The 144,179-nt window shown below is 41.7% G+C and overlaps 8 protein-coding genes across 9 annotated transcripts in view; 4 read left to right on the top strand and 4 right to left on the bottom strand.

Annotated features, from left to right (window-relative positions):
• Positions 1-4,770, bottom strand: part of asxl1 (ASXL transcriptional regulator 1) — a 16,409-nt gene extending 11,639 nt beyond the window's left edge. Inside the window, exons 1-2 of the mRNA XM_072449295.1 lie at positions 4,578-4,770; positions 3,070-3,152 (exon numbers count right to left, since the gene is read on the bottom strand). Coding sequence (XP_072305396.1) covers positions 3,070-3,152; positions 4,578-4,634 — 140 coding nt within the window. The 5' untranslated portion in view covers positions 4,635-4,770. The remainder of the gene's footprint in view (positions 1-3,069; positions 3,153-4,577) is intronic.
• Positions 4,771-6,071: 1,301 nt separating this feature from the next.
• On the top strand, positions 6,072-10,087 carry LOC140362992 (zinc finger protein PLAGL2-like). The gene is made up of 2 exons (XM_072449294.1): positions 6,072-6,251; positions 7,542-10,087. The coding sequence occupies exon 2, from the start codon at positions 7,729-7,731 to the stop codon at positions 8,848-8,850; it is 1,122 nt and encodes a 373-aa protein (XP_072305395.1). The 5' UTR covers positions 6,072-6,251; positions 7,542-7,728; the 3' UTR covers positions 8,851-10,087.
• A 942-nt stretch (positions 10,088-11,029) lies between these two features.
• Positions 11,030-26,636, bottom strand: mfn2 (mitofusin 2). Its single transcript, XM_072449297.1, has 18 exons — positions 26,354-26,636; positions 25,553-25,734; positions 24,291-24,426; positions 23,187-23,349; positions 22,582-22,706; positions 20,683-20,791; positions 20,266-20,373; positions 19,971-20,124; positions 19,366-19,433; positions 19,157-19,278; positions 18,687-18,813; positions 18,513-18,617; positions 17,579-17,681; positions 16,483-16,703; positions 14,815-14,970; positions 13,816-14,012; positions 13,118-13,252; positions 11,030-11,993 (listed from the first exon to the last, which is right to left on the bottom strand). The coding sequence occupies exons 2-18, from the start codon at positions 25,728-25,730 to the stop codon at positions 11,924-11,926; spliced, it is 2,277 nt and encodes a 758-aa protein (XP_072305398.1). The 5' UTR covers positions 25,731-25,734; positions 26,354-26,636; the 3' UTR covers positions 11,030-11,923.
• Positions 26,637-27,110: 474 nt separating this feature from the next.
• dedd (death effector domain containing) lies at positions 27,111-37,261 on the top strand. Of its 2 annotated transcripts, none has more exons than XM_072449298.1 (5): positions 27,111-27,391; positions 28,105-28,563; positions 30,984-31,070; positions 34,047-34,199; positions 36,278-37,261. In XM_072449298.1, the coding sequence occupies exons 2-5, from the start codon at positions 28,188-28,190 to the stop codon at positions 36,664-36,666; spliced, it is 1,005 nt and encodes a 334-aa protein (XP_072305399.1). In that variant the 5' UTR covers positions 27,111-27,391; positions 28,105-28,187; the 3' UTR covers positions 36,667-37,261. The 2 variants fall into 2 exon arrangements, with proteins under 2 accessions (XP_072305399.1, XP_072305400.1); XM_072449299.1 differs by having other exon boundaries at positions 27,118-27,391; positions 28,102-28,563.
• Positions 37,262-38,189: 928 nt separating this feature from the next.
• On the top strand, positions 38,190-51,094 carry efhd2 (EF-hand domain family, member D2). The gene is made up of 4 exons (XM_072449300.1): positions 38,190-38,588; positions 45,595-45,742; positions 46,424-46,558; positions 47,582-51,094. Exons 1-4 carry the CDS (start codon positions 38,296-38,298, stop codon positions 47,711-47,713), a joined length of 708 nt encoding a protein of 235 aa, XP_072305401.1. The 5' UTR covers positions 38,190-38,295; the 3' UTR covers positions 47,714-51,094.
• Positions 51,095-54,540: 3,446 nt separating this feature from the next.
• On the bottom strand, positions 54,541-64,292 carry LOC140362998 (troponin C, slow skeletal and cardiac muscles-like). The gene is made up of 6 exons (XM_072449302.1): positions 64,131-64,292; positions 62,191-62,221; positions 61,704-61,850; positions 55,117-55,231; positions 54,908-55,044; positions 54,541-54,675 (listed from the first exon to the last, which is right to left on the bottom strand). Exons 1-6 carry the CDS (start codon positions 64,152-64,154, stop codon positions 54,644-54,646), a joined length of 486 nt encoding a protein of 161 aa, XP_072305403.1. The 5' UTR covers positions 64,155-64,292; the 3' UTR covers positions 54,541-54,643.
• Positions 64,293-73,586: 9,294 nt separating this feature from the next.
• LOC140362418 (solute carrier family 25 member 45) lies at positions 73,587-78,753 on the top strand. Its single transcript, XM_072448523.1, is given in 9 exon segments — positions 73,587-73,692; positions 75,720-75,763; positions 76,183-76,254; positions 76,456-76,644; positions 77,763-77,997; positions 78,392-78,430; positions 78,433-78,453; positions 78,456-78,541; positions 78,544-78,753. Coding segments are annotated over 6 exon segments (678 nt in total). The 5' UTR covers positions 73,587-73,692; positions 75,720-75,763; positions 76,183-76,254; positions 76,456-76,476; the 3' UTR covers positions 78,673-78,753.
• Positions 78,754-80,535: 1,782 nt separating this feature from the next.
• Positions 80,536-99,018, bottom strand: LOC140362999 (solute carrier family 35 member E2A-like). The gene is made up of 8 exons (XM_072449303.1): positions 98,629-99,018; positions 98,284-98,419; positions 96,512-96,639; positions 94,036-94,156; positions 93,910-93,963; positions 92,346-92,418; positions 84,690-84,826; positions 80,536-83,181 (listed from the first exon to the last, which is right to left on the bottom strand). The coding sequence occupies exons 1-8, from the start codon at positions 98,906-98,908 to the stop codon at positions 82,953-82,955; spliced, it is 1,158 nt and encodes a 385-aa protein (XP_072305404.1). The 5' UTR covers positions 98,909-99,018; the 3' UTR covers positions 80,536-82,952.
• Positions 99,019-144,179: the final 45,161 nt, after the last annotated feature.

Genomic DNA, 144,179 nt, shown 5'->3' on the forward strand with positions numbered 1-144,179 from the left:
ACACATTACAGTTGGTCAAAAAAGCAGTGCCATAAATTAGCAGTGCCATATATGGTTATTGGGTTGAATATTTGTGGCAGGTGTTAAGTGTTCATGAGTCCAACGGCAGAGGGAAAGAAACTGTTCTTGTGGTGGGAGGTTCTGATCCAGATGGACCGTAGCCTCCTGCCTGAGGGGAGTGGATCAAATAGTCCGTGTCAGGGTGAGAAGGGTCAGCTGTGATCAGAACTGCTCGCCCTAGACTCCTGGAGACGTACAGGTCCTGCAGAGATGGAAGTCTGCAGCCGATCACCTTTTCAGCAGTGCTTTAGTCTCTGTTTGTCCCTGGCTGTGGCTCCAGCGTACCACACGGTGATGGAGGAGGTGAGGATGGACTCAATGATGGTCGTGTAGAGCTGTACCATCATCTCCAATGGCAGCTTGGCTTTCCTCAGCTGCTGCAGGAAGTACATCCTTTGCCGGGCCTTATTGATGAGGGAGCTGATAGTTGGCTCCCACTTGAGGTCCTGGGTGATGGTGGTGCCGAGAAAGCGGAAGGAGTCTACAGTGGTGATGGGGGAGTCTGTGATAGTGAGGGGGGGCTGGGGGCTGTGACTTTCCTGAAGCCCACGATCATCTCCACTGTTTTATGGGCGTTGAACTCCAGGTTGTTACCGCTGCACTAGGACACCAGCCGGTCCATCTCCCTCCTGTAGACAGACTCTTCCCCGTCCGAGATGAGCCCGGTGAGGGTGGTGTCGTCCGCAAACTTGATCAGATTTACGAAGTCGTGGCTGTAGGTACAGCAGTTTGTGTACAGGGAGAAGAGCAGGGGAGAAAGTACACAGACCTGTGGAGCTCCTGTGCTGATAGTCTGCGTGTCTGAGACATTCTTCCCCAGCTGCATGCACTGCCTCTGATCAGTCAGGAAGTCAGTGCTCCCCCTGCAGGCGAACTGCAGGGGGAGTCAAGTCTGTAGTCATTAAGTCCAGTGATCCGGGGCTTCTTGAGGACAGGGATGATGGACGACTTGAAGCAGGCTGGGACATGGCATGACTCTAGGGAGGTATTAAAAATGTTCGGTGAAGACGGGAGTCAGCTCCTCTGCACGGTGTCTCAGGGTGGAGGGGAGACACCGTCTGATCCAGCAACTTTTCGTGGGTTGAATTTCTGTAAAGGCCAGGTCATCCATCTGCGGCCCCATCTTGGATAACAAGATGGCAACGGATCAACAGGATTTCTTCAAATTACTTAAGCTACAAATATATTTTCGCTTTGATGACAGTCGATTTATTTGGCAAATGATTGAACAATTATCGCATAACAAAACACTGTGTGTAGAAAAAGACAGTTGCCATCTCTGAGCGAAAGAGTTATTCAGCTGGGAGCAGATTGAGAAAGACTCTTAGATGAGATTCAAAACATCTTTCAGATGACAACTGAATATTTTTCTACACTCCTGGACAAACGAGGGATTACAACAACTTGTTTGTAATGATAAATGTAGAAAAATTACACAGAAAATATAGTTAACCAATGATTTTGGAGTGATTATATTGTCCTGAGTGAATTAGCCTCCATCATGTACAACAGTTTCAGTTAGACTATAAAATGTTTTCACCATTTTATCAAGATCACATACTTTTAATTGTCAGTATCAATAAACATGTGCAGGATTTTATAGTACAGTGTATTCCTCACAAACATCTGCAGACACTTTTTGGAAAGTGAATCACATTTTGCAGATTCAGGGCACAATTAATGCAATCTAAACACTTTAAAAGCACACATGTCCTGTGTTTATGACTGTATTGTCATTTACAGCTTTATTTAATAACAAAGATAATCTCCAAATGCTAAACACCAGGCTTGTTGCCATTTATTAGCTCTACATGTCACATGCTAATATGGCGTCCTTGCACACACAGACTGAAGACTTCCAATATATAAACAAGATGGATGGAATTATGTTAAGGCTAAAAAGAAAAAATTGTGTGTTTCCGGTAACCCAACCGACCTAGATTTCAAAAGAAAACCAGACCTTAAACATTTTATTGCATATTTACTGGCTGTACGTTTCAAGAATGTCAAATTGTGAGAGCGAATCCAAAAGCTGCGGGAAAAAAGCATCTGTGGGGATCGTAAGATATGAAAATCCCCGCACTTTTGATAGGTTTCGTTATACCTATGGACGCATTCATGTTTGCGCGAGAAATCTGCGCAGATGCTCTATTTGGAAAGTGATCCATTTGGTCAACGAGACTCCAAACTTAACAGGGCAACAGCGCGGACCACAGCACGGGGTTAGACTAGTTTTAGATGGAGAGAACTATTTTATTCAATATCTGCACACCAATGAGGCCACCAAGCGCTCACTTCTGAGAAAAGAAAACTGTCTGCAAAACCTGTGGAAGGACTTTATGTATTTAAAAACAAAACAAAAAAAATATCCGACCTACCTACCTGTATTTATTTTCTCTGTTACCGGAAACACACAATTTATTTTTTGGCCTAAGTTGCAAAGACAGTTTTCTTTTTACATAACTCCAAATATGTATTATATTTCAGATTGAGATCCCTTTGCATTGTTGGCATTTACAAACAGCGCTTCAGGATGAAGTCACTGAAATGGTTTTCACTTCACTGCGACTCTTCATGTTCATTAAGAGCGTAAGAAGCACGTATCAGCGCAAAGAGCGGCTATTTTGAAGAATCTAAAATATATTAGTCATTTCACAGTAACAATAGCCCTTTTGTTTAGTACATTGTGTCATTCATAGTTCCGTTGGCTTCAGTGAGAATCCACAATGTAAACAATAACTAAAATGAAGAAAAACATATCGTAAATGAAAAAGTCTGTCCAAACTTTTGAATGAATAAGAAAATATCAGAATTTATGCTTGGGTATTAAATACAAATATTTTAAAAGGCTGTAAAATAGCCCATTAAAAATAACAAGAACACTCACTCAAGCATGTCATTTTATCAACATTTCATTTTTTAGCTAAAATATAGATATTGTTTATACATTTTCTTTGCTGTTATGGATGGAAAATAGTTCCATCAGTGACAAACTCGAGCCCATCTGACCTCATCTCCTTGAGCCCCTTAGTCTGGATCACATGGAGGATTTGTTTGGGAGTCATGGGAGCATCAGAGAAGTTCTCCAGGACCTGCAGAGACAGCAGCAGCTCATCAGTGTGTGCTCATGTCACGGGGGCCCCAGAGGGCTACAGACACATGTTCATGTCCTAATAGTAATGCAGCCAGATGAATCACAACTACATTTTAGATTAGAAGTAGAAGAACACAAAGACACATTTGGGATGCAAAATATTGGACATTTTTGCTTTAAGAATATTATTGTAATATTTGAATATCAGTTTTGACACAATAATTTCAGTTATATTAAAACAAACATGTTCGTTCTGTCTGAATGAGCTGTGGGATGGTTTTGTCTGATCCTTTCTAAATGTGTTGAAAGTGTTCTTATGAAAATGTTTAAATATGCCCACATGTGCTCCTGGGTATGTGCTTAACTGAAAATTTATACAAAACTAAGTTTATATCAGTTTAAAAAATATATATAATTTTGACCAAAACTGCTTTAAAATGCCGCTTGGCTCGCATCCTTTCCCTACAGATGACTTCAGAAACTCTGTTTGGCCACGGAAAATGTGAACGTTACAGTCAGTTATCTAGTCATGTAAAGGGCACATAGAGCATTTGTTTGACGTTCACTCGTAATGCTACATACATCACAGATTTTTCAAGTATTGTTTTATTCATTTTGATGAGAGATTTCTCTTTGTTTTCCATCTTAAATGGCTTGCTTGCTCTGGTGTGTGATGTTAGCCCACTGCAGCCCATCCTGCTCAGTATGTTGAGCAGCAGAGCAGACCTCCCCCTCAGTAACCCGCTGTACAAAGGAATCTGAAATGGCATCATGATCAGTACGTTACATTCTCCCGCAGCACGCAGCTGTGCCACTGAAAACACAAGCCCAGAACACACACGGCCCGAACTGTGCTGTGGACCTGTCATATCTATAAAGAGAACACACGTGTGAGCTTTGAGGCCACCTTGACTAAACGCAGGCCGTTTGTGTTGTTCTGCTGAGGCTAATGCTAAAGCTAGCACAGTGCTGCAGCAGGCTCGGTTTATCACAGCGACTACCAAAGCAGGACAGGGACCAAACACAGCGAGATGGTGAATAGTAAATTGTCAGATATGGGCTGAGCTCTAAGGTACACAAAGGTCCAAAAGGATTCTGCGAAGACTGTAGCAAACAAAGGCATCTGAGCTGCAGCAAGGGAGTGACATGCTAACGATGCTAACAAAGCTAGGCGCTCTCACACGCACACTCTGAACAACATTTCCTCTTGTTTTGGAGCTCTACAGACGCGACAGTCTTCACACATGTTCACGCCGCTGTCCGTGCTCATCAAAGACCTACATCTGATTCAATATTGCCATGTTCCGTCAAGAAACGTTAGCATTGCTTCGCGAGGAGATAGCCAGCGCAAATGTTTTTAGCTTTACACCAGATCAAAACAAACGCATCAACAATGGATCGTTTAAGAGCTGTTGTCCATTACCAGTCGAGCTGCCTCAGCCCAGGTCCGCTCCTTCTTTCGCTTCTGTTTGTCCTTCATGTCTCTTGTGTGTTGTGGAGGTTTCAAAAGCTAGTGTTGCCTCTGCGCTGCGCTGGGACTGCGGAGCCAAGCGGACCAGGCACTTCAAACCTTCAAATCTCCAAGCGACGCAAAGCGGAGCTGAGCGCTGCGGACCGCGAACATAGTGCTTCGCTTCCGCGAGCGGAACGGAACGCAACAGCAAGCAGGTCAAAGGTCAAATGTATTACGGAATAACGTGAGATATTCTTGTCGGTTTAATCCTTCAGGAGTGTTCCATCGTAGATGAAGATTCAAGGAATTTCTGGTTTTGAAATTCAAGACCTTCCTGTCTGTAGGTGATATCTGAGGACCTTTCATCATTCAGATATATACTATGGTGCTGGATGTTCATCACTCTGAAACCTTACATTGAGAGCAGATCAAAGGTTGCGCACACAAAAATATAATAATGAGGAGAAAAATAGAAGAGAAAGAAAAAAAGAAGAGAAGTCCACATAGGGTAATGTATTTGAAATGTGCCATCTCATTTTCAAAGTGTCCTCTGCATTTTTGACCCATCCTTCATTTCCGTGGAGGAAACCCGTCAGGAGCAGGGGTCGCTGCAGTGCAACATCTCCAGATCTTAAGCTGGTTTGGTCAGGACTGTTGCTGGAGGATTTTAGTGCATGTTTGTATTGATGGGTGAAACCGGAGTGCCTGGATGGACAAAACCCCACCAGACACGAGGAGAAACATAAAAACTCTGCTCAGTCTGACCTGGGAGTCGAACTCACATCCTTCTTGCTGTGGCGAGAGTGCTAGCCACTGTGTACTCCTCCTTTGGGCCCAGTTGAAATACGCCAAAGAATTAGAAATAGAAATAGAAAGAAAGACAGACACACACCACACACAAGGCTAAGTACCGATGAACCAAATGAGAAAGCACCATCAGAGGAGCTGTCTGCACCAAGAGCAGAGAACCGCCCACAGCCACCAGGATGTGAATTTGTTTTATACCTGGTGGCAGAGGAAGCGTGCCTCTAATTTGCTGGCTTGTGACAATCAAGAGATTGAGAGAGAAGGAGGAGGGATGAAAGAAGGGATGAGAAGAGGAGGAGGGATGAGAGAAGAAGGAGGGATGAGAAGAGATATGAGAGGAGGAGGGATGAGAAGAGGGATGAGAGTAGGATGAGGGATGAGAGGAGGAGGGATGAGAAGAGGGATGAGAGGAGGAGGAAGGATGAGAGGAGGAGGAGGAGGGATGAGAGGAGGAAGAGGGATATGAGGAGGGATGAAAGGTGGAGGAAGGATGAGAAGAGGAGGGATGGAGAAGAGGGAGGGATGAGAGGAGGAGGGATGGAGAACTCTACTCTACCTTTATGTATTTTACATGTCATGAATCTCCACTCCTGAACCTGACTTCCACCTATGGACACATGCTTCCACCACGGACCACAGCACAGAGAGAGGGGGAGGAGAGTGACGTCATTACCCAGCATGCCCTGCTGCTGCACCGCGCTCAGCAGCAGCCTCTCGCAGATCCAGCCCCAGCTCCAGCCCAGGCCCGAACCACAAACAACCAACAAAAGTCATCCCACGATGCGTGCGTGGAGCCGGGCTGACGGCTGGACGGACCGCGGCTCAGAGGCTTCTCCGGTGAGTAGTGCCGTGCTGCAGGCCGCGGACAGGCGGGAGACACCTTTTGTGGCTGTAAACAGAGTTAGCTCCTGCGGCCAAACTCCTGCACAACTTGTGAACCGCTAGTGCGTGGATCCAGGCGCACTGACGCAATCATCTGCTCCGGAACCGCTCATCAGCCATCATTGGCCGTAGAGAAAAGACTTGTGTCGGTTTAGTCATGTTCTGAAGCTCACAAACTCGAGCTCAAAACTTGTCTCGACCCGGAGGTTGGGGCAGACACAGCGGCCATAAGTGCAGCGGGAGTCGCAGGTCCCGTCGGCCGCAGGTCCGAGCTGCAGGGCCCGAGCGGCTCCACGGTGGATTTACCTTTTTGGAATCAGAGCTACACTCCTCTCTTCTCATTGCTCTTGGTAGTTTTACGTTTTGCAACTATCAACAGCAGCGTGAAAAAAACTCTAGCTGCTCCGCCGTGAAAAGCCACACGATGGCGCTAAGGGCCCTGCTCCTGAAGCGCACTGAGCAGCCTGTGCTCCTCATGGAAGCTCCATGTGACAGGGCTCTGCATGTGAGCCACAACATGCACTGAGTCAATTGGAAAAATAAACATTTAAAAGGTCCATTATGGAACTTTTCAGGTGGAGTGTCTGTCACCAACCTGTCTCCATGGAGATGTTATTGCCTTGTCTGGAATGTTCCATAGTTTGGCATTAAACTTATCTCTCTCAAGAGACAAGCAGCTGACACCATTAGATCAAGTTGTTGGTCAGATCTGTGGAGAGGCAAGTCCACTCACAGTGAGAAACTACTTTTTTTTTTACATTCCATCATACTAATCCAAGGTCAGTTATTTGGCAAATGTAAAGATTGAATCAAATATTGAACTATTTAATCAACATTTAGGAATAACCATACATATATATATATATATATTATATATATATTTATATTGATAATTGTATATATATATATTATATATATATATATATATATTATATATATATAATATATTGATAATTGTATATATAATTCAATTTACAGTTAGTTTTACATTTCTAAAGGTACTGCATAAAACCATTCAAAATTAGGTGAAGATTTAATTCAAAATAGTTATGTATGTCTAATGTCCTATTGTGGAACATTCCAGACAAAGCCATATCTCCATGGAGACGAGCAGCAGAGGAAAGTGGACATAGTGGACTTTTGCATGATCAAATTAACACGCACTGTTTGATGGCATTTGTAGCGACGCTCCAAACTGAGCTGTATAAAAGTGTGAATTAATGTTTGAATTTCCCTGTGTTTTAGGACTGTACCGTGGAGCTGCCTGTGTGAGCTGAAGTTGTTATGGCAACAGCTCTCAGAAAAGTAAAGTGCTACACACAAGTTTCCCTAAAAGCATTTGCCTCTGGCCCTGACAGTCCCAGTGAACACTCTGGGGAGAAGAATATGAATGCAGGTGCTCCGTATAGTGTCCGGCTCCTGGTGTTGAAGCATGTTTAACCCACAGAGCCATCTGAGGGGCCTGTCTGAAGAGCGGCCGCCGGAGGAGGGCCGCCAGCGCTTTCACTGTCAGGAGTGTGGGAAGCAATACAACACCCAGCTGGGCTTTAGGAGACACCTGGTTGCAGCACACAGCACTGCAGGGGCCCCGCTGTGTCCCCAGACTCCCCCTTCTCTACTGGAGCAGCTGGGCAGCCACACTGATCGACCCCCGCCTCCAGAGGGCGCTGTTGTGGTCCCTGTGAGAGAGAGGAAGTACTCGTGCGAGCGGTGTGACCGGCGCTTCTACACACGTAAAGATGTGCGGCGGCACGCCGTGGTGCACACTGGCCGCAGGGACTTTCTGTGTCCTCGCTGTGCCCAGCGTTTTGGACGGAGAGACCACCTGACCCGCCACCTGAAGAAGAGCCACGCCCAGGAGCCCCCTCCCCCTGCAGCTCCTGTTACTCCTGTGGCCACGCCCACCTCCGCCCAGTGTCCGGTGAAGGAGGAACCTTCTCCCAGGAATTGTGACATGGGCTCCCTCCCTAAAGAGCCCCTGGAGACCTTCTGCAGAGACATGTACAGCTCGTATCCCATGCCCCCCCACAGCCTCACTCAGGGGCCGCTGCCTTCAGGGATGAGCCGGCATGTGAGCTCTCAGGGGGCCGCCCTGCCTCAGCAGCCCTACAGCAGCGTGGGCAGATACCAGCACTCATCTACCTCATACCCGCGCTCTGAAGTGGACAGCTTCCTGCTGGAGCTGCAGAGCGCTGGCCCTCCTCACCACAGTATGGGTGCTGGGTGCTCGTCACCTCAGAGGGAGACGCTGGCTGAAGGCTCGGAGCTGTCCTGTACCACTAACCTGCTGGGCTTCCTTCCGTTCGGCCTGCCTCCTTACAGCGCTCACATGGGAATGGGGGGGCTAGTCATGAATTATCCCCCCACCAGCGCCTCCTCTCCCTCGTCCTCAGCTGGGCTTACCTCACAGGCCCCGGGGCCCTTCTTCCTGCAGTCCTCTCAAACCCAAGTGTCCCCAGCGGCTGGAAGCCACAACCACAACCAGCTACCTCAGGCCTACGGGGGCTCCGGCCCCTCCGGCGCCCTACCTCACTACTACCAGGCCTTTCAGTGAGGCTGTTGGCACACGCACACCTCAAACAACCAAACACCTCAGCAGTATTACCTCAGAGTCTAGAGCAATGCTTGAACAGCCACAAGAGACTTTCAGTGAAGGCACTTACCACAGCTCCTCCTGAATCCTGCCACTGTGACGGACTGAGGCGCCCCAGAAGTCACTTTGTTACTGGGAATGAAATGCCCCATAGACTGATAAGGTTAAAACTAACTAAAGAAATAAATGTCAAGCTAATTCTGCTGGTTTGACACAGAATAGTAGAAGAGATGCACTTCCCTTTTATGCCCCTGTTGGCTCGACCTTGTAAAGGTCAGGTCCTCATCCCGGAGTTTCCAGTGAATGAATAGTGAGTGTTTCAGTGGCAGGCTGGCTGGCAGGCAGCTGTTAAACATACTTCTTTCATATGGACATTTGGACACATACTGATGTGTCAGCTGTGGATGTGTTCTTTCACCAGGCACTAGGGGGCAGCACACTCCACAGGAGTGGACGGTGAGACCTCAGCGGTGCCTTAGTGAGTGTTGTGAAGGCCTTACAGTCAGGTGCCTCCAGTCAGGTTTAAGCACTTAACACTTGTTTTTGCCGTTACACTTTTTATTATTTCTCTTTGAATATAGTTATTTTTGCTATTAGATTGAAAATACAAGTGTAGGTTTTAAAAAAAAGGATTTTTCTATAGCTGCAGTAATGTTTAGTCATGTTTTCTACCTCTACCTCCATGTCAAATATTTTATCTCAAATGAATAGATTTTGAACTATGTAACAGTTGAGCAGTTTGACCATTTTGATGACGCTCAAGTGTGTATTGGACATGAATCATGTTTGTACCTTTGACTACCTCAGAAGAGACAGCTGCTGTGATGCTCTGCCTTGGCCTGAGAGGGCGCTGTCTCACACACAGAGTGGACATTAAGCACAGCAGCTACACTTGAGCCTCTTTTTTGTTGTTACAAATGAATGGTTACTACTAGAACACAGCTGATAGAATTTTTACCCAAAAGAAACTCATTGTGTCAGATTGGAAGTGATTGACTAAATGCCTTGGCGTCCTTAGCGCTCAGATACTAACAGTAGTTTTACCTGTGTGTAGTCTGTAGTAGGATCAGTCGGGAGGTCCCAGAGCTGGGGGCTTCCTGGCCATTTGTAGCTCTACAGGTTTGTATTATGACTAGACTAGAACACAGAAAAGGGCATTCAACATCTGAACTGAAATAAAAACAGCCTTTTGACATTAGTGCTTGTCGATCATGTTTTTTTTGTGTTATGTTCACATGGAGCCTGTAAGTATTAATTAGGAAATCCACCTGGAGAGATTGGCACTAAAATCATTAAAAGATGATTTTTAAAATGGTCATTATTTCAGGGAAGGAAAAAAAAGACAAGTTGAGCAGTTCAAATTAAGTTTATCCAAATATAAATATTGCAGCACAGTTAAGGTGTCTGAAGAAATCCTAAAAGCATTCCAAGCTCGAGGCACCACGGTGCCACAAGGTTTCCTTGTGGCATTAAAGATTGGCTCAAATTAGGGCTGAAAGAAATCACAATTCTAATGCACATGGAAAGACGAGACATTTTTTGGTTTAGTTTATTTGGGTTTCCCCCATTATTATACATGATAGATTGATATGGCATGTGGTTTACAGAGCCCACAAAGCCTTCCCCAAAACATTTCATATGCAGCTGCAGCAGCAAGATTATACACACATACTCATCATAAATTAACTTGTTCATGTGCCTTCATTTATACATTGATTGTAAATAGACTTCTCAGCAGAGGGCCTGTACGCAGAGTAACTCTCTGAAAAGAGTGTTACGATGTCAAGTCAGGTGGTGTCTGAGCGAGAACTGGTGGCGATGAGAAAGTAACTTTGAACCAATAAGGCCTCACAGCCAACATGAAGCCTTATTTTACTACCAGTGTATGAACTTTTGTTGATGTCAACTAGAAAAAGAATACTTAATACGTAAGCTATGCCACATTAAGTATTTACACATGGTCATGTGACTTCCTCACTGACCGGTCATTTCATGGCTTCATTTGGTGCACTCACTTTAGCTTGAACCAGGCTTCCAAGTCTCCCATGTTCAGGTGGATGAGTGCTCTAACCATGAGTCACTGTCGCTGCACAAATGAGACATTTTTCTCGGGTCAAATAAAGCCACAAGAGGCACCGACACAGGACTGGATCATTTTATTCAGTAGTGTGGTCAGAGAGTACAGGGCGGGGTCATGTGCAACAACATGCCATCACACAGTGGTGCAGGAGTCATGCTAACTCACCGGAGACCAGCAGCTCTAAGGTTCTGCCAGGAAGCGCTTTGTATAGAAGCCTTTATCAACATCAGCCCGTCCCTGTCTGAGCAGGACATAAAGAGCTAAGCGTGGGTGAAGCATGACTGCACTAATGACATGGTGAGAAACAACACGTTTAAGGAGTCTGTGTGTAGGATTTTGAATCATTTACAACACATTCTATTCTCCATCGCTGCTTTGAACCCAACCCTCTGCATGTGTGAGTATGTACATCAAAGCTTGGGTACCAACACTTTATTTCCCCCATAAATAATGAAGAGCAGCACTTTTTACACAAACGACCCCAACACAGAAGAGAATGGCACGTTGCCATGTGGCGTTTTGGGATGAGCTGATGGCTGTGCGAGGGGAGATCCACCCGGCTTCTCCACGTTTGAACAAAAAGGTGCTTATATGTGATACTAGCTATGTGCCAAGGGCTTGTGAGAGCGCAGAGCAGACTGGAATCTCAGGTATAAAGGCCCGTCTACCATAAATAAAGTTTGAAAATTAGGTACCCTAAATTTATGCAGAATTTAATTTACCGGTAGTTAGAAAATCCTTCGTTCCTTGTTATTCCTTAAAAGTCATTTTTTTCCTGGCAAAAATATATATAAATAGCTTAAGTTAAGATTAATAACCTTATCTTCTTATTCCATCCTCTAGACTCTCGAGTGATTCCACAGTGTTACCACAAGGGGCAGATGGTGCACTACACCTGGACTACTTAGTGTCCATTTGAGTCTGGAGCTGAGGATGACCATGATGTGGCCTTCTTCACTTGCTGTGTTGAAGATACTGCTGGATGAACATGTTGAGCTCACTGTCCAGCCAGCCAGCCTTGTTCCTGGAGCCATAGAAACACACACACGTTACTCATTGTTTAATGTTGTTAATTGTAAAAATTGCGAAATTGGGTTAAAGAAATTGTACTTTTTGGGAGTAGTTTTCTACCACCAAACCTCTTACTGTGAGTAAATTGACAAAAGCTGTTTTTGAGTTGACAATATGAAATAATTTGAAAAGTTCTTTAGTTTTAAAATTTTTGAGTCAATCTCTCGCTCCGCTCGCTGGCGCAGGCCCCAGGCCCCCCTCGCTCCGCTCGCTGGCGCAGGCCCCAGGCCCCAGGCCCCCCTCGCTCCGCTCGCTGGCGCAGGCCCCAGGCCCCCCTCGCTCCGCTCGCTGGCGCAGGCCCCAGGCCCCAGGCCCCAGGCCCCCCTCGCTCCGCTCGCTGGCGCAGGCCCCAGGCCCCAGGCCCCCCTCGCTCCGCTCGCTCGCTGGCGCAGGCCCCAGGCCCCCCTCGCTCCGCTCGCTCGCTGGCGCAGGCCCCAGGCCCCAGGCCCCCCTCGCTCCGCTCGCTCGCTGGCGCAGGCCCCAGGCCCCCCTCGCTCCGCTCGCTCGCTGGCGCAGGCCCCAGGCCCCCCTCGCTCCGCTCGCTCGCTGGCGCAGGCCCCAGGCCCCCCTCGCTCCGCTCGCTCGCTGGCGCAGGCCCCCCTCGCTCCGCTCGCTCGCTGGCGCAGGCCCCCCTCGCTCCGCTCGCTCGCTGGCGCAGGCCCCCCTCGCTCCGCTCGCTCGCTGGCGCAGGCCCCAGGCCCCCCTCGCTCCCCTCGCTCGCTGGCGCAGGCCCCCCTCGCTCCCCTCGCTCGCTGGCGCAGGCCCCCCTCGCTCCCCTCGCTCGCTGGCGCAGGCCCCAGGCCCCCCTCGCTGGCGCAGGCCTCGCTCGCTGGCGCAGGCCCCAGGCCCCCCTCGCTCCTCTCGCTCGCTGGCGCAGGCCCCCTCGCTCCTCTCGCTGGCTGGCGCAGACCCTCTCGCTGGCTGGCGCAGGCCCCCTCGCTCCCCTCGCTGGCTGGCGCAGACCCTCTCGCTGGCTGGCGCAGGCCCCCTCGCTCCCCTCGCTGGCTGACGCAGGCCCCCTCGCGCTCTCGCTCGCCCCCTCGCTCACTGTCCAGTATATTCTGGGGTGTGACTTACCGGAGCAGCTTAGCTTTGCCCTGTAGACTATCCAGCTGCTCGATCTTCTGATTCATGGCCGTCATTTCATCTTCCAGGTTCTGCCGTGTTACGTCCACCTGCTGACAGAGCTGAGCGAACATGCCAGCCAACTCCCTGAAAACACAATCCAGCTTTATGTGGAAAAGCCTCAAGTCATAGGAAAAGATACTGCGTTTTAATTGGATTTAATCTTACTATATAATAAAGTAAAATTAACTGAAACTTAAAATATGTTTTGTTTAATTTGTTCTGGGGATTTGCATAATTTCACTTTTAAGTAAGTAACAGTAGTTATAAATGAAAATTTGAGTCATCTTTCATTTAATGTTTTAAAGTGATATTTCTGCAGCTCCATTCATGCTGTGAGCAATACTTGAACCTCAACCAAGTACATTTTTACCAAGTTTCTGAAGGATTTCTATGTATTTATTAACCTTTATTCAACAAGGTAAAAACACTTTAAGCTCAAAATCATTTTCAAGGGCGTCCTGGTCTAAAAGTGAAACTTTAAAAAGGGAAAAAAACATGTTCTTAGCACTCCCACTCTTTGTTACTTAAACTGGAGCAAAAATCCTTCCCTTAAAGAAAGCAGCTCAAAGTTTCAGTTCAGCGTGTGGACCCGAGCGTGTTGGCCCGTGCGTGTGGGCGCGAGTTGTGGGCGCGTGCGTGTTACTGACTGTTGGACTTGGTGGCTGCAGTTGGATCCGGTGTAGCTGACGATGAGCTGAAGTTTCTCGCTGGCGTAGTCCACAAACTGCCTCTTAAATGCCCTCTCTTTGGCCTTGGTGGTCCAGGTGAGGCGCTCGTAGACGTACAGCAGGCCGTACAGACCCAGAGACAGTGCGATCAGACGCCAGCCCACCGCCTTCCAGATCTGCACCCGACACACAAGCATACGCACACACAAGCATACACACAAATCAGAGCGAAGACACTTGGTCAACAGTTGGACCCATTTTAGACAATCCAGTGCGTGTTTATTAATACAATGAAATGTCTGCTCTGATTGGTCACGTGGACAGTTCTATAATAATCAAATTCATTATTAATGGGATCAGATATGTTTAATGTTACCTCTAGGACTATAGTGTGACCAAGTTTTACTTATTTACTTGACATTGCACAATACGTCAAACGTTTGGACACACTTTAACTTTTCAGTTTTTTCTTTATTTACATTGAAGGTTCTGATGGAAGGCATTAAATCTATTATATATTATAATAATATAAAATTTTACACAAAATAATTAGACACTCTTTGCTCTGATCGTGCTTTTTCTTTTTGGACAGGCAATGTCTTCAGTATCTACCATGTAAAAAGTAATAAAAATGTTTTAAAAAAGGGTGAATGAGAAGGTTTGTCCAAACTTTTGTTGTAGCATATTACACAGAGCAGAGCAGCAGCAAACCTAGCTTGCCTCATGACACTGTAAGAACACACGACATCATTTGAGTCACAAAAGTTTAGAAAAGGTGGAGATGATTTATGTATGAAAGAAGCTAAATGAAACTCCACTTCATTTTATGTTGTTAAAGGCTGTTGTGTTAGGTCACCCTCTGTCCCCGCAGGAGCCCCCCGTAGGAGCCCCCCGCACCAGGATAGGGGAGGAAACCATCCTCGTTGTGGGGTTTGGGAGTTTGGTGTGAGGCTTCTCTGGTCACACACAAACACTTACCACTCCGCCTACGACCAGCACGCCCATGGATGTCCGTGAGGTGAGGGAGGCCAGGCCTGTCACCATGGAGACCATCAGCTCCTCCTGAGTGACTGAGCTCTGGGGGAACGGGGGCATGCTGGGGTTCACTGGGGTCAGAGCCAGGGGCCGAGGGACCTGCACCAGACCACACAAAGGTCTGTGTTAAAGCACTGCAGCGTCTACTTCTACTTCTACATGTACAATGGACAATACAACATTAGACAATGAAAGAATAAATGTGATGCATTTAAGTTTCCTCTGGGAGAATAGTGTCTGAACACCAGAAAATAGACAGGATAGTTCTTTAAGTGAAGAAAAATATTACTTTTAGAGATATCAAATTGAAACTGTAGTTTATGGGTACGTTTTTCATCATGTAATGTTTATAATAATTATTATTTATTAAATAATATAATATTATTAAATAATATCTGGTTTAAATATCTTTAGTATTTCAGTAAACTAGGTCTTAGTGAAGATTTGTTCCAAGAAAACTTTAGTCAGATTTTTTAATTAGAGTTAATGAGATAAAACTAGAGTCCAAGCTTGTACAGTGTGTGTACAGTGTGGTGTGCAGTGTGTGGTGTGCAGTGTGCGGTGTGCAGTGTGCAGTGTGCAGTGTGCAGTGTGCAGTGTGCAGTGTGCAGTGTGCGGTGTGCGGTGTGCGGTGTGCGGTGTGCAGTGTGCAGTGTGCAGTGTGCAGTGTGTAGTGTGCGGTGCGGTGTGTGGTGTGCAGTGTGTGGTGTGCAGTGTGCGGTGTGCGGTGTGTGGTGTGCGGTGTGTGGTGTGCAGTGTGTGGTGTGCAGTGTGTGGTGTGCGGTGCGGTGTGTGGTGTGCACTGTGGTGTACAGTGTGGTGTGCACTGTGGCGTGCAGTGTGGTGTGCACTGTGGCGTGCAGTGTGGTGTGCAGTGTGGTGTGCAGTGTGGTGTGCAGTGTGGTGTGCAGTGTGGTGTGTGTGCAGGTGCTGCTTTAAGAGCTGATCTTTATGTCTCTGTGGAGGAAACAGACTTTGAAGTTACAAGAGGAATCTATGGAAAAAGTGATTTTAATGAAAGCCTGAAACATCTTGGGGTGAAATGGGACAATGCTTCCAGGTGAAAGCTTACATATCACACTTCACCTGTTTGTGGAGCAATTCTCCACTTTCTTTCACTTATTGTTTATATTAGCAGCCCCAAGAAAGAGTGAAGCTTGAGGTCTGCACTCAGGTTCTCACTGAATCATAATGAAACCAAAAACTGTACAAAGTTTAGTTCTAGTCCTGGATTTAGTCCAAATTATGACAACTTTTAAATAGGATAAAAAAAAAATTAAATGTTCCCTGTATTGATAAATAAAATGTATCTTTCTCTCTTTTGGGGCTGGCCTGTGTCCTGTACTTCTGTTGCCACATTTGGTTTTCTGACAAGACTCCCTTTCAAATGCAAAATAAGGAGGGCTTTGTTTATTTTACAAATTTATCGGGACACTCATCAATTGCTTCCGTTTCTACAATATGATATTGTAATGGGATGAAATGGGACTCAATTTGTTGTAAAACTGTGTAAACATATTCTGAAAACTTTAATAAAATTGTTCCTTCATAGGAAATTAAAAAAAATAATAGGACTATAACAGAGATGCAACCATAAACTGGGGGCCTCACCTGATCACTGTAGCCTGCCAGGGCCCGCCGCGTGTTCTGAGGGCCCAGGAAACGCTTCACCAACATTGTCCAGCCCAGAGAGAAGTGGAAGCTGATGTCCTCCTGGAAGTCGCTGCACAGTTTGTCACAGGCCAGGTCATAGCTGAGGCTGAAGCAGTGACGAGGGACCAGCTTATCCACCTGCTCCCGGACCTCCACGGGCAGGAGAGGCTTCAGACCGTCTGTGTGTACACACACGTACGCACACACACGCACGTACACACACGCACGTACACACACACACACACACACGCACGTACACACACACACACACACGCACGTACGTACGTACACACACACACACACGCACGTACACACACACACACACACACACGCACACACACGCACGTACACACACACACACACGCACGTACGTACACACACACACACACACACGCACGTACGTACGTACACACACACACACACACACGCACGTACACACACACACACGCACGTACACACACACACACGCACGTACACACACACACACGCACGTACACACACACACACGCACGTACACACACACGTACACACACACACGCACGTACACACACACACGCACGTACACACACACACGCACACACACACACACACACGCACACGCACGTACACGTACACACACACACACACACGCACGTACGTACACACACACACACACGCACGTACGTACACACACACACGCACGTACACACACACACACGTACACACACACGCACGTACACACACACACACGCATGTACACACACACACACGCACGTACACACACACGTACACACACACACGCACGTACACACACACACGCACACACACACACACACACACACGCACACGCACGTACACACACACACACACGCACGTACACACACGCACGTACACACACACACGCACGTACACACACACACACACGCACGTACACACACGCACGTACACACACACACGCACGTACACACACACACGCACGTACACACACACACGCACGTACACACGAGGGACATGAGGAACATGAATGACACGAGGGACATGAATGACACGAGGGACATGAATGACACAGGCTCACCGATCATGTCTGTCTGTGTGGCCTGTAGAGCAGAGTCGATGGAGGTGGAGCAGCGATGGGACATGTTCTTCCCCAGGCCAGTTTCTATGTGCCGATGAAGCTCCTACACAACATACACAAGTACAGCGTTATGATACTGCGGCAGAGCAGAGACAAATTCTTCAAAAATTCAGCCTTTTATTGGTAGAATATAAACAATTTATATTCAACAAGCGCTTTCTGACGTACACCACCACTATACTTTTATATCAATAGTGCATAAGTACACAGTAGTCTACAAAGCAACATCTGCCAGCTTTAAAAAAATAAAATTAAAAAAAGCTATCACAAAGACATGGAAAACTTTCACAACCTCCACAATGATTAAAAATGGACATATTTCCAGATATTGGCATTAAATATACCAGATATTAATTTCACAAATGTTGAACCTGCTGCTTTCTCTTAGTGATAAGACCTAAGAACTCATTGTATTACAACACAAATCTGTATTGTAACAATCTTCATTTGATTAATGTGACGTCACATGAACACAACCCATAGCCTAATGTTTTATTAAACTGAAACATAAAAGAGGAAAACGTGTTAGTTATAAGAATTAGCTTGCCTACTATTTGATGCCACTGATTATTTTGAAAATAAAAAAGCGGCCACTACTAAACAGAAGTTTCCCATATTATTATTTGTGTCATCAGTGAGGCGGGCTGCGGGGTCGTTCAGCGCCTTTATCCACTTGCACCAGACAATAAACTTCATACAAACAGATCCCCCTGGTCTAGATGCTTCGTTCTGTGTCATGTTCATTTTTGTTGTTAAATTACTTTAAATGTATATGAAATACTATCAGTCAGAGTTCTAGAAAATCAGCAGACTTTCCGATTCTCTTACCCTGGTGGAGTAAATCCTGACAAACAGGAGCATTTTGCTGACTCACATTCTTGTAGACCTTGAGGACCACAGCCGAAGGGTGGAAGTCCAGGTGGAAATCATCGACAAGAAGATTGAGCTTCCGGATCTCTTCAGCCATAGCGTTGGACACCTGCAGACCCCAGATGCAGACATAGCACACACATATGTAGAACACCAGGCCGACCTGGGCTGAGCTTACCTGTCGCTCCACCTCCTCTGTGATCTTCTTAATCTTAGTTTTACAGTCCAGGGTCAGCAGGTCCAGTTGCTTATCCAAGAACTCCAGACGGTCCTGGCGATCTTCTTTGGTGTCTAAACAATACGTCCTGTAAACAAATGAAGACTTGTCAAAAAGATACCCAGAGACTAATCTATACAAAACTAGTATAGAAACAAGATACTTAATAGAGAAGGGATAAACAAATGGTCAAGGTTGGATCTTTCCTGAATAGTTTTCAAATGTTGTTTAATATACAGTATATAGAGTGAGCGCTCTTCCAATAGTTGATCTTTGACATCAATAACAGTGGCAGCTCCTCATGAGGATTTACTCTGTCAAGTCTGTTAACCAACCAGTGTTCAAATCAGAAGAAAAACTAAAAATGCAAACCCTTTCCCTTCTGTCAGTCTGTTTTAAGTCCCCCGGCCCCTCCAGCAGCCCTCGCTCACCTCTGCTCCTGCGCTGCGATGTGCACCGACTCCATGATGCCTCGCAGGGCCTCGCTGATCTGCTTGGCTCTCACTGTGTGCTGCTCAAACTTGGTTTTTACAGCGGACTGCGAAATGCACTCCTGCAACACAAAGTGGCAGACGAACAACAAGTTTACCAAGTCATGTTTTATTTCTATACTAAGATGGTGTTAATATGAAAGTACTACCTCAAATCTTCTTTCAAAGTTTTGAAACTCGAACATTCGTGCTTGAAAGCCCTCAGCTAGTGCTCCTCCTGAAACAAAGCAAGCCTGTGGTCACAACAATTCAAAAAACACGTACAGGGAGCATTATGTGCATTAGGATTAGGGCGATATGCTTTTATCAGGATGCATTATTTATATTGCATTGTAGTCTCAATGTCTTATGACTGCAATATGACTAAAAGTAAAGACTTTTCATAAACCCTTTCAATGCTCCGTCATCAGAATGGAGGCAAAATGAAGTAAACCATCACACACTTTCATTTCATATTTAGAAAAAGTTGACATCTTTATCATCGCTATTAGAGTTGCCATTTATGTTTCTAGATGAAGGATTTAGTTGACAGTAAACATCCAAAAGCATTAACACATAATTGATTAACAGCCCCTTTGTTGATGCCTAAACTACAGAGTTAGCAGCTTTTAATAAGACCCCACAAATATTTGCTCCTGCAGAGGAAACTATCATCATTGTGCAACAAAATACATTAAGACACCAGAAGCCAATATTTGTCCAAGTCCAAATGAAGCTGTAGAACGTGTGTGCGGGTGCTGCGGGTGCTGCGTACCTGTCTCAGGCATTCCCTGAGCTTTCTGCACTCGGGCCTGCAGCACTTCCTTAGCAGACACAAAGAAGATGCGGTCTGCGGCCTGGGCTCGCTCCACCACACGCAACTCCTCCACCAGGAAGTCTGTGCAGCGCTCCATGTGCTGCCGCCGCACCTGAGACGCAGAAGAACAGCAGAATATTATTGATAATGTAGGATAACATTTACTTAAGACGGTGGAAACACTGGGATGGCACCAATCGGCTCTGTAGTGAACCAGTGGGAACAGTGTTGTGTAAAGCAGGACCAGACTGACCTCCTCCATGTACTCGGGCTCGGAGGCTGAGGCGTCCCAGCGGTTGTTGAGGATGAAGATGTTTGGGCTGGACAGTCTCTCGTTGACCTTGTGGAAGAAGGACTTCTCCTGTAAAATCACCACAGACATTCACCAGAAAGGTTGATATCAGGACATTAACAAAGTGGAAATATTTAGTGAGCTGCCAATTTGACAAAAAAAAACAGAACAGATAGAATTATGTACTTTACTCAGGCGCAATCTATAAGTCAAGATCACGTATAATAATTCCAAAGTTGTGTCAAAGTGAATTGACAAGTCTATCAAGTCTAAGCTGGCATAAACCAACCACTAACACATAAATATGATGTTCATCATATTTTGAATGATTGATGTCATGGCTGTCCCGTGGGCAAGAGCAGCTGCACAGTATGTTACCGTCTGCATGAGCGTGGACTCGGAGTTGGCTACCAGGACAAACACATCAGCGTCCAGACAGAACTTATCGATCCAACTGTCCAGCTCTGTGGTCACATCGATGCCAGGGCTGTGGACAGAGACAGGGCACAGATCAGAGTGTTGTGGAAACGTATAATCTATTTCAATTTACAACGATTTTTTATCTTTTCTTATATTGATCGATGTCGATTTTTCCTCAGTCTTAAAAAAAAAAAAAATACACAGGTAGTGTTCAGGTGTAGAGAAGAGTGCCAGGATCACTTGTTTTTTAAGAACCATATTGAGCCTAACAACTGAATCAACAGAAACTGGTGCAGTGTCCGGATGCTACATTAGGTTTTAAAGCCCTAGTATGTAACGTTTTAGTAAAAAAATAAAATAAAAAATACGTTTATTGACAGAATTCACAAACATAGGAACTTGCTTTGGTGATTCGTTGCAACATAAACAACTAACAATGATAAAACAACCTACACAAGTCAAAAAGTGCATTAATTAAATAAAAACAAATTAAATCTGCTACAGGATGAAAACCAAAATAGGCTTACTATGTACACAAAATTTACAGTTCAATTTAGAGATGTAGTGTAGAAAGTGATTGATTCAATTGTAGTTAAAGTGACAGTGTTTAAGAAGTGTTCATGAGTCCAACGGCAGAGGGAAAGAAACTGTTCTTGTGGCGAGAGGTTCTGGTCCGGATTGACCGTAGCCTCCTGCCTGGGGGGAGTGGCCTCCTGCCTGAGGGGAGTGGCCTCCTGCCTGAGGGGAGTGGCCTCCTGCCTGAGGGGAGTGGCCTCCTGCCTGAGGGGAGTGGCCTCCTGCCTGAGGGGAGTGGCCTCCTGCCTGAGGGGAGTGGCTCAAATAGTCCATGTCCAGGGTGAGAATGGTCAGCTGTGATCCGACCTGCTCGCCCCAGAGCCCTGGAGACGTACAGGTCCTGCAGAGATGGAAATCTGTAGCCGATCAGCGTTGTAGTCTCAGTTTGTCCCTGGCTGTGGCTCCAGCGTACCACACGGTGATGGAGGAGGTGAGGATGGACTCAATGATGGCCGTGTAGAACTGCACTATCATCTCCACTGGCAGTTTGGCTTTCCTCAGCTGCCACAGGAAGTACATCCTCTGCTGGGCCTTATGATGGGGGAGCTGATGGTTGGCTCCCACTTGAGGTTCTGGGTGATGATGATGCCGAGGGAGTCCACGGTGGTGATGGGGGAGTCTGTGATAGTGAGGGGGGGCTGTGACTTTCCTGAAGTCCACGATCATCTCCACTGTCTTCTGGGCGTTAAACTCCAGGCTGTTACCGCTGCACCAGGACACCAGCCGGTCCACCTCCCTCCTGTAGACAGACTCCTCCCCTTCCAAGATAAGCCCGGTGAGGGTGGTGTCGTCCGCAAACTTCATCGGTTTTACGGAGTCATGGCTGAAGGTGCTGCAGTTTGTGTACAGGGAGAAGAGCAGGGGAGAAAGTACACAGCCCTGTGGACGTTCTTTCCCAGCTGCACGCACTCTTCCCCAGCTGCACGCACTGCCTCCGATCCGTCAGGGTGAGCTGCCTCTCCACACACCTGACCCGTGCTTAGCCTGGAGGAGCCTTGTCCTGCTTGTAGCCAAGCAAATGGAATCATGGAGGTGACGAGCGACCTCACTTATTAACGGTGAGCAAATTATTTGGAAAATTTGGAAAACAGCCCACTCACTGTAACAATCCATGTTTTTCCAAGAGGGTTGGATGCATGGGAGTATACACCACCTCATAATGAATATTTTTATTTGAGTGTATTTATTGGCCAAAATAGTATACAGTGGGGTATTAAATCTGGAATGATGCCGTGGCTTTGATACAGCGCTGTGTAGCTGTGCAAGAGGATGAGGAGTTACCTGTCCACCAGCACCAGGTCGTCCCGAAGCAGGGCACACTTGCTTTTGGGCCACATGACACACACCAGACTGCCTGCGTCCAGCTGCTCATCCTGGTGCAGAGCGTGGGCCAGCTGGTTCACCGTCTGCACACACAGAACCCACTTACACTATATGTCTTTAACCGGGGGTAAAAAGAAATATTTCTCAAGTTAGTCAAATAGAAAAAAATGAGTAAACTGTGAAAGATGTGAACATTTGAAAATCAACCATTTAACAAAATTAAAATCTAATAAATCTATATTTTTAAAATATGTTATAAATTCATAAATGCTTTTAATATTCGTTTTATAAATTAGTAATATTACAATTAAATCAATTCTTGGTACTGCAAATATTATCTTAATCTCAGATTTCATGCAAAACACAGAGTTCAGGGAATTGTTATAAAAAATATTTAAACATTAATCTCACATTATTTTACTTAAATTTGATGCATCAAATTGTTAATTCACACATATTGCATTCTTTAATATGAAAAAAAAAATGAATGAGAGCATTTAGGTATTGAAAGATTTGATTCCCATCCGTCAATTCTAAAGTTTCAGAGTTTAGGCTGGCGATACCTTGATGCTCTTGCGCTCCTCGGACCCCTCGGTCAGGATGAAGGCTTCTGCTCTATCGGTGCCCTCCACTCGCAAGAAGCAGTTGGTGGTGTGTCCGATCCCCGAAGGCAGCACCTTGTCGCACAGCATGGCATTGATCACAGAGCTCTTTCCATTACTGGTCCTGTGGGGCCCAAAGCACACGGCTCAGAGCCAGCCAGAGAGCCAGCCAGAGAGCCAGCCAGAGCGAGAGCCAACCAGAGAGAGAGCCAACCAGAGAGAGCGCCAGCCAGAGAGAGCGCCAGCCAGAGAGAGCGCCAGCCAGAGAGAGAGCCAACCAGAGAGAGAGCCAACCAGAGAGAGAGCCAACCAGAGAGAGCGCCAGCCAGAGAGAGCGCCAGCCAGAGAGAGCGCCAGCCAGAGAGAGCGCCAGCCAGAGAGAGCGCCAGCCAGAGAGAGAGCCAGCCAGAGAGAGAGCCAGCCAGAGAGAGAGCCAGCCAGAGAGAGAGCCAGCCAGAGAGAGAGCCAGCCAGAGAGAGAGCCAGCCAGAGAGCGCCAGCCAGAGAGCCAGCCAGAGAGAGAGCCAGAGAGAGCCAGAGAGCCAGCCAGCCAGAGAGAGAGCCAGCCAGAGAGAGAGCCAACCAGAGAGAGAGCCAACCAGACAGAGAGAGCCAACCAGAGAGAGAGCCAGGGAGCCAGCCAGAGAGAGAGCCAGGGAGCCAGCCAGAGAGAGAGCCAGAGAGCCAGCCAGAGAGAGAGCCAGAGAGCCATTATCCAACATTGTGATAAATACTTTTGCAATTAAGTTTGACTAATTGATGTTAATTGTTACCTAGTCAAACAATCTAAAAACGTTTAAAGGAACTTCCACCAGATAAAAGCAAAAACTATGCCAAATGGAGGCTTCTTGATCGGTATTTATAAAGCCACATAATGTTCTTAATTTTGATCTGATACTGGTGAATAAACATGTCATGAGTGAGAATCCATTTATGGTTCACGTGATTATTAAAATTGTCAATGATTATTTGAGTAGTTGAATTATTCTGATTACCAACAGGACAAAACGTTTCAAACAACAGTTTTTTTCATAAAGCGATGCAGATAAGAGTGTGAAGTCCGCACCTCCCAAAGAAGACCACCTTCATGTGTCTGCGAGCCAGGACCTCCACAATGCCAGCTGCTTTGCTCTGGTATGCAAACACCTCCTGCACCTGCTCCTCTGTGGTGACCGGGTCCAGCTCCTCATTTTTATATGTATCTGCAACAACCAAACCGTTTTACTACGTATGAAATGACACAGTTCTGAAAAAGTTTAAGACTGATCATGGTAGTGATGACACTTATTTGTGGAACCAAAATGACCATGAAAAGTGTTAAAAAGTATTCATTAGAAAGATTGGTATAGAGCAGGGGTGGGCAAACTACGGCCCCTTTTTTGGCCTCAGGCATCTGTCTGCACTTGTATCCTTACTAAATATGACGTGAAATGAATAAAATAATAGATTCAATAGCCTATATTTGACAGAAAATGGATATTTTATTTATTTATTTTTCACACCAATGAACGCTGGCCGGCCCTCCGCTACTTGCCTGGATTCGAATATGGCCCTCGGAGGAAAATAATTGCCCACCCCTGGGGTGGGCAATTAGTGAAGTTAGTGAAGTTGACATTTTGTATTTGGATATATGGTCGGGGATGAGACAAAACCATTCACTTACAGGTCCCTTATCCTGACTGTTTGGACACTGCCTTAGTGACATTTTACACTTGATAATGTAAAATAATGTTAATGGATTGTGTTGTCAGCTTCCAAATCGGTCTGGCTCTCTTTTGCTCCCAGAACACTTAAGCTGAGGCGTGGCTAATGCTACTGCAAGACGATTTGACAAGAGAGAACACAGATTCAGGTAGCAAGACGCAAGATAAACAGAAAAGAATCATGACTTGATCTTGTATGAAACCACCGTATTTCCACTGATGATAGCTGATAAATTGAGCCCACATGCAAAGCAAAAAAAAGCTAACGTATGTTAGCAATAGCAGTTTCCTGTTTATCGACGCATTGTTGGGTCAGTATCAAAAATATGCTTCCAGTGCATAATGCAACTAACATTATCCAAAGCCAATGCATTACATTAAGAGCTCACGCGTCGCTTTAGCCATGTTTCACAGCGACACAAATGTGGAACGTCTTTTGTCGAGGAAATCTGCCTCATGAAGAAAAGGTATAGTATAATTCCGGCAGAGCTCTGCCTCTGGACCCAGAGCCAGGCCCTGACACATTCAAATAACTGTTACAAAGTACTCGAAAGTGCACCGGTCTGGGGACAGTTGAAACGTGGCTATAATCTCCAGAAAGTGTTTAAGTTAGTGGCTACGTTACCCTCCAAAAACACAGAGCTCTCCTTGATGTAGGCGCCAAGCTGCTCGAAGATGCCGTTGATCTTCTTCTTGGCGGTGACAAAGTGCTTGAGGGGCGATGCGCTGACCTCAGCCATCAGTCGTTTGTCCTTCTTACTGTGAGCGGCACTGACACTGGCTCGTGGGAACACCACAGACATGGCACTATGACAAAACACAGGTCAGGGGGATTTAACCATTTTGTATTGCAATATTTTAAATATAATTTTGATGCCAGAAGTGCAGTCTAATTATGCTTTAATTTACTAGTCCATCGGTTAACTATCAATAAATCATGACCAAAACAAGGCTAAATTACTTATTAAATTAAAATTAAATTACTATTATTATATATTCATTTTCATGAATCAATGAAACAGGTGACCTCTGGAGGACCTGTCCCTGTGTGAATACTGGCAGCAGAGACTAAAGAAACTGCCTAAATGACGACATACTAACAGTGGGATCTCCTAGAGGAGCTCAGGCTGTGTGGCCCGTGCCCATGGGCACTGGCACTAGCAGCAGGTGTGTGCCAGGGGCCCGGGGTAAGGGCCAGCCTGGCTCTTAGGCGCGGCGCCCAGGTAAGCCGTTCTGTTCTGCTGCGTATGTCCCTGTAACATTAGTGACCACTATGAAACTGAAATAGTTCCATGTCACAGGAAAAGGACTCAGCTAAAGCACAGCTCTCGGACTCAGTCTGTAGCACCCAGGGTGTCATGAATCTCCTCGGCAGGAGCCCGGGCCCGCCCAGAGCCCTGTCCCCGGGCTTTCAGGCTTCACTCACCGCAGATGTGCTCGTTCTTCAGCGGCGCTTCACGGTCATGTCCCTGCTCTGTGTAACCGTCCTCCTGAGCTGGAGCCCGGGGCAGAGGAGCTGACCAACGTCCTCTGGTTCTCTTCCAGAGAAGCTCTTTATGCCGCAGAGCCGGTCTCAAGTTCTCACGGTCACTTCCCACAGTTAGAAAAGCTCTCACACGGAGGAAGTGCGTTTACATGAGAACCAACGAGCTAAAGCCGAGCTAACGCTAGCATTAGCATAAACACGCCCCTTCCTTTGCTCTCAGCTGTGCTTTGCTGCAGGTGAAAGCGACGTGCTGCCCCCCAGTGCCCGTGAGGAGTACCGCACCACAGATTATTCATATACCATTTTTTAAGAGACAGATTTGACTTTGGCAACGAACATAAGAACATATGGAGGTCATTACAAATGTCTGTATACACAAATAACTGTTACACAATGTTAATGTACGGGTTATTTACTGACATAAACTTACATAGACACAGACAATTGACAGATTCATGTAACAAAGTGCAATAGTAGCAAATGTGTTTTTGATTCGTTGTGTGGTTTATTGGTTCGTGCTGGTAAATGCATACGTTCTGTGGGAAACCAGTGCCTTCTTTGTAATATTTGAATAGTAGACTAACAGCAAATGTCACTCTATTTTAGTTTTCCCTCTCTTGTTTGGGCTTTTCTGTGTGTGCATTCCTCTGTCCTGCCACACGGGGCCCCACGCCTCTCCACACCAGTGCGCTCCGGATGTTTGCGCTGCGTAAAACGGAAATGCACTTATTTTATTGCGAGTCTGTGCGCCGCGGCTGACCAGAGGATTGTTGCCTTCCCCGGGTCTGCACAGGACAAACGCTTTCCATGCTTAGTGCCAAGGGCCCGTTATGTGCGGCGCAAGAGCCTGAAGCACTGATCTGTTGAAGAGCGGACACGTCTGCGATGGCGCTACACTGAGGAGCACAAGTGTTAGCCTGGGACCAGCTAGCCCCGTTACACCGTGAGCTGTGGGACCGAGCGAGCAGCAGGAGAGAGGTAAAAGACCCGCTCTGTGTCCCGTGTCTGTGCGTCACCTGGATCAGCGCTTTAAAGACGAGGCAGTTTTAGGAGGACGTGAAATGGCGGTGTTTGGTAACGCGCTGCGCACGTTAGCCACAGCAAATGCCTGACGGTTTGTTCCCTCTTTGTAGACAGTCCTTAGGCTTCCGATGCCAACGTGTTGAGGTTCTGTCTTCCTGAGCGCGGCTGCGCAGGCACACGGCACTACCAGGGGCTCCAGGGGCCCGCTCCGTGCGCGTGAGGCTGAAGCGTGCGCGCGTGTGAGGCTGAAGCGTGCGCGCGTGTGAGGCTGAAGCGAGGCTGAAGCGAGGCTGAAGCGAGGCTGAAGCGAGGCTGAAGCGAGGCTGAAGCGTGCGCGCGCGCGCGAGGCTGAAGCGCGCGCACACGCACAGGGGCCACAGAACTCGCAGTTCACATTTGAACCTTTAAGGTCAATGTCCATCTTCGGTGCCTCTTGTTTTCTTATAGAATAAATATAAAACCGACATTAAGCTTCTCCCTTTTTGCGCCGGATGCCCTGTCACAGATCACTACAGAAGAGTTATATTTAGGGCTATTTGGGTCATTTATTTATCTGCTCATTGTTATGTGTATTAGTGTAGCTTCCAGAGGCCGGTTGATTTAAGAGCATTAGTTCATTTGAGTGACATGTGTTTCTTGCTGTGTTTTACCTCTGCTCTCCTCAGCAGCTCTGCAGAGCGCGTCTCGGCGCCCACACCAGTGCTAGGACGTATCTTCAGACTCTTCACCACCGGCGCTGGAAGCTGCCGTCATGCCTTTGTCCTTGGAGAGCAGCTCCCTCTCTGCCTCGCCCTGTGCCCCGCCCTGTGCCAAGCGGCCCCGCTGCTCCGAGCCCTGGCCCGAGGAGACGGTGGACAACTCATTCGGACTCTACTCTCTGCACCACATGTTTGACATTGTGGGCTCCCAGCTCACGCACCGTGATGTGCGCGTGCTCTCCTTCCTGTTTGTGGACGTGATCGACGAGTACGAGCGCGGCGGCATCAGATGTGGGCGGGACTTCCTGCTGGCTCTGGAGCGTCAGGGCCGTTGTGACGAGTCAAACTTCAGACACGTGTTGCAGCTGCTGCGGATCATCACTCGCCACGACCTGCTGCCGTACGTGAGCCTGAGGAAACGCCAGGCCGGTGAGAGCGCCAGTATATGTGTGTATACGTGTGGCCAGAGGGGGCGCTAGTGGGATAAGCAATCGTTGTTATTTATGCGTGTGCCCAGAGGAAGCACAGAGCAGTGGTCAAACTTAAACAAACACTGAGAAGGTGTACAATATGGAGGCCCCTGAGGGCCACGCAAAAGCTTTCTTTAAAAGAGTCTTCAAAAGATGATATAATACATAACTTTATTCATTTTCTACCGCTTGTTCCCGTTAAAGCTTTATCCCAGTGAACGTGGCTCTCGGGGGGCCTCGTGCTACAGGAACAGCGATATTATTTGTTCTGAAGAAGAAATTCCTCTTTAGCTTAATAACACGTGAAAACCAGACACTCAAATATTACAATACAATTATAAAGGGCTGCAACAATTAATTGACTAATCGTGACTAGTCGACTATAAAAAGAATTGTACTTGTGTTTTGATCATCATGATCTGGAATGATACAGACTTTAAAACACAATAGACCTTTATGACACAGTGCTGATGTCAGACATGTCCAAACTATGGTCTGGGGGTCAAATGCGGCCCTAAGACCGATGCCTGCTTCCGGCTAAGTTGGTCCAAACAACAAAAAGTTGTACTTTACTGAAAAATTTGAAAATTCAAGCATTTTGATGTTATACCAACTTAATATAATATAATAATAACAATATAATATGAGGTTCCAAGTCTTATTAAAGGTGTGGAGGCTCATCGAAAGTATGTCAGTGCAAAATCTCGAATGATTCACTTTGTCAGTTGACATTTTCTACGACTTGTTCCTGTTAAAGCTTTATCCCAGTGAACTTGGCTCTCGGGGGCCTCGCGCTACAGGAACCGGGTCGTCTGTGGCCCTCTGCGCCGTATAAATTTCAAAATATGGACCTCAGTGAAAAAAGTTTGGACACCCCTGGCTTATGTAAAACACTTCAGTCTTCAGTACAGGAATTGCTGACTAGTAAAATAAACAGACTATAAAAAGTGTTTCAACTTTACAACTATGAGGGAGTGAGGTGAGTGAGGTGAGTGAGGTGAGTGAGGTGAGTGAGGTGAGTGAGGTGAGGTGAGCGAGCGAGGTGAGCGAGGTGAGCGAGGTGAGCGAGGTGAGCGAGCGAGGTGAGCCAGCGAGGTGAGCGAGCGAGGTGAGCGAGCGAGGCGGGCGGGCGAGGCGAGCGGGCGAGGCGAGCGAGGCGGGCGAGGCGAGCGGGCGAGGCGAGCGAGCGAGGTGGGCGAGGCGAGCGAGGCGGGCGAGGCGGGCGAGGCGAGCGGGCGAGGCGGGCGAGGCGAGCGGGCGAGGCGAGCGAGGTGGGCGAGGCGAGCGAGGCGGGCGAGGTGAGCGAGGCGGGCGAGGCGGGCGAGGCGAGCGGGCGAGGCGAGCGAGCGAGGCGGGCGAGGCGAGCGAGCGAGGCGGGCGAGGCGAGCGAGGCGGGCGAGGCGGGCGAGGCGAGCGAGCGAGGCGGGCGAGGCGGGCGAGGCGAGCGGGCGAGGCGAGCGGGCGAGGCGAGGCGAGCGAGGCGAGCGGGCGAGGCGAGCGGGCGAGGCGAGCGAGGCGGGCGAGGCGAGCGGGCGAGGCGAGCGGGCGAGGCGAGCGAGGCGGGCGAGGCGAGCGAGGCGGGCGAGGCGAGCGGGCGAGGCGAGCGAGGCGGGCGAGGCGAGCGGGCGAGGCGAGCGAGGCGGGCGAGGCGGGCGAGGCGGGCGAGGCGGGCGAGGCGAGGCGGGCGAGGCGAGGCGGGCGAGGCGGGCGAGGCGAGGCGGGCGAGGCGAGGCGAGGCGAGCGAGGCGAGGCGGGCGAGGCGAGGCGGGCGAGGCGAGGCGAGGCGGGCGAGGCGAGGCGGGCGAGGCGGGCGAGCGGGGCGAGCGAGGCGAGCGGGGCGAGCGAGGCGAGCGGGGCGAGCGAGGCGAGCGGGGCGAGCGAGGCGAGCGGGGCGAGCGAGCGAGGCAGGCGAGCGGGGCGAGGCAGGCGAGCGGGGCGAGCGAGGCGAGCGGGGCGAGCGGGGCGAGCGAGGCGAGCGAGGCGAGCGGGGCGAGCGAGGCGGGCGAGCGGGGCGGGCGAGCGGGGCGGGCGAGCGGGGCGGGCGAGCGGGGCGGGCGAGCGAGGCGGGCGAGCGAGGCGGGCGAGCGGGGCGAGCGGGCGAGCGGGGCGAGGCGGGCGAGGCGAGCGAGGCGGGCGAGCGGGGCGGGCGAGCGGGGCGGGCGGGCGAGCGAGCGGGGCGGGCGAGCGGGGCGGGCGAGCGGGGCGGGCGAGCGGGGCGGGCGAGCGAGGCGGGCAGGCGAGGCGAGGCGGGCGAGCGAGGCGGGCGAGCGAGGTGGGCGAGCGGGGCGAGCGAGGCGAGTGATTTACCACTAGATATAGTTGGTGTGTCATGTCTGCCATGATTGTTGCTCTTCATTATTCTTCGTGTGTGTGTGTCAGTGTGTCCCGACCCCGTGGACAAGTATCTGGAGGAGTCGTCCAAAGGCAGTCTGCAGAGCCGGAGCCCGTCAGGCCAGAGGAAAGCAGGTGAGTGTACTCCCGCAGTACTCGGATACATTTACTCACCTACATTTAAAAAGTCTCCTTCCTCTTCTCACTCTGTGTAAATCTACAGGTGACAAAAGCTTTATGTTGAGAACCTGAAAGGATTTGAACACCACTGCTTCAGGTTTTGTGCATTATTTAGTGTTTTGTTCTTCAAATAAACATCAATAAAGTTACTTTTACTTGAGTACCGGTAATATTATTAAGTAACTTTTAATTTTACTCGAGTACAATTGTTGGCTACTCTACCACCTCTGTACACCCATTTGTGCCAGTCATTAAACTCTCTCGGCCCCACATCTGATCTGTCACATGCACATATTAAAAACCCATCAATAGTTAATATTTTGGCCCATGTTTAGAGAAGACATTGGAGGTACTTGGTATTGAATTGTAACATAATACCTTATTTTCCACACTATTAGTTGCACCGGAGTATAAGACGCACCAGCCAAAGAATGCACGATAGAGAAGAAAAAAACATATATAAGTCGCACTGGAGTATAAGTCGCATTTTTGGGAAAATGTATTCAATTCAATCCAAGACATTTAATCTTGAAATGCAAATTAAAATAAAGAAGATGGTGAATATGTGGACGTTTGCTAACGTAACACCTTCAGCTACATGACGCAAAGACAATGAACTGCCGTAAGTGTCTGGTATGTTAAGGCCAAATAAAATAGTGTGTTTCCGGTAACATTGAAAAAAAAAATCAGGTAGGTAGGTCGGATTTAAAAAAAAATAATAATAATAATATATATATATATATATATATATATATATCTCTCTTTCAGAATCCTCGCACATGTTTTGCAGACAGTTCTTTTCTCAGAAGTGAACGCTTCACATTGAAGTGGCCTCATTGGTGCAGATATTTAATAAAATAGTTCTCTACATCTATACTAGTCCAACCACAGGAAAAGAGCCATTAGCAGACAACAACAGAGTGGGGTCTACTCACAATTTGACATTCCTGAAACGTACGGACAGTAAATATGCGATCAAATGTTTACGTTTTTTTTTTTTTTGGGGAAATTCAGGTTGGTCAGGTTACCGGAAACACACAATTTAACGTAACATTAACAGTTATGCAGATAACTATAGCATAAAGGACATGCAAACAAGTTTACCAAAGCATCAGTATTTCCCCAAATCACTAAATCCATTGAATTTTTCTTCCTCTGTGTCACTTCTAAACAACTCCACAAACTCCGGAGGTAGAGGAAGATTCTTCTTCTGGGTCGCTTAGAGCCTCTTGCGGTTGTGAATTTGAAAATAATCAACATGTGAAATGCGGTTGCCAGTGTGAAAATAACGAATAATATCACATATAATTTGCTCTGGAGTATAAGTCGCACCCCGGCCAACTATGAAAAAAGTTGCGGAAAATACGGTATATAATATAATCTGTTCATTGTAAACCGCAGTATTGATCTAAAACCATTGCATTTTAGATTCATTATTTATTAAAGGAATAATAGAGGAATAATAGAGGATTTTTTGCCGATTTGAGAACTCAAGCGACTGTTTAAAAGTGCGCATGCGTGCACTCACCCTCGTGTGGAAGCACGCAACAGCCTCACTGCTACACGTGTTTGTTTTATTTGCGCGATGGATCACATCATCTCTCGTCACCACAGATTTTCTTCTATTTCTGAGCTCAAACACTTTTTCTTTGTCGTCTTTCTCTGTCATCATTTTGTACTGTACACTGAAGGAACTCACTAAACACACAGCGGCATATCAACCACGCATGCGCAGTCATGGAAACGTGCTGCTATCCTGGGAACGAGGCTGCAGGTGTGCAGTAGCACGCAGGGAATGATTGACATGTGGGAGAACTACTCGGCTGTCCACGCCACGAGGAAATGAGACTTGGATTGCGCACCAAAAATCCTCTATTATTCTTTTAAGAACACATAGCGATTCATAGATTGAGGGGAATAAAAAATTAATAGGTAAAATATTAAGAAATTAAAAATAAATCAGTATTTGGCATACAAGCAGGATCGTCAATCTCTTTGAGGTAAAACTGACTGCTCCACTCAGGGCACTAAAACAGATTAGTAAATGAAACGGGTGCATTGACTCTTCTTGAAACGTACAGGGATGTGGGCGCGGCTAGGGGGTAGGTGAAAACTGATTTTTTTTCTGAGCGCTCTAGTCTCAGTTGCAGGACAATACAAAACAGGATTAGGATCAGAACACAACTGTACAACTGTTAGTAAACTAATGATGAGGAAACTCTTGAAACACGTTAAAAGCTCTCAAGTACATGTAGCAGTACAGTATATATCCCCTTTAAAGCTACGTACAGACCGCAGACGCCTAATCGCGCCCGACGCAGAATTTGAGCGCGTGTACATTCGAAAGGTTTACGGCACGCTCGAGCTCTTTGTGCACATGCGCAGTAGAGGTGTTGTCGCGTGAGCAGTGCAGTTGTTGTCCGTGTGACCTTTCATTGTGTAAAATTGCAGATATTGAGAGTGTTATTTTCGCATTTTTGGTTTGTTTCTGTCTCTGTATTCCACCGTGAAAACATCGTACAGCTCCTTTCTCCCACACACGGCCACAATCAATCGTTCGCCTGCCATTGTTGACGAGCAAGGAAAAAGTAGCGCTTCTTGGGGAATTCCACGGGGAATACCGGAAATGCGGAAATACGTACGTACGTCACTGGAGCGTCAGCTCTGATTGGCTGCTGCGGCGGCTGCGACGCTTCTGCTGCAGAGACCTGAACATATCTGAGCGCGTTGCGCAAGCTGCATCGGCCGGCTCATACGCGCGCTCAAAGCGTCGAGAGCGTAAGAAAACGCACCAATTGTGCCGCAAAAACGAAGAAATCGCGCCGCGGATAACGCACTACGTGCTTGACACGCGTTTACCATAGACTTTGAATGTAAACTGGACGCTTCGGCCGCGGCGGTGTGGAATGATGTGTGTTTGTCTGTGTTCAGCCCCACAGCCACTGATCTGCTGCCCCCCTGCAGGGCCACAGGTGGGGCCCTCTCAGGTGGGGCCCTCTGTGAATAAACCAGCCCGAACGTCCCCCACACACAAACGCAAGAGGAGCCAGTGTGTGACCGACTGCAAAGAGAAGCAGACCTGTGGTAAGTATGGACAAGCGAACGCTTACACTGTGTAGTGAGCCTGGGGCGGGGCGTCTGCCTGGGGCGGGGCGTCTGCCTGGGGCGGGGCCTCTGCCTGGGGCGGGGCCGGGGCGGGGCCGGGGCCTCTGTCTGGGCCTCTGCCTGGGGCGGGGCCGGGGCCTCTGCCTGGGGCGGGGCCTCTGCCAAGGGCGGGGCATGGACATACATAGACTTGAAATATGCTAACTCTCTAACGCTCAATAATATCTTTTAGCAAGGCTTTAACCTCAACGTGCTCAATGAATTTCTACCAGCCCAATCCCTCATGTGTTTTATGTGGGCTAATCTGCTAATGCATAATGCTAATGGCTATAAGACACATGCAGTGGACTGGCTCCAGAGTCCCTCAAACCTTCCTGTGATTGATAACAGGAGCATTGAACGCCGTCTGCTGATTATACAGTGTGTGTCTCTGGGGGAACCGCACAGAAAACATGTTTTAGAGAAAATTCAAGATAAACGTCAAACTGGATATGTGTACTTTATGTCTGTGTAGCAAAATGTAAAACATATTTTCAAAACTAAATTGGTTATACAACAAGTCAGTGTAAGGGAGGCTACACAAGCATTACAGAATGCTGTGTTGAACTTTTTATTTTTGGGTATTTTCACATACACGTCACGTGTCACGCGCACATTCAGGACACATTTTCCATGTAAAACAAAATGTCTATAGTGTTTAATAATTATGCAGCTGTCCCAACTTAAAGGATATATTTTTTTAACAATTACAAATGTATTTGTATGAAAGACTGTGAGAGTGAATGGTTGTCTGTAATGTCTGTCTCTGTGTTAACCCTGCGACGAGTTGGCCAATGTCCAGGGTGAACCCCGCCTAAGGCCCGAAGTCACTGGGATAGGCTCCAGTCACCCGCGACCACGAAAGGGAACAAGCGGTAGAAAATGGATGGATGGATGGATAAATGTATTTAATTTAAGAAATACAGTAGGCACACGGCAGGTCAGTATTTTCAGAAAAGTAGTAATATACAAACCAGAGATGTTATTACAACTACTGCGCCACGTACTTACAAAAGTAAGAATAAGATCATTATTTCTTGAGCTGTGTCTTAGACCCTGAACGTCAGAGACAGAGAAGCTCCTTCATGTCGACACGTGTCATGACGTTAAAGAATGTGTACATTTTATGCCCACACATTTATCAACTGTCTGACACAAGTGACTGCAGTCACACTGCAGTACATTTAATGTTTTTTTTTTTTTTATAAATTCCAAAGAATTAAAACACAAGTTCGTGTGGTTTGTAGAAGACATTGTTGTGCACTGTTGTGTTGAATTTTGGCAGAAGAGCAACATTATTTAGAAAGTTTTTTTAAAGCGATAACACCAAAACTGGATGTCACGTCAAGTACCCGTATGTGAGTGATGGGTGATGACGTGTCAGGGTGTGTTGCACATTTCTGATACTGTGTTGACACAGTATTGACAGTTATTGCGCCATCTGGTGGTCTAAAAAGCTAGGCCTTCTGCTTCTGCAGACACGTGAACACAACACTAGGATCGTTCATTCACCAATGCCAACTCTGAAACGGAATATGTTCTGAGGAGCAACAAATAAGAGAGAACTTGGTGAGAAGGAAGATCAGTCTTGGTAATTAAAGCAAATGACAGCCTATTGTACAATAATGTAGGCTGTAATATAAGAAGTGACTCAAAGTGAATGTTAAACTAACACTAAAATAGAGTTTGTAGAGGTTATTATTGTGAAAGACGATTATCTCTCAAAGAGAAACTGACAAATATTTGTCACCGATGAATCACAAACACAGACAGACCTGAGTCTTGTGCTGCAGCTTCAGTGACACCAAAATGACAGATGTGTTGGCCAGGTGACTCTCTGAACATGACACTCGGGTCGACACGTCGCGTCTGGAGTCGTTTGGCCCATCACTAATGAGTGTCCATGGTCTCTCTTAAGTGTTTGGTTTTAAACAAAAAATGTGAGATTGACTGAAAACAATGCTAGCTTCTGACTAGAATGTATTCTGCTGTCCCTGACTGACCTTTGCTCTGTGCAGACATCCGGCTGCGTGTGCGAGCGGAGTACTGCCAGCATGAGTCTGCGCTGCAGGGGAACGTCTTCTCTAACAAACAGGAGGCTGTGGAGCGTCAGTTCGAGCGCTTCAACCAGGCGAACACCATTCTCAAGTCTAGAGACCTGGGCTCCATCATCTGTGACATCAAGTTCTCCGAGCTCACCTACCTGGACGCCTTCTGGAGAGACTACATCAACGGCTCTTTACTGGAGGCCCTCAAAGGAGTCTTCATCACCGATTCTCTCAAACAGGCTGTGGGCCACGAGGCCATCAAGCTGCTCGTAAATGTGGATGAGGAGGATTACCAGGCCGGCCGCCGTAAACTGCTCGGTAACCTAGTGACCGGAGAACTGTGCTCCTCTCGATGGTAGAGCGGCGTTCCTCACCACGGAGTCTACTGCACGTGTCCACTGCTGGAATGGCCGGCTCAGACAACACCAAACAAACAGCAAACATGGGCTGTGCTTTTCATTGTTTTAGCATTCTCTACATTATGTTTAAATATTTATTTTAAAAAGACTATTTTCTGTCCATTTCGGTTGCAACAACACAAACACCTTCACTGCACTCACTCACTTTTGTGCCTGATTACTTCCCCGTTGTAGAGGAAACCCTGTGAAGTCAAAGTGCTGTTCTCATTTTAAACGTTCGCCTCATCCTGTGTGCATCTGCTTGTTCTGGGGCTCCTGTGTGGTGTGGGGGCAGGGCGGGTCAGGGCAGTGGGCTGGTGGTCAGCAGGAGGACAGAGGACACGTGCAGTGGACAGTGGACATGGCTCTGAGGTCACTGTGGACTGTAGCTTCTGGACTGTGACATTATTCTCAATGTTCAAGTGTTCTGTAGGAGAATATGCCGTCTGATCTGAGTGGACATGTGTCCAGTTTCTGATGGACATTGTACTGGTACATTTTGCTTTGTGAGCAGATCCATTACTCTAGAACTGCATATTAAACTTTTTTAATTCAATGAGGGTTTTTTTCCTAACCACACACTCAATGATATAGACGCAATCATTGTCCTATGAGGTTCTTTGATCTTATCATTTTATACTTCTGAGCTAACTCATTAAACATCGTCCCTGGATGGCGCTGTGTAAATCAGCTGAGAAGATCCATCACTTGACTCTGATTAAGACTGCCAGTGAACAGTCCAAACTTAATGCTCTGAAAAAATGAAATTTCAAAAGAAAGATTCAGTCATTGTCTTGAATCAAGTTTCCTGAATCAAGTTTCCTGAATCAAAGATTCAAGATCTCCAACAGGGGCTGAAAGATAAGATGTACTTAGAGTAGACCATAATTCTGAGATCACGTTTGGCAGCTTCATGATGTTTGAACTAAAGCCGTCTGCTGTTCCAGAAGTTTCCCCTTTTGTTTGGTTCAGTCCACCAGGTTCTCCCTCGAATCGTGACCGCTGGGAGGAGTGGGGAAAGTGTCAGAGTTTGAGCAAAGAGCTGCATTAAACAGGACCAACATAGCAGATCATCAAAGGGTCAGATCATGGTTCTACTCTCCAGGGGGACTTTGTGAAATGAAATACTCCACACGGTCTCTGGGGTAAAAAACATCACCCAATGTCCTTTTGAAAAACACTGTGGTTTAAGGGAACGCCATAAAGATAGGATTCTACAGCTCTAACTAAATGCCTTAAAATATTTATTGAAATAACGGTGTTAAAGCCATGTTAAATGCACCATATCAAAGTGTGGCAACTGACCATTCAAAATCCCAACCCAAACTTTTAGAGAAGCGTAGCCCTTGTGTCCTCATGTGGAGGTCAGTCGTGCGCAAAGCAGGTGTCCATTAGGTGGCGATCATTTGGTATGAACAGAAACACCCGACATAAAACCCCAAAGAAGAAGAAGAAGTGCCCCAGCCCTTCAGGAGAGGAAGAGGAAGGAGTGCGCTCTGGTTTGGACTTGACCCGTGCTTCTCCACCTCCGCGCTCTCCTGTCAAATCACTAAACTTTCCCCGGAGTTTAAACCCTTTCCACGTCCGACTATGGCCACAGACGAACTCTCCTCGAAGCTGAGCCGGCGCCTGCTCATCGAGGACGGGGCCGCGGAGCCGGTGGCCGTGGACCTGGTGCCGAACAGCGGCGACGGGCAGCAGACGGAGGAGGACAAGCCCAACACCGGGAGCGCGGACTCAGAGCTGGGGGCCAAGCTGCAGCGGCGCGGGGAGCTGAACGAGGGCCGCGGAGAGGCGCACATGAGCACCGTGTTCAACCCCTACACAGAGTTTAAGGAGTTCTCCCGCAAGCAGATCAAAGACATGGAGAAGATGTTCAAGACGTGAGTGTGGGAATGTGCGTGCGTAAAGAGGGAGGTGGGCGTGCGTAAAGAGGGAGGTGGGCGTGCGTAAAGAGGGAGGTGGGCGTGCGTAAAGAGGGAGGTGGGCGTGTGTAAAGAGGGAGGTGGGCGTGTGTAAAGAGGGAGGTGGGCGTGTGTAAAGAGGGAGGTGTGCGTGCGTAAAGAGGGAGGTGTGCGTGCGTGAAGAGGGAGGTGGGCGTGCGTGAAGAGGGAGGTGGGCGTGCGTGAAGAGGGAGGTGTGCGTGCGTGAAGAGGGAGGTGGGCGTGTGCGTGCGTGAAGAGGGAGGTGTGCGTGCGTAAAGAGGGAGGTGGGCGTGTGTAAAGAGGGAGGTGTGCGTGCGTAAAGAGGGAGGTGTGCGTGCGTGAAGAGGGAGGTGGGCGTGCGTGAAGAGGGAGGTGGGCGTGCGTGAAGAGGGAGGTGTGCGTGCGTGAAGAGGGAGGTGGGCGTGTGCGTGCGTGAAGAGGGAGGTGTGCGTGCGTAAAGAGGGAGGTGGGCGTGCGTAAAGAGGGAGGTGGGCGTGCGTAAAGAGGGAGGTGGGCGTGCGTAAAGAGGGAGGTGGGCGTGCGTAAAGAGGGAGGTGGGCGTGCGTAAAGAGGGAGGTGGGCGTGCGTAAAGAGGGAGGTGTGCGTGCGTGAAGAGGGAGGTGGGCGTGTGCGTGCGTGAAGAGGGAGGTGGGCGTGCGTAAAGAGGGAGGTGGGCGTGTGTAAAGAGGGAGGTGGGCGTGCGTAGAGGGAGGTGGGCGTGTGTAAAGAGGGAGGTGGGCCTGTGTGTGCGTAAAGAGGGAGGTGGGCGTGTGCGTGCGTAAAGAGGGAGGTGTGCGTGCGTAAAGAGGGAGGTGGGCGTGCGTAAAGAGGGAGGTGGGCGTGCGTAAAGAGGGAGGTGTGCGTGCGTGAAGAGGGAGGTGGGCGTGTGCGTGCGTGAAGAGGGAGGTGGGCGTGCGTAAAGAGGGAGGTGGGCGTGCGTAAAGAGGGAGGTGGGCGTGCGTAAAGAGGGAGGTGGGCGTGCGTAAAGAGGGAGGTGGGCGTGCGTAGAGGGAGGTGGGCGTGTGTAAAGAGGGAGGTGGGCCTGTGTGTGCGTAAAGAGGGAGGTGGGCGTGTGCGTGCGTAAAGAGGGAGGTGTGCGTGCGTAAAGAGGGAGGTGGGCGTGTGTAAAGAGGGAGGTGGGCGTGTGCGTGTGTGAAGAGGGAGGTGGGCGTGTGCGTGCGCGAAGAGGGAGGTGGGCGTGTGCGTGCGTAAAGAGGCAGGTGGGCGTGCGTAAAGAGGGAGGTGGGCGTGCGTAAAGAGGGAGGTGGGCGTGCGTAAAGAGGGAGATGGGCGTGCGTAAAGAGGGAGGTGGGCGTGCGTAAAGAGGGAGGTGGGCGTGCGTAAAGAGGGAGGTGGGCGTGCGTAAAGAGGGAGGTGGGCGTGCGCAAAGAGGGAGGTGGGCGTGCGTAAAGAGGGAGGTGGGCGTGCGTAAAGAGGGAGGTGGGCGTGTGCGTGCGTAAAGAGGGAGGTGGGCGTGTGTAAAGAGGGAGGTGGGCGTGTGCGTGCGTAAAGAGGGAGGTGGGCGTGTGTAAAGAGGGAGGTGGGCGTGTTTAAAGAGGGAGGTGGGCGTGTGCGTGTGTAAAGAGGGAGGTGGGCGTGCGTAAAGAGGGAGGTGGGCGTGTGTAAAGAGGGAGGTGGGCGTGTGCGTGTGTAAAGAGGGAGGTGGGCGTGCGTAAAGAGGGAGGTGGGCGTGTGTAAAGAGGGAGGTGGGCGTGTGCGTGTGTAAAGAGTGAGGTGGGCGTGCGTAAAGAGGGAGGTGGGCGTGTGTAAAGAGGGAGGTGGGCGTGTTCGTGCATAAAGAGAGAGGTGGGCCTGCGTAAAGAGGAAGGTGGGCTTGTGCGTGCGTAAAAATCAAATCAATTTATTTTTGTAAGGCCCAAAATCACAACAACAGTTGCCTCTGAGGCCCACAGGGAGAAATTAATCAACAACGTCTGTGGTGGCGATGAAGTCAGACAATGTCTGTGGTGGCGAGGGACGATGTCCCAGGGTCCTCTGTCCTTAGACTCTCCTTCTCGGCCAGGAAAAACTACAAAAAAAACCTCTTTGGGAAAAAAGCGTAGAAACCTGGAGGAGTTCCAGTGAAGGAGAGATCCGACTCTCACAGACGGACAGACGGACACGAGGAGACTGGAGCTGGACCCACTCCTCAAGCAGATGAGGGACCGTCGGAGGCGAGCTGGACCCACTCCTCAGGCAGATGAGGGACCGTCCACACAGGGCAGGGACCACTTCACCAGGAGAGGGGCATCTGGGTCCACAGGTCCTCAGGAGTGAGAGAAAGAAAAAGAAGGCGGTGAACAGTTTGCAAGTGGAATTAAAAAATAAATATTGTTTGATAGCATAAGTAGTCAGAAGAAGAGGATAGTGCTCAAGCTGTCATACTTCCCCCAGCACAGTTACTCCTAGGGCAGCGTAGCTAAAGCTGTGGGTTTATGTTTCTGTTCCTAACTAGTCTGACCATAAGCGATTTTGAAGAGGAACGTTTTAAGCCTGGACTTAAATGAAGAGACTGTGTCAGCATATTTAACATGGGTCGGGAGCTGATTCCATAACACAGGAGCTTGGTAGCTAAACGCTCTACCTCCTACAGTACTTTTAGAGACTCTTGGCACCACCAGAAGGCCGGCATTCTGAGAGCGAAGAGCTCTGTTTGGATGATATGGTTCTATAGCATCTTTGAGGTAGGATGGGGCCATGTCATTTATGGCTTTGTAGGTCAGGAGTAGAATTTTAAATTTGATTCTAAACTTGACAGGAGCCAGTGAAGAGACTTCAGCACTGGCGTAATGTGCTCTCTTCTTTTTGTTCCTGTTTGTAATCTTGCTGCTGCATTTTGAACCAGTTGAAAGCTTTTTATGGAGCTTTTAGGACACGCTGCAAGCAGGGAGTTACAGTAGTCTAATCTAGTCGTTACAAATGCATGGATAAGTTTTTCGGCATCACTTTTAGGCAGGATTCTTCTGATTTTGGCTATGTTGTGCAAATGGAAATAGGCTGTTTTACAGGCTTGATTTATATGTGCTTTAAATGAGAGCTCTTGGTCAAATAAGACTCCAAGGTTTCTTACAGTAGAAAGAGGGAGGTGGGCTTGTGTAAAGAGGGAGGTGTGCGTGCGCAAAGAGGGAGGTGTGCGTGCGTAAAGAGGGAGGTGTGCGTGCGTAAAGAGGGAGGTTGGTGTGTGTAAAGAAGGAGGTGGGCGTGTGTAAAGAAGGAGGTGGGCGTGTGTAAAGAAGGAGGTGGGCGTGTGTAAAGAAGGAGGTGGGCGTGTGTAAAGAGGGAGGTGGGCGTGTGCGTGCGTAAAGAGGGAGGTGGGCGTGCGTAAAGAGGGAGGTGGGCGTGTTCGTGCGTAAAGAGGGAGGTGGGCGTGTGTAAAGAGGGAGGTGTGCGTGTGTAAAGAGGGAGGTGGGCGCGTGCGTGCGTAAAGAGGGGTGCGTGTGTGCGTAAAGAGGGGCGCGTGCGTAAAGAGGGGCGCGTGTGTGCGTAAAGAGGGGCGCGTGTGTGCGTAAAGGGGCGTGTGCGTAAAGAGAGAGGTGGGCGTGTGCGTAAAGAGAGAGGTGGGCGTGTGTGTGCGTAAAGAGGGAGGTGGGCGTGTGTAAAGAGGGAGGTGGGCGTGTATGTGCGTAAAGAGGGAGGCGGGCGTGCGTAAAGAGTGAGGCGGGCGTGCGTAAAGAGTGAGGCGGGCGTGCGTAAAGAGTGAGGCGGGCGTGCGTAAAGAGTGAGGCGGGCGTGCGTAAAGAGTGAGGCGGGCGTGCGTAAAGAGGGAGGCGGGCGTGAGTAAAGAGGGAGGCGGGCGTGAGTAAAGAGGGAGGCGGGCGTGAGTAAAGAGGGAGGCGGGCGTGCGTAAAGAGGGAGGTGCGTGTAAGTAAAGAGGGAGGCGGGCGTGCGTAAAGAGGGAGGCGGGCGTGCGTAAAGAGGGAGGCGGGCGTGCGTAAAGAGGGAGGCGGGCGTGCGTAAAGAGGGAGGCGGGCGTGCGTAAAGAGGGAGGCGGGCATGCGTAAAGAGGGAGGTGGGCGTGTGTGTGCGTAGAGAGGGGCGTGTGTGCGTAAAGAGTGGCGCGTGTGTGCGTAAAGAGGGGCGTGTGTGTGCGTAAAGAGGGAGGTGTGTGTGCGTAAAGAGGGAGGTGTGTGTGCGTAAAGAGGGCCGTGTGTGTGCGTAAAGAGGGCCGTGTGTGTGCGTAAAGAGGGCCGTGTGTGTGCGTAAAGAGGGAGGTGTGCGTGTGTAAAGAGGGAGGTGGGTGTGTGCGTGCGTAAAGAGGGGCGTGTGTGTGTGTGTGCGTAAAGAGGGGCGTGTGTGTGTGTGCGTAAAGAGGGGCGTGTGTGTGCGTAAAGAGGGGCGTGTGTGTGTGTGCGTAAAGAGGGGCGTGTGTGTGCGCAAAGAGGGGCGTGTGTGTGCGTAAAGAGGGACACGTGCGTGTGCGTAAAGAGGGGCGCGTGCGTAAAGAGGGAGGTGGGTGTGTTAGTGCGTAAAGAGGGGCGTGTGTGTGCGTAAAGAGGGGCGTGTGTGTGCGTAAAGAGGAAGGTGGGTGTGCGTAAAGAGGGCGGGGGGCGGCGGGCGTGTGTAAAGAGGGAGGTGGGCGTTTAGAGGGGGTGGTGGGCATGTAAAGAGGGGGGTGGGCGTCTAGAGGGGGAGGTGGGCATGTAAAGAGGGGGGTGGGCATGTAAAGAGGCAGGTGGGCGTGTGTAAAGAGGGAGGTGGGCGTGTGTAAAGAGGGAGGTGGGCGTGTGTAAAGAGGGAGGTGGGCGTGTGTAAAGAGGGAGGTGGGCGTGTAGAGGGGGAGGTGGGCATGTAAAGAGGGGGGTGGGCGTGTAGAGGGGGAGGTGGGCATGTAAAGAGGGGGGTGGGCGTGTAAAGAGGGGGGTGGGGCATGTAAAGAGGCAGGTGGGCGTGTGTAAAGAGGGAGGTGGGCGTGTGTAAAGAGGGAGGTGGGCGTGTGTAAAGAGGGAGGTGGGCGTGTAGAGGGGGAGGTGGGCATGTAAAGAGGGGGGTGGGCGTGTAAAGAGGGGGGTGGGGCATGTAAAGAGGCAGGTGGGCGTGTGTAAAGAGGGAGGTGGGCGTGTGTAAAGAGGGAGGTGGGCGTGTGTAAAGAGGGAGGTGGGCGTGTAGAGGGGGAGGTGGGCATGTAAAGAGGGGGGTGGGCGTGTAAAGAGGGGGGTGGGCGTGTAAAGAGGGGGGTGGGGCATGTAAAGAGGCAGGTGGGCGTGTGTAAAGAGGGAGGTGGGCGTGTGTAAAGAGGGAGGTGGGCGTGTGTAAAGAGGGAGGTGGGCGTGTAGAGGGGGAGGTGGGCATGTAAAGAGGGGGGTGGGCGTGTAAAGAGGGGGGTGGGGCATGTAAAGAGGGAGGTGGGCGTGTGTAAAGCGTCGTACTGATGTCCACTCAGCTCTCATTTAGTTCTCGATTTGGTCCTGGTCTATCTCCTGGTTGAGGGCCTGATGGCCAGTTTGGTCTGTGCTTTAGATAAGTACTAGTTTAGCTTTGTTCAGTCCTGGTTTAGTTTTGTAGACTTTGTGTTAAGTCATCGTTCAGGTTCCCTTTTAGGCAAAAAAAATTGTGTGTTTCCGGTAAAAAAAACATCCAGGTCAGTAGGTCGGATTTTTTTTTTCTTTAATGTATTTTAAAATCCTCGCACATGTTTTGCAGACGGTTTTCTTTTCTCAGAAGTGAGCGCTTCACATTGAAGTGGCCCCATTGGTGCAGATAATGAATAAAATAGTTTTCTACATCTATACTAGTCCACCCACAGGAAAAGAGCCAGAACCCGTAGACCAAATGGATCGGCGCGGGGTTTTTTGGCCCTGATTTTTGGCCCTGGTTTTTGGTCCTGGTTTGGCTCTGTTTTTTGGCCCTGGTTTTTGGCCCTGGTTTAGTCCTGGTTTGGCCCTGGTTTCCCTCCTGAGCTAAACAGTTGTAGTCAGTGCTTTTTTACAAGACTGGACTCGCCGAGAGGACCAGAGAAAGAATGCTGAACTCTGCAAGAATCTGTGGAAGTTTGGCCCTGGCTGTAGTTTTTATTTGAGACATTACAAAACATATTAAAACCTTTTACCGTTTTGAAGAGAACTGTTCCTTTTTTACTCAAGAGAGGAACAAGCACGAGGAACTCCCACTGCAACATCTAATCTAATCTATGTCCGAGTCGACTTCCTGTTACAGCCCGGTGCTCGGCCAATCACAGGGCGCTGATATAATCTGGCAATTGAATAGGCTAATGCTGTAAATCAAGTTAAAACAACACTTAACAGTTTTGTTGTTTTGCTCGGCACTCAAACACTTAAAATGGTGGAGGGGAGCTGTTGAAAAAGACATTATTTGTCTTCTACAACTAATGATTAGGAAACACTAAAGTTCAATTTACATAATCTGTCTGCTTTAAGAATGCCTCAGGGCGTGGACAGACTCACTACTCAATTCAATACACTTTTACAATTTCAGTGCAGTACAATTTAAATACACAAGTTTTGGATACTCACTCCTATTTACACAACATATATACTATTTATAGTTCTAGCACTTCTAGGTAATGATTAATACAGAAGATAGTATTGTTCAAGTACAGGTACCAAAACTATTGTTTAAACATTGGTGCGAGAAAAACCCAGAAAGGTGCTGAGAAAGATACTCATTTTACAGTCTATCGCATTCAAGAGACCTGATGCTGGAAAATGGAACGTGTTCAGTGTAAAGCAGGGGTGTCCAAACCTTTTCACAGAGGGCCGCATTTTGAAGTTTGACATAGTTTCGATGAGCCTCCACACCTTTTATTAAGACATAATTAATGTTAGGTTGGTATAACATACAGTAAACATGTTTGAATTTTTCAAATTTTTCAGTAAAAAGTACTACTTTTTTTGTTTGGGCCAACTTAGCAGGAAGCCTGAGTCTCTTGGTCTGAGGGCCGCATTTGGCCCCCGGGCCACAGTTTGGACACCCCTGGCGTAAAGTAATGTGATCCGTGTGTCTTCAGGTTTGACACTGGCAAAGACGGCTTCATCGACCTGATGGAGCTGAAGCTGATGATGGAGAAGCTGGAGGCTCCTCAGACTCACCTGGGCCTGAAGAACATGATCAAAGAGGTGGACGAGGACCTGGACAACAAGCTGAGCTTCAGAGAGGTGAGTTCAGTGCAATGAGGAGATGGCGTTCAGTGCAGTGAGGAGACGGCGTTCAGTGCAGTGAGGAGACGGCGCTCAGTGCAGTGAGGAGACGGCGCTCAGTGCAGTGAGGAGACGGCGCTCAGTGCAGTGAGGAGACGGCGTTCAGTGCAGTGAGGAGACAGCGTTCAGTGCAGTGAGGAGACGGCGTTCAGTGCAGTGAGGAGACGGCGCTCAGTGCAGTGAGGAGACAGCGTTCAGTGCAGTGAGGAGACGGCGTTCAGTGCAGTGAGGAGACGGCGTTCAGTGCAGTGAGGAGACGGCGTTCAGTGCAGTGAGGAGGCGTAGTTCAGGACACTGAGGAGGAGGCGCAGTAGAGGGCACCGAGGAGGCGCAGTACAAGGCACCGAGGGGTCGCAGTAGACGGCACCGAGGAGGCGCAGTAGAGGGCACCGAGGAGGCGCAGTAGAGGGCACCGAGGAGGCGCAGTAGAGGGCACCGAGGAGGCGCAGTAGACGGCAGTGAGGAGGGGACGTTCACCAGAATCCCTTTCATTTAAACTGAGCTGAGACAGGATGAGTGTATGAGGTGAGAGTTGTCTAGATGATGGGGGAGATGATGGGGGAGATGATGGGGGAGATGATGGGGGAGATGATGGAGGAGATGATGGAGGAGATGATTGGGGATGGTGTGTGTCCACAGTTCCTGATGATCTTCAGGAAGGCGGCTGCAGGGGAGCTGGCCCAGGACAGCGGCCTGGACATCCTGGCTCGTTTGTCTGAGATCGATGTGTCTGCAGAGGGCGTGAAGGGAGCCAAGACCTTCTTTGAAGCCAAAGTAAACCCACACTTTTTTCGGTGTATCAACACTTAAATTGTATTTGTGGCACTTAAAACGCAGTACACATTTAAAGAAGACATATTGTACTTTTGTCTACTAAATAGTGGGCGTGTATGGGGGGTAGGGGAAACTGCAAGAAAAAATATACATATATATTGCGTGGCCATCACTGGGTATTGCCATGTCAACCACAACGCCTTTCCTCTGTTGTTTATCCACCACCACTATGTCCGGTTGGTTCCATTACCTTTCTGTCTGTCTGTATCTGGAAGTCCCAAAGGACCTTGGCTCGGTTGTTCTCCACCACATTTGGAGCTGTTTCCCACTTTGTCCTTGGGGTCTCCAGCCCGTACTCTGCACAGATGTTTCTGTACTCTATGCCACCTGGTTATGGCGCTCCATGTATGCTGTCCCTGCCAGCATCTTACACCCTGCAGTTATGTGTGGGATTGTCTCTTTGCACAGCCTACACATTGGGTCTTGTCTGCTCGAGGCCTGTTCCTGTACCTGGATAGTGGCTCTCACGCTCACTAGTCCGACTCCGTATTCACTAGTAATAACCGAACTCCTTAGATGAGCCACACAAGATGACAATACACCAACAAGACCCGCACAGTTTCTGCAGACAAGCCGCTGCTCTGATAGTTACACACCATTATGTCTCTGCATAATCCTCCTTTTGGTTGTATTATTGAACACGGGGCACCTTTTCAGGTGCATTGTTGACTTGGCCCGAAGTCACTGGGATAGGCTTCAGTCACCCGCGACCCCGAAAGGGAACAAGTGGTAGAAAATGGATGGATAGATGGATGGATGTTGACTTGTTGGTCACATGAACGTTTGTTATGGACATACTTCCACCGAGTCGAACTAAATGCTTCAAAGCGGGCGGCTCATGTAGTGGACAGTGAGATGAATACTGGCGCTGCCCATGTCAAAATGGAAAACATTTTAAAACTTCACTAAAATTGTTACTAAAGAGGGGAATGTCAACATCTTGGTTTGTGTTGGTGTTCCCAGGTCCAGGCCATCAGCGAGTCCAACCGTTTCGAGGCGGAGATCCGAGAAGAGCAGGAGTCCAAGAAGCAGCAGGCTGAGGATCAGAAGCAGAGACGGGCCGCCTTCAAGGAGCTCCGGTCCGCCTTCAAGTGAGGGACCGGCCCCACGGTGCTCTCATGGTTCTGCTAAGGCCACCTTTTATTTGTGTATTTTTCTAACTTTGGTACAATCACAAAATGAGTATTTTTGTATTATTCTGTAGTGTTAGATAAACTGCCTTTTCTCCGACAAGGGCGATTAACAAAAGGGAAAAAGCAGGGGAGGAGAGCCTGATTTTCGGAGCACTTTTTAAGCCAAATGGATCCACAGGCACATGTTGATCAAACCATTCCAATGTGAACATTCCTTGGGCTGTCTGCTGTATTTGCTCACTCACACATTACATACTAGGGTTTTTCTGATAAATATGCAATATGAAACAAGGTAATCAATTATAGTAACTGAAATAATCAATTAATTTAGTTAATAAATAATGGTTTTCTAACATGCCAAAAGCTGAGCGTGCTGGTTCAGCAGTAATAGGCTCTGTGCAAAGCGCCGCACTGGCTAATGCTAACTTAAAACATAAAATTGAAAACAAATGATTAAAGATTTAAGTAAAGACTGCCCAATTGGTTTTATATGTAGGTGATTTTGTGGCACTATTTTAATATTTCTTATGCCTCAAAAATAGCGTTACATTTTGCGTTGAGACACAAAGACCACCCTTTCTAAACACACCTGATTTGTAAAGACTTTAACATGTTATTAGTGTCCACTTGGTGATCTTTAGGTACTGTATTTTCTGGACTATAAGTCGCACCAGAGTATAAGTCACTCCAGCCAAAACATGCATAATAAAGAAGAAAAAAACATATATAAGACGTTTAAAATAATAACAGATGAGAGCACATGGTGAATAGGTGTACGTATGCTAACGCTAACACCTTCAGCTACATGACGCACAGACAGAACTGTGGTAAGTGCCTGGTATGTTAACGTAACATATTAACAGTTATTCAGATAACTATAGCATAAAGAACATGCTAACAAGCTTACCAAAGCATTAGTATTACCCCAAATCACTAAATCCATTGAATTTTTCTTCCTCTGAGGAAGTGCAGATTCTTCTTCTGCGTGTGAAATGCGGTTGCCAGTGTGAAAATAACGAATAATATCACATATAATTCGCACCCCGGCCAAACTATGAAAGTCCGGAAAATACGGTATTTAACCCCAAGGAGGTAGAACTGGACAGGAAGTGGTGATGCTAACAGTGAGCTAGCCGTTAGCCATTATGCACAGAGCCTATTGCTTCAAAATAGGGCAGGAAACTGCATTGAAGCGTCCACACTTCAGCTCTATTTGGGTCAAACTTTGTAAAACTCGTTATCAAAATGATAACCGCCAGATTAAACTATTACCAAAATAATTAGTTAGATCACTTCCATTCCAGCCCTTGCCATTTTGAGTTTTAACTATGTCCAGTAGTATTAACATTTAGGTTAGGCTGAAATCTGACCGGCTGGACTGTGATTCAGCAGATTTTGTATTCCATTCCTACTGTTTTAAGCAGCTTTTTTGCAATGCACTGGGAAACAATGCTTCATCTTTGTCATTTTTAATACTTTTTAGACCAGAGTCTGTTTTACTACTGGAGATGTCACAAATTTAAGTGTTATGTTTATTGTGAGAAGAAAGCTATAACATAATGATCATTAATAATAATCAAGTTAAATTATGACAAGTATTAATATAATATCCACATTTCTTTATTTTTGCTATATGTTTTAACCTAAACTCCTCGGTGGCAGGGCTCCGGGGGTGGATGAGATCCGCCCTGAGCACCTAAAGTATCTGAATGTTGTAGGACTGTCTTGGTTGACACGTCTCTGCAACATCATGTGGCGGTCGGGGACCGTGCCTCTGGACTGGCAGACCGGGCTGGTGGTCCCTCTGTTCAAGAAGGGGGACCGGAGGGTGTGTTCCAACTACAGAGGGATCACACTCCTCAGCCTCCCGGGTAAGGTCTATTCCAAGGTACTGGAGAGGAGAATCAGACCGATAGTCAAACCTCAGATTCAGGAGGAGCAGGAGTGGTTTTCGTCGCGGTCGTGGAACACTGGACCAGCTCTATACCCTCCATCGGGTGCTCGAGGGTTCATGGGAGTTTGCCCAACCAGTCCACATGTGCTTTGTGGATCTGGAGAAGGCTTTCGACCGTGTCCCTCGGGGTGTCCTTTGGGGGGTGCTCCGGGAGTACGGGGTCCGGGGCCCTTTTCTCAGGGCTGTCCGGTCCCTGTATGACCGGAGCAGGAGCTGTGTTCGCATTGCCAGCAGTAAGTCAGACCTGTTCCCAGTGCATGTTGGGCTCCGCCAGGGCTGCTCTTTGTCACCGGTTCTGTTCATAATTTTTATGAACAGAATTTCTAGGCGCAATCAGGGGTCGGAGGGTGTCCGGTTTGGGGACCACACGATCTCATCTCTGCTGTTTGCAGACGATGTTGTCCTGATGGCTTCATCAAACCCGGACCTGCAACATGCACTGGGACGGTTTGCAGCCGAGTGTGAAGCGGCTGGGATGAGAATCAGCTCCTCCAAAACCGAGGCCATGGTTCTCGACCGGAAAAAGGTGGCTTGCCCTCTCCAGGTGGGTGGGGTGTCCTTGCCCCAAGTGGAGGAGTTCAAGTATCTCGGGGTCTTGTTCACGAGTGAGGGAAGGATGGAGCGTGAGATCGAGAGGCGGATCGGTGCAGCGGCTGCAGTGATTCAGCCGCTGCATCGGACCGTTGTGGTAAAGAGGGAGCTGAGCCGAAAGGCAAAGCTCTCTATTTACCGGTCGGTCTACGTTCCTACCCTCACCTATGGTCATGAGCTTTGAGTAGTGACCGAAAGAACAAGATCGCGGATACAAGCGGTCGAAATGAGTTTCCTCCGCCGTGTGGCTGGGCGCTCCCTTAGAGATAAGGTGAGGAGCTCGGCCACACGGGGGGGAGCTCGGAGTAGAGCCGCTGCTCCTCCACGTCGAAAGGAGCCAGCTGAGGTGGCTCGGGCATCTGTTCCGGATGCCTCCTGGGCTCCTCCCTCGGGAGGTGTTTCAGGCATGTCCCACCGGGAAGAGGCCCCGGGGAAGACCCAGGACACGCTAGAGAGACTATGTCTCTCGGCTGGCCTGGGAACGCCTCGGGATCCCCCCGGAGGAGTTAGAGGAAGTGTCTGGGGAGAAGGAAGTCTGGGAGTCCCTGCTTAGACTGCTGCCCCCGCGACCCGGCCCCGGATAAAGCGGCAGAAGATGGATGGATGGATGTTTTAACCTGTCACATCTTATTGTTAATGTGATATTCAAAGAATGACATTCACGTTTATATGTGAATGGCACAAGGTGATTCTATAGTATTGTTGGGGCTTGGCGGGGACAAAGTCACATGTCTGATTTCTAAAGATTAAGAATTGTATTGTTTTATAATATACTTTTGAAATAAATATTTTTAAACATTTGTCATTTTTTATTCATTTCCGTTAGTAAAGGCGAAATTGTTATTTATTGGTAGTAATGATTTAATGTGACTTAGGATCAGGATTCAGCTGTTGGGCTAGCTTCAATTCAGCAATTCATACACAGAATATGGGAAAAAACACGGAATGAAAAATAAAAACTTGTGCTCTGCTTGTGACAACAGTGGGAAAGTAAGGACAAGGACTGCCTCTGGGGGGCGCTGTTGTATAGTTGGGTATACAGTACAGTATTTGCAATAAAATGAGGCTAGTTTAGTCTAGTTTTTTTATATATATTTTTTTATTTGTAGATTTTAAAACTAAATTGCACACTTGCAATGTTCTCAGTGCATAGTAAAACATAAAAAAAACACTTGCATACACAATGGACATAGGTAACAGAATATGAAAATGTGTTCAGAATACTAATTTAGAGTAACTATTTCAGTTCAATTACTTTCATTTGGTGATGAACAGAAAATCAGAGGTAACATCACTGATTTGAGCACACAATTTTGGCTTTAAACTGCAAAGAATAAGTGAGAAAAGTAGAACGCAGCTCTTGTAGTTGGTGCATATGCACTTTTTCCTTCTCTTATTTGTGATAAAGGTTTTCATAAACAAATAGACAATAACAAAGTGCTGTTTAAATTTGATGTGTTTTCACACTATAATATTCAATGTGAAAGTATTACAAATATTAAGAATACAGTACTCTGATTAGGCCAGGAGTCACCTGCCTGGGGCCCTTTGGGCCTCTCTCAGGTGCCTGAATGGACCTGTTCTAAATATAGAGCGCCACTAAAGCTTAGTGTTTCACCAAAACAGCGCTAGGCCTATTTATTTGAGAGCTAGGCATGTAGAAACTGCAGAAGAGATAACCAGCTCCATGTCACTTTTTATTTTTCAAAATACACCAATACTCACGTAGTTACGAGCCGCTAGAGACGCCAAACCAAAGGTGACGTAAGGAGCGCAGACCGTGTCAGCAATGTTTTAATTCTAATTTAAAGACAAGCAAAATCAAAGTGGAAAATACCCAATACCTTTGAGAATGTCCGGAGGCAGTTACAGAGAGTTGAGGAGGAGCTGTCAGCACGGGACAGGACCAGCATCAGACCAGGACTAGCATCAGGTTCAGATCTGAGGTTCAGCTCTAAGGTTCAGATCTGAGGTTCAGCTCTCTGAGGTTCAGCTCTCTGAGGTTCAGCTCTCTGAGGTCCAGCTCTAAGGTTCAGATCTGAGGTTCAGCTCTCTGAGGTTCAGCTCTCTGAGGTTCAGCTCTGTGAGGTCCAGCTCTAAGGTTCAGATCTTAGGTTCAGCTCTCTGAGGTTCAGCTCTAGTAATTAGTATTATTGATCAGGGTTTGTTACCCCTGAGTTCATGTATTCCCCGTTTGAGCTCTCAGGACATTTGTGTCTTACAGTTCCATCGTATCTGTGGAACAAAACACAGAGACTTTTAAATTAAATCATTTTATGCCTTTTAATTATTTTAAAGCACTGGTCAAGGACTAACAACAGTGTACACTGTGAGACAGTTGCCATGGACCAAGATGTTGGTGAATATTTGAGCTCATTCCTGAGAATGGAGGTGTGAAGTGTCAAACAAATGACCTGGAGATGGAATTAGATCGACACCTCCGGCCTCTGTGTGGGCTCATTTTGCCAGAAGTATTCTGGTAAACTAAATGGACGTCTCTCAACCTCAATTTCTCAGTTTTTACATATAATGATCCCGATCGGGATCGCATTAATATATTCACTGACTTCGACCTGGTTTAGACCCTTATTTAGCCTGAGCTTAGACCAGGTTTTGTCCTAGTTTAGATCAGGTTTATATCCTTATTTAGACCTGGTTTATACCCTTATTTAGACCTGGTTTATACCCTTATTTAGACCTTGTTTATACCCTTATTTAGACCTGGTTTATACCCTTATTTAGACCTGGTTTATATCCTTATTTAGACCTGGTTTATACCCTTATTTAGACCTGGTTTATACCCTTATTTAGACCTTGTTTATACCCTTATTTAGACCTGGTTTATACCCTTATTTAGACCTGGTTTATACCCTTATTTAGACCTTGTTTATACCCTTATTTAGACCCGGGTTGGACCCTTATTTAGACCGAGTTTAGACCTGCTATAGACCTGGTTTGGACCCTTATTTAGACCTGGTTTAGATCTGGTTTAGACCCTGATCAACACTGTGAAAAGCACTGGAAAACTGTAATTTCAGGTCCACTGCCAGCGCCTGCTTTAGTGACATGAAGTTCTGCTTTGGTGACGTGAAGTTCAGTCGCTTCAGACAGTTACATGTGTGGCTTAAATCATACTGTGGAGCCAAGCAAATTCCACATGTGGACAATGTTGAACTGTTTAAACGTGATCGACTTCATCCACAGAAGATGCTTTAACATGGACCTCACTCTTGCATCTGCAGCAGTGTGACAATTGGGAAAACCGGCTGATTTCAATCTGAATTCTCTTACCTTAATAAAGGTCTTCCTCAGGGCTCTGCCCTTGGACCAGTGTTATTTACAATTTAACCCTAAACCAACTCAATTGTGCATAATCTAAAACACAGTAGCATCCACTTGTGTGCAGATGATTTGATTCTGTGTGCTAGAGCGCCTCCTGCTGCACAAGTGAGTCACATTATCCAAGAGGATTCTCACTCCATCAAAAAACTGTGTTAATTTAAAATTATTAATGAATTCAAATAAAAGAAAATGTATTCTGTTCTCTGAAGACCCAAGAGATATATCTATTTTTTACGCTTGATGGTCATGAACAGTACTCTATTACAAATACCTGGATATCTAGATCAATGATAAACTCTCCTTCAACACGTGCAAGCGCTGACAAATAATCTTAAAGCCAGATTGTCATTCTTCTTATGAAATAAAACGTGTTTTCCTCTTAATTGAAGAAAACAATTAACCAGGGCTACATTTCTCTCAGTTCTAGATTATGGTGATATTATATACCGGTATTCTTTCTCTCAGAATGATATTTCACCCCCCTTATAATATTGCAACAAAGATAACGCCAAATAAAACCTGTTGCTCACATCAGAGACATTTGAATAATCTGATTCCTCCAGAAATTATGGAATGATCCTTTTGTTGCTCTGCATGTAAACATACTGTAACTATGGTTTCACAATTTATATTTGACTAAAATACCAAAACTACAGGCTAACACTACTCCACATGCATAATACTGTAGTTCATACCATCAGCATTTAGGCTGCGTTCACACACACACACACCACATTAAACATTCTTAAAAACTGGAACCAAGCCTGGAACTAAATCAGGACAAAATCACGCCTAGAAGAGGACCAATCCCATCCCAACTAAACTGAAGTCAAATCATGAGCAAAGGCAATGGGAGCACTGTTACTGTTCCTCATATTCCAGGCACACAAAGCAGACGGAGCAGAGTTGTAAACGGTTTTATTGACTGTTGGGTGACATCACATTGATCTGGTTGAGAAGGAGAGCTCGGGCTGGTGGTGGTTTGGAGCCAGGCCAGGAGACTGTTCACTCCACGCCTTTCATGAACTCCAAGAACTCTGAGAGAAAACACAAACGGATGACAAGGCATTCAGATCAGCAGTTCGCCAAGTATGCCTGTAGAGGGAGCCCTTCTGTCTCACTCTTCTCCTAATAATCAGGACAGTGTGGCCTAAAAGGTGGAATTGCTTCCCTAAACAACATTATACATCATTGTTAAAAACCTTATGCTTAGAACGGGGAATTTTTCTATATTTATTCCATTTATCGCAACATAATCATATCTCTTACCATCATAATCGATTCTGCCGTCGTTGTTTTTGTCCCCGTCCTTCATCAGCTCCTCGATGTCATCTTCGGTGATGGCCTCTCCAGTGGACGCCAGCATGTTCTTCAGCTCGTCCAGGTCTATGTACCCGTCTCCATTTCTGAAGCACAGATTGGTCATTTGACAGGATTATGCTGCTCAAAAGCCTGGCGGTCAGACAGGTCAAACGTACTTGTCAAACATTCGGAACAGTTCAGCCAGCTCCTCCTCGGACTTCCCTTTGCTCTCCTCCTTCATGCAGCGGACCATCATCACCAGGAACTCGTCGAAGTCCACAGTGCCACTCCCTGTGAGTTAATAGTCACATTTTAGGTTTTGCAGCAGTATTCAAGGCCCTCTCAAAACACTGGACATGCTGCAGGGACCGGGCAGGAGCAGGGCAGGAGCAGGACACACAACATGGAGACATCTTGTATCTGGTTTTTGAGTTCTCAGGTGTCACTAAGAGAAGAAATCAAGTTAAACATTTGTTCTCTCTGCTCGTTGCCAGTGATTTGACTCTTCTCAAACACACTGACATCTTTTCCATGACCACAGGATTTGTCTTTCCGCTCTCCGCATCAGTCGGGTTTAATACTGTGTTGCAGCTGAAAGATCATCACCTGCAGTTCTCCAGGAGGAGGAGACGACCTACTGTGTTTTTTTTAGTTGACATTTTTTGGACAGGCAGTGTATAACTCTCAGACAGTTGGAAATTAGGCTTGTTAAAACTATCTGCAAGTGCACTAATTTCTATTAGCATAGCCACGCAATAATAAGTAAACTAGTATTAGCCAGTTGCTAACGACCTGAAACAAACAGCTCATCCTCAGGCTGTAGTGATGTCTCTAATTCCACTGTCACATTTATGGACAAACAGGGTCTTTGGGCACAGAAGGCAGTAGCAACAAGTGTGTGACGTCAGTTCTGACCCATGGAGAGGGAAAGTGGCTCTCGCCCTCCATCTGAGGTTATGATATCATCATATTTGATGACACTAGCTTTATGTATGTTTTTGTTTCATGTGGATGGGCTTAGTAATTACAGAGATATGAACCATAAACCATGTCAACAAATCTGACATCTGAATCAAAAATGCAAAATATTGTACCTGCCATTATCACCAAACGTAAATGTTGTGTCTAGAATTCATATTTAACTTAGAACAAACATGATTAAAGAATGAAAAAAAACTATAGCTTGACGAGAGCTTATGCTGCCTTCATGTGCTGTGGGAATTATGCTAAATATATGCTATATATATATATATACATATATATACTACTTTACCAGTGGGAAATTGCACGTCATCTGGTCATTTTCATGCCAGAATTACCTAATTAAAGTAACCTTTGACCTGTTACTGCGGCGGACAGAAGCAAAAGCATCACAATTGGAACATAATTGCTCCACTAGAAAGTCATTTTGATGCAGCATAATCTAAGTGTTACTCTGTATGTACAGATAGAGACTGTGTGTGTCCCTCGTGTCCCTCGTACAAATAATGCCAAAAAGTCACATCTCAGAAAAAATATTTCAGGCGTCAGACCAAATAACTTAAGGAAAATAACAATCACAAATGACACAAATACACAAATGAATAAACACGTAAAATGTGGACTGCTAAACATTAGAGCAATTTCCTCCAAATCGCTCTTAGTTAATGAATTAATTAGTGACTATAACATAGATCTTCTAGCTCTAACTGAAACGTGGCTTCAACAAGACGACTACGTCAGACTAAATGAGTCCACCCCACCCAGCCATGTTAACTTTCAGACTGCCAGGAGCACAGGCCGAGGTGGTGGTGTGGCAGTGATCTCCCACTCAAGCCTACTCATGAGCCCTAAAACTAACAATGCATTTCACTCATTTGAAAGCCTTATGCTGTCAATCACATGTCCAAATATGAAAAACCAAAAAGGAGTTTTGTTCATAGTTATCTACCGACCTCCTGGTCCCTATTCAGAGTTTTTAACAGAGTTTTCTGACTTTATATCAAACTTAGTGTTAGCCTGGGATAAAATAGTTATAGTTGGAGACTTTAATATCCACGTGAACATGAGTGATGACGCTCTCAGTAATGCCTTCAGCGCCTTGTTAGACAGCATTGGTTTCACTCAGAATGTAAATAAACCGACTCACACTCACAAGAACACTCTGGATCTTGTCCTAACGTATGGAACAGAGATTAGTGACCTCATTGTCCTCCCTCAAAACCCTATATTGTCAGATCATTTCCTAATTACCTTTCAGTTTATTCTTAAAGATCATCCAGTCCCACAAAATAAAGTTATAATGAAAAGGACAATATCTGAAAAATCTATCTCAAAATTCAAAGAAATAATAGAGCCAATATTCAGTGACATGTCATGTGATCCTGCTGAGAACAGTTTTAGTCCCAGTTTAAGTGATCAATGTGTCGACTTGACCATGAATTCTCTGAAGTCTGCTCTTGACGTTGTCGCGCCGTTAAAACAGAAGGTCATTAGGCCAAAGCGCGCCTCCCCATGGTACAACCAAGAACTGCGTTCACATAAACAAAAAGTTAGAAAGTTAGAGGGATTATTTCGTCGCTCTCACACCGAAGAATCCCTAAAAGCATGGAAAAGTTGCCTGCTGTCCTATAAGCAGGCTCTGCGTAAGGCCCAAACCAGATATTATTCAAATCTAATAGAAGTCAACAAAAGTAACACTAAATTCCTTTTCAGCACTGTAGCTAGGCTAACAAACTGTCACAGTGCAGTAGAGCCCTCAATCCCAGCTACACTTAGCTCTGATGATTTCCTCCTATTTTTTAATAATAAAATAAAAACAATCAGAGATAAATTAGATGAAATTACCCCCGCTATTAGCCCTGAACTAGCCCAATCTGTAAATCTAACGTCCCATATAAATCCACCTGTAAACCTAGAAAGGTTCACAGCTGTTGATCAAGCAGAGATAACTTCAGCCATTATGTCCTCTAAAAGCTCAACTTGTGTCCTAAACCCCATTCCAAGCAGACTCCTCAAAGACATTCTTCCCCTAATTATAGACCCTATTCTTAATATAATAAATACTTCACTCGAAAGTGGCTATGTTCCACAGTCCTTCAAACATGCAGTCATTAAACCTCTTCTGAAAAAGCCTAATCTAGATCCCGACCTATTGGTAAACTACAGACCTATTTCAAATCTTCCCTTCGTCTCTAAAATCCTTGAAAAAGTTGTAGTAAAACAGCTTTGTCGCCACCTGCAGGACAATAACTTATTTGAAGTTTTCCAGTCAGGGTTCAGAGCCCACCACAGCACTGAAACTGCACTAGTTAAAGTCACAAATGATTTGTTATTAGCCGCTGACGATGGACTGGTCTCAATCCTGGTTCTGTTGGACCTCAGCGCAGCGTTTGACACCATCGACCACAACATTCTACTGCAGAGGTTAGAATGTGATGTAGGTGTTGGAGGAACAGCCCTCAGCTGGTTTAAATCCTATCTATCTGATAGGTTCCAATTTGTTAATGTAAACCAGAGCTCCTCACCAAGCTCTAAAGTAATTTACGGTGTGCCACAGGGTTCGGTACTCGGTCCAATTCTGTTTACTCTTTATATGCTACCATTAGGCAACATTATCAGAAAGCATGGCATTAACTTCCACTGCTATGCAGACGACACTCAGCTGTATTTATCAATGAAACCTGATCAGAGCGATCAAGTAGACAGACTTAGTACTTGTGTGAAGGAGATAAAAACCTGGATGACACTAAACTACCTGCTTCTTAACCCTGAAAAAACCGAGGTCATTGTGCTTGGCCCTAAGCATCTACGAGACAATCTATCTGAGCAGATAGTCACACTGGACAATGTCAGTGTAGCCTCCAGTTCTACTGTAAGAAACCTTGGAGTCTTATTTGACCAGGAGCTCTCATTTAAAGCTCATATAAATCAAGCTTGTAAAACAGCCTATTTCCATTTGCGCAACATCGCCAAAATCAGAAGAATCCTGCCTAAAAGTGATGCCGAAAAACTTATCCATGCATTTGTAACGACTAGATTAGACTACTGTAACTCCCTGCTTGCAGCGTGTCCTAAAAGCTCCATAAAAAGCTTTCAACTGGTTCAAAATGCAGCAGCAAGATTACAAACAGGAACAAAAAGAAGAGAGCACATTACGCCAGTGCTGAAGTCTCTTCACTGGCTCCCCGTCGAGTCTAGAATCAAATTCAAAATTCTACTCTTGACCTACAAAGCCATAAATGACATGGCCCCATCCTACCTCAAAGATGCTATAGAACCATATCATCCAAACAGAGCTCTTCGCTCTCAGAATGCTGGCCTTCTGGTGGTGCCAAGAGTCTCTAAAAGTACTGTAGGAGGTAGAGCGTTTAGCTACCAAGCTCCTGTGTTATGGAATCAGCTCCCGACCCATGTTAAATATGCTGACACAGTCTCTTCATTTAAGTCCAGGCTTAAAACGTTCCTCTTCGAAATCGCTTATGGTCAGAGTAGTTAGGAACAGAAAGATAAACCCACAGCTTCAGCTACGCTGCCCTAGGAGTAACTATGCTGGGGGAAGTATGACAGCTTGAGCACTATCCTCTTCTTCTTCTGACTACTTATGCTATCAAACAATATTTATTTTTTGATTCCACTTGCAAACTGTTCACCGCCTTCTTTTCTTTCTCTCACTCCTGAGGACCTGTGTGGACGGTCCCTCATCTGCCTGAGGAGTGGGTCCAGCTCGCCTCCGACGGTCCCTCATCTGCCTGAAGAGTGGGTCCAGCTCGCCTCCGACGGTCCCTCATCTGCCTGAAGAGTGGGTCCAGCTCGCCTCCGACGGTCCCTCTTCTGCCTGAAGAGTGGGTCCAGCTCGACTCAGACGGTCCCTCTTCTGCCTGAAGAGTGGGTCCAGCTCGACTCAGACGGTCCCTCTTCTGCCTGAAGAGTGGGTCCAGCTCGACTCAGACGGTCCCTCATCTGCCTGAAGAGTGGGTCCAGCTCGACTCAGACGGTCCCTCATCTGCCTGAAGAGTGGGTCCAGCTCGCCTCTAGACGGTCCCTCTTCTACCTGAAGAGTGGGTCCAGCTCGACTCAGACGGTCCCTCTTCTGCCTGAAGAGTGGGTCCAGCTCCAGTCTCCTTGTGTCCGTCTGTCCGTCTGTGAGAGTCGGATCTCTCCTTCACTGGAACTCCTCCAGGTTTCTACGCTTTTTTCCCAAAGAGGTTTTTTTGTAGTTTTTCCTGGCCGAGAAGGAGAGTCTAAGGACAGAGGACCCTGGGACATCGTCCCTCGCCACCACAGACATTGTCTGACTTCATCGCCACCACAGACATTGTCTGACTTCATCGCCACCACAGACATTGTTGATTCATTTCTCCCTGTGGCCCTCAGAGGCAACTGTTGTTGTGATTTTGGGCCTTACAAAAATAAATTGATTTGATTTGATTTGATTTGATTTGATTTGATTCACATATATTTGTCCAGATAAAGTGTGTTTTTAACTTGTACAGAACAGTAATGACCTCTTCTCATCTTCTGTCAGACCTGTTCAGTGCTCTGTTCTTTCTCTTTAGGGACACAGTGGTCAGGGTCTCCTCTGGGCTGTGTCCGGAGGAGGAACTATAGGAGTGTGCAGCAACTGGGATGAAAATCAGCAGCTCTAAATCCGAGGCCATTGTTCTCCACATGAACAATAATATTAGACTCTGCGTAACTCTCAGGGATCCGACCTATATTTAGTGTCATAGCCTGTACTGTGACATTTATGCTCCGTTCCAATACACAGATTGGTCATACTTCCGTTAATATTACCATGTGGGCTTGACTGATCTGACTGACTGAACATTCTTTCTTTTTCAGTATCGATACCAAGACTAAAGAGTTTCAATATCAGTTAGTATCTGAGTGTTGTGATTAACAGAAAAAGAGAATATGAACTTTAAACCACAACGTGTCAAAAGTAAATAACTGAAGCTCTGACGTCAAACATTTTGTCAAGTGGAAAAAAGATGTAGTGTCTTTGAGAGAGTAAGGTTCAATGAAATAGAGTATGAAGAACTGCAATCACCTGATCTGACAAGTACAAAGGTTATTTATATTATTAGATTTTACTTTTAATGGGGAACATTCCAGGGCATGTGCTCCTTGTAACAAGAGCAAATCAATGCTAAGGATGTAAGTGTAAGACGAGACTCAGGGCTAAAGATATAGACATAACTTTGTAGGAGTTCTTATTTCATCAGCTTTGAAAGATCATTAGACAATTGTAATTGCAATGGTTGTGCAGTTTACAAGCTCAGTAAAGCTTTCCTAATCACACTGTAGTCATTATTAGTCACTGCACTCATCATTACAGTCTAAGAACAATGCATGACACTAAAAACCTAATATTTCAAAGTGAATATTATCAAGCCCTGGAATAAATACATCAGGTTTGGAAAAGGTCGGTCAACATCGGCTCTTCCTTTCCTTGTGAAGCGGAATTCACCAAGAACGTGAGCTGCGTTTAGACAGTTAGTGTGTTGAGATGTGTTGAGACAGGTTAGTTTGACGCTACTGATGATGTGTTGCCTGCTCAGTACGAGAGGCTTCTTCAGTTCTTCTGCAATGAACCTTAAAGTCAACTTCAAATACAGAACAATATTGCCTTTAAGCAGATGCTTGGTGCAGGCACAACAGATGCTCCTAAACACTCGTGCCCATGGTAACTGAGCTCAGGAAGGACATTGTTCTAAACTTCCCTATCTGATGCTAACTCATCAGATTGGGATCAGGTTTGTGTTTGTCGTGTGTTTCTCACCGTCCTCGTCCACCTCGTCGATCATCTCCTGCAGCTCCTCGGGGGTGGGGTTCTGCCCGAGCATCCTCATGACTTTACCCAGCTCCTTAGTGCTGATGCAGCCGTCCTCTGCATCCTGAATGAAGACATCAAACGCTGCCTTGAACTCTGCAACAGAATAAGATTTGAGTTCAAGAGAGGAAAATTCTACCAGTGTTTTCAGGCTTTTTACATCAAGTGTTTCCTCAGATATGAATCAGGTCTTATATCATTTAACCATATCAAGATTGTGTTGAGCAGCTTTTTCACTCTGCTGAAGCAGGTGAAGAAAGACTCTTCTACGGCTTTTCAAGATGAACATTCCCACAGGAGTTTGAATGCATTTTTATAAAACACATTTGTATTGGAACTCTGGATTACTTGGTATCATACAAAAAACTCTTATGATCCATAAATATAACCCATGCCATAGTTTTAGAACTGCTTGTCCATTGCTCTGAGCACTCACCATTTTTCTGCTCTTCTGTGAGATTTTCAACCTGAGGACACAAACATGAGGTCATGACACCGTGCATACATAATTGACACTGTTTTCCTCCTTGTTCCTACAAACTGTGTCCTGTCTGTCAGCCAATCACAGCCTGCTTCCTTTGTCTCTCAACCTCATGCTCGTTCAGGACCTGCTCAGACCCGATTGGTATCGCTCGACGGTGGAGTTTGGTCTTCACGAGGCTGATGGGCCTTTTTCATACGCCCTCATTGGACACTTCAGTCCAAACGAAGCACAGCTGAACGTGAACGCCTACTAAGTAATTTAGGGTTGAACAGTCAACAAACGTTTCAGAAGTAAACTTCCTATTCATTTTCCACATATACTTTTCAAACTGGAGGAACTCAAATGAATATGCGATAGAAGACGATGAAGGACAATTAACAGCAATATATGCAAATACATATATAATACATGTTTGGGCGCTTAGACCCCGACAGGGAAGGATGAGTGACGCAGGAGGTGCAGAGCAGGATATGATAGGACTCTTCCCCCTAAAGAGCCTCAACATTAGAGCTGGGGGAAATAAAACCTGAAAGCAAAATGAAACTGTGGAAAGGTGGTGCTGGGGTGGAGGAGGGTGGTGCTGGGGTGGAGGAGGTAGAGCTTAAAATAAGAAGCAGAGCAGTGATTGGCAGCTGTTTAGCCAATCATAACCGCAGGGGGAGGTAGGGTGTGCAGGTGGGACAGCAGGGGGAGTCTTCCAGGCTGAAACTACACTTCAGCTTCACTTAAAAAAAATTACAATATCAAAGGTTTAAAGCAGGACAGAGAATAACCCTAAGTGATAACTGATATCCATATTGTGGTTGTTTTGAGAAAAAAACATATTAAAACATGTTTTATTATTATTGTATTTGTTATTTTATTTTGTTTATTTATTTTTGTTTTATTTTATTTTGTCTTATTTTTCCATAAAATCCACAGGAAATTGTACTAGAAATAAGTGCCAAAATTCATCCGATAAGTGGAACCTGTTGGATGTGTTCTCTTGTTTTTTCTCCTGCAGGTTTTGTACATGAACCTGTCCCACTTGTCCTCTAATGTTCACCTGTAAAACATCTGTATCTCGGACACCCGCTGCTGTCCCTCTGGCATCTCTGTGCTCACTTCTGTTAAAAGTGCAATAAACAGTAGTGTATGTGCGAGTGGGAATCTCTATAGAGACCTTCTGCTTTATGGAGACCAAAAATACTTCACTAGAAGATCAACGACGTGGTTTAACATTAGGGTTGATTTAAGGCTAAACAATGGAGCCCACCAGTGACCACCCCATTACATTTTCCCCGTAGGCTTTAAGGGGGGAATATTAAGATTTTGAAAGTTTTGCTATTTGAGAAAGACATATAATTCTATTTAAAATCTGTTTTTGAAACTTCATAAACCACTAAATTATTAAAACCAAATGTCCAGTTTTACATGTCTTTTTGGACTGAAAACAGCCGTGTTATGGACATTAGTTTGCACATGGCTGCTTAACCCCTTCATGCCTTTATTAAACTCTTAATACTAGATTTTTTTCATAACCTATGGGAGAAATGAACGAGACTTCCAGAACATCGGCGGACTTCGAAGTGTGCAGGACTGTTGAGCTCCATTAGTAATGGATTTTGATGATGTCACAATTTCCATTGGAGGACAGAGGCTTGTATACCGAATGTTCACTCTATGGCTCAGTTGTTTGGAAGAAATATCCAAATTTATAATCCACAAATAACAAACCTAACTTTTGTCTTGAGGGCTGTTACTCCCCTCAAACTGCTCTGACACATGGCTCTACCTGACCACATCTCCTCTTAAGCTGCACTTGCTTGACAGAGAATAATGAAGCAGTCTGACAGTTAAACAGAGCTAACTCTCTCCGTTCTACCACAAACATGAGACAGAAGAGGACTCACCGCTGCTTTGTACACGTCATCCATGGTGAGCTGTGTTCCTCCGAGACACCAGACTGTGAACTACTGATCCGATGTAACAGACTGGGAGCGAGGGACAGAGCCCACCTGTCAGAACGGGAGAGGGGGAGAGAGCATCCGTCTGCCCAAGAGAGGATGGGGAGAGAGAGGGGGGAAAGAAAGGGTCAGGGGGAGAGAGAGAGAGAGAGAGAGAGGAGTCCACCTGTCAGAGCGGGAGAGGGGGAGAGAGAGCGACGTCTGCCCGAGAGAGGATGGGGAGAGAGAGGGGGAAAAGAAAGGGTCAGGGGGAGAGAGAGAGAGAGAGAGAGAGAGAGAGAGAGGAGTCCACCTGTCAGAGCGGGAGAGGGGGAGAGAGAGCGACGTCTGCCCGAGAGAGGATGGGGAAAGAGAGGGGGAAAAGAAAGGGTCAGGGGGAGAGAGAGAGAGAGGGGAGTCAACCTGTCAGAGCAGAAGAAAGGAGGAAAGAGAGATTAAGAGAGAGAGAGGGGGACAGAGGTGAAAGTTATGAAGTACAAAAGTAAAAATGTACTTAAGCACAATGTTTGGGTATCTGTAGTTTACTCGAGTACATTTTACAGTGGATACTTTTTACTTTTACTTCACAACATCTGAGCGGTGGTTGAAAGTAGCAAAGCACAAAAGTAGAAGTACTGTACTTAGATGTCTGTACATTTCCAGTGTGTACTATCTACTTCATTACATTTACTTTTTACTCTTGAAGTACATTTTTAATTGAGGACTTCAATACTACTTACTTAAGTCCATCCATCCATCCATCTTCTGCCGCTTTATCCGGGGCCGTGTCGCGGGGGCAGCAGTCTGAGCAGGAACTCCCAGACTTCCCTCTCCCCAGACACTTCCTCCAACTCTTCCGGGGGGATCCCGAGGCGTTCCCAGGCCAGAGAGGCGAGCGGCAGGCGAGCAGCAGGCGAGAGACTATGTGTTTCAGGCATGTCCCGGTGGGACATGCCTGAAACACCTCCCGAGGGAGGCGCCCAGGAGGCATCTGGAACAGATGCCCGAGCCACCTCAGCTGGCTCCTCTCGACGTGGAGGAGCAGCGGCTCTACTCCAAGCTCCCCCCGTGTGGCCGAGCTCCTCACCCTATCTCTAAGGGAGCGCCCAGCCACACGGCGGAGGAAACTTATTTCGACCGCTTGTATCCGCAATCTTGTTCTTTCAGTCACTACCCAAAGCTCATGACCATAGGTGAGGGTAGAAACGTAGACCGACCGGTAAATAGAGAGCTTTGCCTTTCGACTCAGCTCCCTCTTCACCACAACGGTCCGATGCAGCAACTGCGTCACTGCAGCCGCTGCACCGATCCGCCTCTCGATCTCACGCTCCATCCTTCTGCAAACAGTAGAGATGGAATCCTGTGGTCCCCTCCGACCCCTGACTGCGCCCAGAAGGGCAGCCCTGGCGGAGTCCAACATGCACTGGGAACAGGTCTGACTTACTGCCGGCAATGCAAGCACAGCTCCTGCTCCGGTCATACAGGGACCGGACAGCCCTGAGCAAAGGGCCACGGACCCCGTACTCCCGGAGCACCCCCCAAAGGACACCCCGAGGGACACGGTCGAAATCCTTCTCCAGATCCACAAAGCACATGTGGACTGGTTGGGCAAACTCCCATGAACCCTCGAGCACCCGATGGAGGGTATAGAGCTGGTCCAGTGTTCCACGACCGCGACGAAAACCACTCCTGCTCCTCCTGAATCTGAGGTTTGACTATCGGTCGGATTCTCCTCTCCAGTACCTTGGAATAGACCTTACCCGGGAGGCTGAGGAGTGTGATCCCTCTGTAGTTGGAACACACCCTCCGGTCCCCCTTCTTGAACAGAGGGACCACCAGCCCGGTCTGCCAGTCCAGAGGCACGGTCCCCGACCGCCACATGATGTTGCAGAGACGTGTCAACCAAGACAGTCCTACAACATTCAGATACTTTAGGTGCTCAGGGCGGATCTCATCCACCCCCGGAGCCCTGCCACCGAGGAGTTTGCGAACAACCTCAGTGACTTCAGCTTGGGTGATGGATGAGCCAGCCTCTGAGTCCCCGGTCTCTACTTCCTCTTCGGAAGACGTGACTGAGGGATTAAGGAGATCCTCAAAGTATTCCTTCCACCGTCCGACGACATCCCCAGTCGAGGTCAGCAGGCCTCCACCCGCACCGTAAACGGTGTTGGTGAGGCACTGCTTTCCCCTCCTGAGGCGCCAGACGGTTTGCCAGAATTTCTTTGGTGCCGAAAAATAGTCCTCCTCCATGGTCTCCCCGAACTCCTCCCAGGCCCGGGTTTTTGCCTCTGCGACAGCACGAGCCGCGGCTCGCTTGGCCTGCCGATACCTGTCGATGACCTCAGGAGACCCACAAGCCAGAGTGGCCTGATAGGCCTCCTTCTTCAGTCTGACGGCATCCCTTACTTCCGGTGCCCACCACCGGGTTCGGGGGTTGCCGCCACGACAGGCACCGGAGACCTTGCGACCACAGCTCCGAGCAGCCACATCAACAATGGAGGCGGAGAACATGGTCCACTCGGACTCAATGTGCCCAACCTCCCCCGGGACATGGGAGAAGCTCTCCCGGAGGTGCGAGTTGAATACCCTACTGACAGAGGGCTCCACAAGACGTTCCCAACAGACCCTCACAATGCGCTTAGGTCTGCCAAGTCTGTCCGGGTTCCTCCTCCGCCAGCGGATCCAACTCACCACCAGGTGGTGATCAGTTGACAACTCTGCCCCTCTCTTCACCCGAGTGTCCAAGACACGCGGCCGGAGGTCAGATGACACGACAACAAAGTCGATCATTGACCTCCGGCCTAGGGTGTCCTGGTGCCATGTGCACTGACACCCTTGTGCTTGAACATGGTGTTCGTTATGGACAATCCGTGGCTAGCACAGAAGTCCAATAACTGAACACCGCTCGCGTTCAGATCGGGGAAGCCGTTCTTCCCGATCACCCCTCCCCAGGTGTCACTGTCATTGCCCACATGGGCGTTGAAGTCCCCCAGTAGAACAACGGAGTCCCCGGTCGGTGCACTGTCCAGTACTCCTCCCAAGGACTCCAAGAAGTGCGGGTACGCTGCACTGCTGTTCGGCCCGTAGGCCGCCACAACAGTGAGAGACCTGTCCCCCACCCGAAGGCGGAGGGACGCGACCCTCTCATTCACTGGGGTAAACTCCAACATGTGGCGGCTGAGCTGAGGGGCTATAAGAAAGCCCACACCAGCCCGCCGCCTCTCCCCGCGGGCAACACCAGAGAAGTGGAGCGTCCAGCCCTTCTCGAGGAGATGGGTTCCAGAGCCCAAACTGTGCGTGGAGGTGAGGCCGACTATATCTAGTCGGTATCGCTCAACCTCCCGCACAAGCTCAGGCTCTTTCCCCCTCAGCGAGGTGATTTCCATGTCCCCAGAGTTAGTCTCTGTGTCTGGAGATCTGGTCGCCGAGGCCCCTGCCGTCGACTGCCGCCCAGATCTCTCTGCACCGGCCCCTTGTGGATCCTCCTGCGGGTGGTGGGCCCACAGGAGGGCGGCCCCACGTCGCTCTTTCGGGCTGTGCCCGGCCGGGCCCCGTGGGGTAAGACCCGGCCACCAGGCGCTCGCCATCGAGCACCCATCCCAGGCCTGGCTCCAGGATGGGGCCCCGGTGACGCCGATCCGGGCGACGTAAACGGCCTTGTTTTTGTTGTCATCATAAGAGGCTTCTGAACCAATCTTTATCTGACCCGTCACCAGGACCTGTTTGCCTTGGGAGACCCTACCAGGGGCTTGAAGCCCCCGACAACATAGCTCCCGGGATCATTCGGGCGCTCAAACCCCTCCACCACGTTAAGGTGTCGGTTCAAGGAGAGGACTTGCTTAAGTCAATTTTGTAAAGTGAAACTTTTACTATTTCAAGTTTTGTGCTTTTGCTCTAGTAACAAACTGGAGAACTTCTTCCACTACTGACTGTACTTAAGTATTTTTAAGTATCTTTACTTTATTTAAGTACATTTTAAAGTGGGAACTTCTAACTTTTACTTAATTACTGCAGAAGTTTGCAGTTTACTCTTTGTACAGTAATATTTTCCTTGATAAAATCTTCTAGACACTATTTTCTATAAGAATGTCTGTAGAAGGTGGTAACAAAAAGAAACAAGATTTATGTATTTGCAATTGAACTCTTCAATTTTTCAACAGGTACTTCAATACTTAGGTATAGATGTTTTAAAACTTTTACACAAGTATTTAATTTGCTTCTGTATCTGTACATTTACAGGGAAAGGGAGGGCTAGGGGAAGAGAGAATTAGATAATGGGAAAAGGGAGTAAGGGAGTAAGGGAGTAAGGGAGTAAGGGAGTAAGGGAGTAAGGGAGTAAGGGAGAAAGGGAGTAAGGAAGTAAAGGAGTAAGGGAGTAAGGGAGAAAGGCATTGCCCATGTCAGAAAGAGAACAAGAGAATGAGAGTGAGGGAACTAGAGAAGGAACGGACAGAGAGAGCCAGAAAATCCACCTGTCGGAGAAAGAGAGAGACAAGCGGAGAGAGAGAAGAGAGAGCGAGGACATCTGTCAGAGAGAGAAAGTGAGAGAACGCCAGTTGCAAGGAGAGTGAGCACCCACAGGAGAGCGAGTGGGATACCCCCTGAGAGCGCGAGAGAGAGAGAGACATGACTAGAAAGAGGGAGAGAGAGAGAATGAGCTGTAGAGAAGTGACATGTGAGCAGAGTTGAGCAGAGGTCAAGCGTCACACACAACAATAGCCATGATGAGAGCTCTATATTTAATGTGGACTGTCCTTGGATACAAATAGAAGAGGTGTCCATGTAGGGCAGTGTGCAGCGGGACAGAGCGCAGCTGCACCTGTAGCCCACTCCACTGTAGGCCTACCCATGTATAGGCCTGCCCATCTTGTGTATTGGTCTACTCATCTCATGTGTCATGTCATGTCTTACACAAGCCTACTCATGTCATGTATATATGTCATGTATAGGCTCTCATGTCATATTTAGCCCTACTCATGTCATATATAGACGTAATCATGCCGCATAAAGGCCTGCTAATTTCATGTGTAGGCTTTCATGTCATATATAGGCCTACTAGTGTCATATATAGATGTAATTATGCCACATATAGGCCTGCTATTTTCATATAAATGCCTACTCATGTCATGTATATTTCATGTAAAGGCTTTCATGTCACATATAGGCCTACTCACATCATGTCATATATAGGCCTACTCACATCATGTATTGATCAATATTGATAGGCGTACTAGTGTCATATATTTTTTCTCTTCACCCTCTACACTGTAGACCTCAGAAGTTCTCTGACGACTCTGCCATCATCAGACTCATCACAGACGACGATGATGTGGAGGACAGAGGACTGGAGCAGGACATTGTGGACCACCTCCTCATCAACGCGGGGAAGACCAAGGAGATGGTGGTGGACTTCTGCAGACGCCATTCCATTGCCCCCTCACTAGTGACATCCAGGGACGGGACATTGAGAGAGTGGACTCATACAAGTACCTGGGTGTTCATCTGAACCACAAACTGGACTGGACTCATAACACAGACGCACTGTACAGGAAGAGCCAGAGTCGGCTCTACCTCCTGAGGAGACTCAGGTCTTTTGGAGTGACAGGGCCGCTCCTGAAGACCTTCTACGACTCTGTGGTGGCATCAGCCCTCCTGTACGGTGTGGCCTGCTGGAGCAGCAGCATCACAGAGAGGGAGAGGAAGAAGCTGGACAAAGTCATCAAGAAGTCCAGCTCCGTCCTGGGCTGTTGATGGAATAAAATGTGAATAAAGCATAGGTCTTATCATTTGTATCGATATAAAACCATGAAAATTTAACCACATATAAGTGTTTTTGTATTGATCATTGCGGCAAAGATGGTCAAAGCGAATCCATCTTTTTAGACATTAAATCAGGTTTGGGCAGAAGATATATGCTGTTTACTTTGCCACGATAAGAAGAATAATGTCTAAACAAGGACTTAATAACTAACATTCTGTTTGTTTATCTTGGGACCATTAACCACATGTGGAGTGTCTTGTGAACCTTTGACCCTGGACTGCTAAACTCTCAACCAATAACCAATAACTGCCTCTTGTGTCGTTCTTGTTTTTATGGAATGTTTTGAGCTTAACTCTGATAGTTGTGCTCTGGACTCGGTGCAGGAGGTGGGGGACAGAAGGGTCCTGGCTAAATTCACATCCATGCTGGACATGAGTGTCGCCCCCTGCAGGACACTCTGTCCACTCTGGAGAGCAGCTTCAGTGACAGACAGATCCACCCTCGCTGTGTGAAGGAGACGTTTCACAGGTCTTTCTGCTGTCAGACTCTACAACAAACACTGTCATACCCATGTGCAATACTGACATAATCATGTGCAATACTGTCATTCCCATGTGCAATACTGTCATACCCATGTGGAATACTGACATACCCATGTGCAATACTGTTATACCAATGTGGAATACTGATATAATCATGTGCAATACTGACATAACCATGTGCAATACTGTCATACCCATGTGCAATACTGACATAATCATGTGAAATACTGACATAATCATGTGCAATACTGACATAATCATGTGCAATACTGACATAACCATGTGTAATACTGACATAATCATGTGCAATACTGACATAATCATATGCAATACTGACATAACCATGTGCAATACTGACCTAATCATGCGGAATACTGATATAACCATATGCAATACTGACATAACCATGTGCAATACTGACATAATCATGTGGAATACTGACATAACCATGTGCAATACTGACATAACCATGTGCAATACTGACATTACCATGTGCAATACTGACATAATCATGTGGAATACTGACATAACCATGTGCAATACTGACATAACCATGTGCAATACTGACATAACCATGTGCAATACTGACATAATCATGTGGAATACTGACATAATCATGTGCAATACTGTGGCATAATGTCAATCATCCCTGGTGCAATTTACTGTCCATATAACAGCTGTAAATAAGAATAAAAAGTGATCTGTTTTTTATTATTATACTTCTGCTCCTAATCTACCTAATCTGTGTTGCAACACTGGAATTTCCCCATTGAAGGACAAATAAAGGTTATCTTATCTTATCTTATATAGGCCTACTGTCATATAAGCCTACTTATGTAATACATAGGTCTACTCACATATATAGGTCTACTCATGTCATATATAGGCCTACTTATGTCATATATAGGTCTACTCACGTCAAATATAGGCCTACTTATGTCATGTATATGGCCTACTCATGTCATATATAGGTCTACTCACGTCAAATATAGGCCTACTTATGTCATGTATATGGCCTACTCATGTCATATATAGGTCTACTCACGTCAAATATAGGCCTACTCACGTCAAATATAGGCCTACTCATGGCATTTATATGGCCTACTCATGTCATATATAGGCCTACTCACATCAAATATAGGCCTGCTCATGTCATGTATAGGCCTACTCATGTCATGTATAGGCCTACTCACATCAAATATAGGCCTGCTCATGTCATGTATAGGCCTACTCATGTCATGTATAGGCCTACTCACATCAAATATAGGCCTACTCATGTCATGTATAGGCTTACTGTCATATGACTTCTCTGTTGTCTTGGCCGTCTTGATGACATCACACGTGCTGTCGCCTCTCGCTGTTATAGTCAGTAGACAGCACTGAACCTAAGCTTGCTTAAATAACAAAAATGATACATACTGTAATAATACAGTAATAATACAATAATACAGTAATAATAAATAGGAATTTGTGTTGTTATGTGTGTCATTTGTTCTCAAATGTGCATTTGTGAATCACCACAGCTGTGTCCAACAGCATCCACAAGTGTAACTCTGTTTTTTAAGAGTTGTAAAGAAATGGGTCATTAATGTTTAGCGAGTCCATGTTCAGATCACGGTCCATACACGAGTTTGTAGTCGTCACTTTACACCTTGTGACGTGGTTGAGCCTTCAGCTCCTGTAGATGTGCTCATCCCACTCTCACTCACTGAGGAAGACAGGAACTGCAGCACAGCATCATGGATGTGGAATACATTCTTGTTTAATGTGAAATTAAAACTATTTAACATATGTTCAAATACCTTTATCTGAAAATAAATGCATTGGTCTGACTTATGTAAAGGTCCAGAGTGTAGGCCCGAGCAGTTCCTGAGGAAAGTGCCTCTGGAGTGAGAGACACTTCCAGGTCCAAACAGCCACAAGAACTTAACAGCTGATTTGTTTCTCTTTTTGACACTGTTCCACAGCTCTGTGCTCTGTTTTGTTCAAATTGAGCAGCATTGAACATTTAAAAAAAGGACTTATTATTTCTGTCTTATTATTTCTGCCTTGAAAGTGCTTTACTTTATGTTTACTGCCTTTAAAAAAGGCAAACCATCTGCAAAGGTCCAAAGTAATTGCTCACTTACTTCATTACGAGCGTGTGTAGCTCAGGCATTTCAATGAAACATCAAAAGGCCTTTAAATTTAGAACAAGAGAAAGATGTTAGAGTCCACATTAGGGGCCTATTTTTCCTAAAACACCTGAAAAAATGAAAACTGAAGCTGCTCCTGAGCCTCTGGAGCACAAACAATCGACTGGAGCCTTTATGCAGCTGAGACTGTGCTTTTGGACTCTGACGTCTGTTTTACTCTAATCATGACTAGAAACACGCTCTGCACAGAGGAATTCAGATTTTCTTTGTTGAATATAATGAGTAAAACTGGTGTTGGAGGATGGTCTGATTGACATTAGATTGATCATTTGTTGGGTTTTGACAATTCTTTTTTAAAAGCTGCAGGTAAATTAACTAAAAATGAGTTTTAGGGACTTGTAATAAAGCAAAAATGTCCAGGCGGAATCAATATAAAAATCCTATTCATTTTTTCATTGTGGGTTTGGAGTACAAACTGGCCCTGAGAATGGTTGATTTGACTGGAATTAAGGGGGTTACACCTTAATTTTCATGGGCAGCACTTCAAACAGCTTGAGAGTTCCCTTTTATAAGATGGTGGACAAAATGGAATAAACAAAGAAAAAGTCCAACGTCCGAAGCGTGGAATGCCCCAAGCGTAAGGGGCAGATTATATAGGTTGTCTCCTGCATTATACACTTTGTAACACTTCATTGCACCTTTCATTAGTGGGTTAGGGTTAGTGGATGTCAGCACATGTTTAGTCCTGACTCTAGCACCAGTAAGAGGCCGGTCCATGTTTAGTTTTCTTTGGTTCAAATAATATGTGGCAACTATAGTATGTGGTCATACATTAACCTCAGAGACTGAAGTTCACTTAGGTTATTACCTCCATATAGAAAAAGACGGGGCTTCACCATGTGTATGTCAACTCTTTGTTACACTGTCTTTTTTGTTGTCTTATGCTGCTCAAATGAATTTATGCTGGAGAAATAGAAAAAGCTGTTGGATCTGACCTCCTGCTGGAGTTCCTGTGATACCCTGACCTCCACTGACGCCCTGACCTCTACTCCTCACGCCCCTGCTGGAGTTCCTGGCTGGAAGTGTCTCAGGTAAGAAAAGATTGTGTTCTGCAACGTGGTGTAGGTGTTTTTTTACTCAGCAATAACTGTGAGCAGAGTCTTCATGCACTGTGGAGTTTAAACATGCCTCACTCAATCTCCATGGAGACAAGCAGGTGGCAGACCAGAACATAAGCACAATCATTTTAAAAACAAAAAGATGTGTGTGATATGTAGGTCAGAATCAGAAAACGTTTTATTGCCATTTTCAGTGAACAAAGTTAACTCGGAATGTGCTGCGGCGGCAAGATGCAATATAAAACAATGAAGAATAATGTTTAACGTGTGATAAAAACGATCCAGATAGTTTTTGAAGACTTTTTTTTTTCACTATTGAAATAGGGTCCAATTAGGTTAAAACAATAGCTGTTACTTTAAGTTAGATTTGAGTAAAGGCAAGTGCAACACTGAAATGATATGAACAATCCCAAGTCTTGGACACAGAGAAGGTGACAGACTCTGTGGAGAGGGACACGGGTGCAGGGTTATGCAGAGTATAAACTTGAAAAAGTATTTTATTGATGGAACAGAAGCGTCTTCATTTCTTCTTCTTCAGCTGTGTGTCTTCTGGTGCGTCGCTTCCAACACGGCATCCTTTCTTCTTTCCTTCCATTTCACATCTGGACATCCTCACAGTCCTGGAGTCTGGCATAGCTCCAGTGATGCACCCGTGGTCCCACATGGAGGGGCTTTCTCTGGTGTCAGTTCTCTGGTCACAAGTCTGTCAGCTGTCATACTGCTTTGTTCTTCTGCTTCTCCAGCTGATGTGGAGCGTGCAGCGGTAGAACTACTGCTGCTTCAATCCTTTGTTCATCTTTGGTTTGGTTTGCTATGATCCAAACAGGAGGCTTCAACTTGATGCTGAAACTATTGAAGGCAAAATAAAACCCCAAAATAAATGAATAAACAATGCATCCAGAAAGTATTCTTTACTTTTTCCCCATTCTCTTACGTTAGAACCTTATTCCAAAATGAATTAAATTCATTATTTGCCTAAAAAATCTCCAAACAAAACCCATAATGATAATGTGAAAAAGGTTGTTTAAATGTTTTGCAAATCTATTTAAAATTTGACCAAAAAAGTATTCACAGCGTTCACCATGACAAAATTGAGCTCAGGTAAATCCAGATGATTGGACATGAGTTGGAAAAGCACATAGACCTGTCTCTGTAAAGGTCCCACAGTCAGAGCACAAACCAAGACATGAAGTCCAATGAACTGTCTGTAGACCTCAGAGACAGGATTGTATCAAGGCCCAGACCTGGAGAAGAACCGAAACAGTTCTGTAGAACAGAAGGTTCCTCTGAGCTCAGTGGCCTCCATTATCTGTAAATGGAAAAGGGTGGAAACAGGGACAATCAGGGAGAAGGGCCTTAGTCAGGGAGGGGCCCAAGAACCTGATGGACAGAACTCCAGTGTGTCTCTGTGGAGAGAACCTTCCAGAAGCACTCAGCCCTCCATCAGGCCTGTATGGGAGAGGGGCCAGACTGAAGACAGTAAAAGTCACATGACTGCCCCCTGGAGTTTGTAAAAAGGTCTGAAGGACTCTCAGACCATGAGAAACAAACATCTCTCTCTAAACACTTTAGTTCAGTACCCACAGTGAAGCCTGGTGGAGGCAGCATGAGGCTGTGGGGATGTTCTTCAGGAACTGGGAGAGTAGCCAGGAGCAACAAGATGAATGCAGCTGTTACAGAGACATCCTTGATGAAAACCTGCTCCAGAAGCTCCAAGACAACGACCCTGAGCACACAGCCAGGAGAACAAAGGAGTGATGATCAAATCAAGCAACCTTATTTCAGTCATTATGTTTTGAGGCAAATTTTAAATGTAATTTATTTTGGAATACGGTTGTAACATAAAATATGGAAAAAGTGAAGCACTGGGAATACTTCCCGGATTCGCTGTATTTATTGTAACATCGTACAATACTATTATCTATCAAACTGGCTCCAGTAAAACGTGAAATGGCTTGTAACAGAATGGCAGCTAACCCATGTGACCCCCTCTTTTTTAGGAGCACTGGGGATCCTTGTGGGTCATCCCATAGACACCGTGAAGGTCAGCCCATTCTTCATGTGGTATTCTTTAAGATGCTATGACATACAAGTGTTACATTTGCAGCATGAAGGTGACTGAAGGTCAAAGTAGACCATAACACACCTTCAGTGATCAAATCATATCATTTCAAATGAGAAAATGCTTTTGATTATATATGCTTGTTCCAGTGGCACATGTGTATAACCTTCTGACAATGCAGTAAATCCCATGTTAAATGTGTTTAAAGCAGCTTTGGTAGCACTCTTTGTGCTTTCACGTTGACTAAACCATGTTGTGATATTCTGAGGTTAATCCCAGTTTCTCCTGTGAAATGACATTATGTTCTTTTGCTTCATTCTGGAATTCAAAATGTTTTTGTTTACAAACTTTAAATCTGCATAAATCTGCATAAATGTGGTGAAAGGTGCTTGTTCCTGCAGGTGCGACTGCAGGCTCTGACTCACTTCAATGGGATCGTGCACTGTGTTCTCCAAACCTACTCCAGAGAAAGGGTCAGTGTGTGCTCCAGACCAGGACCCAGACCAGGACCCAAATCATTTGACGCGTGCGTGCGTGCGTGCGTGTGTGTGTGTATGTGTGTGTGTGTGTGTGTGTGTGCGTGCGTGCGTGTATGTGTGTGTGTGTGTGTGTGTGCGTGCGTGCGTGCATGTGTGTGTGTGTGTGTGTGTGCGTGCGTGTGTGTGTGTGTGCAGGTGAGGGGCTTTTTCCGGGGCATGGCGTTCCCTGTTCTGACCAGTGGGCTGGTAAACTCTCTGGTGTTTGGGGCGTACAGTGACGCTCTGAGTGTCCTGAGCCAGAGTGGACGAGCAGAGCGAGGAGCTGCTTCCTCTGTGCCGGCCCTGCAGGTCTACAGCGCAGGGGCCTTCTCTAGACTCGTGCAGGTAAGACAACACCAAAGACAACGACACAACAAATGTGGCACACAAAGGCCTGATATTTGTCTATATTCTAATAACTGATGTCTAAAATGGTATTGTGGGAGTGCTGCTGGTGAAAGGTGTAGTACAGCTCGAGAGTCTGTGAGGTTCATTATATAATGTACAAGTCTCCACTAGTTTTATCATTATAAGCAACATAAGCAAATCATATGCATAAATAGACTGCACCTACTGGAAAATGAAAAAAAAACAACGGGCCTACTTCTATGTATTCCATATTAATATCATTATTTTTATCTTTTGCTTTAACTCATTGCCCTCTAATCATTTGGATCAGTTGAATCCTCTTATAGGTAGAGGTGACACAGGCCATTGCCCATTCACTTGGTTGCATGATGTGGTCTGCTCTGCTGTGGTCTCTAGATTAAAGTTTTAAGTTAGTGAGTACAGCCGCACTTCTACTGCGCACGGTCTACCACGGACCACTGGACTTTCTATTCACGTAGTTCAAAGTGAAGAAAATCAAACAAAAGTCTTTGATTTGTTGAAGGAGTTCTGATTTTGGAGTGAGAGGAATAATATAAATGTTTTGATAACACCATGTCAAAGAGTTCATTATTCACAGGGAGGGGCTGAATGTAGGAGGGGCTGAATGTAGGAGGGGCTGAATGTAGGAGGGGCTGAATGTAGGAGGGGCTGAATGTAGGAGGGGCTGAATGTAGGAGGGGCTGAATGTAGGAGGGGCTGAATGTAGGAGGGGCTGAATGTAGGGGCACTGTGGCAACCAGAAGATTCACCATATCATGTGTTCTGGGACTTGCACAAAAATATTGGACAGAAAAAAAATTATTTGGACCTCAAAACCCATCATGGATAACATAAATGGAACATACCTATGACGGCCGGGAAAAAGTCCATCACAAAAGAACGAATGACAAAAACTGAACATTCAGGACTGGACCAAACTGTCACACATGGACTCAACGGGGAAAGGGATTTGACAGAAACTGGAGGAAATAGCCTAGAACCTTTTCTAAAGGATGAAACATCAAAGTAAAGCCAGAGCAAACTTCTGTCCGTTTCTGCTCACAGACTTTGCTCTATGTGAAATCTGACCGCAGGTTCTGGTGGGGGCCCCTATTGACCTCATCAAAGTGCGTCTCCAGGGCCAGACCGGCCAGGGTGGGTCGCGGGGGCCCTTGCTCTGTGTCCTGCTCATCCTGAGGCAGGAGGGGCCCCAGGGGCTGTACCGGGGGGGCCTAGCTCTGGCTCTTCGGGACGTCCCCTGCTACGGCTTCTACTTCCTCGCATACGAGGTCATGTGTAAGGCCCTGACGGAGCCCGGGGCGAGGCCGGGTGAGTCTGACCCCGAGTGTCCTCTCTACAACGGGACGCTGCACTTCAGACTTTTAGAAAGTGTAAAAAATGTCATTCATATTTGGACTTGAACGAGTAAAACTAAAGGAAATCTGACTCAAAGTGATTTAAGATGAACGATCAAGACATTTAAGAGCTAGAAGTTGATGAACAGGGGAAAAAAATCACACTTTTGACAAAAGAAAACAAAAACACGACAAGAGACAAGGACGGCTTTTCTGAAGCTTCACATCGTGTTGTGTAGAACTCTTTTCATTTGAGGTATTTTAACTCGGGACTTTCACTACAAATTTGCCATGTTTTAAAAATAAACGGCCTAAAACAAGACTTGTGCCCACTAAGCGTGTGCGGCTGGTGTGCTTTGTGTTCTCAGGGACCTTTGCGGTTCTGGTGGCGGGGGGCGTGGCGGGCGTGTCACCTGGGCCCTGGCCACGCCCATGATGTGGTGAAAGCTCGTATGCAGCTGTCTGGAGCCGGGGGCCGCAGGTACAGGGGGGTCCTGGACTGTGTGAGGGTCAGTGTGAGAGAGAGGAGGGACCCCGCGTGCTCTTCAGGGGCCTCCTGCTCAACAGCGTCCGTGCCTTCCCTGTCAACGCCATCACCTTCCTCAGCTACGAACTCCTGATGAGCCGGCTCTATCCAAGCCTGCCCTGAGCCCCCAGAGCCCTGAGGCCCCAGAGCCCCGAGGCCCCAGAGCCCTGAGACCCCAGAGCCCCGAGTCCCCAGAGCCCTGAGCCCCCAGAGCCCTGAGGCCCCAAGTCCAGACCCCCCACAGCCAAAACATCATATTTCCAGTGCCTAATGCATCAAACATGATCCAAAGCCAAAGCATTTCATAAAAAAAGGCTTTGCAGTAAAGTGAAATAAATGCTGAAAAAGCTGAGGTAAACTGTAAAAGTAGTTTCCTGTTTCCTCTCGATTTAGCCTCGTCTCACAGCCAAACAAAGTTGGAATTACTAAATGTCTTTTTGTGAATTGCTGAGCCAGAGCCAAGAGCCTTTATGGAGACACACGCGGCTGTGCAAAGGGCCCTAAAGTGACGGGGGATCAGGGCCAGTGGAAACGTGGCTTTAGAGCGCCTCCATCTCCCTTAATCAGAAAATGTAGAAATATTTTCCCAATTTGCTGTCTTCAGATTTTTTGAGCCTTTTTAACAATATTGTGTTCATCACAAACATTCCTGACGTTTTGTTTTCATCTAAAAGCATCAGTAATAGTTGCGCTCTGGAGCACCGTCTGCAGCAGTTTGGCGCCCTCTAGCGCCAACTAAGTGAACTGAATAACATAAGATAATCCTTTAATGTCCACACAAGGGGAAATTTCGTTGTTACAACGCAGTAGAACTGGAGGAAAGGACAGATTATAGGAAGTTTCAAAAAACACACTCTTAATAGAACTGAACAAAACAAAAAACTCTTATTAACAAAAACTCCTCACCTATCTTAATAGGGAATGGAGGGGGGAAATAAAATAAAATAGATAAATAAAAAATAAAAAGATAAAAAATAAGATAATAATAAAATAATGATAATAGAATAAAATAAAATAAAGTAAAAATAGCTAGCACAAGACTAGGTAATACAATTAGCAGGTAAGTAAACAGAATAAAAACAAAATAGAACACTCTTATTTACAGGAAACCCTGGTCGAAATACTTCTACACATTCATGTACTTTTAACACCCAATATAATTTCATTGTAATAGATAAACTTGTGGGTTCTTTTGTGCACACTGTCTGTAATTACTATATTAGTATTAACTGTGTACTCCATGTATGTAACCAAAGTCTAATATATGCAGGATTGTTCTACACCATAACTGTCCGATGCAAATCTCACGGTGCAAACACCACTGTAGAAATGATACTTTATCCTTTAAAATGCTTTGATAAGACTTTGTGTGATAAGACTTCAGTCAATACTGTCATACTCCACAGAATGAACTTATAGAAGTTATGTTGTCTCCTGTGAAATGGAGCAAAGGATCATGGTCTGTGTAGTACCATGTTTGAGCTGCTGCTGTAATAAAACACTGAGCTTTTACTGTGATATTATTGTAACAGTCCATGATAATGTTGAGACCTTGGACTAATATAAATATATTTCGGTTAATGTTACTGGTCCAACTCCACTATTTGCAGTTTTTCACATTAATGTCATTTTATTTCTACTGTGAGATATTTATATTACTTAGTTTGACATCTTTCTACAAATCATTTTGAAATGTCGTATTGTTCATTTCTACAGGATTTACACCGTTGCTCCACGTGGCCTGTTTACTCCTCTTTCTGTAAAACTATAGTAAGGAAAATACTCCATTACAAACGACAAACTGCTTCTACACAAAAACTACAGACCTTGATTATAGTTCAAACATTTCAGCTCACACATTTGTATTTTTGGTCAGAACTGAAGTCAATTCACTTATTTTAGCAAAAAAGAAAGAATTCAAAGTGCAGTAAAAGAGCAGATCACAAGGATAAACATGTCTGAAGAATAAAGCAAACGTTTTCAAAATGGAAACTATTGAAATATTGATTTATTCACAAATTACAAAAGCATTTACATGATGTAAAAGTGGTTTGATTACAGTTTGTGTTGTGACTTTCAGGTGTTCTGTGCTCGTGTCCTCAGTATGGGACAGATTGTGGACTCCCAGCTTCACTTGTGCTGTTTTCACTACATCTTAAAGCCAAAACGTGAGTTTCACAATGAGAACAAATTAGGACCGTTTCTGTAGCAATTAACAATTCAAAATAAAATATAGTTGATTTAATGAAAGTCCTAAAATGTAGCACATCGATACCTTGCAGTGCCCTCACGCTGGGCCCGAGCTGTGTGTATTCCTATGGATTACCGTTACCATGGAGACACAATGCACACATTTGCAAAAAGCCAAAAAATGCTAATGCTAATGCTAGCCTGTGGCTTTTTGTTTTTATTGTGACCAAAGGACTTAAAGGCACTTGTTTCTGGTCGGATTGTTCAGATTAAAGTCACTGGAGAACAGAGCTTCAGACAGAGCAGTGCCTCCAGTTAGCTTCACCTACAGCTGATGAAGATGATGATGAAAGAGATCAATGAGAGGAAGCTGAGGCTGATGAAGGTCCGCTTTCTGATCCACTGTCATTATGTGAGATCAGATCCATCCATCCATTTTCTACCGCTTGTTCCCTTTTGGAGTCGGGGATCATAATGTTAATTATTTGTAATAGTTGCAGATTTGTTTTCTTGACTATTGCAAATGATTAAATATTAATACTATTTTCTCGACAAAAACTGTACTGGAGCTTGACAAAAAAAAGTATAATTTGTGGTGAGGACGCAACATATCTCTTGATCAAACATATTTATGTCACACCGAATCATCGAAACAAGTTCCTGTGTGTTTAAAGCAGCTCTGATGACACTCGCGTGTGTCTGAACTTTCCCTCAATCACATTATGTTCCACTGAAACCTTTGCATTCATTTGGGAATTTAGAATGTTTTAGTTTAAAACGCTTAAATGGTCTTTGCACTCAATATTCTACTTTTGCACAACAATGTCAGTCATATCTCGCGGACATGTTGTCAGACTTTGGTGAGAACATTTGAGCTGGAATGCGCTCTCAGCGGACCATTACCAGACTGAACAGCACAAAACTGTGGAATAAAACAACCCGAGCCCGTGTCTCGTCAGTGCAACAGCTGCATTTGGACTCACATCATCAGGGTCCCGTCTGCAGCTCCTCCAGAAGAGGTCTGTTCAAAGCCTGTGTTAGTTCTCTACTGCCCCTAGTGCTCCACTCCACATTGACTATATCGAGTCAATCGCTTGTTCATGTTTTTATACTTTTGTTTGTTCATAAACATGTGTTTTGCTCATAAAGTATAAGGTTGAGAGAGAATATTGCAAAATTGATTATAAAAAATAATTATAATTTCCTGGCAGAACAAATATTTAAAACATATTTTCAGATATGTGCCTTTAAAAGGTCTTTCAAGTATCACACAAAACATGAAAGGACGGTAAAATCACCAACATAACTGGAGGGTCAAATGAACAAAACTATCACTTTGTATCTTTGTTCATGAGGAAGAACAGGTTTCAATGGCCGTCATAGAGACGCTGTATTTGAAATCAAGATTTAAAAAAATACTAATTGCGAATCATCAGGGGCGTATGAGCGTCAGCTCATTGGAGATTACGTCCAGTGACGTACCTACGCACTTCATTATCCTGAAGGACCAAAACAAACCCTGCACCGATAAAATATGATCCAGATGCAGGTCTTGAGGCACTAAACTCTGCTCACCTCTGAAGCATGTGTGGGCATGTGTCGCCCTGGGTGCACATGTGCGCTGGACGCCCTGGGTGCACATGTGCGCTGGACGCCCTGGGTGCACATGTGCGCTGGACGCCCTGGGTGCACATGTGCGCTGGACACCCTGGGTGCCCTGTGAATTGAAACGCCTCTGTCTGAACGCGCTTAAGAGGTGGAAAAAGGCAGTTTCAGATGAACTCTTCCCTTTAGAGCAGAACAATAGAATAAAGTCTACTTTACTGGTCCAGCTCCCTCTGTTGTGATTGGGCCTGAACCAGACACTGGCCCAATCACAGGACAGCAATGTGGTTTGGGCGGAGCCAAAGGTGAAGCACTTTTTTCTCAACTGGATTTAACTGCTTGTTTCACTGTAGTCGACCTGTGCAACTCAAATCAGAGTAATGCACATCAATCGGGCATGAGCAGGTCACAGAACAGTACCTCCAGATTGAAAATGACTTCTGGATGAGAGCTGGAAAAGGGGGCGGGGCAGAATAAGGTGCGCATGAGCAGGTCACAGAACAGTACCTCCAGATTGAAAATGACTTCTGGATGAGAGCTGGAAAAGGGGGCGGGGCAGAATAAGGTGCGAGACAGTGTGTGGTGAAGGCGGCGTGTTCAGGGTGTGTTCAGGGCGTGTTCAGGGCGTCCTGCCTCGGCTCCCTCTGTGGCACTGCGGTGGCGTCCTGCTGGGCCGCAGCCTGCAGCGCCGCCCTCTGGAACTGCCGGGCCTTGTTGTAGAGGAAGACCCCGATGAAGACGAAGATGGTGCCCACGGCGCTGAGCACAGTCACGTGGTTACTGAAGACGATGACGCTGAGCCACACGGACAGGGCGTGCTTCACTGTGCTGGCCACGCTGAGGACGGCCAGAGGGACAGACAGGACGGGTCAGGAGAGTATGACAGGTCCAAAGACATTCAATAACACACAACCATGATATTTTAATTTAGCATACCTCCAAAGCAATTGCTATATTATACATTTTTCTCATATATCCCACCTCTACTCAGGAGTTGGCAAAAGGAGCCGCTTTTGACAAAATGGGATACAAACAGTTAGGATGGTTTCTCTGGTGTTTTGTGAGGATATGATGTGTGTGATAGTGTCAGACTTCATATGGTAAACACTGAGGCCCAAACAGCACTGCCACGTCACCTCCAGCCCGCCCCCTTGTGGCCAAACCAAATATAGGCCAGTTAGAGCCCAACATCAGTGACCTAAAATAACCCCAACCAAATCTGGCTCCTTCATCAGTTAGAATTAAACCTGTATAAGAAGCGTTTGGAGCAATATCCCAAACAAAGATATAATTGATATTTCAGCACTTTTGTGGTTGATTTGATCATTTAGTCATGTTTTTGAGTACCACACCTTTTTTCATAGTTTGGCCGGGGTGCGACTTATGTGAATGAGTTAATAATAATTAACTCATTCATCTACTTCCACTAAGAAAGAATTCAGTGGATTTAGTGATTTGGGGTAATACTGATGCTTTGGTAAACTTGTTAGCATGTTCTTTATGCTATAGTTATCTGAATAACTGTTAATATGTTACGTTAACATACCAGACACTTACCACAGTTTTGTCTGTGCGTCATGTAGCTGAAGGTGTTAGCGTTAGCATACGTACACCTATTCACCATGTTCTCTCATCTGTTATTATTTTAAACTGCATTTCAAGATGAAATGTCTGTTCTTGGTCTTGGATTTCATAAAATAAATTTCCCCAAAAAATGCGACTTGTACTCCAGTGATGTTTTTTTCTTCTCTATTATGCATTTTTTTTACTTGTGCAACTTATACTCCAGAGCGATTTATAGTCCAGAAAATATGGTAATACTTACGGCAATACAATTTACATTTATATTTGGATGTTTTGTGAACATAGCCTGAATATCACACAATCACACAAAAAATATTGAGATACAAATTTTTGTAAATATTGCCCGCCCCTGGTCAGGGGGAGACAGAGGGGAGGCCAGGACACGTGACGCAAAGTCTTCCGCATTTGAGAGACACGTGACACAAAGTCTTCCGCATTTGAGAGACACGTGACACAAAGTCTTCCGCATTTGAGAGACACGTGACACAAAGTCTTCCGCATTTGAGAGACACGTGACACAAAGTCTTCTGCATTTGAGAGACACGTGACACAAAGTCTTCTGCATTTGAGAGACACGTGACACAAAGTCTTCTGCATTTGAGAGACACGTGACGCAAAGTCTTCCGCATTTGAGAGACACTTGATACATATTAGCGGCGGTGGTTGGACCGGTTAATGCTGGAGAGTTTTTGACGCCCCCAATGGTCCGATTCCAGACCCATCTGCATTTACACTAGAAAAAAGTAATAGACCAGTAGAACCTGAAGGTGACGGGGGAGATGCGTCCCATGAGAGCGTAGGCCGTCACACTCTGCAGGTGGAACAGCGCTCCATCAAACATCAGCAGCAGCAGCACGTCCTGGCTCAGGTAAAGGGTCCGGTTCTTCTTTGGGACGTCCTGCACACACACCACAGGACCAATCACAAAGCTCATGTGGGACAAACGGACAAACACATTGGATTAAGTAAATGAATAGATCCCTCCTTCCTGCTCCTCTTCCTTCACCTTTGAGAGCCATGTCATGAGGTCAACACTAGGACCAGTGTGGACCTTCCTATTCCTGTCCTTCAAGTATCTTAAGTTAAGACTGACACTTCAGTTTCAATGAAAATTCAATTCTTCAATTCTCTTTTTCTGGTTAAATGTGCACCACAATGCCTTGCCTTGGCTCCTCTCTCCTCCGTCAGTGACAGCATGACGCTTGGTGTCAGTGAGTTGTGGGCTCTGGGAGTTCTCTGTGTGCATCAGTAACATGAGAGAAGCCTGAAATCTGAACTGCCAAACCAATATCCTATCCAAGAATCCCATGCATTTCAGAAGTGTTTGGAAAGGTCTAAACTACAGCGTTAGCAGGAGACACCGTCCCTAACCACCAGAGGCAGTGCTTAAGCACTGAATAATCTTGCGCATGTGCGAAGGATTCATTCAGTGCTCAAGCACCGCATCGGTCAGCAGGGATCAAAGAGCTCCTGCCATGGACACAGTCAGTGGAGCTCTTTGGCCCATCCCCCTGGCAGCAGGGGAAAATCCATGAAAAAAATGGATGACACAAACCACACCTACAATAAAGGACAAAATGTAAAAACTCACAGACTTAATTTGGAAATTGACAAATTTGACAGACTTTGGACCATTGATTGATTCGACTGCCGTGACTTGTGTTCAGGACGTTAATGAATACACATAACACACCGGATTTTAACCATTGTCCCACATTCACTCTCACAACACACCTCATTAATCGCTCTCATCGCTTTGATTTGCTAATTTTTTTAATTGAAAAAATAAATAAATACTATGATCTGAAAAACTGCTGCCTTTGCGATTTAACAATTGTTGTTGTTGTTGTTGTTGTTGTTTTATGGCGGTTGGCATCCGAGTGTTGCATTACCACCAGACTTTATTCCTCAGACGTTTCGTAGTCCTCAGACTCTGTCGTAGTCCGTAAAAGTACTCCTCCCATTGCTTTGGCGTTACAAAGCCCATGAGGTCATGATGTGTTTTTGTGACTAGAATAGTTGTTGTGTCAGAGACCAACCGGCTTTATTCCAGGGAGACTCTTCTTCACCTTCCTCGCCCTCTTTGACGTTCGGTGCTTTGGAAGTACAAAGCCCATGAGATCATGGGACGTCTTTGTTGTTTTACAAAGCCCATGAGGTCATGGGACGTCTTTGTCGTTTTATCCTTTAGAAGTCCTTCTTCCATCACTTTGGCGTTTCTAGGCCCATGAAGTCCAAGCGCGTTAGAACATCCTCTTGCTCCTCATCCTCGGCTCAGTCTCCAACACCCCCCACCTCTATAAACGTTTACCCAGCCCTGTGCTACATAAGTAAGCAACCACAGCCTGACACAAACCCTGTGACTGGATCGCCAGAACGTTCCGCAGATTGAACTCCCGCCCATTATTCCGAAACCACAAGGCCAACCCGGCCCTTTCCCTATCATAAGCCTCACAGCAAATCAGCACATGCTCGACAGTCTCTGGCACCCGACAGTGACCACACAGACCGGTCGGATGTTTGCCTATCCTACTCAGTGACCAATTGAGTCCAGTATGGCCAATCCTCATGCGGGCGAAGGCCCTTTCCTCCCACGCGTTCCTGCCCATAGACCCGCAAGGACCCACACTACCCTGTATGTGATAGAGATGCCGTCCAGTAACACAGTGGCTCCAAAATTCCTGCCAAAGGCCGACCACATGACTCTTGATAACGGGCTTGATTTCAGACTTGCCCAACTCAACCGCCACATCAATTGATGGCCGCCGAAGGGAACGTTTAGCCAGTGCATCAGCCATTTCGTTACCATCCACCCCCACATGCGCAGGGACCCAAATGAAGGAAACCCTCACATCCTTCCTGGACAGGGAGAGCATCAGACAGAAGATGCCATTCAACACATTCTGTCTGCAATCCGATTTCCCAGATTTAATGCTTTGCAATGCAGAAAGGCTGTCAGAGGCCACCACAATGCCGCAACACTGCAAAGCAGATTCCGCCCATTCCAACGCCAACCGTATCGCTATAAGTTCCGACGTGAAAACAGAAAGGCGATCTGTCAACCTCTTCTTGACCGCTAGCCCCAGGTCAGGCACAAAATAAGCGGCGCCAGTACGCCCACTCTCAGGATCCCTAGACCCGTCGGTATAAATAAACACATCACCTGAGTGCTTATCGATGAGCGCTTGAACGGCAAACTGCGGTGCCCTCCCAGCGACTCCTCTAAGCTTGCCGTGCAAGCTAACATCAACAGGAGCCGGGACAAACTTCCACGGAGCTATAGCAGACAAAGCCACCGACGGGCTCACACGCAGATCACCAACCCCCGCAAGCCGCGCCTTCGCATTTCCTACCTGGCTGAAAACCATACCGCCAGCCTCACTCTGCCCCCCATCAACCCTGAGAAAGTCCCTCACCGGGTGAGAGCTCGTATGACCTTGCACATTCACCCAGTAAGCCAACAGAAGTTCTAGCCTCCGGAGCCGTAACGGCAATTCCCCCAACTCAACCTGCAGCGCCGAGACAGGGGAGGTCCTAAAAGCCCTACAGCAGATGCGCAAGGCCTGGGCTTGCTCCACATCAAGCTTCTTTAAGTTAGTCTCAGCCGCAGACATGTAGGCTATACAGCCATAATCAATAGCCGCCCTCATGACGGCCCGATAAATACCCAGGAGCGACCTTCTGCTGGCCCCCCAGTCCTGGCCGGATAGACAACGAAGCAAGTTATTCACCCTTTTGCATTTACCACTGACCTCATCAATGTGCCGACGCCAACTAAGCCTCTCGTCAAAGGTGACCCCCAAGAACCTCACCTCCCTGACCTGTTCGAGCACCTGCCCATGCAGTCGAAGGGAGATGTCCCTATGCCCATTGAAGAAACAGATCACTTGAGACTTCCGTACGGACAGTTCAAACCCCCACTTCAGGGTCCACTGCTCCACCTGCTGTATTGCCCTTTGCAGTTTCGCCTCGTAAAACCGGAGATTCCTCCCTCTCACCCATAGAGCGCCATCGTCAGCATAAAGGCTCCTCCCAACAGACCCATCCACGTCGTCAAAGATGTCCTTAATCATAACATTGAACAAGATAGGGCTACACACACTCCCCTGCGGGATCCCATTCTCCACCCCATAGACCCCAGAGCAAGCAGCGCCCACTCTGGTTTGGATACGCCGGCCAGACAGAAAGCTCCGGACCCAGTTAAACAGTTTACCCTTCACACCACACTTCCGCAGCTTAATGAGGAGCCCATCCTTCCAAACCATATCGTACGCCTTCTCCACATCAAAGAGCACCGCAATAACCTTTTCTTTCTGAGCCCTGGCCAGCTGGATATCAGATTCCAAACACAACACGGAATCCATGGTGTTCTTGCCCCTACGGAAACCACTCTGGTGCGCGGGAAGCAAACCCTGACTCTCCAAGAAGTAATCCAACCGCTCGGTAACCATGCGCTCCATCGTTTTCCCGAGCTGCGACGTCAAGGCAATCGGTCTATAACTTGAAGGGTCAGACGCTGGCCTACCCGGCTTCAGAACCGGCACCACCGTAGACTGTTTCCACGCAGATGGAACACAACCTGAATCCCAAACACGGTTGAAAAGACCCAGGACTAGCCCAAGCGTGTCATCAGTCAAATGAGAGAGCATGTCATAGCACACCTCATCTTTACCCGGGGCTGTCTGTTTCGCCTTAGAAAGTGCTCTCCTTAGCTCAAACAAACTAAACGGAAGGTCAAGGTCATCTTGAGTCGAAGGCTGGTGCCCAATCAGCTCAGAATTCTGGGCCAAAGTACTCTCCCTGTAGTGCCTTTCCGCAGGTGAGAGATTGTCAGAGCTGTGCACCGACACAAAGGTGCTGGCCAACAGTTCAGCTTTGTCAACGTCGCTGACTGCTTCAACACCATTCAGTATTAGGACCGGGGTCCCATGACGGCGCTCAACCCCATGCATCCGCTTAATCATCCCCCAAACATCCCCGAGACGCGTCTCTCTCCCAATTTTGGAACAATACCGCCTCCAATAGGCACTCTTGGCCGTTCTCACAGTTTTCCGCACAACAGCGCGGGCCCTCTTGTAGTCAATGAGGGCACCCTCAGTGTGGGCAACCCTTAGCCGGCGAAACGCCGCATTTCTCGCCCTAACAGCATGACCACATGCTTCAGTCCACCACGGCACCCGCTTCCTATGTCCACTACCACCACTCTTAGGAATCGTGCCTACCGCTGACTGCGTGATGAGCGAGACAATTGCACTATTGAGATCATCCAGCTGAGTCAATCCTCCTTCCTGCAGAACCCTAGAACCATCATCAGCTTTCCTCAGGAAAGCCCCCCAGTTCGTCCTTGCCAACTGCCACCTCTGGATCCTCGTCCCCCTGACCACACAGCTCCCAAAGCCAATCACGGTGCGGACTAGATAGTGATCGCTACTAAAAGAAAGATTACCAAGAACCTCCCAACTACAAACACCAGCTAACTCCTTGGACACAAGTGTAAGATCTATTGCACTTTCCGCACCGGTCCCCATATCATAGCGGGTCCCACCCCCATCATTCAGACAAACCAACTCCCTTTGATTGATAAAACCCTCTACCACCTGCCCATACCTATCGGTACCACTACCGCCCCACAAAGCGCTATGCGCATTAAAATCCCCACACCACACGGCCTTTCCCCGAACATCCTTACCGATACTATGTAAGGACTCTAACGTTAACTCACCACACGGATTATAAAGGTTAACCACAGTAACAGCTTCACCACCCAGCCAGACCCTCACCGCCAGGGCCTCCGGCGCTTTACTCACACTGACAACAACGTAATTTAGGTCATCTCGGACAAACACAGCCACACCTCCGCCTCTACCCTGCTCCCTATCATTCCTAACACACACATACCCTTGTATCCCAAAACCCCACCTAGGTCGTAACCAAGTCTCCTGCACGCACATAACGTGAGGCTTGTTCAACAAGGTAGAGACAAAATGCTTAAATTCCTGGCCATTAGCACGAAGACTACGCGCATTCCATTGCAAGACAACCACCGCCATTATGAGCCCCCGGAACCTGACGGCGCATCGAGAGCCCCCCCACTCCCACTGCCAGAATGGGGCAGGGCGCCCTCCCGCAGCGCATCCTCTATCTCCGTCCACTCGGGGCCCCCAGCTCCAAAGTACTTCCCTGCAGCCTTAGCGATGATCTTAGTCTTTTCGGATCTCTTCTTGGTTTGCCCAGTACAGTTAATCACTTCCACTATAAAGAGGAAGAAATCTTTCCTCTTCACAACCAGTACATCCTCCGCACCCACAGGGCCTCTGCCTGTGGAAGCCACACTCACAGGCATCCCAGTGGGGACCTCCCCCTGGCCGCGGGCAACGCTGCCCCCTCCCCTGTCGCCTAGGACACCAGCAGCACTGGCAGCCCCCACTGCATCCACCGTCACCTGACTACCAGACACCTTCTTGACCGCATCCGCGTAGGATATGCCTTGAGAGGCTCTAACTTTTTGCACCTCAGCAGCCCTCTTGCTGAACACGCATCCCCCGTAGGCAGAGCTATGCTCTCCCCCACAGTTACAGCACTTGAGTTTTGCTCCGTCGTCACACTTCCCATACTCGTGGTCTCCTGCACATTTACCACACTTCTGCTTCCCTCTACAGACCGCTGCAATATGCCCAAAGCGCTGGCACTTGAAGCAACGCAGGGGCGGCAGAACATATGGGCGTACGCCATAGCGCATGTACCCAACGCACACCACACGAGGCAGGATCCCACCTTCAAATCTAATCATTATCGACAGGCTGTCACACCTTACCCCATCCCGGGTCATCTTCAACCGCCTAGCATCCACCACCTTAGCTCCAGTCAAATTCTCCTTTATGTCATCCACAGATGTCGTCGTAGGGACGCCTACTATAACTCCCCTGACCGTGCCTCTTACAGCATCAGACACAAGAATGTCCTTCCCCCCCAGACACTTAGCTTCAATCGCCTTCCTTTGCTGAGCCACGTCCTTGCACACGACCAGCAGCGAGCCATCCCTAAGGACACTCGCATGCTTGACCACTCCCACAGCTACAGTCAGGCTCCTTGTCAACGCCATCGGATCCCACCCCTTAAAAGGACGCATTATCCTGCGCGAGCTTTATGAACACCTTACACTCTGAACTCACATCCCCGACATCTGCAACCCCCCCGCCCTGCTCCTCACTGAGAGAGCCCTCCATAGACGAGCAAGAAGACGCCCTACGCTGCACAGGATCAGTGGCTCCAGGGGAGTCCTCCCCGCTGTTCATATCGTCACCGACCAGGTCACGCTTCCTCTTCTTCTTCCCCGTCAAATTGTGATTTGGATTGGGACACACTTTGCAGTAGAAGTAAATATGTGCTTAGAGAGACGTCATAAGGCGCTGGTACAGCTGGCAGCCCGGTGTAAACGCTCTCTCTTCTTTCTCACACTTATTGTGCTTTATCTCCTATATTTTGTAAATATAGTTAGTATATTTTTTCTATTTTACTGTACGATAGGGACACGCGCTGGAATAATTTTTTAATTCAACTGTTTAGAACTTTTTTCGGCTGGATTTGAGCGTTTTTCGTTGTGTTGTTGTGATGTGAGCTAGCTCCGAGCGAGCCCACCAGCCCCTCCCCCCGCGCCCTCCGGCCGCGCTAAAGTACGGCGTGTCGTCGGTACACGTTTATATACACGTTTATATGAAAGAGGAACTTCACGAACGATCGGGACACGCACTGGAATCGCTTTAAATTAACTTGTTTTGACTTTATTCGGCTGGATTGAGTGTTTTCGTCGTGTCGTTGCGATGTGTCTTGGCTCTGAGTCCCCCGGCTCTGGCCCCGCCCCCCGGCCCCGCCCCCCGGCCGGCGCCGTACCGCGTTTACACAAAGGAGTAACTCATGAAACTGCGGAGAACTGTCGTCTTACCCGGAGATCGTCACGTTATCCCGGCGCAATACTGACCTAACCTAATACTGATGTGCAATTCTGTCGTATGTGCAATTGCTGTTGGAATTCATGTGCAATTACTGTGAAATTCATGTGCAATCTATGTGCTGTCGTGACACATATTCATGTGCAATTACTGTCGGGATCACATGCAATGGTATTTATTTATTTGTCTATGGGAGTTTTTATTTATTTATAGGAGATCTTCTACCGAAAGTGTTTTTTCAGACTTCCTATAAGTGATCTGTTCTTCTGTATCTACCTCTGTATCTACCTGCGTTGCACCAATGAAATTTCCCCATGTGGGACAATAAAGGAATATCTTATCTTATCTTAACCCAAACACAGCCCTTAAGGAGGACCAAAGAGGATGCTTGATCTGAGAGACGACAGGGACAAAAAAGCAAGAAAAAAGTGTATTTGAGTCCAACTCAAGTTCATTGTAGAGACTCACCAGGAGGAAGGCCCAGGCAGGTATGAGCATGACGACCGCAGCCGCACTGGTGTAGAACTGCAGTTCAGGCGGGCTAAAACACAGTACACATTGTGGGACGGCCTGGACCTGCTCAGCACTCATGATTCAGGAGTTGTGTCTTTTATTCATTTAGTTTATGTGTATTACTCCATTGTATTGTAGTTTTATTAATTGCAGTTAACCAGTTGGTTTTATTTCAACATGTGCAGCACTTTGGAAACTGCTTTGTCTGTGAAATGTGTTATAGATCCAAGATAATAAAAGTGGATTGTGGCTATCCTGTTACCATCCGCCTATTTTGCCCTGTGCACAATGGTTGGACCCAAATGGCATTGCTTATTAAAAGTTCCACATGTGAGTGTGATGCATCATTAGAAAGCTTAGGCCTTCTAGTTTCTGCAGATGTGCATATGAATACTATCAGAACTTACACTACAGAGGCCCAAACATAAACAAAACATCCTTTTTTTTGTCTCGCCTGAATATTGTAAATTTGTAATGGTCCTAAGCAAGACATACTTCATTGTGTGATCCAAATATGTGCCAACTGTGACAAACTGTTTTATTACAATTTTAGCTCCTCTATGATCATAAAACATACATTTTGATTTTTTGTAGGCCACTAATACCCATTATAACTGCTAAAAACAATGTGTAAATATGATTTTACCCATGAATTTGGAGGTGAGAAACAAAATAAAAATATATATTTTAATTTTTTTTATTGGTATAATACATATATCTAACAAAATGCGCGTCCAAAAGGCTAACAAAATCAGAAAACGTGATGCGTAAAATCTAGTCACCTCCAGCCGAAAAATCTGGCTCTTGACTGCCTTTACGCACAATAGAGAGGATTCTGTTTCCGTTTGAAAGCTTGGCTCATTGGCTAGAATAATATATCAATCAAAGTCTTCTACGTCATCTTAAGCACGCGCTATGTGGATGTAAACAAAGATGGATGTGTGCGTCGGAAGCGGCGCTTTTCTTTTTGGCGGAGGCTGAAAAAAACCAAACCCGTGGACAGAAACCTTCGTGGATGGTCTCATTCTATAGCCAACAGTCTGAAGAAAAGATTGATGCCAAACACAATCTTATAAGTCAAACAGATAATTTGTTATGGACGGAGAAATGCGCCGGACGAGCGTTCAAGTGAATAAAAAACTTCGTTTACTTGACAATATCTCGAAATCGAATAACTTCAGGAAAAATACAAGTGGATATTGTTTTTCTGTGGATTATTACAGACAGAACGAGTCCACTTGCTGAAGGTTTGAACGTCGATGAGTCATAATTCGCATTTTGATGAAAAGTTGAGACTTTATGACAAACTATTGGCAATTGCTTCTTGGGGCGTATTATTCAATTATTCAATCAATGACATATTCGTTTTGTTGAGAAAATAATCTTTAAAATTATGTATAACTTGCTGGTATTGACAACGAAAATAAAGTGATGATGTAATAGAACTTTTAAAAAATGGTTTTCGCCCGTGGACGGGCGGGTGGATGTGAACAGGCCGCTTATCATCCATTGAACTCACCTGAACTTGTAAGTGTCTCCACTGAGCAGTTTCTTGGAAAACACGTTCTGTAAACTTGAGTGAAGAGCAGCGTTAGAGCTCGCCCTGCTGGAGGCTGGCAGTACAGCAGCAGAGGAGCGTTCTTACCAGTCCATGATGTTTGTGGAGAGTGCGGCGGAGAAGCCCAGCATGTTGAAACTGAGCTCTGTGGCTGTGCAGAGGGCCAGCCCCGCCATGACGGGGAACAGGGACAGGTTCACCCACAGACCTGCTCGTGCGCGCGCACACACACACACGCACGCACACACACATGCACATATACACACCACAGGGAGAAACAGCGTGGTGACACAGGGCTGACAATAAAAAGAGCCTAAATGACTGAACTAGCACATAGAGCATTCTGCCTCCCCCGCCCACCCCATGACGTAGCCTAGCGTGGAGACGATGGTGGTGTAAACAGGGGCCGAGGCGTGCGCCGCTCATGGATGTATTATGGCGCCGCTACCGCATGACACAGTGGCACATGTCAGCGGCAGTGTTGGAACAAAAGAAGCAGCGTTTGAAGCTAACTCTGCCTAAATGAACATCGCTGTGTAAAGGAGACATTTCACAGGTCTTTCCTTCTGCTGCTGTCAGACTTTACAACAAACACCGTCATACCCATGTTCAATACTGACATAACCATGTTCAATACTGACATAACCATGTGCAATACTGACATAACCATGTGCAATACTGACATAATCATGTGCAATACTGACATAACCATGTGCAATACTGACATAATCATGTGCAATACTGACATAATCATGTGCAACACTGACATAATCATGTGCAATACTGACATAATCATGTGCAATACTGTCATATTCATGTGCAACACTTTGACATAAGATCAATCATATTGGTGCAATATTCTCTGTCCATATAACTGCTGTAAATAAGAGTGTTACTATTGTTATTATTATTTATTTATTTTTATTAAGATTTTTTAAGATTTTTTTAAGTTATCCATTCTTTGTTGGTTACTTCTGTACCTACTTTGTGTTGCTACACTGGAATTTCCCCATTGTGGGACAAATAAAGGCTTATTTTATATAGGCCAACTGTCACGGCACAGGGGCGGGGGGCGTGTTAGAGGTACAGAGTGCTTCCTGGAGGAGGGGCTGAAACGGCGAGCTGCGTACAGGCCACTGAGCAGTACTGCAGGAAGCTTGGTTCTTCTTCTCCCACAGCGGCTCAGTCTGTCATGTTCCACTCTCCCACATGAGCTTTTAGAACCAGAAGCTTCTTTTAGAGCTCTGCACATGTGCTCTGAGGACAAACTCAAACCATACTGAATGAACCTGTGTGGGAATCTTGTGCTGAACTGAGCATGTGCAGAGAAGTGAAGCAACAGCAGCGCCAAGTTCCATCAAACGGACTAAGAATTCTTTAAGACACAAGTTTCTATTTGTAGCTAAAGCTCTGTTCATGCTTGTAAAGATTAGTTAGAAATACAGGCCGTATTTTAACAACATGGAGCTCTGTGAAGTGAGACTATTTAATGCATTAAGTACAATTGACACTGGGGACAGACTGGGACAGTTATCCATTTGCTAAACTCCTGCAAACGTTGCTTAATCTGCTTCTCTATTATTGACTAATGACCGTCTCATTGTTTTTACTGGTAAACAATTTCGAAAAGTCCAACAAGGAAACTGCTGCTGTGATTTTGGGCTTTACACAAATCAACTGAAATAGAACAGAAAAGTTTGATTTGATACAAAAACAAAATAACTAGTTATTAGTAATTGGGTCAAATGTAACTACTACACCTTTGGCTGTAGTAAAAGGCAAACAAAGAGCAACCACACAATGGCCTGTACGGTCACTCAGGTGAATCAGAATACTGTAATAACATCTTGCACTGACACAACCCTCAGCTCTGAGCAGAGCAGGGCAGTGTTGGGTAATCATGTTTATCAGGGATTATCTTTAGACTGTTTGACAACTCGGACCGTTTGCTTTGAGTTTTATCGTTTTACCATTCGTGCAGTGTCACTGAAAGCCTAGCATGTAGCAAGGGAAATACTTCTAAAACCTAGACTAGATTTGATAAGATTGTACTGTTTAATCTTTCAGTCAACGGTCAAAATTTCAGTAATTATCAGGAAACTTCTGACAACGACGGGTTGAAAAAAGCTGAATCTGCAGGATTTACAGATTCAGCTTTTTTCAACCTGCCATTCTCCTTCCCCTCCACAATTGTGTTTCAGCTTGTGTTGCTCTTTCATAAAAAATGCTGAGACTTTGTGGTCGTGACGTGACAAAATGTGGAAGAGTTCCATGTGTACAAATACTTTTGTGTCAGTTGCCTATTTAAAACAATTGATTAAACTGCATTTTTTACTGACTCTTACTTCGATCAGCAATAAAATTGATTTATTTCATTATGTCTGCTAATGTTTCTAAATTAATTGACAATAATCATAAATAATTGTAAAAGTGCAATATTTCCCCTCACAATGATTCCTAAAATGTGACATTTTGACACCCCCCAAAAAATAATCCACAATTAAATCAAAAGCAGGGTGCAAGCCTGCAAACAGCATGTGTGTGTGTGTGGTGTGTGTCATACCGGTGTACTCGCCCAGAATGAGGCGGGACATGATGACGGTGAAGATGGGGGCGGAGCTTTTGACCGTCTCGGAGAATGACACGGCCACGTTTTTCAGACTGACCAGCCCCAGGACCACTGTCACAAACCTGCAGCACACAGAACACGCTAACTCCACAGAACACGCCAACTCCACAGAACACGCCAACTCCACAGAACACGCCAACGCCACAGAACACGCCAAGGCCACAGGACAAGCCAAGGCCACAGTACACGCCAACTCCAGAGAACACGCCAACTCCAGAGAACACGCTAACTCCGCAGAACACGCCAACTCCGCAGAACACGCCAACTCCGCAGGACACGCCAACTCCGCAGGACACGCCAACTCCGCAGGACACGCCTACTCCGCAGGACACGCCAACGCCGCAGGACACGCCAACGCCGCAGGACACGCCAACTCAACGGCAACTCCACAGGACACGCCAACTCCACAGGACACGCCAACTCCACAGGAAACGCCAACTCCACAGGAAACGCCAACTCCACAGGACACGCCAACTCCACAGGACACGCCAACTCCACAGGAAACGCCAACTCCACAGGAAACGCCAACTCCACAGGACACGCCAACTCCACGGGACACGCCAACCCCACGGGACACGCCAACCCCACGGGACACGCCAACCCCACGGGACACGCCAACCCCACGGGACACGCCAACTCCACGGGACACACCAACTCCACGGGACACGCCAACTCCACGGGACACGCCAACTCCACGGGACACGCCAACCCCACGGGACACGCCAACCCCACGGGACACGCCAACTCCACAGGACACGCCAACTCCACAGGACACGCCAACTCCACAGGACACGCCAACCCCACAGGACACGCCAACGCCAACCCCACAGGACACGCCAACCCCACAGGACACGCCAACGCCACAGGACACGCCAACGCCGCAGGACACGCCAACGCCGCAGGACACGCCAGCGCCACAGGACACGCCAACGCCACAGGACACGCCAACGCCACAGGACACGCCAACGCCACACCAACGCCACAGGACACGCCAACTCCACAGGACACGCCAACTCCACAGGACACGCCAACTCCGCAGGACACGCCAACGCCAACTCCACGCCAACTCCGCAGGACACGCCAACTCCGCAGAACACGCCAACTCCGCAGAACACGCCAACGCCAACTCCGCAGGACACGCCAACGCCAACTCCGCAGGACACGCCAACTCCGCAGGACACGCCAACTCCGCAGGACACGCCAACGCCAGCTCCACGCCAACTCCGCAGGACACGCCAGCTCCACGCCAACTCCGCAGAACACGCCAACGCCAACTCCGCAGGACACGCCAACTCCGCAGAACACGCCAATTCCACAGAACACGCCAACTCCGCAGAACACGCCAACTCTGCAGAACACGCCAACTCCGCAGGACACGCCAACTCCGCAAGACACGCCAACGCCAACTCCGCCGGACACGCCAACTCCGCCGGACACGCCAACTCCGTCGGACACGCTAACTCCGTTGGACACGCTAACTCCGTCGGACACGCTAACTCCGTCGGACACGCTAACTCCGACCATTTGCTTATACGGCTTTTGAGGAAATATATTCCAGTACTAGTATTCTGTAAACTGGAGTAAAATGTCTGGTCATGTGCAGTACAGATTGCAGCTCATCAGGGGTGACTATGTGACTTAAAGAGCACAGCAGCTTCAGGATGGTTTAAATTAAAGTACAGAGGGTGAGGCGGGATAGACCTGACCTCATGAGTCCCATGAAGAGCATGATCATGAAAAAGTTGGCGGGATACTCGGAGCGAGGCTTGTGTTGGTACAGGCAGCAGGGCACACACATCTTCAGAGAGCCAATCACAGTGGTGGACAGCATCTGCACGGCCCCTGGAGCACACACGATAGTATATGAGAACACAGAGTACATGAGAGAACACAGAGTACATGAGAGAACACAGAGTACACGAGAGAACACAGAGTACACGAGAGAACACAGAGTACAAGAGAGAACACAGAGTACACAAGAGAACACAGAGTACACAGAGTACACGAGAGAACACAGAAGCCTACATGACCCAGACCCAGGCGTGCCTTACCCAGCATGCTTGGCTCCCCCTCCAGCAGTGACAGGATGTACTTGTTGAGGAAGAGGGTGCAGAAGCTGAAGAAGTACCAGAGTCCCATGTAGGCCATGGAGCTGCTGTTCCACACCCCAGACTCCGCCTCTATCACAGTGGACTCTGTCATGGTGATCTTCAGCACTTGCTCCCCCGACAGGCTCTCAGTGCTGGCCAGCACCAGGCGCTCCGGGTCTTTGCCCAGAGGGGCCAGCAGGCGCCACAGCGGGTGCCTGGATGCAGGCCGGCCCCCCGACATGTTCACAGAGGCTCCCCAGGACAACCAGAGGTGAGAACAAGGTTTGAGGAGTGGGATAATTAGGCCATCACAGCATTGTCACCCTCAATACAATCAGAGCTCCCAGCAGCACCTGCAGAGACGCCTTATGTCACCTTTACAGTCACACTACTGTGTTTGTGGGACAGTCTCTTGTCCCCTTTACAGTCACACTACTGCATTTGTGGGACAGTCTCTTGTCCCCTTTACAGTCACACTACTGCGTTTGTGGGACAGTCTCTTGTCCTCTTCACAGTCACACTACTGCGTTTGTGGGACAGTCTCTTGTAGGGATGTCACAATTTTTTCAATCATTGCGATTATTTATGGCCATGATAGGTTATTCCTGGGGTTTTTGGAATCTGTGGTTAACTGCAGAAATGTCTCCAGGCTCAACGCGAGTCACGGCGGCGTGCGGGGGTGAGTCAGAGGTCAGAGCTCAGCGTGTCTGACTGGATAAACCTGCTGAACGACTGCTCCTTTAGACACGGAGCGTGCACATCACTGCAGCGTCCGCACACGTGAGTGTCGCTGCTTCATGAGTTCACACAGGGCAGAGCGAGGCCCTGCACCGCTGACGCCGCTGGAGCCACGAAACGCACAAGCTCCAAGGAGAGAGAGGAGGACACAGGTAGTTCCACAGCGTAATCTTACCTATCAACACTTTTTATTCTTCACAAATCTGTAGTCAGAAGTGACTCTCAAAGTTTCAAGCCCCTCCCTCGTGCGTTACCATAGAGCTCATCTAACTAATAAATGATATAATGCTTAAAAGAATTACAATGAGGGGCCAATAAGCATATTTTTATATTATTTAATCAATCTGTGGTAATTATATTTTATTTTTAAATGAATATGCTGTATTAAAAAGAGTAGGGAAGTTAATTGTTATAAAACCAAACTTTCCTCACAGGAATATTTGCAAGATTAAACATAAAAAAATACAATATAAAGTTTCCTTTCTTTTAGCTGTTAATCGTGACTAATCGTAAAATTGTGATATTTCTCCTCATAATATTAAATGAAAAAATCATATTAATATTGTGACATCCCTAGTCTGTTGTCCCCTTTACAGCCACACTACAGTGTTTGTAGGACAGTCTGTTGTCCCCTTTACAGCCACACTACAGTGTTTGTAGGACAGTCTGTTGTCCCCTTTACAGCCACACTACAGTGTTTGTAGGACAGTCTATTGTCCCCTTTACAGTCACACTACAGTGTTTGTAGGACAGTCTCTTGTCCCCTTTCCATTCACACTACAGCGTTTGTAGGACAGTCTCTTGTCCTCTTTACAGTCACATTACTGTGTTTGTGGGACAGTCTCTTGTCCCCTTTACAGTGTATAGGGGACAAACGCACACATGGAAATATGTCAACAAACCCGCCTATCTTTTCAAATCCTAATCATAATTCTGCCCAGACATGCGCAATTGAACTGCAAAAGTAAGTGTGTATTAAAGCATACCCGGGATTCAGGCCCGGTACGTCCCGGGACAGTAAGCCGGGCCGCGGCAGGAGCTCTACCTGGGCTCAGTGCAGTCTGCGCGGTCTCAGGTTGGACCAGGAACAGGATCCGGAGGAAGTGGGACAAAGGCGTGTGCAGCGGCGGTGTCCCTGCGCAGCGCGGAAAGGAGCGTGGAAAGGAGCGTGGACAGGAGCGCGGACAGGAGCGCGGACAGGAGCGCGGACACCAGGCACAGCGCAAGCAGCGTGCGGGATCACGGTCGGTCCGGTTCTGGCGGCTGACGGTGAGACGTGGCTGCGTCCATTACATGGTCCATCAGTGTGGAGTCAAGTGAACTCACAACACTCACCGGAAACCAGCGACTCTGAGGGCGGAAGTTAATAAAACAAAGGCTGTCATTTCCAGTCACGTGACCCCACCCTCATGTATTATGTATAGTTTGTTGTTATAAACAAAAGGGGAAAGTTTTGTATCATTTAGGAAAAAATATTCTCTCTCTCTCTCTCGCTCTGAAAAAATGTCTGAGCCTGTATTAAACACTGAAAACATGTATTAGCATGTATTAAACACTGAAAACATATATGAGTCTGTAATAAACACTGAAAACATGTATGAGCCTGTAATAAACACTGAAAACATGTATTAGCATGTATTCAACACTAAAAACATGTATTAGCCTGTATTAAACACTGAAAACATGTATTAGCCTGTATTAAACACTGAAAACATGTATGTATTAAACACTGAAAACATGTATTAGCCTGTATTAAACACTGAAAACATTTATTAGCCTGTATTAAACACTGAAAACATGTATTGGCCTGTATTAAACACTGAAAACATGTATTAAACACTGAAAACATGTATGAGCCTGTATTAAACACTGAAAACATGTATTAGCATGTATTAAACACTGAAAACATGTATTAGCATGTATTAAACACTGAAAACATGTATCAGCATGTATTAAACACTGAAAACATATATGAGCATATATTAAACACTGAAAACATGTATTAGCCTGTATTAAACACTGAACACATTTATGAGCATGTATTAAACACTGAAAACATGTATTAGCATGTATTAAACACTGAAAACATGTATGAACCTGTATTAAACACTGAAAACATGTATTAGCATGTATTAAACACTGAAAACATGTATTAGCATGTAATAAACACCGAAAACATGTATGAGCCTGTATTAAACACTGAAAACATGTATTAAACACTGAAAACATGTATTAGCATGTATTAAACACTGAAAACATGTATTAGCCTGTATTAAACACTGAAAACATGTTTTAGCCTGTAAGAAACACTGAAAACATGTATTAGCATTTAATAAACACTGAAAACATGTATGAGCCTGTATTAAACACTGAAAACATGTATTAGCATGTATTAAACACTGACAACATGTATTAGCCTGCATTAAACACTGAAAAAATGTATTAAACACTGAAAACATGTATTATCATGTATTAAACACTGAACACATGTATTAGCATGTATTAAACACTGAAAACATGTATTAGCCTGTATTAAACACTGAAAACATGAATGAGCATGTATTAAACACTGAAAACATGTATTAGCATGTATTAAACACTGAACACATGTATTAGCATGTATTAAACACTGAAAACATGTATTAGCCTGTATTAAACACTGAAAACATGAATGAGCCTGTATTAAACACTGAAAACATGTATTAAACACTGAAAACATGTATTAGCATGTATTAAACACTGAAAACATGTATTAGCCTGCATTAAACACTGAAAAAATGTATTGAAAGGGAACAAGCGGTAGAAAATGGATGGATGGATGGACTGAAAACATGTATTAAACACTGAAAACATGTATTAGCATGTATTAAACACTGAACACATGTATTAGCATGTATTAAACACTGAAAACATGTATTAGCCTGTATTAAACACTGAAAACATGATTGAGCATGTATTAAACACTGAAAACATGTATTAGCATGTATTAAACACTAAAAACATGTATGAGCCTGTAATAAACACTGAAAACATGTATTAGCATGTATTAAACACTAAAAACATGTATTAGCCTGTATTAAACACTGAAAACATGTATTAGCCTGTATTAAACACTGAAAACATGTATGTATTAAACACTGAAAACATGTATTAGCCTGTATTAAACACTGAAAACATGTATTAGCATGTAATAAACACTGAAAACATGTATTGGCCTGTATTAAACACTGAAAACATATATGAGCCTGTATTAAACACTGAAAACATGTATTAGCCTGTATTAAACACTGAAAACATGTATTAAACACTGAAAACATGTATTAGCATGTATTAAACACTGAAACATGTATTAGCATGTATTAACCACTGAAAACATGTATTAGCCTGCATTAAACACTGAAAACATGTATTAGCATGTATTAAACACTGAACACATGTATTAGCATGTATTAAACACTGAAAACATGTTTTAGCCTGTAAGAAACACTGAAAACATGTATTAGCATTTAATAAACACTGAAAACATGTATGAGCCTGTATTAAACACTGAAAACATGTATTAGCATGTATTAAACACTGACAACATGTATTAGCATGTATTAAACACTGAAAACATGTGTTAGCCTGTATTAAACACTGAAAACATGTATTAGCATGTATTAAACACTGACAACATGTGTTAGCCTGTATTAAACACTGAAAACATGTATTAAACACTGAAAACATGTTTTAGCCTGTAAGAAACACTGAAAACATGTATTAGCATTTAATAAACACTGAAAACATGTATTAGCATGTATTAAACACTGACAACATGTATTAGCCTGTATTAAACACTGAAAACATGTATTAAACACTGAAAACATGTATTAGCATGTATTAAACACTGAAAACATGTATTAGCCTGCATTAAACACTGAAAAAATGTATTAAACACTGAAAACATGTATTAAACACTGAAAACATGTATAAGCATGTATTAAACACTGAACACATGTATTAGCATGTATTAAACACTGAAAACATGTATTAGCATTTATTAAACACTGAAAACATGTATTAGCTTGTATTAAACACTGAAAACATGTATTAGCATGTATTAAACACTGACAACATGTATTAGCCTGTATTAAACACTGAAAACATGTATTAAACACTGAAAACATGTTTTAGCCTGTAAGAAACACTGAAAACATGTATTAGCATGTATTAAACACTGAAAACATGTAATAGCATGTATCTAACACTGAAAACATGTATTAGCCTGTATTAAACACTGAAAACATGTATTAGCAAGTATTAAACACTGAAAACATGTATTAGCCTGTATCAAACACTAAAAACATGTATTAGCCTGTATTAAACACTGAAAACATGTATTAAACACTGAAAACATGTATGAGCCTGTATTAAACACTGAAAACATGTATGAGCATGTATTAAACACTGAAAACAAGTATGAGCATGTATTAAACACTGAAAACATGTACTAGCATGTATTAAACACTGAAAACATGTATGAGCCTGTATTAAGCACTGAAAACATGTAGGAGCCTGTATTAAGCACTGAAAACATGTATTAGCATGTATTGAACACTGAAAACATGTATTAGCATGTATTAAACACTGAAAACATGTATGAGCCTGTAATAAACACTGAAAACATGTATTAGCATGTATTGAACACTGAAAACATGTATTAGCATGTATTAAACACTGAAAACATGTATGAGCATGTTTTAAACACTGAAAACATGTATTAACATGCATTAAACACTGAAAACATGTATGAGCATGTATTAAACACTGAAAACATGTATGAGCCTGTATTAAACACTGAAAACATGTATGAGCATGTATTAAACACTGAAAACATGTATGAGCATGTATTAAACACTGAAGACATGTATTAGCATGTATTAAACACTGAAAACATGTTTGAGCCTGCATTAAACACTGAAAACATGTATTAGCATGTATTAAACACTGAAAACATTTATTAGCCTGTATTAAACACTGAAAACATGTATTGGCCTGTATTAAACACTGAAAACATGTATTAAACACTGAAAACATGTATGAGCCTGTATTAAACACTGAAAACATGTATTAGCATGTAATAAACACTGAAAACATGTATTGGCCTGTATTAAACACTGAAAACATATATGAGCCTGTATTAAACACTGAAAACATGTATTAGCCTGTATTAAACACTGAAAACATGTATTAAACACTGAAAACATGTATTAGCATGTATTAAACACTGAAACATGTATTAGCATGTATTAACCAATGAAAACATGTATTAGCCTGCATTAAACACTGAAAACATGTATTAGCATGTATTAAACACTGAACACATGTATTAGCATGTATTAAACACTGAAAACATGTTTTAGCCTGTAAGAAACACTGAAAACATGTATTAGCATTTAATAAACACTGAAAACATGTATGAGCCTGTATTAAACACTGAAAACATGTATTAGCATGTATTAAACACTGACAACATGTATTAGCATGTATTAAACACTGAAAACATGTGTTAGCCTGTATTAAACACTGAAAACATGTATTAGCATGTATTAAACACTGAAAACATGTATTAGCATGTATTAAACACTGAAAACATGTATTAAACACTGAAAACATGTTTTAGCCTGTAAGAAACACTGAAAACATGTATTAGCATTTAATAAACACTGAAAACATGTATTAGCATGTATTAAACACTGACAACATGTATTAGCCTGTATTAAACACTGAAAACATGTATTAAACACTGAAAACATGTATTAGCATGTATTAAACACTGAAAACATGTATTAGCCTGCATTAAACACTGAAAAAATGTATTAAACACTGAAAACATGTATTAAACACTGAAAACATGTATAAGCATGTATTAAACACTGAACACATGTATTAGCATGTATTAAACACTGAAAACATGTATTAGCATTTATTAAACACTGAAAACATGTATTAGCTTGTATTAAACACTGAAAACATGTATTAGCATGTATTAAACACTGACAACATGTATTAGCCTGTATTAAACACTGAAAACATGTATTAAACACTGAAAACATGTTTTAGCCTGTAAGAAACACTGAAAACATGTATTAGCATGTATTAAACACTGAAAACATGTAATAGCATGTATCTAACACTGAAAACATGTATTAGCCTGTATTAAACACTGAAAACATGTATTAGCAAGTATTAAACACTGAAAACATGTATTAGCCTGTATCAAACACTAAAAACATGTATTAGCCTGTATTAAACACTGAAAACATGTATTAAACACTGAAAACATGTATGAGCCTGTATTAAACACTGAAAACATGTATGAGCATGTATTAAACACTGAAAACAAGTATGAGCATGTATTAAACACTGAAAACATGTACTAGCATGTATTAAACACTGAAAACATGTATGAGCCTGTATTAAGCACTGAAAACATGTAGGAGCCTGTATTAAGCACTGAAAACATGTATTAGCATGTATTGAACACTGAAAACATGTATTAGCATGTATTAAACACTGAAAACATGTATGAGCCTGTAATAAACACTGAAAACATGTATTAGCATGTATTGAACACTGAAAACATGTATTAGCATGTATTAAACACTGAAAACATGTATGAGCATGTTTTAAACACTGAAAACATGTATTAACATGCATTAAACACTGAAAACATGTATGAGCATGTATTAAACACTGAAAACATGTATGAGCCTGTATTAAACACTGAAAACATGTATGAGCATGTATTAAACACTGAAAACATGTATGAGCATGTATTAAACACTGAAGACATGTATTAGCATGTATTAAACACTGAAAACATGTTTGAGCCTGCATTAAACACTGAAAACATGTATTAGCATGTATTAAACACTGAAAACATTTATTAGCCTGTATTAAACACTGAAAACATGTATTGGCCTGTATTAAACACTGAAAACATGTATTAAACACTGAAAACATGTATGAGCCTGTATTAAACACTGAAAACATGTATTAGCATGTATTAAACACTGAAAACATGTATTAGCATGTATTAAACACTGAAAACATGTATCAGCATGTATTAAACACTGAAAACATATATGAGCATATATTAAACACTGAAAACATGTATTAGCCTGTATTAAACACTGAACACATTTATGAGCATGTATTAAACACTGAAAACATGTATTAGCATGTATTAAACACTGAAAACATGTATGAACCTGTATTAAACACTGAAAACATGTATTAGCATGTATTAAACACTGAACACATGTATTAGCATGTATTAAACACTGAAAACATGTATTAGCCTGTATTAAACACTGAAAACATGAATGAGCATGTATTAAACACTGAAAACATGTATTAGCATGTATTAAACACTGAACACATGTATTAGCATGTATTAAACACTGAAAACATGTATTAGCCTGTATTAAACACTGAAAACATGAATGAGCCTGTATTAAACACTGAAAACATGTATTAAACACTGAAAACATGTATTAGCATGTATCAAACACTGAAAACATGTATTAGCCTGCATTAAACACTGAAAAAATGTATTGAAAGGGAACAAGCGGTAGAAAATGGATGGATGGATGGACTGAAAACATGTATTAAACACTGAAAACATGTATTAGCATGTATTAAACACTGAACACATGTATTAGCATGTATTAAACACTGAAAACATGTATTAGCCTGTATTAAACACTGAAAACATGATTGAGCATGTATTAAACACTGAAAACATGTATTAGCATGTATTAAACACTAAAAACATGTATGAGCCTGTAATAAACACTGAAAACATGTATTAGCATGTATTAAACACTAAAAACATGTATTAGCCTGTATTAAACACTGAAAACATGTATGAGCCTGTATTAAACACTGAAAACATGTATTAGCATGTATTAAACACTGACAACATGTATTAGCATGTATTAAACACTGAAAACATGTTTTAGCCTGTATTAAACACTGAAAACATGTATTAGCATGTATTAAACACTGACAACATGTGTTAGCCTGTATTAAACACTGAAAACATGTATTAAACACTGAAAACATGTTTTAGCCTGTAAGAAACACTGAAAACATGTATTAGCATTTAATAAACACTGAAAACATGTATGAGCCTGTATTAAACACTGAAAACATGTATTAGCATGTATTAAACACTGACAACATGTATTAGCCTGTATTAAACACTGAAAACATGTATTAAACACTGAAAACATGTATTAGCATGTATTAAACACTGAAAACATGTATTAGCCTGCATTAAACACTGAAAAAATGTATTAAACACTGAAAACATGTATAAGCATGTATTAAACACTGAACACATGTATTAGCATGTATTAAACACTGAAAACATGTATTAGCATTTATTAAACACTGAAAACATGTATGAACCTGTATTAAACACTGAAAACATGTATTAGCATGTATTAAACACTGAAAACATGTATTAGCATGTAATAAACACCGAAAACATGTATGAGCCTGTATTAAACACTGAAAACATGTATTAAACACTGAAAACATGTATTAGCATGTATTAAACACTGAAAACATGTATTAGCCTGTATTAAACACTGAAATCATGTTTTAGCCTGTAAGAAACACTGAAAACATGTATTAGCATTTAATAAACACTGAAAACATGTATGAGCCTGTATTAAACACTGAAAACATGTATTAGCATGTATTAAACACTGACAACATGTATTAGCCTGCATTAAACACTGAAAAAATGTATTAAACACTGAAAACATGTATTAAACACTGAAAACATGTATTAGCATGTATTAAACACTGAACACATGTATTAGCATGTATTAAACACTGAAAACATGTATTAGCCTGTATTAAACACTGAAAACATGAATGAGCATGTATTAAACACTGAAAACATGTATTAGCATGTATTAAACACTGAACACATGTATTAGCATGTATTAAACACTGAAAACATGTATTAGCCTGTATTAAACACTGAAAACATGAATGAGCCTGTATTAAACACTGAAAACATGTATTAAACACTGAAAACATGTATTAGCATGTATTAAACACTGAAAACATGTATTAGCCTGCATTAAACACTGAAAAAATGTATTGAAAGGGAACAAGCGGTAGAAAATGGATGGATGGATGGACTGAAAACATGTATTAAACACTGAAAACATGTATTAGCATGTATTAAACACTGAACACATGTATTAGCATGTATTAAACACTGAAAACATGTATTAGCCTGTATTAAACACTGAAAACATGATTGAGCATGTATTAAACACTGAAAACATGTATTAGCATGTATTAAACACTAAAAACATGTATGAGCCTGTAATAAACACTGAAAACATGTATTAGCATGTATTAAACACTAAAAACATGTATTAGCCTGTATTAAACACTGAAAACATGTATGAGCCTGTATTAAACACTGAAAACATGTATTAGCATGTATTAAACACTGACAACATGTATTAGCATGTATTAAACACTGAAAACATGTTTTAGCCTGTATTAAACACTGAAAACATGTATTAGCATGTATTAAACACTGACAACATGTGTTAGCCTGTATTAAACACTGAAAACATGTTTTAGCCTGTAAGAAACACTGAAAACATGTATTAGCATTTAATAAACACTGAAAACATGTATGAGCCTGTATTAAACACTGAAAACATGTATTAGCATGTATTAAACACTGACAACATGTATTAGCCTGTATTAAACACTGAAAACATGTATTAAACACTGAAAACATGTATTAGCATGTATTAAACACTGAAAACATGTATTAGCCTGCATTAAACACTGAAAAAATGTATTAAACACTGAAAACATGTATAAGCATGTATTAAACACTGAACACATGTATTAGCATGTATTAAACACTGAAAACATGATTGAGCATGTATTAAACACTGAAAACATGTATTAGCATGTATTAAACACTAAAAACATGTATGAGCCTGTAATAAACACTGAAAACATGTATTAGCATGTATTAAACACTAAAAACATGTATTAGCCTGTATTAAACACTGAAAACATGTATTAGCCTGTATTAAACACTGAAAACATGTATGTATTAAACACTGAAAACATGTATTAGCCTGTATTAAACACTGAAAACATGTATTAGCATGTAATAAACACTGAAAACATGTATTGGCCTGTATTAAACACTGAAAACATATATGAGCCTGTATTAAACACTGAAAACATGTATTAGCCTGTATTAAACACTGAAAACATGTATTAAACACTGAAAACATGTATTAGCATGTATTAAACACTGAAACATGTATTAGCATGTATTAACCACTGAAAACATGTATTAGCCTGCATTAAACACTGAAAACATGTATTAGCATGTATTAAACACTGAACACATGTATTAGCATGTATTAAACACTGAAAACATGTTTTAGCCTGTAAGAAACACTGAAAACATGTATTAGCATTTAATAAACACTGAAAACATGTATGAGCCTGTATTAAACACTGAAAACATGTATTAGCATGTATTAAACACTGACAACATGTATTAGCATGTATTAAACACTGAAAACATGTGTTAGCCTGTATTAAACACTGAAAACATGTATTAGCATGTATTAAACACTGACAACATGTGTTAGCCTGTATTAAACACTGAAAACATGTATTAAACACTGAAAACATGTTTTAGCCTGTAAGAAACACTGAAAACATGTATTAGCATTTAATAAACACTGAAAACATGTATTAGCATGTATTAAACACTGACAACATGTATTAGCCTGTATTAAACACTGAAAACATGTATTAAACACTGAAAACATGTATTAGCATGTATTAAACACTGAAAACATGTATTAGCCTGCATTAAACACTGAAAAAATGTATTAAACACTGAAAACATGTATTAAACACTGAAAACATGTATAAGCATGTATTAAACACTGAACACATGTATTAGCATGTATTAAACACTGAAAACATGTATTAGCATTTATTAAACACTGAAAACATGTATTAGCTTGTATTAAACACTGAAAACATGTATTAGCATGTATTAAACACTGACAACATGTATTAGCCTGTATTAAACACTGAAAACATGTATTAAACACTGAAAACATGTTTTAGCCTGTAAGAAACACTGAAAACATGTATTAGCATGTATTAAACACTGAAAACATGTAATAGCATGTATCTAACACTGAAAACATGTATTAGCCTGTATTAAACACTGAAAACATGTATTAGCAAGTATTAAACACTGAAAACATGTATTAGCCTGTATCAAACACTAAAAACATGTATTAGCCTGTATTAAACACTGAAAACATGTATTAAACACTGAAAACATGTATGAGCCTGTATTAAACACTGAAAACATGTATGAGCATGTATTAAACACTGAAAACAAGTATGAGCATGTATTAAACACTGAAAACATGTACTAGCATGTATTAAACACTGAAAACATGTATGAGCCTGTATTAAGCACTGAAAACATGTAGGAGCCTGTATTAAGCACTGAAAACATGTATTAGCATGTATTGAACACTGAAAACATGTATTAGCATGTATTAAACACTGAAAACATGTATGAGCCTGTAATAAACACTGAAAACATGTATTAGCATGTATTGAACACTGAAAACATGTATTAGCATGTATTAAACACTGAAAACATGTATGAGCATGTTTTAAACACTGAAAACATGTATTAACATGCATTAAACACTGAAAACATGTATGAGCATGTATTAAACACTGAAAACATGTATGAGCCTGTATTAAACACTGAAAACATGTATGAGCATGTATTAAACACTGAAAACATGTATGAGCATGTATTAAACACTGAAGACATGTATTAGCATGTATTAAACACTGAAAACATGTTTGAGCCTGCATTAAACACTGAAAACATGTATTAGCATGTATTAAACACTGAAAACATTTATTAGCCTGTATTAAACACTGAAAACATGTATTGGCCTGTATTAAACACTGAAAACATGTATTAAACACTGAAAACATGTATGAGCCTGTATTAAACACTGAAAACATGTATTAGCATGTAATAAACACTGAAAACATGTATTGGCCTGTATTAAACACTGAAAACATATATGAGCCTGTATTAAACACTGAAAACATGTATTAGCCTGTATTAAACACTGAAAACATGTATTAAACACTGAAAACATGTATTAGCATGTATTAAACACTGAAACATGTATTAGCATGTATTAACCACTGAAAACATGTATTAGCCTGCATTAAACACTGAAAACATGTATTAGCATGTATTAAACACTGAACACATGTATTAGCATGTATTAAACACTGAAAACATGTTTTAGCCTGTAAGAAACACTGAAAACATGTATTAGCATTTAATAAACACTGAAAACATGTATGAGCCTGTATTAAACACTGAAAACATGTATTAGCATGTATTAAACACTGACAACATGTATTAGCATGTATTAAACACTGAAAACATGTGTTAGCCTGTATTAAACACTGAAAACATGTATTAGCATGTATTAAACACTGAAAACATGTATTAGCATGTATTAAACACTGAAAACATGTATTAAACACTGAAAACATGTTTTAGCCTGTAAGAAACACTGAAAACATGTATTAGCATTTAATAAACACTGAAAACATGTATTAGCATGTATTAAACACTGACAACATGTATTAGCCTGTATTAAACACTGAAAACATGTATTAAACACTGAAAACATGTATTAGCATGTATTAAACACTGAAAACATGTATTAGCCTGCATTAAACACTGAAAAAATGTATTAAACACTGAAAACATGTATTAAACACTGAAAACATGTATAAGCATGTATTAAACACTGAACACATGTATTAGCATGTATTAAACACTGAAAACATGTATTAGCATTTATTAAACACTGAAAACATGTATTAGCTTGTATTAAACACTGAAAACATGTATTAGCATGTATTAAACACTGACAACATGTATTAGCCTGTATTAAACACTGAAAACATGTATTAAACACTGAAAACATGTTTTAGCCTGTAAGAAACACTGAAAACATGTATTAGCATGTATTAAACACTGAAAACATGTAATAGCATGTATCTAACACTGAAAACATGTATTAGCCTGTATTAAACACTGAAAACATGTATTAGCAAGTATTAAACACTGAAAACATGTATTAGCCTGTATCAAACACTAAAAACATGTATTAGCCTGTATTAAACACTGAAAACATGTATTAAACACTGAAAACATGTATGAGCCTGTATTAAACACTGAAAACATGTATGAGCATGTATTAAACACTGAAAACAAGTATGAGCATGTATTAAACACTGAAAACATGTACTAGCATGTATTAAACACTGAAAACATGTATGAGCCTGTATTAAGCACTGAAAACATGTAGGAGCCTGTATTAAGCACTGAAAACATGTATTAGCATGTATTGAACACTGAAAACATGTATTAGCATGTATTAAACACTGAAAACATGTATGAGCCTGTAATAAACACTGAAAACATGTATTAGCATGTATTGAACACTGAAAACATGTATTAGCATGTATTAAACACTGAAAACATGTATGAGCATGTTTTAAACACTGAAAACATGTATTAACATGCATTAAACACTGAAAACATGTATGAGCATGTATTAAACACTGAAAACATGTATGAGCCTGTATTAAACACTGAAAACATGTATGAGCATGTATTAAACACTGAAAACATGTATGAGCATGTATTAAACACTGAAGACATGTATTAGCATGTATTAAACACTGAAAACATGTTTGAGCCTGCATTAAACACTGAAAACATGTATTAGCATGTATTAAACACTGAAAACATTTATTAGCCTGTATTAAACACTGAAAACATGTATTGGCCTGTATTAAACACTGAAAACATGTATTAAACACTGAAAACATGTATGAGCCTGTATTAAACACTGAAAACATGTATTAGCATGTATTAAACACTGAAAACATGTATTAGCATGTATTAAACACTGAAAACATGTATCAGCATGTATTAAACACTGAAAACATATATGAGCATATATTAAACACTGAAAACATGTATTAGCCTGTATTAAACACTGAACACATTTATGAGCATGTATTAAACACTGAAAACATGTATTAGCATGTATTAAACACTGAAAACATGTATGAACCTGTATTAAACACTGAAAACATGTATTAGCATGTATTAAACACTGAACACATGTATTAGCATGTATTAAACACTGAAAACATGTATTAGCCTGTATTAAACACTGAAAACATGAATGAGCATGTATTAAACACTGAAAACATGTATTAGCATGTATTAAACACTCAACACATGTATTAGCATGTATTAAACACTGAAAACATGTATTAGCCTGTATTAAACACTGAAAACATGAATGAGCCTGTATTAAACACTGAAAACATGTATTAAACACTGAAAACATGTATTAGCATGTATCAAACACTGAAAACATGTATTAGCCTGCATTAAACACTGAAAAAATGTATTGAAAGGGAACAAGCGGTAGAAAATGGATGGATGGATGGACTGAAAACATGTATTAAACACTGAAAACATGTATTAGCATGTATTAAACACTGAACACATGTATTAGCATGTATTAAACACTGAAAACATGTATTAGCCTGTATTAAACACTGAAAACATGATTGAGCATGTATTAAACACTGAAAACATGTATTAGCATGTATTAAACACTAAAAACATGTATGAGCCTGTAATAAACACTGAAAACATGTATTAGCATGTATTAAACACTAAAAACATGTATTAGCCTGTATTAAACACTGAAAACATGTATGAGCCTGTATTAAACACTGAAAACATGTATTAGCATGTATTAAACACTGACAACATGTATTAGCATGTATTAAACACTGAAAACATGTTTTAGCCTGTATTAAACACTGAAAACATGTATTAGCATGTATTAAACACTGACAACATGTGTTAGCCTGTATTAAACACTGAAAACATGTATTAAACACTGAAAACATGTTTTAGCCTGTAAGAAACACTGAAAACATGTATTAGCATTTAATAAACACTGAAAACATGTATGAGCCTGTATTAAACACTGAAAACATGTATTAGCATGTATTAAACACTGACAACATGTATTAGCCTGTATTAAACACTGAAAACATGTATTAAACACTGAAAACATGTATTAGCATGTATTAAACACTGAAAACATGTATTAGCCTGCATTAAACACTGAAAAAATGTATTAAACACTGAAAACATGTATAAGCATGTATTAAACACTGAACACATGTATTAGCATGTATTAAACACTGAAAACATGTATTAGCATTTATTAAACACTGAAAACATGTATGAACCTGTATTAAACACTGAAAACATGTATTAGCATGTATTAAACACTGAAAACATGTATTAGCATGTAATAAACACCGAAAACATGTATGAGCCTGTATTAAACACTGAAAACATGTATTAAACACTGAAAACATGTATTAGCATGTATTAAACACTGAAAACATGTATTAGCCTGTATTAAACACTGAAAACATGTTTTAGCCTGTAAGAAACACTGAAAACATGTATTAGCATTTAATAAACACTGAAAACATGTATGAGCCTGTATTAAACACTGAAAACATGTATTAGCATGTATTAAACACTGACAACATGTATTAGCCTGCATTAAACACTGAAAAAATGTATTAAACACTGAAAACATGTATTAAACACTGAAAACATGTATTAGCATGTATTAAACACTGAACACATGTATTAGCATGTATTAAACACTGAAAACATGTATTAGCCTGTATTAAACACTGAAAACATGAATGAGCATGTATTAAACACTGAAAACATGTATTAGCATGTATTAAACACTGAACACATGTATTAGCATGTATTAAACACTGAAAACATGTATTAGCCTGTATTAAACACTGAAAACATGAATGAGCCTGTATTAAACACTGAAAACATGTATTAAACACTGAAAACATGTATTAGCATGTATTAAACACTGAAAACATGTATTAGCCTGCATTAAACACTGAAAAAATGTATTGAAAGGGAACAAGCGGTAGAAAATGGATGGATGGATGGACTGAAAACATGTATTAAACACTGAAAACATGTATTAGCATGTATTAAACACTGAACACATGTATTAGCATGTATTAAACACTGAAAACATGTATTAGCCTGTATTAAACACTGAAAACATGATTGAGCATGTATTAAACACTGAAAACATGTATTAGCATGTATTAAACACTAAAAACATGTATGAGCCTGTAATAAACACTGAAAACATGTATTAGCATGTATTAAACACTAAAAACATGTATTAGCCTGTATTAAACACTGAAAACATGTATGAGCCTGTATTAAACACTGAAAACATGTATTAGCATGTATTAAACACTGACAACATGTATTAGCATGTATTAAACACTGAAAACATGTTTTAGCCTGTATTAAACACTGAAAACATGTATTAGCATGTATTAAACACTGACAACATGTGTTAGCCTGTATTAAACACTGAAAACATGTTTTAGCCTGTAAGAAACACTGAAAACATGTATTAGCATTTAATAAACACTGAAAACATGTATGAGCCTGTATTAAACACTGAAAACATGTATTAGCATGTATTAAACACTGACAACATGTATTAGCCTGTATTAAACACTGAAAACATGTATTAAACACTGAAAACATGTATTAGCATGTATTAAACACTGAAAACATGTATTAGCCTGCATTAAACACTGAAAAAATGTATTAAACACTGAAAACATGTATAAGCATGTATTAAACACTGAACACATGTATTAGCATGTATTAAACACTGAAAACATGTATTAGCATTTATTAAACACTGAAAACATGTATTAGCTTGTATTACACACTGAAAACATGTATTAGCATGTATTAAACACTGACAACATGTATTAGCCTGTATTAAACACTGAAAACATGTATTAAACACTGAAAACATGTTTTAGCCTGTAAGAAACACTGAAAACATGTATTAGCATGTATTAAACACTGAAAACATGTAATAGCATGTATTGAACACTGAAAACATGTATGAGCCTGTATTAAGCACTGAAAACATGTAGGAGCCTGTATTAAGCACTGAAAACATGTATTAGCATGTATTGAACACTGAAAACATGTATTAGCATGTATTAAACACTGAAAACATGTATGAGCCTGTAATAAACACTGAAAACATGTATTAGCATGTATTGAACACTGAAAACATGTATTAGCATGTATTAAACACTGAAAACATGTATGAGCATGTTTTAAACACTGAAAACATGTATTAACATGCATTAAACACTGAAAACATGTATGAGCATGTATTAAACACTGAAAACATGTATGAGCCTGTATTAAACACTGAAAACATGTATGAGCATGTATTAAACACTGAAAACATGTATGAGCATGTATTAAACACTGAAGACATGTATTAGCATGTATTAAACACTGAAAACATGTTTGAGCCTGCATTAAACACTGAAAACATGTATTAGCATGTATTAAACACTGAAAACATTTATTAGCCTGTATTAAACACTGAAAACATGTATTGGCCTGTATTAAACACTGAAAACATGTATTAAACACTGAAAACATGTATGAGCCTGTATTAAACACTGAAAACATGTATTAGCATGTATTAAACACTGAAAACATGTATTAGCATGTATTAAACACTGAAAACATGTATCAGCATGTATTAAACACTGAAAACATATATGAGCATATATTAAACACTGAAAACATGTATTAGCCTGTATTAAACACTGAACACATTTATGAGCATGTATTAAACACTGAAAACATGTATTAGCATGTATTAAACACTGAAAACATGTATGAACCTGTATTAAACACTGAAAACATGTATTAGCATGTATTAAACACTGAAAACATGTATTAGCATGTAATAAACACCGAAAACATGTATGAGCCTGTATTAAACACTGAAAACATGTATTAAACACTGAAAACATGTATTAGCATGTATTAAACACTGAAAACATGTATTAGCCTGTATTAAACACTGAAAACATGTTTTAGCCTGTAAGAAACACTGAAAACATGTATTAGCATTTAATAAACACTGAAAACATGTATGAGCCTGTATTAAACACTGAAAACATGTATTAGCATGTATTAAACACTGACAACATGTATTAGCCTGCATTAAACACTGAAAAAATGTATTAAACACTGAAAACATGTATTAAACACTGAAAACATGTATTAGCATGTATTAAACACTGAACACATGTATTAGCATGTATTAAACACTGAAAACATGTATTAGCCTGTATTAAACACTGAAAACATGAATGAGCATGTATTAAACACTGAAAACATGTATTAGCATGTATTAAACACTGAACACATGTATTAGCATGTATTAAACACTGAAAACATGTATTAGCCTGTATTAAACACTGAAAACATGAATGAGCCTGTATTAAACACTGAAAACATGTATTAAACACTGAAAACATGTATTAGCATGTATCAAACACTGAAAACATGTATTAGCCTGCATTAAACACTGAAAAAATGTATTGAAAGGGAACAAGCGGTAGAAAATGGATGGATGGATGGACTGAAAACATGTATTAAACACTGAAAACATGTATTAGCATGTATTAAACACTGAACACATGTATTAGCATGTATTAAACACTGAAAACATGTATTAGCCTGTATTAAACACTGAAAACATGATTGAGCATGTATTAAACACTGAAAACATGTATTAGCATGTATTAAACACTAAAAACATGTATGAGCCTGTAATAAACACTGAAAACATGTATTAGCATGTATTAAACACTAAAAACATGTATTAGCCTGTATTAAACACTGAAAACATGTATGAGCCTGTATTAAACACTGAAAACATGTATTAGCATGTATTAAACACTGACAACATGTATTAGCATGTATTAAACACTGAAAACATGTTTTAGCCTGTATTAAACACTGAAAACATGTATTAGCATGTATTAAACACTGACAACATGTGTTAGCCTGTATTAAACACTGAAAACATGTATTAAACACTGAAAACATGTTTTAGCCTGTAAGAAACACTGAAAACATGTATTAGCATTTAATAAACACTGAAAACATGTATGAGCCTGTATTAAACACTGAAAACATGTATTAGCATGTATTAAACACTGACAACATGTATTAGCCTGTATTAAACACTGAAAACATGTATTAAACACTGAAAACATGTATTAGCATGTATTAAACACTGAAAACATGTATTAGCCTGCATTAAACACTGAAAAAATGTATTAAACACTGAAAACATGTATAAGCATGTATTAAACACTGAACACATGTATTAGCATGTATTAAACACTGAAAACATGTATTAGCATTTATTAAACACTGAAAACATGTATGAACCTGTATTAAACACTGAAAACATGTATTAGCATGTATTAAACACTGAAAACATGTATTAGCATGTAATAAACACCGAAAACATGTATGAGCCTGTATTAAACACTGAAAACATGTATTAAACACTGAAAACATGTATTAGCATGTATTAAACACTGAAAACATGTATTAGCCTGTATTAAACACTGAAAACATGTTTTAGCCTGTAAGAAACACTGAAAACATGTATTAGCATTTAATAAACACTGAAAACATGTATGAGCCTGTATTAAACACTGAAAACATGTATTAGCATGTATTAAACACTGACAACATGTATTAGCCTGCATTAAACACTGAAAAAATGTATTAAACACTGAAAACATGTATTAAACACTGAAAACATGTATTAGCATGTATTAAACACTGAACACATGTATTAGCATGTATTAAACACTGAAAACATGTATTAGCCTGTATTAAACACTGAAAACATGAATGAGCATGTATTAAACACTGAAAACATGTATTAGCATGTATTAAACACTGAACACATGTATTAGCATGTATTAAACACTGAAAACATGTATTAGCCTGTATTAAACACTGAAAACATGAATGAGCCTGTATTAAACACTGAAAACATGTATTAAACACTGAAAACATGTATTAGCATGTATTAAACACTGAAAACATGTATTAGCCTGCATTAAACACTGAAAAAATGTATTGAAAGGGAACAAGCGGTAGAAAATGGATGGATGGATGGACTGAAAACATGTATTAAACACTGAAAACATGTATTAGCATGTATTAAACACTGAACACATGTATTAGCATGTATTAAACACTGAAAACATGTATTAGCCTGTATTAAACACTGAAAACATGATTGAGCATGTATTAAACACTGAAAACATGTATTAGCATGTATTAAACACTAAAAACATGTATGAGCCTGTAATAAACACTGAAAACATGTATTAGCATGTATTAAACACTAAAAACATGTATTAGCCTGTATTAAACACTGAAAACATGTATGAGCCTGTATTAAACACTGAAAACATGTATTAGCATGTATTAAACACTGACAACATGTATTAGCATGTATTAAACACTGAAAACATGTTTTAGCCTGTATTAAACACTGAAAACATGTATTAGCATGTATTAAACACTGACAACATGTGTTAGCCTGTATTAAACACTGAAAACATGTTTTAGCCTGTAAGAAACACTGAAAACATGTATTAGCATTTAATAAACACTGAAAACATGTATGAGCCTGTATTAAACACTGAAAACATGTATTAGCATGTATTAAACACTGACAACATGTATTAGCCTGTATTAAACACTGAAAACATGTATTAAACACTGAAAACATGTATTAGCATGTATTAAACACTGAAAACATGTATTAGCCTGCATTAAACACTGAAAAAATGTATTAAACACTGAAAACATGTATAAGCATGTATTAAACACTGAACACATGTATTAGCATGTATCAAACACTGAAAACATGTATTAGCATTTATTAAACACTGAAAACATGTATTAGCTTGTATTACACACTGAAAACATGTATTAGCATGTATTAAACACTGACAACATGTATTAGCCTGTATTAAACACTGAAAACATGTATTAAACACTGAAAACATGTTTTAGCCTGTAAGAAACACTGAAAACATGTATTAGCATGTATTAAACACTGAAAACATGTAATAGCATGTATTGAACACTGAAAACATGTATTAGCCTGTATTAAACACTGAAAACATGTATTAGCAAGTATTAAACACTGAAAACATGTATTAGCCTGTATCAAACACTAAAAACATGTATTAGCCTGTATTAAACACTGAAAACATGTATTAAACACTGAAAACATGTATGAGCCTGTATTAAACACTGAAAACATGTATGAGCATGTATTAAACACTGAAAACAAGTATGAGCATGTATTAAACACTGAAAACATGTACTAGCATGTATTAAACACTGAAAACATGTATGAGCCTGTATTAAGCACTGAAAACATGTAGGAGCCTGTATTAAGCACTGAAAACATGTATTAGCATGTATTGAACACTGAAAACATGTATTAGCATGTATTAAACACTGAAAACATGTATGAGCCTGTAATAAACACTGAAAACATGTATTAGCATGTATTGAACACTGAAAACATGTATTAGCATGTATTAAACACTGAAAACATGTATGAGCATGTTTTAAACACTGAAAACATGTATTAACATGCATTAAACACTGAAAACATGTATGAGCATGTATTAAACACTGAAAACATGTATGAGCCTGTATTAAACACTGAAAACATGTATGAGCCTGTATTAAACACTGAAAACATGTATGAGCATGTATTAAACACTGAAAACATGAATGAGCATGTATTAAACACTGAAAACATGTATTAGCATGTATTGAACACTGAAAACATGTATTAGCATGTATTAAACACTGACATGTATTAGCCTGCCTTAAACCCCTAAAACATGTATTAGCATGTATTAAACACTGGAAACATGTATGAGCCTGTATTAAACACTGAAAACATATATTAGCATGTACTAAACACTGACATGTATTAGCCTGCATTAAACACTGAAAACATGTATTAGCATGTATTAAACACTGAAAACATGTTTGAGCCTGCATTAAACACTGAAAACATTTATTAGCCTGTATTAAACACTGAAAACATGTATTGGCCTGTATTAAACACTGAAAACATGTATTAAACACTGAAAACATGTATGAGCCTGTATTAAACACTGAAAACATGTATTAGCATGTATTAAACACTGAAAACATGTATTAGCATGTATTAAACACTGAAAACATGTATCAGCATGTATTAAACACTGAAAACATATATGAGCATATATTAAACACTGAAAACATGTATTAGCCTGTATTAAACACTGAACACATTTATGAGCATGTATTAAACACTGAAAACATGTATTAGCATGTATTAAACACTGAAAACATGTATGAACCTGTATTAAACACTGAAAACATGTATTAGCATGTATTAAACACTGAAAACATGTATTAGCATGTAATAAACACCGAAAACATGTATGAGCCTGTATTAAACACTGAAAACATGTATTAAACACTGAAAACATGTATTAGCATGTATTAAACACTGAAAACATGTATGAGCCTGTATTAAACACTGAAAACATGTATGAGCCTGTATTAAACACTGAAAACATGTATGAGCCTGTATTAAACACTGAAAACATGTATTAGCATGTATTAAACACTGAAGACATGTATGAGTTTGTATTAAACACTGAAAACATGTATGAGCATGTATTAAACACTGAAACATGTATTAGCCTGTATTAAACACTGAAAACATGAATGAGCATGTATTAAACACTGAAAACATGTATTAGCATGTATTAAACACTAAAAACATGTATGAGCCTGTAATAAACACTGAAAACATGTATTAGCATGTATTAAACACTAAAAACATGTATTAGCCTGTATTAAACACTGACAACATGTGTTAGCCTGTATTAAACACTGAAAACATGTATTAAACACTGAAAACATGTTTTAGCCTGTATTAAACACTGAAAACATGTATTAGCATGTATTAAACACTGAAAACATGTATTAGCATTTAATAAACACTGAAAACATGTATGAGCCTGTATTAAACACTGAAAACATGTATTAGCATGTATTAAACACTGACAACATGTATTAGCATGTATTAAACACTGAAAACATGTTTTAGCCTGTATTAAACACTGAAAACATGTATTAGCATGTATTAAACACTGACAACATGTGTTAGCCTGTATTAAACACTGAAAACATGTATTAAACACTGAAAACATGTTTTAGCCTGTAAGAAACACTGAAAACATGTATTAGCATTTAATAAACACTGAAAACATGTATGAGCCTGTATTAAACACTGAAAACATGTATTAGCATGTATTAAACACTGACAACATGTATTAAACACTGAAAACATGTATTAGCATGTATTAAACACTGAAAACATGTATTAGCCTGCATTAAACACTGAAAAAATGTATTAAACACTGAAAACATGTATTAAACACTGAAAACATGTATAAGCATGTATTAAACACTGAACACATGTATTAGCATGTATTAAACACTGAAAAAATGTATTAAACACTGAAAACATGTATTAAACACTGAAAACATGTATAAGCATGTATTAAACACTGAACACATGTATAAGCATGTATTAAACACTGAACACATGTATTAGCATGTATTAAACACTGAAAACATGTATGAGCCTGTATTAAACACTGAAAACATGTATTAGCATGTATTAAACACTGACAACATGTATTAAACACTGAAAACATGTATTAGCATGTATTAAACACTGAAAACATGTATTAGCCTGCATTAAACACTGAAAAAATGTATTAAACACTGAAAACATGTATTAAACACTGAAAACATGTATAAGCATGTATTAAACACTGAACACATGTATTAGCATGTATTAAACACTGAAAACATGTATTAGCATTTATTAAACACTGAAAACATGTATTAGCTTGTATTAAACACTGAAAACATGTATTAGCATGTATTAAACACTGACAACATGTATTAGCCTGTATTAAACACTGAAAACATGTATTAAACACTGAAAACATGTTTTAGCCTGTAAGAAACACTGAAAACATGTATTAGCATGTATTAAACACTGAAAACATGTATTAGCAAGTATTAAACACTGAAAACATGTATTAGCCTGTATCAAACACTAAAAACATGTATTAGCCTGTATTAAACACTGAAAACATGTATTAAACACTGAAAACATGTATGAGCCTGTATTAAACACTGAAAACATGTATGAGCATGTATTGAACACTGAAAACATGTAGGAGCCTGTATTAAACACTGAAAACATGTATTAGCATGTATTAAACACTGAAAACATGTATTAGCATGTATTAAACACTGAAAACATATATGAGCATATATTAAACACTGAAAACATGTATTAGCCTGTATTAAACACTGAACACATTTATGAGCATGTATTAAACACTGAAAACATGTATTAGCATGTATTAAACACTGAAAACATGTATGAACCTGTATTAAACACTGAAAACATGTATTAGCATGAATTAAACACTGAAAACATGTATTAGCATGTAATAAACACCGAAAACATGTATGAGCCTGTATTAAACACTGAAAACATGTATTAAACACTGAAAACATGTATTAGCATGTATTAAACACTGAAAACATGTATGAGCCTGTATTAAACACTGAAAACATGTATGAGCCTGTATTAAACACTGAAAACATGTATGAGCCTGTATTAAACACTGAAAACATGTATTAGCATGTATTAAACACTGAAGACATGTATGAGTTTGTATTAAACACTGAAAACATGTATGAGCATGTATTAAACACTGAAACATGTATTAGCCTGTATTAAACACTGAAAACATGAATGAGCATGTATTAAACACTGAAAACATGTATTAGCATGTATTAAACACTAAAAACATGTATGAGCCTGTAATAAACACTGGAAACATGTATTAGCATGTATTAAACACTAAAAACATGTATTAGCCTGTATTAAACACTGAAAACATGTATTAGCCTGTATTAAACACTGAAAACATGTATTAGCCTGTATTAAACACTGAAAACATGTATTAGCATGTAATAAACACTGAACACATGTATTGGCCTGTATTAAACACTGAAAACTTATATGAGCCTGTATTAAACACTGAAAACATTTATTAGCCTGTATTAAACACTGAAAACATGTATTGGCCTGTATTAAACACTGAAAACATGTATTAAACACTGAAAACATGTATGAGCCTGTATTAAACACTGAAAACATGTATTAGCATGTATTAAGATAAGATAAGATAAGATATTCCTTTATTGTCCCACATGGGGAAATTTCATTGGTGCAACGCAGGTAGATACAGAGGTAGATACAGAAGAACAGATCACTTATAGGAAGTCTGAAAAACACTTTCAGTAGAAGATCTCCTATAAATAAATAAAAACTCCCATAGACAAATAAATACATAAATACCATTGCATGTGATCCCGACAGTAATTGCACATGAATATGTGTCACGACAGCACATAGATTGCACATGAATAAATTTAAAATTAAACACTGAAAACATGTATTAGCATGTATTAAACACTGCAAACATGTATCAGCCTTTATTAAACACTGAAAACATGTATGAGCCTGTATTAAACACTGAAAACATGTATTAGCATGTATTAAACACTGAAGACATGTATGAGTTTGTATTAAACACTGAAAACATATATGAGCATATATTAAACACTGAAAACATGTATTAGCCTGTATTAAACACTGAACACATTTATGAGCATGTATTAAACACTGAAAACATGTATTAGCATGTATTAAACACTGAAAACATGTATGAGCCTGTATTAAACACTGAAAACATGTATTAGCATGTATTAAACACTGAAAACATGTATTAAACACTGAAAACATGTATTAGCATGTATTAAACACTGAAAACATGTATTAGCATGTATTAAACACTGAAAACATGTATGAGCCTGTATTAAACACTGAAGACATGTATGAGTTTGTATTAAACACTGAAAACATGTATGAGCATGTATTAAACACTGAAACATGTATTAGCCTGTATTAAACACTGAAAACATGTATTAGCATGTATTAAACACTAAAAACATGTATGAGCCTGTAATAAACACTGAAAACATGTATTAGCATGTATTAAACACTAAAAACATGTATTAGCCTGTATTAAACACTGAAAACATGTATTAGCCTGTATTAAACACTGAAAACATGTATTAGCCTGTATTAAACACTGAAAACATGTATTAGCATGTAATAAACACTGAACACATGTATTGGCCTGTATTAAACACTGAAAACATATATGAGCCTGTATTAAACACTGAAAACATTTATTAGCCTGTATTAAACACTGAAAACATGTATTGGCCTGTATTAAACACTGAAAACATGTATTAAACACTGAAAACATGTATGAGCCTGTATTAAACACTGAAAACATGTATTAGCATGTATTAAACACTGAAAACATGTATTAGCATGTATTAAACACTGAAAACATGTATCAGCCTTTATTAAACACTGAAAACATGTATGAGCCTGTATTAAACACTGAAAACATATATTAGCATGTATTAAACACTGACATGTATTAGCCTGCATTAAACACTGAAAACATGTATTAGCATGTATTAAACACTGAAAACATGTATGAGCCTGCATTAAACACTGAAAACATGTATTAGCATGTATTAAACACTGAAAACATTTATTAGCCTGTATTAAACACTGAAAACATGTATTGGCCTGTATTAAACACTGAAAACATGTATTAAACACTGAAAACATGTATGAGCCTGTATTAAACACTGAAAACATGTATTAGCATGTATTAAACACTGAAAACATGTATTAGCATGTATTAAACACTGAAAACATGTATCAGCCTTTATTAAACACTGAAAACATGTATGAGCCTGTATTAAACACTGAAAACATGTATTAGCATGTATTAAACACTGAAAACATGTATTAGCATGTATTAAACACTGAAAACATGTATCAGCCTTTATTAAACACTGAAAACATGTATGAGCCTGTATTAAACACTGAAAACATGTATTAGCATGTATTAAACACTGAAAACATATATGAGCATATATTAAACACTGAAAACATGTATTAGCCTGTATTAAACACTGAACACATTTATGAGCATGTATTAAACACTGAAAACATGTATTAGCATGTATTAAACACTGAAAACATGTATGAGCCTGTATTAAACACTGAAAACATGTATTAGCATGTATTAAACACTGAAAACATGTATTAAACACTGAAAACATGTATTAGCATGTATTAAACACTGAAAACATGTATTAGCATGTATTAAACACTGAAAACATGTATGAGCCTGTATTAAACACTGAAGACATGTATGAGTTTGTATTAAACACTGAAAACATGTATGAGCATGTATTAAACACTGAAACATGTATTAGCCTGTATTAAACACTGAAAACATGTATTAGCATGTATTAAACACTAAAAACATGTATGAGCCTGTAATAAACACTGAAAACATGTATTAGCATGTATTAAACACTAAAAACATGTATTAGCCTGTATTAAACACTGAAAACATGTATTAGCCTGTATTAAACACTGAAAACATGTATTAGCCTGTATTAAACACTGAAAACATGTATTAGCATGTAATAAACACTGAACACATGTATTGGCCTGTATTAAACACTGAAAACATATATGAGCCTGTATTAAACACTGAAAACATTTATTAGCCTGTATTAAACACTGAAAACATGTATTGGCCTGTATTAAACACTGAAAACATGTATTAAACACTGAAAACATGTATGAGCCTGTATTAAACACTGAAAACATGTATTAGCATGTATTAAACACTGAAAACATGTATTAGCATGTATTAAACACTGAAAACATGTATCAGCCTTTATTAAACACTGAAAACATGTATGAGCCTGTATTAAACACTGAAAACATATATTAGCATGTATTAAACACTGACATGTATTAGCCTGCATTAAACACTGAAAACATGTATTAGCATGTATTAAACACTGAAAACATGTATGAGCCTGCATTAAACACTGAAAACATGTATTAGCATGTATTAAACACTGAAAACATTTATTAGCCTGTATTAAACACTGAAAACATGTATTGGCCTGTATTAAACACTGAAAACATGTATTAAACACTGAAAACATGTATGAGCCTGTATTAAACACTGAAAACATGTATTAGCATGTATTAAACACTGAAAACATGTATTAGCATGTATTAAACACTGAAAACATGTATCAGCCTTTATTAAACACTGAAAACATGTATGAGCCTGTATTAAACACTGAAAACATGTATTAGCATGTATTAAACACTGAAAACATGTATTAGCATGTATTAAACACTGAAAACATGTATCAGCCTTTATTAAACACTGAAAACATGTATGAGCCTGTATTAAACACTGAAAACATGTATTAGCATGTATTAAACACTGAAAACATGTATTAGCATGTATTAAACACTGAAAACATATATGAGCATATATTAAACACTGAAAACATGTATTAGCCTGTATTAAACACTGAACACATTTATGAGCATGTATTAAACACTGAAAACATGTATTAGCATGTATTAAACACTGAAAACATGTATGAACCTGTATTAAACACTGAAAACATGTATTAGCATGTATTAAACACTGAAAACATGTATTAGCATGTAATAAACACCGAAAACATGTATGAGCCATTTATTAAACACTGAAAACATGTATTAAACACTGAAAACATGTATTAGCATGTATTAAACACTGAAAACATGTATTAGCATGTATTAAACACTGAAAACATGTATGAGCCTGTATTAAACACTGAAAACATGTATGAGCCTGTATTAAACACTGAAAACATGTATGAGCCTGTATTAAACACTGAAAACATGTATGAGTTTGTATTAAACACTGAAAACATGTATGAGCATGTATTAAACACTGAAACATGTATTAGCCTGTATTAAACACTGAAAACATGTATTAGCATGTATTAAACACTGAAAACATGTATTAGCATGTATTAAACACTAAAAACATGTATGAGCCTGTAATAAACACTGAAAACATGTATTAGCATGTATTAAACACTAAAAACATGTATTAGCCTGTATTAAACACTGAAAACATGTATTAGCCTGTATTAAACACTGAAAACATGTATTAGCTTGTAATAAACACTGAACACATGTATTGGCCTGTATTAAACACTGAAAACTTATATGAGCCTGTATTAAACACTGAAAACATTTATTAGCCTGTATTAAACACTGAAAACATGTATTGGCCTGTATTAAACACTGAAAACATGTATTAAACACTGAAAACATGTATGAGCCTGTATTAAACACTGAAAACATGTATTAGCATGTATTAAGATAAGATAAGATAAGATATTCCTTTATTGTCCCACATGGGGAAATTTCATTGGTGCAACGCAGGTAGATACAGAGGTAGATACAGAAGAACAGATCACTTATAGGAAGTCTGAAAAACACTTTCAGTAGAAGATCTCCTATAAATAAATAAAAACTCCCATAGACAAATAAATACATAAATACCATTGCATGTGATCCCGACAGTAATTGCACATGAATATGTGTCACGACAGCACATAGATTGCACATGAATAAATTTAAAATTAAACACTGAAAACATGTATTAGCATGTATTAAACACTGAAAACATGTATCAGCCTTTATTAAACACTGAAACATGTATGAGCCTGTATTAAACACTGAAAACATGTATTAAACACTGAAAACATGTATTAGCATGTATTAAACACTGAAGACATGTATGAGTTTGTATTAAACACTGAAAACATATATGAGCATATATTAAACACTGAAAACATGTATTAGCCTGTATTAAACACTGAACACATTTATGAGCATGTATTAAACACTGAAAACATGTATTAGCATGTATTAAACACTGAAAACATGTATGAACCTGTATTAAACACTGAAAACATGTATTAGCATGAATTAAACACTGAAAACATGTATTAGCATGTAATAAACACCGAAAACATGTATGAGCCTGTATTAAACACTGAAAACATGTATTAAACACTGAAAACATGTATTAGCATGTATTAAACACTGAAAACATGTATTAGCATGTATTAAACACTGAAAACATGTATGAGCCTGTATTAAACACTGAAAACATGTATGAGCCTGTATTAAACACTGAAAACATGTATGAGCCTGTATTAAACACTGAAAACATGTATTAGCATGTATTAAACACTGAAGACATGTATGAGTTTGTATTAAACACTGAAAACTTGTATGAGCATGTATTAAACACTGAAACATGTATTAGCCTGTATTAAACACTGAAAACATGAATGAGCATGTATTAAACACTGAAAACATGTATTAGCATGTATTAAACACTAAAAACATGTATGAGCCTGTAATAAACACTGGAAACATGTATTAGCATGTATTAAACACTAAAAACATGTATTAGCCTGTATTAAACACTGAAAACATGTATTAGCCTGTTTTAAACACTGAAAACATGTATTAGCCTGTATTAAACACTGAAAACATGTATTAGCATGTAATAAACACTGAACACATGTATTGGCCTGTATTAAACACTGAAAACTTATATGAGCCTGTATTAAACACTGAAAACATGTATTGGCCTGTATTAAACACTGAAAACATGTATTAAACACTGAAAACATGTATGAGCCTGTATTAAACACTGAAAACATGTATTAGCATGTATTAAGATAAGATAAGATAAGATATTCCTTTATTGTCCCACATGGGGAAATTTCATTGGTGCAACGCAGGTAGATACAGAGGTAGATACAGAAGAACAGATCACTTATAGGAAGTCTGAAAAACACTTTCAGTAGAAGATCTATAAATAAATAAAAACTCCCATAGACAAATAAATACATAAATACCATTGCATGTGATCCCGACAGTAATTGCACATGAATATGTGTCACGACAGCACATAGATTGCACATGAATAAATTTAAAATTAAACACTGAAAACATGTATTAGCATGTATTAAACACTGAAGACATGTATGAGTTTGTATTAAACACTGAAAACATATATGAGCATATATTAAACACTGAAAACATGTATTAGCCTGTATTAAACACTGAACACATTTATGAGCATGTATTAAACACTGAAAACATGTATTAGCATGTATTAAACACTGAAAACATGTATGAGCCTGTATTAAACACTGAAAACATGTATTAGCATGTATTAAACACTGAAAACATGTATTAAACACTGAAAACATGTATTAGCATGTATTAAACACTGAAAACATGTATGAGCCTGTATTAAACACTGAAGACATGTATGAGTTTGTATTAAACACTGAAAACATGTATGAGCATGTATTAAACACTGAAACATGTATTAGCCTGTATTAAACACTGAAAACATGTATTAGCATGTATTAAACACTAAAAACATGTATGAGCCTGTAATAAACACTGAAAACATGTATTAGCATGTATTAAACACTAAAAACATGTATTAGCCTGTATTAAACACTGAAAACATGTATTAGCCTGTATTAAACACTGAAAACATGTATTAGCCTGTATTAAACACTGAAAACATGTATTAGCATGTAATAAACACTGAACACATGTATTGGCCTGTATTAAACACTGAAAACATATATGAGCCTGTATTAAACACTGAAAACATTTATTAGCCTGTATTAAACACTGAAAACATGTATTAGCATGTATTAAACACTGAAAACATTTATTAGCCTGTATTAAACACTGAAAACATGTATTGGCCTGTATTAAACACTGAAAACATGTATTAAACACTGAAAACATGTATGAGCCTGTAATAAACACTGAAAACATGTATTAGCCTGTATTAAACACTGAAAACATGTATGAGCATGTTTTAAACACTGAAAACATGTATTAGCCTGTATTAAACACTGAAAACATGTATTAGCATGTAATAAACACTGAACACATGTATTGGCCTGTATTAAACACTGAAAACATATATGAGCCTGTATTAAACACTGAAAACATTTATTAGCCTGTATTAAACACTGAAAACATGTATTGGCCTGTATTAAACACTGAAAACATGTATTAAACACTGAAAACATGTATGAGCCTGTATTAAACACTGAAAACATGTATTAGCATGTATTAAACACTGAAAACATGTATTAGCATGTATTAAACACTGAAAACATGTATCAGCCTTTATTAAACACTGAAAACATGTATGAGCCTGTATTAAACACTGAAAACATATATTAGCATGTATTAAACACTGACATGTATTAGCCTGCATTAAACACTGAAAACATGTATTAGCATGTATTAAACACTGAAAACATGTATGAGCCTGCATTAAACACTGAAAACATGTATTAGCATGTATTAAACACTGAAAACATTTATTAGCCTGTATTAAACACTGAAAACATGTATTGGCCTGTATTAAACACTGAAAACATGTATTAAACACTGAAAACATGTATGAGCCTGTATTAAACACTGAAAACATGTATTAGCATTTAATAAACACTGAAAACATGTATGAGCCTGTATTAAACACTGAAAACATGTATTAGCATGTATTAAACACTGACAACATGTATTAGCCTGTATTAAACACTGAAAACATGTATTAAACACTGAAAACATGTATTAGCATGTATTAAACACTGAAAACATGTATTAGCCTGCATTAAACACTGAAAAAATGTATTAAACACTGAAAACATGTATTAAACACTGAAAACATGTATAAGCATGTATTAAACACTGAACACATGTATTAGCATGTATTAAACACTGAAAACATGTATTAGCATTTATTAAACACTGAAAACATGTAATAGCTTGTATTAAACACTGAAAACATGTATTAGCATGTATTAAACACTGACAACATGTATTAGCCTGTATTAAACACTGAAAACATGTATTAAACACTGAAAACATGTTTTAGCCTGTAAGAAACACTGAAAACATGTATTAGCATGTATTAAACACTGAAAACATGTATTAGCAAGTATTAAACACTGAAAACATGTATTAGCCTGTATCAAACACTAAAAACATGTATTAGCCTGTATTAAACACTGAAAACATGTATTAAACACTGAAAACATGTATGAGCCTGTATTAAACACTGAAAACATGTATGAGCATGTATTGAACACTGAAAACATGTAGGAGCCTGTATTAAACACTGAAAACATGTATTAGCATGTATTAAACACTGAAAACATGTATTAGCATGTATTAAACACTGAAAACATATATGAGCATATATTAAACACTGAAAACATGTATTAGCCTGTATTAAACACTGAACACATTTATGAGCATGTATTAAACACTGAAAACATGTATTAGCATGTATTAAACACTGAAAACATGTATGAACCTGTATTAAACACTGAAAACATGTATTAGCATGAATTAAACACTGAAAACATGTATTAGCATGTAATAAACACCGAAAACATGTATGAGCCTGTATTAAACACTGAAAACATGTATTAAACACTGAAAACATGTATTAGCATGTATTAAACACTGAAAACATGTATTAGCATGTATTAAACACTGAAAACATGTATGAGCCTGTATTAAACACTGAAAACATGTATGAGCCTGTATTAAACACTGAAAACATGTATGAGCCTGTATTAAACACTGAAAACATGTATTAGCATGTATTAAACACTGAAGACATGTATGAGTTTGTATTAAACACTGAAAACATGTATGAGCATGTATTAAACACTGAAACATGTATTAGCCTGTATTAAACACTGAAAACATGAATGAGCATGTATTAAACACTGAAAACATGTATTAGCATGTATTAAACACTAAAAACATGTATGAGCCTGTAATAAACACTGGAAACATGTATTAGCATGTATTAAACACTAAAAACATGTATTAGCCTGTATTAAACACTGAAAACATGTATTAGCCTGTATTAAACACTGAAAACATGTATTAGCCTGTATTAAACACTGAAAACATGTATTAGCATGTAATAAACACTGAACACATGTATTGGCCTGTATTAAACACTGAAAACTTATATGAGCCTGTATTAAACACTGAAAACATTTATTAGCCTGTATTAAACACTGAAAACATGTATTGGCCTGTATTAAACACTGAAAACATGTATTAAACACTGAAAACATGTATGAGCCTGTATTAAACACTGAAAACATGTATTAGCATGTATTAAGATAAGATAAGATATTCCTTTATTGTCCCACATGGGGAAATTTCATTGGTGCAACGCAGGTAGATACAGAGGTAGATACAGAAGAACAGATCACTTATAGGAAGTCTGAAAAACACTTTCAGTAGAAGATCTCCTATAAATAAATAAAAACTCCCATAGACAAATAAATACATAAATACCATTGCATGTGATCCCGACAGTAATTGCACATGAATATGTGTCACGACAGCACATAGATTGCACATGAATAAATTTAAAATTAAACACTGAAAACATGTATTAGCATGTATTAAACACTGAAGACATGTATGAGTTTGTATTAAACACTGAAAACATATATGAGCATATATTAAACACTGAAAACATGTATTAGCCTGTATTAAACACTGAACACATTTATGAGCATGTATTAAACACTGAAAACATGTATTAGCATGTATTAAACACTGAAAACATGTATGAGCCTGTATTAAACACTGAAAACATGTATTAGCATGTATTAAACACTGAAAACATGTATGAGCCTGTATTAAACACTGAAAACATGTATTAGCATGTATTAAACACTGAAAACATGTATTAAACACTGAAAACATGTATTAGCATGTATTAAACACTGAAAACATGTATTAGCATGTATTAAACACTGAAAACATGTATGAGCCTGTATTAAACACTGAAGACATGTATGAGTTTGTATTAAACACTGAAAACATGTATGAGCATGTATTAAACACTGAAACATGTATTAGCCTGTATTAAACACTGAAAACATGTATTAGCATGTATTAAACACTAAAAACATGTATGAGCCTGTAATAAACACTGAAAACATGTATTAGCATGTATTAAACACTAAAAACATGTATTAGCCTGTATTAAACACTGAAACATGTATTAGCCTGTATTAAACACTGAAAACATGAATGAGCATGTATTAAACACTGAAAACATGTATTAGCATGTATTAAACACTAAAAACATGTATGAGCCTGTAATAAACACTGGAAACATGTATTAGCATGTATTAAACACTAAAAACATGTATTAGCCTGTATTAAACACTGAAAACATGTATTAGCCTGTTTTAAACACTGAAAACATGTATTAGCCTGTATTAAACACTGAAAACATGTATTAGCATGTAATAAACACTGAACACATGTATTGGCCTGTATTAAACACTGAAAACTTATATGAGCCTGTATTAAACACTGAAAACATGTATTGGCCTGTATTAAACACTGAAAACATGTATTAAACACTGAAAACATGTATGAGCCTGTATTAAACACTGAAAACATGTATTAGCATGTATTAAGATAAGATAAGATAAGATATTCCTTTATTGTCCCACATGGGGAAATTTCATTGGTGCAACGCAGGTAGATACAGAGGTAGATACAGAAGAACAGATCACTTATAGGAAGTCTGAAAAACACTTTCAGTAGAAGATCTCCTATAAATAAATAAAAACTCCCATAGACAAATAAATACATAAATACCATTGCATGTGATCCCGACAGTAATTGCACATGAATATGTGTCACGACAGCACATAGATTGCACATGAATAAATTTAAAATTAAACACTGAAAACATGTATTAGCATGTATTAAACACTGAAGACATGTATGAGTTTGTATTAAACACTGAAAACATATATGAGCATATATTAAACACTGAAAACATGTATTAGCCTGTATTAAACACTGAACACATTTATGAGCATGTATTAAACACTGAAAACATGTATTAGCATGTATTAAACACTGAAAACATGTATGAGCCTGTATTAAACACTGAAAACATGTATTAGCATGTATTAAACACTGAAAACATGTATTAAACACTGAAAACATGTATTAGCATGTATTAAACACTGAAAACATGTATTAGCATGTATTAAACACTGAAAACATGTATGAGCCTGTATTAAACACTGAAGACATGTATGAGTTTGTATTAAACACTGAAAACATGTATGAGCATGTATTAAACACTGAAACATGTATTAGCCTGTATTAAACACTGAAAACATGTATTAGCATGTATTAAACACTAAAAACATGTATGAGCCTGTAATAAACACTGAAAACATGTATTAGCATGTATTAAACACTAAAAACATGTATTAGCCTGTATTAAACACTGAAAACATGTATTAGCCTGTATTAAACACTGAAAACATGTATTAGCCTGTATTAAACACTGAAAACATGTATTAGCATGTAATAAACACTGAACACATGTATTGGCCTGTATTAAACACTGAAAACATATATGAGCCTGTATTAAACACTGAAAACATTTATTAGCCTGTATTAAACACTGAAAACATGTATTGGCCTGTATTAAACACTGAAAACATGTATTAAACACTGAAAACATGTATGAGCCTGTATTAAACACTGAAAACATGTATTAGCATGTATTAAACACTGAAAACATGTATTAGCATGTATTAAACACTGAAAACATGTATCAGCCTTTATTAAACACTGAAAACATGTATGAGCCTGTATTAAACACTGAAAACATATATTAGCATGTATTAAACACTGACATGTATTAGCCTGCATTAAACACTGAAAACATGTATTAGCATGTATTAAACACTGAAAACATGTATGAGCCTGCATTAAACACTGAAAACATGTATTAGCATGTATTAAACACTGAAAACATTTATTAGCCTGTATTAAACACTGAAAACATGTATTGGCCTGTATTAAACACTGAAAACATGTATTAAACACTGAAAACATGTATGAGCCTGTATTAAACACTGAAAACATGTATTAGCATTTAATAAACACTGAAAACATGTATGAGCCTGTATTAAACACTGAAAACATGTATTAGCATGTATTAAACACTGACAACATGTATTAGCCTGTATTAAACACTGAAAACATGTATTAAACACTGAAAACATGTATTAGCATGTATTAAACACTGAAAACATGTATTAGCCTGCATTAAACACTGAAAAAATGTATTAAACACTGAAAACATGTATTAAACACTGAAAACATGTATAAGCATGTATTAAACACTGAACACATGTATTAGCATGTATTAAACACTGAAAACATGTATTAGCATTTATTAAACACTGAAAACATGTAATAGCTTGTATTAAACACTGAAAACATGTATTAGCATGTATTAAACACTGACAACATGTATTAGCCTGTATTAAACACTGAAAACATGTATTAAACACTGAAAACATGTTTTAGCCTGTAAGAAACACTGAAAACATGTATTAGCATGTATTAAACACTGAAAACATGTATTAGCAAGTATTAAACACTGAAAACATGTATTAGCCTGTATCAAACACTAAAAACATGTATTAGCCTGTATTAAACACTGAAAACATGTATTAAACACTGAAAACATGTATGAGCCTGTATTAAACACTGAAAACATGTATGAGCATGTATTGAACACTGAAAACATGTAGGAGCCTGTATTAAACACTGAAAACATGTATTAGCATGTATTAAACACTGAAAACATGTATTAGCATGTATTAAACACTGAAAACATATATGAGCATATATTAAACACTGAAAACATGTATTAGCATGTATTAAACACTGAAAACATGTATGAACCTGTATTAAACACTGAAAACATGTATTAGCATGAATTAAACACTGAAAACATGTATTAGCATGTAATAAACACCGAAAACATGTATGAGCCTGTATTAAACACTGAAAACATGTATTAAACACTGAAAACATGTATTAGCATGTATTAAACACTGAAAACATGTATTAGCATGTATTAAACACTGAAAACATGTATGAGCCTGTATTAAACACTGAAAACATGTATGAGCCTGTATTAAACACTGAAAACATGTATGAGCCTGTATTAAACACTGAAAACATGTATTAGCATGTATTAAACACTGAAGACATGTATGAGTTTGTATTAAACACTGAAAACATGTATGAGCATGTATTAAACACTGAAACATGTATTAGCCTGTATTAAACACTGAAAACATGAATGAGCATGTATTAAACACTGAAAACATGTATTAGCATGTATTAAACACTAAAAACATGTATGAGCCTGTAATAAACACTGGAAACATGTATTAGCATGTATTAAACACTAAAAACATGTATTAGCCTGTATTAAACACTGAAAACATGTATTTGCCTGTATTAAACACTGAAAACATGTATTAGCCTGTATTAAACACTGAAAACATGTATTAGCATGTAATAAACACTGAACACATGTATTGGCCTGTATTAAACACTGAAAACTTATATGAGCCTGTATTAAACACTGAAAACATTTATTAGCCTGTATTAAACACTGAAAACATGTATTGGCCTGTATTAAACACTGAAAACATGTATTAAACACTGAAAACATGTATGAGCCTGTATTAAACACTGAAAACATGTATTAGCATGTATTAAGATAAGATAAGATATTCCTTTATTGTCCCACATGGGGAAATTTCATTGGTGCAACGCAGGTAGATACAGAGGTAGATACAGAAGAACAGATCACTTATAGGAAGTCTGAAAAACACTTTCAGTAGAAGATCTCCTATAAATAAATAAAAACTCCCATAGACAAATAAATACATAAATACCATTGCATGTGATCCCGACAGTAATTGCACATGAATATGTGTCACGACAGCACATAGATTGCACATGAATAAATTTAAAATTAAACACTGAAAACATGTATTAGCATGTATTAAACACTGAAGACATGTATGAGTTTGTATTAAACACTGAAAACATATATGAGCATATATTAAACACTGAAAACATGTATTAGCCTGTATTAAACACTGAACACATTTATGAGCATGTATTAAACACTGAAAACATGTATTAGCATGTATTAAACACTGAAAACATGTATGAGCCTGTATTAAACACTGAAAACATGTATTAGCATGTATTAAACACTGAAAACATGTATTAAACACTGAAAACATGTATTAGCATGTATTAAACACTGAAAACATGTATTAGCATGTATTAAACACTGAAAACATGTATGAGCCTGTATTAAACACTGAAGACATGTATGAGTTTGTATTAAACACTGAAAACATGTATGAGCATGTATTAAACACTGAAACATGTATTAGCCTGTATTAAACACTGAAAACATGTATTAGCATGTATTAAACACTAAAAACATGTATGAGCCTGTAATAAACACTGAAAACATGTATTAGCATGTATTAAACACTAAAAACATGTATTAGCCTGTATTAAACACTGAAAACATGTATTAGCCTGTATTAAACACTGAAAACATGTATTAGCCTGTATTAAACACTGAAAACATGTATTAGCATGTAATAAACACTGAACACATGTATTGGCCTGTATTAAACACTGAAAACATATATGAGCCTGTATTAAACACTGAAAACATTTATTAGCCTGTATTAAACACTGAAAACATGTATTGGCCTGTATTAAACACTGAAAACATGTATTAAACACTGAAAACATGTATGAGCCTGTATTAAACACTGAAAACATGTATTAGCATGTATTAAACACTGAAAACATGTATTAGCATGTATTAAACACTGAAAACATGTATCAGCCTTTATTAAACACTGAAAACATGTATGAGCCTGTATTAAACACTGAAAACATACATTAGCATGTATTAAACACTGACATGTATTAGCCTGCATTAAACACTGAAAACATGTATTAGCATGTATTAAACACTGAAAACATGTATTAGCATGTATTAAACACTGAAAACATGTATCAGCCTTTATTAAACACTGAAAACATGTATGAGCCTGTATTAAACACTGAAAACATGTATTAGCATGTATTAAACACTAAAAACATGTATGAGCCTGTAATAAACACTGGAAACATGTATTAGCATGTATTAAACACTAAAAACATGTATTAGCCTGTATTAAACACTGAAAACATGTATTAGCCTGTATTAAACACTGAAAACATGTATTAGCCTGTATTAAACACTGAAAACATGTATTAGCATGTAATAAACACTGAACACATGTATTGGCCTGTATTAAACACTGAAAACTTATATGAGCCTGTATTAAACACTGAAAACATTTATTAGCCTGTATTAAACACTGAAAACATGTATTGGCCTGTATTAAACACTGAAAACATGTATTAAACACTGAAAACATGTATGAGCCTGTATTAAACACTGAAAACATGTATTAGCATGTATTAAGATAAGATAAGATATTCCTTTATTGTCCCACATGGGGAAATTTCATTGGTGCAACGCAGGTAGATACAGAGGTAGATACAGAAGAACAGATCACTTATAGGAAGTCTGAAAAACACTTTCAGTAGAAGATCTCCTATAAATAAATAAAAACTCCCATAGACAAATAAATACATAAATACCATTGCATGTGATCCCGACAGTAATTGCACATGAATATGTGTCACGACAGCACATAGATTGCACATGAATAAATTTAAAATTAAACACTGAAAACATGTATTAGCATGTATTAAACACTGAAGACATGTATGAGTTTGTATTAAACACTGAAAACATATATGAGCATATATTAAACACTGAAAACATGTATTAGCCTGTATTAAACACTGAACACATTTATGAGCATGTATTAAACACTGAAAACATGTATTAGCATGTATTAAACACTGAAAACATGTATGAGCCTGTATTAAACACTGAAAACATGTATTAGCATGTATTAAACACTGAAAACATGTATTAAACACTGAAAACATGTATTAGCATGTATTAAACACTGAAAACATGTATTAGCATGTATTAAACACTGAAAACATGTATGAGCCTGTATTAAACACTGAAGACATGTATGAGTTTGTATTAAACACTGAAAACATGTATGAGCATGTATTAAACACTGAAACATGTATTAGCCTGTATTAAACACTGAAAACATGTATTAGCATGTATTAAACACTAAAAACATGTATGAGCCTGTAATAAACACTGAAAACATGTATTAGCATGTATTAAACACTAAAAACATGTATTAGCCTGTATTAAACACTGAAAACATGTATTAGCCTGTATTAAACACTGAAAACATGTATTAGCCTGTATTAAACACTGAAAACATGTATTAGCATGTAATAAACACTGAACACATGTATTGGCCTGTATTAAACACTGAAAACATATATGAGCCTGTATTAAACACTGAAAACATTTATTAGCCTGTATTAAACACTGAAAACATGTATTGGCCTGTATTAAACACTGAAAACATGTATTAAACACTGAAAACATGTATGAGCCTGTATTAAACACTGAAAACATGTATTAGCATGTATTAAACACTGAAAACATGTATTAGCATGTATTAAACACTGAAAACATGTATCAGCCTTTATTAAACACTGAAAACATGTATGAGCCTGTATTAAACACTGAAAACATATATTAGCATGTATTAAACACTGACATGTATTAGCCTGCATTAAACACTGAAAACATGTATTAGCATGTATTAAACACTGAAAACATGTATTAGCATGTATTAAACACTGAAAACATGTATCAGCCTTTATTAAACACTGAAAACATGTATGAGCCTGTATTAAACACTGAAAACATGTATTAGCATGTATTAAACACTGAAAACATGTATTAGCATGTATTAAACACTGAAAACATGTATCAGCCTTTATTAAACACTGAAAACATGTATGAGCCTGTATTAAACACTGAAAACATGTATTAGCATGTATTAAACACTGAAAACATGTATTAGCATGTATTAAACACTGAAAACATATATGAGCATATATTAAACACTGAAAACATGTATTAGCCTGTATTAAACACTGAACACATTTATGAGCATGTATTAAACACTGAAAACATGTATTAGCATGTATTAAACACTGAAAACATGTATGAACCTGTATTAAACACTGAAAACATGTATTAGCATGTATTAAACACTGAAAACATGTATTAGCATGTAATAAACACCGAAAACATGTATGAGCCTGTATTAAACACTGAAAACATGTATTAAACACTGAAAACATGTATTAGCATGTATTAAACACTGAAAACATGTATTAGCATGTATTAAACACTGAAAACATGTATGAGCCTGTATTAAACACTGAAAACATGTATGAGCCTGTATTAAACACTGAAAACATGTATGAGCCTGTATTAAACACTGAAAACATGTATGAGTTTGTATTAAACACTGAAAACATGTATGAGCATGTATTAAACACTGAAACATGTATTAGCCTGTATTAAACACTGAAAACATGTATTAGCATGTATTAATCACTGAAAACATGTATTAGCATGTATTAAACACTAAAAACATGTATGAGCCTGTAATAAACACTGAAAACATGTATTAGCATGTATTAAACACTAAAAACATGTATTAGCCTGTATTAAACACTGAAAACATGTATTAGCCTGTATTAAACACTGAAAACATGTATTAGCTTGTAATAAACACTGAACACATGTATTGGCCTGTATTAAACACTGAAAACTTATATGAGCCTGTATTAAACACTGAAAACATTTATTAGCCTGTATTAAACACTGAAAACATGTATTGGCCTGTATTAAACACTGAAAACATGTATTAAACACTGAAAACATGTATGAGCCTGTATTAAACACTGAAAACATGTATTAGCATGTATTAAGATAAGATAAGATAAGATATTCCTTTATTGTCCCACATGGGGAAATTTCATTGGTGCAACGCAGGTAGATACAGAGGTAGATACAGAAGAACAGATCACTTATAGGAAGTCTGAAAAACACTTTCAGTAGAAGATCTCCTATAAATAAATAAAAACTCCCATAGACAAATAAATACATAAATACCATTGCATGTGATCCCGACAGTAATTGCACATGAATATGTGTCACGACAGCACATAGATTGCACATGAATAAATTTAAAATTAAACACTGAAAACATGTATTAGCATGTATTAAACACTGAAAACATGTATCAGCCTTTATTAAACACTGAAAACATGTATGAGCCTGTATTAAACACTGAAAACATGTATTAAACACTGAAAACATGTATTAGCATGTATTAAACACTGAAGACATGTATGAGTTTGTATTAAACACTGAAAACATATATGAGCATATATTAAACACTGAAAACATGTATTAGCCTGTATTAAACACTGAACACATTTATGAGCATGTATTAAACACTGAAAACATGTATTAGCATGTATTAAACACTGAAAACATGTATGAGCCTGTATTAAACACTGAAAACATGTATTAACATCTATTAAACACTGAAAACATGTATTAAACACTGAAAACATGTATTAGCATGTATTAAACACTGAAAACATGTATTAGCATGTATTAAACACTGAAAACATGTATGAGCCTGTATTAAACACTGAAGACATGTATGAGTTTGTATTAAACACTGAAAACATGTATGAGCATGTATTAAACACTGAAACATGTATTAGCCTGTATTAAACACTGAAAACATGTATTAGCATGTATTAAACACTAAAAACATGTATGAGCCTGTAATAAACACTGAAAACATGTATTAGCATGTATTAAACACTAAAAACATGTATTAGCCTGTATTAAACACTGAAAACATGTATTAGCCTGTATTAAACACTGAAAACATGTATTAGCCTGTATTAAACACTGAAAACATGTATTAGCATGTAATAAACACTGAACACATGTATTGGCCTGTATTAAACACTGAAAACATATATGAGCCTGTATTAAACACTGAAAACATTTATTAGCCTGTATTAAACACTGAAAACATGTATTGGCCTGTATTAAACACTGAAAACATGTATTAGCATGTATTAAACACTGAAAACATGTATTAGCATGTATTAAACACTGAAAACATGTATCAGCCTTTATTAAACACTGAAAACATGTATTAGCATGTATTAAACACTGAAAACATGTATTAGCATGTATTAAACACTGAAAACATGTATCAGCCTTTATTAAACACTGAAAACATGTATTAGCATGTATTAAACACTGAAGACATGTATGAGTTTGTATTAAACACTGAAAACATATATGAGCATATATTAAACACTGAAAACATGTATTAGCATGTAATAAACACCGAAAAAATGTATGAGCCTGTATTAAACACTGAAAACATGTATTAG

Source organism: Eucyclogobius newberryi, unplaced genomic scaffold (assembly GCF_026437365.1).
Source record: "Eucyclogobius newberryi isolate DKJ021-1_F unplaced genomic scaffold, fEucNew1.0.hap1 SCAF_17, whole genome shotgun sequence".
NCBI classification, from domain to species: Eukaryota; Metazoa; Chordata; class Actinopteri; order Gobiiformes; family Gobiidae; genus Eucyclogobius; species Eucyclogobius newberryi.

Coding starts and splice junctions, on each gene's coding strand:
- LOC140362999 (XM_072449303.1), bottom strand. CDS start 98,908: ATGTCGGGGGGCCGGCCTGCATCCAGGCACCCGCTGTGGCGCCTGCTG. Junction 98,420..98,628: donor GGGGGAGCCAAGCATGCTGG/GTAAGGCACGCC, acceptor TGTGTGCTCCAG/GGGCCGTGCAGATGCTGTCC. Junction 96,640..98,283: donor CTCTTCATGGGACTCATGAG/GTCAGGTCTATC, acceptor TGTGTGCTGCAG/GTTTGTGACAGTGGTCCTGG.
- LOC140362998 (XM_072449302.1), bottom strand. CDS start 64,154: ATGGATGACGTGTACAAAGCAGCG. Junction 55,045..55,116: donor CTGTTCCGAATGTTTGACAA/GTACGTTTGACC, acceptor TCTGTGCTTCAG/AAATGGAGACGGGTACATAG. Junction 54,676..54,907: donor CGGCAGAATCGATTATGATG/GTAAGAGATATG, acceptor GTTTTCTCTCAG/AGTTCTTGGAGTTCATGAAA.
- dedd (XM_072449298.1), top strand. CDS start 28,188: ATGCCTTTGTCCTTGGAGAGCAGCTCCCTCTCTGCCTCGCCCTGTGCC. Junction 28,564..30,983: donor CCTGAGGAAACGCCAGGCCG/GTGAGAGCGCCA, acceptor TGTGTGTGTCAG/TGTGTCCCGACCCCGTGGAC. Junction 31,071..34,046: donor GTCAGGCCAGAGGAAAGCAG/GTGAGTGTACTC, acceptor GTCTGTGTTCAG/CCCCACAGCCACTGATCTGC.
- efhd2 (XM_072449300.1), top strand. CDS start 38,296: ATGGCCACAGACGAACTCTCCTCGAAGCTGAGCCGGCGCCTGCTCATC. Junction 38,589..45,594: donor ATGGAGAAGATGTTCAAGAC/GTGAGTGTGGGA, acceptor GTGTGTCTTCAG/GTTTGACACTGGCAAAGACG. Junction 46,559..47,581: donor AGACCTTCTTTGAAGCCAAA/GTAAACCCACAC, acceptor TGGTGTTCCCAG/GTCCAGGCCATCAGCGAGTC.
- mfn2 (XM_072449297.1), bottom strand. CDS start 25,730: ATGTCTGTGGTGTTCCCACGAGCCAGTGTCAGTGCCGCTCACAGTAAG. Junction 19,434..19,970: donor TCAGGGAATGCCTGAGACAG/GTACGCAGCACC, acceptor GCTTTGTTTCAG/GAGGAGCACTAGCTGAGGGC. Junction 13,253..13,815: donor TGCAGCCACCAAGTCCAACA/GTCAGTAACACG, acceptor TTGTGTTTTCAG/GGAGTTGGCTGGCATGTTCG.
- LOC140362992 (XM_072449294.1), top strand. CDS start 7,729: ATGTTTAACCCACAGAGCCATCTGAGGGGCCTGTCTGAAGAGCGGCCG.